At 40.1% G+C, this 126,441-nt stretch overlaps 4 protein-coding genes and 1 long non-coding RNA gene across 10 annotated transcripts; 3 read left to right on the top strand and 2 right to left on the bottom strand.

The window, feature by feature from the left end:
- The first annotated feature begins 312 nt into the window (after positions 1-312).
- Positions 313-4,067, top strand: LOC121887315 (scavenger receptor cysteine-rich type 1 protein M160-like). The gene is made up of 3 exons (XM_042398046.1): positions 313-325; positions 766-1,074; positions 3,384-4,067. The coding sequence occupies exons 1-3, from the start codon at positions 313-315 to the stop codon at positions 3,761-3,763; spliced, it is 702 nt and encodes a 233-aa protein (XP_042253980.1). The 3' UTR covers positions 3,764-4,067.
- A 1,598-nt stretch (positions 4,068-5,665) lies between these two features.
- Positions 5,666-8,466, top strand: LOC121887317 (non-specific lipid transfer protein GPI-anchored 23-like). Its single transcript, XM_042398047.1, has 3 exons — positions 5,666-5,674; positions 7,441-7,770; positions 8,408-8,466. The coding sequence occupies exons 1-3, from the start codon at positions 5,666-5,668 to the stop codon at positions 8,447-8,449; spliced, it is 381 nt and encodes a 126-aa protein (XP_042253981.1). The 3' UTR covers positions 8,450-8,466.
- Positions 8,467-25,044: 16,578 nt separating this feature from the next.
- Positions 25,045-32,038, bottom strand: LOC121887318 (microfibril-associated glycoprotein 4-like). The gene is made up of 6 exons (XM_042398048.1): positions 31,818-32,038; positions 28,944-29,130; positions 28,724-28,762; positions 27,155-27,251; positions 26,890-27,054; positions 25,045-25,390 (listed from the first exon to the last, which is right to left on the bottom strand). Exons 1-6 carry the CDS (start codon positions 32,036-32,038, stop codon positions 25,137-25,139), a joined length of 963 nt encoding a protein of 320 aa, XP_042253982.1. The 3' UTR covers positions 25,045-25,136.
- Positions 32,039-45,510: 13,472 nt separating this feature from the next.
- On the bottom strand, positions 45,511-52,347 carry LOC121886805. Its single transcript, XR_006092847.1, has 4 exons — positions 52,245-52,347; positions 51,755-51,999; positions 45,903-45,991; positions 45,511-45,617 (listed from the first exon to the last, which is right to left on the bottom strand). It is a non-coding gene; the product is annotated as an uncharacterized LOC121886805 (long non-coding RNA).
- Positions 52,348-73,064: 20,717 nt separating this feature from the next.
- On the top strand, positions 73,065-117,487 carry LOC121886783 (transcription elongation regulator 1-like protein). Of its 6 annotated transcripts, none has more exons than XR_006092845.1 (17): positions 73,065-73,477; positions 75,860-76,101; positions 81,810-81,896; positions 81,995-82,139; positions 88,067-88,204; positions 108,872-109,014; positions 109,104-109,172; positions 109,252-109,330; positions 109,832-109,917; positions 110,356-110,468; positions 110,931-111,082; positions 111,175-111,250; positions 111,431-111,533; positions 111,683-111,772; positions 111,979-112,097; positions 116,767-117,007; positions 117,261-117,487. XR_006092845.1 is itself a non-coding variant. In XM_042397087.1 (17 exons), coding segments are annotated over exons 2-17 (1,713 nt in total). In that variant the 5' UTR covers positions 73,065-73,477; positions 75,860-75,873; the 3' UTR covers positions 117,263-117,487. The 6 variants fall into 6 exon arrangements, 5 of the variants coding, with proteins under 5 accessions (XP_042253021.1, XP_042253020.1, XP_042253018.1 ...); XM_042397087.1 differs by having other exon boundaries at positions 116,767-116,849; XM_042397086.1 differs by having other exon boundaries at positions 116,767-117,487.
- Positions 117,488-126,441: the final 8,954 nt, after the last annotated feature.

Here is a 126,441-nt window from a genome sequence, read left to right on the forward strand (position 1 = left end):
GATAACAGTTTGTGCTTTTAAAGATATTTTCAGAACAGTAATTCATCTACATACAGGTGGAAGTCAGACTTTACCAGTTTGTTCTGCCTCCTGCTTTAATGTGTTCATGTGTCTCCATCACCTGACGTCTGGGCTGCTTCTATGTGTTTCTCTTTCCCACAATGCTCCCACAAGATGGAGCCTGAGTAAGACAAGTTCAAATCCTACAAATAGCTTGAAATATTTTCTGTAAATAAAGACTTGAGTCAGGTATGAATGTGCTCTCTCTCTTTATCAGTTCTTACTTTCAAATTCAGAAAAAGTTTTATTGGTATGAATGTTGCAGGTAAATATTCCCCAAACTAATGATGGTTCTCTCTCTCCAGACTCTGTCAGGCTGGTGAATGGGAATAGTCTGTGTTCAGGCAGACTGGAGGTGAAGTCTGAGCAGTCGTGGTCCTCAGTGTGTGAAGCTGACTTTGACCAGCAGGATGCAGAGGTGGTCTGTAGGGATATCGGCTGTGGGGCTCCTTCAGTCCTCCAGGGGGCGCTCTATGGAGAAGTGGAGGCTCCGATGTGGACCAAAGAGTTCCAATGTGGAGGCCATGAGTCTGCTCTCCTGGACTGTGGAAGATCAGACTCAGCTAGAAGCACCTGCTCACCTGGCAAAGCTGTTGGACTCACCTGCTCAGGTAGAAGAGGAGCTGCAGCTTTGATTTGGCTTCATTTCTGTTCTAATGAAACTCACTTTATTCTTTTACTGATGACTCTCTTGTTTCTGTTCAGAGCCTGTCAGGTTGGTGGGAGGACCCAATCGCTGTGCAGGTACACTGGAGGTGAAACGGGGAGAGTGGAGACCAGTGAAGTACTCTGACTGGACCCTGCGTGACTACAGCTGGACCCTGAAGGAAGCAGCTGTCGTTTGCAGAGATCTGTACTGTGGCTCTGCTGTTTCAACAGGAAGCACAAATGAAGCCTCAGACAGATCTGTATGGTGGATCAGATCTGACTGTGTTCATTCTGGATCACCACTGAGGGAATGTGCATTATCATCATCATCTTCCTCTTCCTCCATCGTGGAGCTCACCTGCTCAGGTAAGTCCATCAGTGACATCATCTATGACAGTAATATTTTCGCAGTAGCGGACTGTGGGGTCTTGCACTGGGCCTTCACTGGTCACACACACACACACCTCTTTTATACAGAGAAATGCATTATAGCCATAAAGACGCCTTTGCCTTTACTTTTTTACAGTGAGCCGGCATAAAGCCGCCTCCGTGTGAGCTTTTCATAGCGAGACAGAGAGAGAGAGAGAGAGAGAGAGAGAGAGCAGCTGTGGTCGAGTGAGCTAGAGAGTGAATGGAGAGAGGGAGCGCTAGTAACGTTAGTGAGGAAGCTGATGAATCAGATCATTAAAACGTTATTTTCTGATTGTTTCACAACGGTTACTTTCCAAAGCACAAACACACCTGCATCCCCACACACCTCCTCAACCCTGCAGCTGTACGCCGCACCGCCTGATGTGGTCTGAATACGGGCTAAACAACAGCGTCAGCTCCTGGTCCTGCCGTGCCGGCTGTCACACAGAACAGCGAGGCGGATTACAGGCGCAGTATTCCCGCTTTGAACGGGCTGTGTAAAAGAGGCTGAAGTGCACTCATCACCAACAACTAACATCTAAACAATATAAAAACTACGTCATTAAGAATAAGTCCATTACAAAATCACCTTCTGACACCTGTTAACAAATGTACCCAAAGCAGCGGCTCAACAAGCTGAAACTATGCTAACCTCGTTATTTCTCCCACACATGCATTAGCTAAACTGCCAACCCGGTCTTCCGATGGTAAACGTTCACTCATGTTGCTCAACATAAAGACAATAAAGGAAAGATTTTCTGAAAGATAGAAATTAGGCCATATTTCTCACAGCAGCAAAGTCGAGCATTACCAACAACAATCTTAATCACCTCTATAGATAATTAATACAGCAGGACTCACCAGTCACTGGAAAACAAAATCCATCCTCCGTTCCTTTCTGCAATGCCTGCCTGCGTGAGTCCTGCGTGAGTCCTGCATGAGTCCTGCGTGAGTCCTGCATGAGTCCTGCATGAGTCCTGCGTGAGTCCTGCGTGTGTCCTGCGTGAGTCCTGCGTGCCCCAAACGAAGAAATACCTGCGCTTATTGGTTGATATGATGACATCACCTGGGGCCTGCTAGCAGGCCCTGGGAGTGTCCCAGTCACCACAGTGCTTCTATGTGTTTCTCTTTCCTCCTTCAACTGTTTCTTTAAATGTTGAATCAGTTTCACCTTCTTCCTTCTTCTATCAGTTCTTTACTTTCTCCTTGTTTTTCTTTCAACACCATTAACGTTACATCCTGTGATTCTTCCTCACTTCTGTCTCGTCTCTCCTGATTCCTTCACTCAGTCTGGAAATGTAAAAAGCTTCCTCTTAAGAGTCTGACAGAGCATGAAGCAGAACTTTAACTTGTACGGTGTTAATTACAGTAATTGTGGACCAACGACACACAGTGTGAATACATCAGCAGTCAAGCTATCAAACTATCAGCTACATTAACATTACTGTAATGTAAAGCAGCAGCAGATAAACTGGACGCTTAAACAACACTAATGTCAATTTATAAAACTTCTGCTTCACTAAAGAGTTTTTCTAGCTACTTACTTTGTTGTCTTTTGTCTGACAGATTATTATTTGATGCTGCACATGTCAGTTAATGTCATATATGATCCTCTGAACTCTGTTTCATTCGTTTCTCTCATGAAAGCGGCTCCAGTCTGCCTGCTAGCTTCAGCACAGAGGGTTTGTTTGTTTTAACACCAGCGCAGCAGGAGTGGGTGGTGGTTTGTTGGTCCGTGTTAACAGTAACAGACGTCTCCGTGTCTCATAAAAGGACACAATGTTCCAACAGAAAACAAAACAAGCGCTCCTAGAAGCTCCAACAGAAACTGTGGTAGGAAGCCAGTCTGAGCTAACAGCTGTAAAGTGATGGAAAGTTTGCTTAAACACTGTTTCAGAATTTGAGAGGTGGGTAAACGGCGTTTACATGCGTTTAGCCTCCACTACAGCCCTGCTTGTAAGACAAAGAGCTCTCGGATTAAAAACTCCTTTTTGATCTATACACACATTTTATTTTAGCCATTAGCCATTTGTGTTTTGGATCGACACAAAGGGAAGTTTGGTTGCCAAAAGTGTTAATTTATATTAGAGGAGAGAAAAAATATGTTGGTGCAACGGGGCCCTCTAGTGGTCACAGGGGTCGTACACACATGAGTAGTCTGTGTGTAGCAAGAAAAGGCCGTCATTTGAACAAACAAATGAGGAGAAAATAACATTCAGCTTCTCACAGAAGAAGAAGGATTCATCATCTCTCTGTGTTTACAGACTTGCTGGTTCAGCCAATCATCTCTGTGTCTTCTACCATGGACGGGGTCTCCGAGGCCCAGCAGCAGGGGTTTCTGGTGCGTCAGGGCTCCAACTTCACCATCAGCTGCTCCGTCCAGCCTCAGTACCCAGGAGGCTCCTTCCAGCTCACCTTCACCTCCTCCAACACGGCACACAACTACACCCAGCCAGCTGTCAATCACTCCGCTGACTTCCTGTTTCCTGCTGCAGACCCCGCCCACCAAGGAAGCTACAGCTGTGTTTATGGCGTCTATGTTTTTGCTCATAACTTCTCCTCTGAGAGCCGTCTGCTGTCTCTCACTGTCACAGGTAAGCTGAAGCAGAGTGTGAAGCTCAGTGGAACTGAGACGTCACACTGACTTTGTTTCCATGTTTGTAAAACATGATAAAAAGTCATCAGGCAGCAGGACCGACCCAGCGACCTACAGAGAGCTGAGGCAGAATCTGATGAAGGAACTGTAAACTGTTTCCTTCCCGGCTTCTTTAATGTTATTGAACCATAACAACTGTGTTGTAGTGAAAAGTAAAAGACAGCAAACGAGTCAGTGAAGCCAGATAAGCACTATAATGATAATAAACAGGACTTTACATGATGAGCTGAATGTCATCAGGAGAACTCAGAGCTTCACCAGGATCACATTTGATTTAACTGCATGTAAAGATGTTGATTGTTGCCTAAACAAATAAGCAACTGTTTGCTAACAAGTTCAATATATCAAGTTAAAAGCTGATGATATGTCAGTGTTGTGTTCACTACTTGTTTCTGATGGAAACTATTGTGCGTGCAGTGTTGTATGAATGTCTTATTAACATGTTGATCAGCTGTTTTCTGTCTGATCTGAAGGCAGCTGAGGATGTTAATCTGTTTCCTCCTCTGCTCTCTGACTCCTCTGTATTACACATGAATGTAGGAGTTCTCTGTGTTGTGTGATCACCTCTCACTGATCAACGTTCATTTATTTGAACCAAAGCCGTTTCTACTCAAACCAAATCTGCATCATATTCCATCTGCATATATATGACAACAAATTCTACTTTTTACTCATAAAAAACTTCATTTAAGGAATTTAGCTGCATTAACATCAAGATCAAAACAAACATCCAAACTATAAATAAAATAAAATATTTTGAACAAAATGTTTTGAATAAATTATAAATTGATGAACAAGAACAAACATAAAATTGAGTGTAATAAAGTGACACCAGCAAGATCAAGTCTGATCCCAAATCAGACAACTACAGTATTAATTTTAGGGCCTAATGAAACTAAAGGTGCAAATGAACTACAAAGAAATAACAAATTACACACAATTATCACTATGAAGATTAAAACAGAAGACTTTCAGTTATCATCATCGTCATCACTGAAGGATAAGTCCTTTTGCAAACCATAGTGACAGTGCATCAAATATGTGTGTAAACGTTGTCCTTGATCTAGTGATGTCACTTTCAGACTGTCAGACTTGACCGACTCAGCCATCAACGTCAGTACGTCAACATGTGAGAATCTGATGATGACTGTGAAACTGGTTTGTTGTGAGCAGGGCTGTAGTGGTAAAAAAAGCTTGAGTAAACCCTACCTTACCTCAGCCACACCGTCTATATGCTCCTTAATATAGATCCATGTTTGTAATATAACTAAACAACTCAACTGACTTAAGAGGAACTCATTTCCTCAAACTTAAAGCCAAATCAAGACAACAGTTTGACTTCTAGATGAATCAGCATTTAGTGTTTATAACAGAAACTATCTGTCAGTTTTAGTGCTGTGTTTCCAACAGTTACTGAGGTCACCCACCTTTTAACAGCTGTAGAAATCATCATGTTAATAGAGTTGTTGTGTAGTGTTAGTGCTTGTATTCAAAGATCTGTTAGTCCTTTTATAGCAGGTTTTAATCTTGTGCTTTGACTTTTGTTTGTTAGGATGTCTTTTAGTTTACATTTGGATAACAGTTTGTGCTTTTAAAGATATTTTCAGAACAGTAATTCATCTACATACAGGTGGAAGTCAGACTTTACCAGTTTGTTCTGCCTCCTGCTTTAATGTGTTCATGTGTCTCCATCACCTGACGTCTGGGCTGCTTCTATGTGTTTCTATTTCCCACAATGCTCCCACAAGATGGAGCCTGAGTAAGACAAGTTCAAATCCTACAAATAGCTTGAAATATTTTCTATAAATAAAGACTTGAGTCAGGTATGAATGTGCTCTCTCTCTTTATCAGTTCTTACTTTCATATTCAGAAAAAGCTTTATTGGTATGAATGTTGCAGGTAAATATTCCCCAAACTAATGATGGTTCTCTCTCTCCAGATGCTGTCAGGCTGGTGAATGGGAATAGTCTGTGTTCAGGCAGACTGGAGGTGAAGTCTGAGCAGTCGTGGTCCTCAGTGTGTGAAGCTGACTTTGACCAGCAGGATGCAGAGGTGGTCTGTAGGGAGCTCGGCTGTGGGGCTCCTTCAGTCCTCCAAGGGGCGCTCTATGGAGAAGTGGAGGCTCCGATGTGGACCAAAGAGTTCCAGTGTGGAGGCCATGAGTCTGCTCTCCTGGACTGTGGAAGATCAGACTCAGCTAGAAGCACCTGCTCACCTGGCAAAGCTGTTGGACTCACCTGCTCAGGTAGAAGAGGAGCTGCAGCTTTGATTTGGCTTCATTTCTGTTCTAATGAAACTCACTTTATTCTTTTACTGATGACTCTCTTGTTTCTGTTCAGAGCCACAGAGCATCAGGTTGGTGGGAGGAGCCAGTCGCTGTGCAGGTACACTGGAGGTGAAACGGGGAGAGTGGAGACCAGTGGAGGACTTTCACTGGACCCTGAAGGAAGCAGATGCAGTCTGCAGAGTTCTGGACTGTGGCTCTGCTGTTTCAACAGGAAGCAGAAATGAAGTCTCAGACAGATCTGTATGGTGGATCAGATCTGACTGTGTTCATTCTGGATCTGCACTGAGGGAATGTGCATCATCATCTTCCTCTTCCTCCATCATGGAGCTCACCTGCTCAGGTAAGTCCATCAGTGACATCATCTATGACAGTAATATTTTCCTTCCTCTGTCACAGTGATAGTCAGTGGCAGTAGCGGACTGTGGGGTCTTGCACACACACACACACACACCTCTTCTATACAGAGAAACACATTATAGCCATAAAGACGCCTTTGCCTTTACTTTTTTACAGTGAGCCGGCATAAAGCCGCCTCCGTGTGAGCTTTTCATAGCGTAGCGGCGTTCTGGATTCAGAGGCGTGACGGAGATCAGAATGATCAGAGCTGTAAACTCTGCCATAAGCAAGTAAAGACACGTTACTAGGACGAGGGGAGGACATTTCTCTTTGTTTGACAACGTTAAAAGTTAAGTTAGACTTTTCTGTCGGCTTCCCAGCTCATTTTAAAAAAGACGAGAGAGAGAGAGAGAGAGAGAGAGAGAGAGAGCAGCTGTGGTCGAGTGAGCTAGAGAGTGAATGGAGAGAGAGGGAGCGCTAGTAACGTTAGTGAGGAAGCTGATGAATCAGATCATTAAAACGTTATTTTCTGATTGTTTCACAGACGAAGAAATACCTGCGCTCATTGGTTGATATGATGACATCACCTGGGGCCTGCTAGCAGGCCCTGGGAGTGACCCAGTCACCACAGTGCTTCTATGTGTTTCTCTTTCCTCCTTCAACTGTTTCTTTAAATGTTGAATCAGTTTCACCTTCTTCCGTCTTCAAGCACTACAGCCCTGCTTGTAAGACAAACAGCTCTCAGATTAAAAACTCCTTTTTATTTAAACCACATTTTATTTTAGCCATTGTGAGCTTTAATTATGTTTGTGTTTTAGATTGACACAAAAGGACCTTTGGTTACCAAAAGTGTTAATTTATATTTGAGGAGAGAAGAAACACGTTGGTGCAACGGGGCCCTCTAGTGGTCACAGGGGTCGTACACACATGAGTAGTCCGTGTGTAGCAAGAAAAGGCCTTAATTTGAACAAAGAAATGAGGAGAAAATAACATTCAGCTTCTCACAGAGGAAGAAGGATTCATCATCTCTCTGTGTTTACAGACCTGCTGCTTCAGACAATCATCTCTGTGTCTTCTACCATGGACGGGGTCTCCGAGGCCCAGCAGCAGGGGTTTCAGGTGCGTCGGGGCACCAACTTCACCATCAGCTGCTCCGTCCAGCCTCAATACCCAGGAGGCTCCTTCCAGCTCACCTTCACCTCCTCCAACACGGCACACAACTACACCCAGCCAGCTGTCAATCACTCCGCTGACTTCCTGTTTCCTGCTGCAGACCCCGCCCACCAAGGAAACTACAGCTGTGTTTATGGCGTCTATGTTTTTGCTCATAACTTCTCCTCTGAGAGCCGTCTGCTGTCTCTCACTGTCACAGGTAAGCTGAAGCAGAGTGTGAAGCTCAGTGGAACTGAGACGTCACACTGACTTTGTTTCCAAGTTTGTAAAACATGATAAAAAGTCATCAGGCAGCAGGACCGACCCAGCGACCTACAGAGAGCTGAGGCAGAATCTGATGAAGGAACTGTAAACTGTTTCCTTCCCGGCTTCTTTAATGTTATTGAACCATAACAACTGTGTTGTAGTGAAAAGTAAAAGACAGCAAACGAGTCAGTGAAGCCAGATAAGCACTATAATGATAATAAACAGGACTTTACATGATGAGCTGAATGTCATCAGGAGAACTCAGAGCTTCACCAGGATCACATTTGATTTAACTGCATGTAAAGATGTTGATTGTTAACAATCAGTTGAATCATTTCAACCAGACAGGAGCTTTAAGGAGACAATCAGCAGACTTTCATTCATTCTTTCAAACCAGCTGTAAACACATGAGTTGTTTTTGTCCAACATCATCAGCATACAGAGGAGATCAGATGAACTTATAATCAACAAGCTGCTTCACACTTCAGTGATTTTAGGAGATTTAACGTCACTAAAGTTTCTGTTTGATGGGAGCTGTTGTTCTCATGATGTCATGTGATCTAATGTGATGACTGAATGTGTCTCGTCAGATCCAACAGTTCATATCATCAGACCGGTCGTCCTGCTGGTGACTCTGCTGTTGGTCGTCGCTGTCGTCGTTGTCATCCTGAAGGTACTGAGCACATGTTTGTTGTTTAGAGGACTGGTTGAAATGAAGCACTCAGCCTGTTTATATTGAACTGAAGAGAGGAGTGATGCAGTAACTTAGATCTGTGTTGTCATGTCTCTCCAGGCCAGCAGGGGGCAGAAGTCAGGCCCACAGTACACTGAGCTGGATTCTTATAACCTCGGTGTTTCCAGAGCTGAAGTAGAGTCGGCTGAAGAGGAAGGAGCTCAGGGAGCAGAGTAGGACCTCCAAGGAGCCACAAACCACTGAAGAAGAAAATCATCTTTGGTTTCATCTCTCCTCTCAGTCTCAGCCAGGTTTTTGCAGCCCAGTACAGCGAGGAACCACCACCAACGCTCAGTGCCACAACAGGAAGTAGTGAGACCTTTATTAAGACTAGAAGAAGAAGAGCAGAGAGGAGATCTGATTGGACCATTTCTAACATAATTATCTGCATACAGTTATATTTTATCATCATTAACTTCTCTCATGTGAACAGCTGTAACTTTTTTTACTTTTAGATTTTTATGAATCCAGAGTTTTATGGTCTCATCTGGATAAATGTTGAGTCAACAAATCATTTAAAAATCCATCCAGTTGTTTGATGAGTTTATATCTTTTTTCTTCACTGTCTTTTATATTCGATATACTACTTATTCAGCTGAAATGTGTTATTGCTTCTTTTAAGAATATTTGCTTTTTGAGTTAAAGAAATTGAATAAAAGAAAAAGTTATTGAGTGAAATCAAATGTTTTATCTTTGTTTTGCTGTTTTTAAGAAAAAAATCTGATGTTTGACAGAATTTAAAGCACATGTGTTTCTGCTGAATGTTCACTCATTTATTGTATGTGACAGTGTCATGCTAATAAATCTGTTTCTAGTGTATCAATAACACTTTTACACTTGTTTCATTTTGAATGTCAGACCCCCAAATATAATTAGCATTTTCATGATATTCTGGTCAGTTTAGTGCACCTCTCCCTCTCTACACTGAAAATCAAATAATACAATTATTGTTTGATTTGTGACAATAAAAGAAAAAGACAGAAACAAAGTGTTAAAACTGCACTTATAAGGACACAATCAGATGTGTTGATGTTGGTGCTGCAGTTTGACTTCCAGCTCAGCTGATACAACACATGACACCTGTGTGATGTCACTGACTTCAGTTAGTTTGACTTTAAAGTGTGTTTAATTGCAGCAGCAGACTGAAGGAAACATCTTAACCAGCAGAGTGTGAAGAGAAAACCAACCAAAACCTTCTCACAAAGTGACGTTCTCTCCTTCTGCAGCCAACAACATCCAAAGCAACTTGAGACAGTTTGACTTTCTGTGTCCTCTTTGTTCATTTGTATTATTTTGTTAGAAGTGTCGGCCAGGTCTCTCTCCTCACATTTAACATTTGTCACTCAGCTTTTGTTTCATTTGTAGTTTATTTAAATGTGTAGGTCAAGCCTCACAAAAGGATGCACATAAAGCAGAATGTACACAGTTCATTTACCTTCGTCTCAATCGATTCCCTAAAAAAAATTGGATGTCGAAGCATTTTCTGATGTGAAATAGAATTTATAGAAAAAGGACCGAAATTCCATTTTTTATTAGCAAGTTTCATTTTTCTTGATAAGGAGCTCCCTATAGGATTAATATAAACCTGAACCCTTCAACATTATTAATAACAGCTACAACATTGACAGTTCAGTTATATGCTGGCTGTGTCCAGTCTATAAATAAGCACAGAAGAAGTAATCTCCAAGTAATCTCCAGCATATATTATAAAACCGAACAGCCTCCCACGTCCGTTAATATATCACATCCATTAATCTGTCAACAGCAGCCTCATCCAGTGGCCAAATAAATCTCAGCTAAGCACTGAGGCCTACAACAGCACATACAGAGGACTCTATCTACCTCTTACAAAAGCTGATGGTGGCATGTTGTTAGCTTGGAATTGCAGGAGAGTTTTCCTCTACTGTTACACTAATAGAAGTGTGGAATAGGTCTGGCGATGCACAGTCCATTATTGATTATTTGGATGAAAATATCTTATCTATCTTACGCCTAGCTTAAAGCAACGCCAAGCGTAACACAAGTGTCTTTGTTAGCTTAAGACCAATACAGTTGTCATTTTCCCGATCAGCGCCCACATTGCTTAAATAGCAAATGCACTTGCGCCCATCAGAGCGTCCATGAGTGTGTCGGTTTGAAAATGAGGTGTGGTCAGATGCACTGTTGGCGCATTGCTGTCTTGAGGCAGCAGAGAGCGATTAAGCAACATAAACCTGGTCTGAAGTCAGTGGCGCAGTGTTTCACTGTTATTTTAAGGCGCATTATCAAGACAGTAATATGCACCTACACAGATGGCTGCACAACACACACACACACAGACATGCAAAAGATTACAAATAAAAGGATCACAATGTGAAAAATTATTATTGTGTACATCAACATATTTTAAAAAATACATGTCATAATAGTTAGTCATAATATTTATCAGAATGAGCTAATCGCAGTAATGATGGATGAAATTGTCTGATTATTTGACCAAATCGTGTCAAAACACCTGGTATTTAAACAGACCCGTCAGGTTGAGGGTGTCTGTCAACACCCAGCAAACAGATTTCAACAGCTGATCAGACACAGATCAACTTTCCTGCTTAATCAATACATGAGGACATGAGGAATACATGAGGAAATAAATGAGGTGAAAACAATGATTAAACTAAAGAAGGAAATAAATCTGTACAGCTTCTAGCTGCTGCCAGCAGCAGGATCAGCACCTTTTCAAAAAACAAATGAAAAGAAATTTGCAACAAATGAATGAACAGGATGTTAAACTGGTGGTCTGGGACCACAGGAGGGTCCAGGAGCAGCAGTGTGCTCATTATGGATCATGCGCTTTCACTTCGTGCATGAGCAGATCTATTTCCTCTGCAAAGAAGCTTGCTTCTTACTATTTGGCAAATGCACCATTATAATAGCAATCCAACAAGGTGCAAGCGCACCTGGCTTTTAAAGGGAATGGGAGACGACACTCTGATTGGTTTATTTCATGTTATGCCCAAAACACACTCATGATTAATTAAGAGACTAAGGACAACCCCTTTGAACCATGCGCCTGGCGCTGCGACCATAAAAGCACTTGCGTCATGCGCTTCAGACCGTGTGCTTTGGATCATTAAAATAGGGCCCCTGGTCACAAGAAATAAAAACCTTGAAGCCTACCTGGGCTGAAACAGAGTCCAAAGTACAAGAACTGTTCACCACCAAATGTAAGCTCGATGCCTCTGAAGAAACTGAGAGAGCTCACAGGAATGAAAGGTCAGAGGTGACAGTGATCACCTCTGACCTTGATCAGTGCTGATCAAGCTGTTGCATTTAAGGACAAACAGCTAATCCTGGCCAGGGCAAGATCTAACCTGAAGAACACCTCAGTTTACACCACTGAGGACTTTTCTGAACGAGTGAGGAAGAGAAGAGCTGAGCTGTTAGCAGCAATGAAAGAGGCAAGAGCAAGAGGAGATGATGCTATCATCAGTTTCAAGCATCTAATTGTGAGACCAAAGAGCAGCGACTGAGCAGAGAGAAGGCCCCCAATCAATGATATAAACTGTGAGGATCATTGGTTGATATGAGCTGGGAAAAGCATCTTACTGAACCTACTGAAAAAATGGTTAAGAACATTTCATATTAATGTCAGGAGTTTAAGAAATGGAGTTTATGTAATATCTATCTTAATTAATAGTTAAAATATCAATGTACTGGCTGCTTCAGTAACACATTTAGACCAGTCAGTAACAGACATGGGGGCAGCCACACCATGATATAACATTTTTAGAAATGACAGGGATATTTTTGATGGAGGCGTAGCAACACATATCCAGAACCATATTCCCACCAAGGTCAGACTGGACCTAATGGTTCCCAGTATTGAGGCTCTTTGGTTGGAGGTCCATCTTGTTCACTGTAAACAGATTTTTGTCGGCTGTGTCTATTGGCCCCCAAGAGCAAGTGTGCAATATGTAGAAGAATTATGTTCTGTGCTGATGAAGGTAACAGATATCGGTAAATAAATATTTGTCCTTGGTGACTTTAATATAGATTGGCTGATTCATGCCCACTGAGAAAAAATTTGAATAGCACTGCACTCATCTTTAATTTAACTCGGATGTGAACAAGTCGACTAGAGCATATTGCAATTATGACGGGCAAACATCTGCAACCTGTACTGACCACATATTTACTAATAACAGTGAATTATGCTCTAAAACAGTATCTGTCCCTGTGGGATTTAGTCATCATAATATTGTTGCTATAAGATAAACCATAACTGCCAAATCTGGGCCTAAAGTACTGTATAAGAGGTCATATAGAATGTTTTGAGAAAATTATTTTGTTAGAAAAAGCATCATGTATTGATGGTGAACATAGGGAGTGGTTGCATTATGGTGATGGTTATCATTATCATAGTAATGTTATACTCAAACTTCTTGAATACTTGCAAATATCCTGAATATCATATCATTGTACTGTTTTAGTTCTACAATGTGTTATCCACCACTCATATTCAGCACATATAGTCTAAATCACTACAGTGATTTCAGGAGGGGATATGTAGGAAATGTGCAGGAAATTCAGGGCCAGGTCATCATGAACTGTACTGATGCCAAAAATGTCAGGCCACCAAACAAACAGGAGACATGTGGAATATTGAGAAAGAGGCAAAGTACACCACACACACACAGTGTGCAGAGACAAAATTAAGAAATGTCCCCATAGTGCAGAGACACCTACTCACATTTGGTCGAGGTCCAAGATAAGTGAAATTAAGAAAAGTTCCCCCTTGGGCTAGTTAGAGTCTGGTAAACAAGATGAAACCTGTCCACACATACACACACACAGCCTGTCTTCAGTATAAAAAGGCATGTCACATTCTGTAACGTTGGAAGATATCTCTGATTATGTTGTTAGTAGGGCTGCTGTGAATAAAGAGATCCCCACCTGACACCTGTGTCTCGACCATCTGATTCCTCTATGATTCATCTTTTCCTGCCACAACAGGAAAAGAGCTGAACATTTTGATATTTGAATGGTTTCTGTTCAACATCTCTGCAAAGGCAACATCATTCTACTGATGTATAATCTCAGTCAGACGGATCATCTGAAAGTGTTCCTGCCACAAGTCAATCTGCAACGGGTCATGCACACAGAGAGGTTTAGCCTGTCGCACTGGTGGTAACTGATAGAAGTCTCCCACAGCTATTACTGACATTCCTCCAAAGGGTCTCTGACTGCCTTTGATCTGTTTGAGTCTTGCATCAACATAGGCAAAAAGGGGCTTTGACACCATGGACACTTCATCAATGATAATGATCTCAGCATTGAAAAGCTCACATCTGACTTCATCCAATTTGTTGCCAAGTCCTTGAAATGGGGGTTTAAGGCTTCTCGGTAGCTTGAGGAGAGAGTACAGCATTGTGCCTGAGATGTTAAAGGCTGCTGCTCCAGTGAAAGCAGTCAACAGGACAGTGGGTTTTGAAATGTCAGCATCCTCAGCATGTCTTGGCAGTTTGCACAGTATCTTAGATGCCTCTGAGTAGATGCATTTGATAAGATGTGACTTCCCTGTTCCAGCACCGCCATTTATGTAAAAGAAAAACTGATCTGGATGTAGGCCACATGCTCGCTTTCTGCACCAGTCTCGAACTGCATAGAATACACAGGCTTGCTTCTGGTTCAGATTCTGAAACATTTGCTGTAACAGTACAGGATGTATTGCAGGGATCTCTCTCATAGCTCTACATTCTGTAACAGCATTACCCTGAAGGCTGTAGTCCGGCACATTTTCTTGTTCATTAACACAGTTTGGTTCTCTTGCCTCAACTTCTTTAATACACTACAACCTGACTTGTTCAGATTCAGGTGCAAGGTTTGACCATTCATCAATCACACCTCTGTTCTGTTCATACTCCTCGACAGCATCCTCAATCTCCTTGCTGTTTTTCTCATATTTCTCCCTGTTTTGTTTGACAATGTCTTGGACAGACACAGGATGGTTATAACCTGGTAGTTGAGCTGTGCCACCATTGTAGAAGGACTCGTATGTGGGAAAAGACTGTCTTTCCAGTTCCTGATCTGATTGGTAAGGGAGGTAAAGTTTCAGCAATGTGCCATGGTATTGCTCTGGATACCTTTTCTTTGAGGGTCAGTAAAATCTGTTTATGGCAGGCTTATCATTACTTCTCCTTTGAACAAATCCCATGTCATTTAACAGCGGGACAACATTTCTGCCCTTTGTCTATTCGCCATAGACAATCCTGCAAGTAGCTGCAAAATCTGCCAAGCACATCTCCTCAAACTCTTTTGTTTCAGGCCTGGATTTGTATTTGTCAGTGTAAGATGTCATCCACACATTTTCACTCTCTGGCGCAGTGCTTTCCAGGTATGAAAGAGGACAACTCATTCTGACTGCATTGTCATCTGTTGGTATGAATATGACACCACGTGAACACTTTTTCATGTTTATACCACATGCGCGAGTCACACACTCCTGTGCGCTGACCTCTCTTTTTGAGCATGCTTGCATGATTTCCCTCATTTCATCACATTCATTGACACTGTCCATGTTGGAGTTCTGAATGACTGTTTTGAGGTACTCAGAAAGGCCTGCCTCCTTCTTTGTTATGTAACTTGTGATGTAAACGATTGCTCCATATGCGTTCAGCATATAATTTACATCAAGATTAGCATTCCAGGCTTTAAGCAGATGGGGATTATATCCATTTACCCAGCAGTCCTTTGGATCATGCTTCAGTATCACTGCATCAGATTTGTTTATCATACACAAGTATCGCTCATATATTTTTTTTTATTTTAACTCACCCACCTAGAGTCCGTTAAAGGGGAGTTTTTCCTGCTGCTGTTGATTGATTGATTGATTGACTGACTGACTGATTAATTGGTTGATTGATTGATTGAGTGATTGACCGACTGAATGACTGTTTGATGGATTGATCGAATGATGGATTGGTTGATTGATTGATTGACTGGCTGATTGACTGATTGATGGATTGGTTGATTGATGGATTGATTTACTGATTTATTGACTGACTGACTGACTGACTGACTGACTGACTGACTGGTTGGTTGATTGATTGATTGATTGATTGATTGATTGATTGATTGATTGATTTACTGATTTATTGATTGATTGACTGGTTGATGGATGGGTTGATGATGTCTCTGGTGTGATGCCGTGACTTCAGGCCCAATAGTAGAGAACCTACTGTCTGAAAGCTGCTGCTCTGCTCTCCAGGTGTACTAACCCCTAAATTTGAAAATTCAAATGTTATACAAACAATGTAACCTGATTTTCCATTTATGCAAGCGATATTTAAGACACAATTAAAATTAAAATGCAATTTTCTAACAATTTGAAAATAAAAAACAGCATTTCACATTTTATTTTCCAAGACTTCACCTGCTGTACAGTGAAACAGTCTATTGCATTGACGTGTCAACAGGCTCTTCTGGTGTCACAATGAAAATGAAAATAGGCTGTGGCTGTGTTGCTGGGGGGGCTGGCTGTCATGGGAGAAGGTGATGGTGTCCTCTCCTCCTTGGGCTCTGTGTGTTTGGCTCCACACCCCATAGCCATATTAATTTAAATTAATAAATATAAACTCAAATTGATATAAATTAATATAAATTAATATAGATATCTAATTATTTAACCCATTTCATTGTTATTGTGGCTGCCTCTGCCACCGCCACAGTAATACTATCAAACACTACATATTGTTGTACTGTTGTTATTATCATTATCATCATGATAATTAATAATGATATGATTGGTCTGAAATTTACAAGGTTTCCTTGATTCATCTCAATATTTCTTAGTGAAAGAACTCTTCAATGTTCTTTATCGATGTGTTTTTAAGCAGAAGATTTCAGATAGTTACACTAAAATGAGGTTTTAAATATGGAAATTAAATGAATGTAGGGTGTCAAATTCACTCTGTAAAAGTTGATCAAATAAAATATGTGCGGATAAAACCATTTGATTCCTATCAAACTTTGATTCAAAGTGTTATTGTTACTGAGCATTAAGGGCTTCATGCATTATTCTGCACAAGTGATTGTTGCTGCCGAGTAATGCATCCCTTATTATTTCAGCTTAGGTCATTATTAAATGTATGAATTCACACTAATATAAATGTATGTATATATGTATATATGTGTAGAGGGAAGCAGTTCTGCAGGTAATAAAATACACCTTTGCCCAATAATGCATCCACCTCTTAAGTCTCTTTTCAGACACTTTAGGATCAAATACATTCACAACAACAGATGGTGTTAAAAATCTGTAAAACGAGCGCTCCACTCCTGCCACCATCTCTCACAACCTGCCAACACTGACGGGGCCTGAAAGATGAAGAGACAGTGATCGTCTCAAACAAAGTAGCTCAAAAGTAGGCAAACAACGGAGTAACAGTAACGTAATGAGTGTTGTCATCAACTCAACTGCTTCACTGTCTCTCCTCTGCTCCACTGAGCTCCGTGAGTGTGTGGAGCAGCAGCTCCGCCCGCAGTGACACAGAGGAGAGAAACTCAGCACGACCATAACTGACAGCAAAACACCGTAGAGCCTCATACTGCGCTGAAATCAAACAAGCGCACATAAATTAGTGTTTAAATTAACACATTATTATAAATAAATAATATATTATTATTACTGATCAGACTGTGAGCTACAGTCATGTCTCTATGTCTTTGATCTATATATGTTTTAAACCTTTAACTATATTTTTCATCTTCAGTTGCTGCTTCCTGTGTTTTGTTGGTCAGATTAAAACTGAATAAATATATTTAAAATGTAATGTAGCTGCAGCCTGATACACAGTCAGATTCCACTTTATCATCATTAAGGAAATGTAAGTCTGATAAATGATGAATTAATGGACGACACTGAATAAAACTTTACTGACACTTTTCCCGCTCTGACTCAGACTCTTTTATTAAAGATAAATGTACATCGTCCACATACACATGCATTAATATCTCTACGTCCACTGGGTTCAAATGCAGACTCGGCCTTTTATTTACCTGTTGCCATGGCGACTCATAGTATCAGAGCTCCATTGATGATGGCTTTTGTCATTCACCACACATGAGCTTAACTCAGAGTAAACATAATCAGAGTTGATTGAACGAACTGTGATCAGCTGTTCTGGAAGAGAAAACTCTGAGTTTCATCTCAGGTTCATCAGCTCAGAGTTCAGGTTCGACTCAGAGTTTGTTAAACCTGCTTTCTGGAAGAGACCCCTGATGGATTGGTATCCACAAAAATAATCCTGAAATACTTTAAAAGATGAAAATATAAAGCATGTATTCTGTGTTTGTATCTGTGTGTGGGGCTGTGGCTCAGCAGGTAGAGCCAGTTGTCCACAGGGTTGCAGGTTTAATTCCCAGCTCCTCCTGTCCAGAACACAAGCTGCTGCCATCAGTGTGTCTGTGAATGAGACAAATAAAAGCTCTATATACAGTAAATACAGCCCATTTACCAATTCAAGCTCACATCGTGCACTTTTATCTTTGTGCCAGCAGAGGACACCAAAGCATTATCCATCATGACTAAAACCCTTTACAGACATGCTATCACATGTCACATTGCAGCTTCTTCCATCTGTTCAAGTGAGGCTTTTTGTCTTTAATCCTCTGCAGTCCAGGTTCAGTTTGGTTTATTGTTGCTGATTTTCTCTGCATTCATTTCTGTCTTTGTTTAGCACCTTTTAAACTGGCCTTGCCCCACATGCATGCTATCAAACAGCTATATTGATTGATTTGTTTATATATTACATATACATATGGGCTTACAAGACACATAATAGATAAAAGGCAGGACGGTCACATGACAAATCATAACAGTGCCGCCGCTCTGCATACTCTGCGTATGCAGAGCGCGTGGGACCTCAAGTACCAGGCGGGGGCCCCCAAAATTAAGGTTGACAGAAATGTCATGATAATTATCACATTATTACATTTTAACACAAATTGAAAAAAAATATATAAATTAGTTATGGACAGACCCACCGTTGTTTTTTTCATTGTATGTACCCTATCACTCAATTCAGGCAAATTAGATGTTTTTACCTAATATATAAAAAGAGCCCCCCCCCCCCAACTTCGGTGAAAACTTTATCCAAAATATGAGATATTCGCGTCTTTTTATGTTCATGGTGAATGAAACTTGCCAGACAAAGTTTCAGCCTTCTGAGGCTCATTAAGAGCTGTTTGCATTCGTGTGTGGATGAGGCCAAACTATCTAAGCTCACTTTGCTGCGTGTTGAGCGGGACATAAACACTAATAAGGACTAAGTGGTTGGCAGGTTTGCCACCATGAAGGAGAGGAGGATGAAGTTTTAAAAAGGGACCATGAAATGTACAAAGTCTGTTAAACTGTTCAGATTATTTTGTTCCATGGAGGATGGAGAAATACACAAATGGACTAACGATACACTAAACTACAGCAGTCTAAGCAGGGACAACAACTGGTGAGTGAAACATCCATAATTAGTCTTTATTAACTTAAAAGTTATGAAGCAATCAGTCATAATGTTAGATTAATATGTTTAACTCCATGTTTACTGCATCTCAGCACCTGTCTGTGTCACTGCCTGTGGTGTTGTAGACTGTCCTCTTTGTATTTGAATAGACCTTGTAGTGTTGTAGACCACTGTGTCTATTTTATGTTTGTTATTCCCGTGTTAGAAAGACATGGTGTGGAGACAGAGCACCTGGCTTGTCGCTATCTATTGGTGGTGGTGCTGAACTGTTGGTCAGTCGGTGTATGTAGAGCACCACATGCTGTCCTCAGTGCTGAAACATTTGAACACGGCTGGCAACCTGTTTTCTTTTTTGTTCTTCAGAGCAAGTTTGTCTCAAAGTGGCTTCACTGTACTGTTCCTGAGACATATGCTTGCATGGCTTAATAACAATTTGTGATTATGAATAAGATATATCAGCTATTTTACAGTTGTGAATTTTAAAATGAGTGTTTTAGAAAGGCTCTTTGAGAATGCTTCACCCCCTCTGTGCTGAGAGTCTAGCTCCGCCCATGAATGAGGCATAATGGCAAATAAGAGACAACATGAATCTCTGAAAAAAAGCTGAAAAACAGAAGAGGAGAAAACTGAGCCCCCATGACCAATTATGTTTAGGGCCTCCAAATGGTTAGCAGCAGCCCTGGCTGAGCATGAGGAACACAGTGGCTGCATCCCAAGTCTCTTAAATTTCATCCACGTTTCCCTCACTTGCGTCTTTTCCTTGCGTCTTAGTCCCTCCCACCGTGGATGCAGGAGAGACGCAAGGAAACCAAGCGAGGAGAGAGGAAACAAGGAAATTTGTTTTAAGAGACATGAGACGTCCTCTCCTCTGAAGCGTCATGTGAAGCGACGTCCGTTTCTGATGACGGCGACAGCTGATCACAGCTGGATCAGCTGTCAGTCGGCTTTAACAGCTGTAGAAACTTCTGATGGAGTTTGTGCACACATGTGCACTGTGCTAATGCTAATAAAGGTTCACAGTTATCACCGCTAGAGCAGCTGTTTCCTCTCTGCAGCCTGTTACCTGTTTAACAAACATAAATAAAAACCTGCATTCTGTATTTATACTGTGTCCTGCTCAGACGCACAGGAACCATTTCTACTCAGAATGCGTTTATACTATTTATTGATTATTTGTATCTGCATTTTTTGATAATCCTGATAGTGAATTCATCATTCAATAACCCAGAATATGATCATTTCTTCTGAACACTGGGAAATATGTATTTGGCTAAATGTTTCAGGGCAAATAGAAATGTTGTAACTCATATCAAACCCCACGCTCAGGAATTTTCAGCCTCACATGTGACTGAATGAAATGACAATAAATGATGTAAAATATAAATGTGTTTAACTGTTTATGGATCAAATTAAAGTCAGGAAGAGTCTGTTTTATGTCTGTTTCCTCTTGTGTGTTTTATCTGTTGTTTATCTTTGTTTTATTTATTTGACTGTGAAGCACTTTGTGACTGTTGTCTGAAAGGTGCTATCTAAATAAACTTTACTTACTTACTTATGTATGTGTAATATATAAACAAATCAATCAATATAGCTGTTTGATAGCATGCATGTGGGGCAAGGCCAGTTTAAAAGGTGCTAAACAAAGACAAAAACGAATGCAGAGAAAGTCAGCAACAATAAACCAAACTGAACCTGGACTGCAGAGGGTTAAAGACAAAAAGCCTCACTTGAACAGATGGAAGAAGCTGCAATATTACAGATTGCATGTCTGTAAAGGGCTTTAGTCATGATGGATAATACTTTGGCGCCCTCGGCTGGCACAAAGATAAAAGTGCATGATCTACGATGCACATGTATCTTTAAAAAAAAAGAGTGGGAAAAGTGTCAATAAAGTTTTATTCAGTGTCGTCCATTAATTCATTTATCAGACTTACATTTTGTTTGTTTGTTGTATTTGTTCAACTTTAATCTGACAGACAAAACACAGGAAGTAGCAACTGAAGATGAAAAATATAGTTAAAGATTTAAAACATGTATAGATCAAAGACACAGAGACATGACTGTAGCTCACAGTCTGATCAGTAATAATGTGTTTGCTGAATTGCACTTGAAAAGGCATAAAGTTTAAAATACTATAAATTTTAAATGTTTAGATGTCTATTTGTATCTCGACTCAACATCATTCAGTGATTTTATTTCAGCTGCTTCAACAAATGTGTAAATTTAAACATTGTCACTGAAATGCTGTTGAAACACGTTCAGACTTTGCTCCCTATTTAAAAAACTCACTTTCAAACTACATTCTGCAGCTGCACCACGATCCTGCTCACTCAGAGATAATAACATATAATCTCAAATATTATAAGAATGATGTTCCATCAGTGGACCAATCACATCATGACTGATAGAGATAATTATTCATTGATCCTCTGTGTCTAAAGCTTCATACTGATTGTTTAAATTTAAACTGAGATTACACATTATGTGCAATAAAGATTTCAGGTCAGGAGCTGCTCTAACAAACTGACAGAGTCTCAGAGTTATAACAGAAGGACACAGAGGTTTGATTCTGAGCTGAGGATGAATTCACACTGTGTAATATTTGACTGTGAGAGAAAAAACTGCTGTTCAAAGAAATGACTGATGTGTATAAAGGTGGTAACTTTAGAAAGTCCTGAGTAACAAACTAATATCCAACCAGGATTTAGATCCTGACAGACAGTAAACCTTCACTAATGAATGAGCTTTGATACGAACTGACTGAATGAAGACATGAATCTCTGTAAAAGGAGACAGAGAGAACAGCTGTGTTCAAAATCACATACTAACATACTGCCGACTACACACTCAATCAGCACGTACTGCATACTGCATATTAAATGAACGACTAAGTTTATTACCAGCCGTCTACTAATAATATTAAATATAACATATAACAGCTGACTGTTCAAACTGAAGTACATTCAAGCAACGGTCTGAGCTACTGCTGAATGAAAATTGTTTATCACAAATGTAAAACATTATCTCTTCCACTCAACGTCACATTTTCCAGTATTATCTTAAGGCAAATTAAAATTATTTAATATTTTACTGTTAAATATTTTTTCTACAGTAGAAATTCTTGCTAATCTAGTTTGCATCTTACTCTTTCCTGTCACTTCATTTGATTCACATTAACCCTTTCACTGCCGGCTGTTCAAGTGAGGCTGCTTCACCCACCGATTGGTCCATCTCACTGTCAATCAACAAATCAATTTGATCCTTACAAACTAAATGAACTGTCATGATTGGTTGTATGTTGTCATGGCGATCCAAACCAAATGTGAACATCAAGTTCTGGTTGGTTGGTCCAACCTTTCTAAATGGATGCCCCCCCATCCCCAGTGCAAATAACTGGCTGGAGTGTGTATGAATGAGAGGTGCGTTGGATAAACGCCCTTCATTTACTTTAGCTGTCAGTCACATGATGAAGCCGCTCAGAGCCGTTTCTGCCAGCAGCTTCCTGTCAGAAACCACATGAAGCTGATGAGGAGATAAAGGATTCAAAGGAAACACCACATCTGATTAATATAACAAGACACGATGAGTCCAACATGTGTTCATCATCTAATAATGAAAATTCAAAGCATATAAATGTAAAATCCTGCTGACGTCTTCAGGCTGTTCGTGGGTCACGTGACCGTCACCTTACGGGGACTGTGGGTATATTAAGAAGAACAGGGAGGGACTTTGAAGGCAGGTTTGATTGACAGGCCGGTGCAGGACATGAGCAACACATGAGGAAGATCCTTGTTAAATAATGAAATTGTGACATCTGGTGGTGAAAGCTGAACATAGACCTGAAAATAAAAAAGATGCAGCTGAATTTCATTTGTGAGGAGGTTCTTTTTGGACTTTTCTCATTTAATAAGTGACTTTTTATTATTCTACCTCTGTGTTCATTATTAGATGGGTGACTGTGGATTGTTGGACCTGTTTATTTAGGATGTTTGGATTTTACATTTGTAGGAATAACACTACACTTGGAAATTAATATTAAGCACTGATAGAATGATAAGGGGCACCATGTCCATTGATTAATTAATGAATAATTAGTTAATTAGGAGGAAAACTAATTAAATAAAATTAATAAGTCTTATATCTGAAAGTCATGAACTCTGAGTATAGTTATCGCCATCCCTGATATAAAGGAACGGACAAATACAATGACTTGGATATAAATCGGCTCTGGACTGGGAGGAAGGGTCGACTCCGGACCTGACAGGACAACAGAAACATGGTACTTGTCAGTTTTAAAGTACTATACTGCTGCTCGTTCATGTTGTAGCTCGTTACAAATCATCAATCATCTTGTTATCTAAATCACCACTTTCTAAATCATCGTTCAGTATTCATATTGTTATTCTTCCTGTCAGGCAGCCATTATTTTCAGTTACTTTCTATGAAAAATCAACCTGCAGAGATTTGAAACTATTAAAGCTTAACTTTCTGTGGATTTTACGTTCTAGATTTTTCTCCTTGTTAACAAACCACATTAGCAGAGCCAACAATACGTCAACATGCACATGGGATTTGTCCACAAGACGAAAAATATGGACCAGACTTATCCTTAAATGATGAAGAAATATTCAAGTTTCTATGTTTTCAGTTCTATGTGTAAATGCGTAGATGTGTTCGCACCTGTGTCTTCTTTCCAGGTAACCATCAGTGTGATCAGTGACACACTCACAGCCATCATGAGGATGAAGAGGATGGCCGACGTCGCCGCCAGAGCAGAAAAACCACAACACAGACTTGCGGTGGAAGTATAGGAACAAAAAGAGGGACTTTGGCACTAAAAAGACTGTAACGTTGAAAGATATCTACTTGATTTGATTCATTTGGACACTGAAGCTTCATATTAGCTTCAGATAAACTTTGAAATACATTTTTGCACAGAAGGAGGACTGTGGATTTCGTCCCCCATCACTTCCATTGTAAGTGCATTATGAAGGGATCTTCTAATGGTCAGTATGAACAGGAGGAATGATTACAGCAAGAAAAATATGTTTCAATGTTCATTTGGGCTCCTGACTGTTGTTTTAACACACACTTGATAGGTTGTGAACCTGTCCTTTAAGCAGCTGTAAAGCCATTATTTGCTGCTCATAAATGTCCTTAAAATCAAAGTTGAAATAGTTATGGATCCCTGGTCAATTAGAGATTTTAAACCTGTTGCCATACGTGCATGACATCAGACAGGTCACATGTGTTTTCACCTGACATTGAGTATGTTTACATGCACATTAGTATTCTGGTTTTGATCATATTCAGGCTGTTTACAAAGAACATGAGAAACCTGGTTATTCATCTCCCTCAGCTTCTTATTTCTGCACCGATTGACTCAACAGGTGAGGTAATTGTGAGCGTACAGCAGATAATGATTCACATCAGAGAGTCAAACCTCCACCAAACACTCTGTTGAAACCAGTTAGTTTGACTTTAAAGTGTGTGTTTAGCAGACTGAAGGTAACATCTTAACCAGCAGAGTGTGAAGAGAAAACCAACCAAAACCTTCTCAAACAGTGACGTTCTCTCCTTCTGCAGCCAAGAACATCCAAAGCAAACACTCAACAAACAGTAGCATCATGTGACAGTGTGAGGGTTCATGTGTAGTTTGTGTCCTGCTGAAAGCTCAGATATACAGTCAGTCTGTGGATACAACTAGATGGAACTAATACAGACAACAGAGACATCTAGTGGTGGATCGTGTTCATTTCAGCAGAGTTCAAGCTGCTTTTAGTCAATTCCATCTGTCATTTGGTTCTTCATCACTTCAGTGATGTCATGTGATGTTTCTGATGTAAGCTGCTCTGTATTTGTTCCTCTGGATCCTCCACTAAGTTCCCCACCTGTCCAATCATTTCTCTACACCAACAGCTGTTTGACACAAGACTTTACACCCAGCAGCTGCTCAAAAACACACTCTACACCTGACTTTTATTGATGCTGGAAATATTTATTTGAAGTATATGTGAAGTTACAGACTAGATCAGAGAGAAAGAAAGAAAGAGATCAACAGATATTCTGCTGTTTGTTCGTTCTGGAGAATTACTGCACAGGACGAATCTTCATGCTGATGGCCTTCAGGGAGTAGTTAAAGTCCTTCCAGTTCTTCCACACCACTCCAATGGCATAGATAGTCTCATCTTCCCCCCAGCGATAAACCCCGTTGGGGTTTGCTGCGTGACAGTTTTTGTACCAGAACGCCCCCAGGTAGAGTTTGGCACAGTTGTTGCTGCTGGAGTCCTGGTCGTTGTCAAAGGTGGAGAACTTCTGTCCGTTGTGAACACGCAGGCCGTCTCCTACAGAAACACAAGAAAACAACAAGTGTGTGATCACAACACTACTGCTAATGACACCACATTATATTATGTTATATAACTATTAACACTACAAATGTCACTACTTTATACAAATACTTCTAGTAATAATAATAATAATAATAATAATAAGTTGAATAGTAGTCCTACAAAATGAGAGGGGTTATTTTGGGCAGCTCGGGTTGAGCTGCTTTTTTTTTTTTTTTACAACAAAGAGTTATATTAATAATGGTCATACATTTTCCTAAATGAACTGTTTCATGGTGGCCTGTTTAAGCATTTCCAACAGTTAATGGGCATGAAACTCTCCCAGTTGATCATTTCATCACTGCAAACAAATAACAGCTGCGTTGAAATAAAAAGTCTGGGGGACTGTGTAGGCTACATGGTAAAGCTTCAGTCAACTAAGAGTCCCAAACTGCATTGCCTCAAGAAATCAGTCAAAGCTTCAGATTCTGTTTCCTGTACAGTTTATGGCCAATCGATTTTATTATACATACACACATTATTTTCTTTACATTTAAATATACAGTATAGTATTTTGTTCCTGATTATAACCACCAATCTGCAGTAATATATAATGTTATATTGAATATAGGTTACGTCACGGCTGGCGTCTTCACAAGAGTAATGGTTGCTGAGGATCATGGGTAGGCTAATGTAGCCGCTATCATACAAAACTGACAAGAAACTTGATTTCTCAGAATCAAAGGTGAAATAATTAAAACAGATGGCCATAACCCATCATATTGTTGAGATATCAATGACACTTTTGTGTTTTTGTGTTGAGAAATGTTACACATATCAAAACTGACATTGAGTAAAACATTCATATGCAGCGTGTCCTCTCCAGTCCACCCACCAGACTGGTAACATTAAAATAAAGAAACAAAAACAAGGATAAAATCTTGTGATTAAATGTTGAGCAATGTAGCCGTTATAGTTGAAAAAAAGTGAATAACAAATGACAAAAAACAATACAGTTTCTGTGCTCCTGAGTCCCAAATAATAGAAAAATATATAATATGGTGCAGGTATGAAACCTACCGCCAATTGAAATACATTAGTTTGAACGTCTTGCTGACTGTCACAAAGAAAAATGGAAAAATTGTTTCCATGTTCATGAATCGATAGATTCAATTTCATGACTATTTCACAAACTGCTGTGAGACCTTGTTGGCTACTGTAACATGAAGACAAGAACTGCAAAAAGTTGAATGGATATTAACACCTGAAACCTGCTGCGCCTCATTTACATAGTTTACCTTTAAATGTGTTTAGAAAAACCAAAGCTTCCATGTAATTAATAAAACATGAGCAGACCACAGATTTATTGTTACTGATTTGAAAATCTTTGTGAATCTGTCTTTAGCTGAAGGAATCACACAAATAATCCAATATAAGGACAGAAATCTTCAGTGTCTCCATGTGGAAACTAAACATCAGAAAAACAAAACTACTACCTGCTAACAGTAACTGACCTGCTCCTCCATCAGTGAATCCAGACACATGCAGTTTGTATCCGTTGGACTCTGATTCAATGGAGAACGAGGAGTAACGAGCAAACACTTTGTTTCCACTGAAGTCCTCCATGTCGACCAGCAGCTCGGACTTGTTCTGAGTCAGATAGAAGAGATTCTCAAGGCCTGAAAACACACAAACATGAAGTCACATCAGAGTTTGATGTTTGTTTTTATGAACAGTTTCATGAAGTCACATGACTGTTAGTTTGGTTTAATTTCTCACCGAGCCAGTACTCTCCAGCAGCGATACCAAAGCCCTTCTTGTAGTGATCCCAGGGCCTGTAGAAGTTCAGCGAGCCGTCCATCCTCCTCTGGAACACCTGGGAAGGGGGAGGGTTAAACATACAAGGGGCCTGTTTCAGAAAGCAGGTTTAACAAACTCTGAGTCGAACCTGAACTCTGAGCTGATGAACCTGAGATGAAACTCAGAGTTTTCTCTTCCAGAGCAGCTGATCACAGTTTGTTCAATCAACTCTGACTATGTTCACTCTGAGTTAAGCTCATGTGTGGTGAATAAAAACATCCATCATCAATGGAGCTCCGATACTACGAGTCACCATGGCAACAGGTAAATAAAAGGCAGAGCCTCCATTTGAACCCAGTGGACGTAGAAATATTAATGCATGTGTATGTGGACGATGTACATTTATCTTTAATAAAAGAGCCTGAGTCAGAGCAGGAAAAGTGTCAATAAAGTTTTATTCAGTGTCGTCCATTAATTCATCATTTATTAGACTTACATTTCCTTAATGATGATAAAGTGGAATCTGACTGTGTATCAGGCTGCAGCTACATTACATTTTAAATATATTTATTCAGTTTTAATCTGACCGACAAAACACAGGAAGCAGCAACTGAAGATGAAAAATATAGTTAAAGGTTTAAAACATATATAGATCAAAGACATAGAGACATGACTGTAGCTCACAGTCTGATCAGTAATAATAATATATTATTTATTTATAATAATGTGTTAATTTAAACATTGTCACTGAAATGCCGTTAAAACATGTTCAGACTTTGCTCCTTATTTAAAAATCTCACTTTCAAACTACATTCTGCAGCTGCACCACGATCCTGCTCACTCAGAAATATTAACATATAATCTCAAATATTACGGGAATGATGTTCCATCAGTGGACCAATCACATCATGACTGATAGAGATAATTATTCATTGATCCTACGTGTCTAAAGCTTCATACCCATTGCTTAAATTTAAACTGAGATTACACATTATGTGCAGTAAAGATTTCAGGTCAGGAGCTGCTCTAACAAACTGACAGAGTCTCAGAGTTATAACAGAAGGACACAGAGGTTTGATTCTGAGCTGAGGATGAATTCATGCTGTGTAACATTTGACTGTGAGAGAAAAAACCAGGATTTAGATTCTAATAGATAGTAAACCTCCACTAATGAATGAGCTTTGATACGACTGAGTAAAGACATGAATCAGCGTGTCTGGCTCTGTAAGAGGGAGGAGACCGAGAGAAACTAAGGGTTTGTTGAAGAAAACCTGCCAGCGAGCAGGTTAGCTTCACAGAGTCAGTTGCTGTAGTAATTGACCCCAAGTTTAAGTTAACTCTCTTTCTGGAACTGAAAACCCAGAGTTTTCCTCATCTCAGGATGAACAACTTCAGAGTTTTCACTAAACCCGCTTGCTGAAACAGGCCCCAGATCTATGACGGCTCATGTTTACAGACAACAAGGTGAATTTTATAAAGGTCCAACAGGAAGTGTTCATACTGAAAATCACTCAGTTGTGACTTGATGACTTCAGTTCAAAAACTCACCGTCCACCGTCCTCCGTCTGAGTCCATGTCACAGTACACCTACACACAAACACACTCATTAGTAAATATATTCCTTTAGCTAAAACTACATCCAACCAGTAACATGACTACCTCCACTTATATCTGCTGGTTTAGTAGAATCAACCTGAACTGTCTTCACATGGTGAATCATCTTTGAACCAACATCTTCTAACTGAGCCCCAGAGAGGATGAAGTGTACCTGGACAGCAGACGTGACTCCGATAGGATAGATGGTGTACATACCACTGGATTGGCTGTTGTTATGGTGATAGATGTCACTGCAGTCCAGCGGGAGAAAGAAGCAGGAGGTCAACACTGGAGCCAGCAGGAGGAGAACCACTGAAACCAGCTGCAACAGAAATACAGCAGCAGACACAGAACAGAGGCTGTTAAAGGACGATTTCACAATTTATCAAGTGTCTTTAAACAATGGTCAGGTGTCCATATGAACAGTGAAAGAGGTTTTCCTCACTGTAATCATTCCTCCTGTTCATACTGGCTTTTAAAAGATCCCCAGTGTGTCCACATAGTTATTTAGTGCAAAAATGCATTTAAAAGTTGATGTGAAGCTTATATGAGGCTTCAGCAGTCTGAGTTAGTCATATCAAGTGGATATCTGACACATTTACAGTCTTTTTAGCATCACAGTCCCTCTTTGTGTTTCCTCGGACAGTGTTTCCCTGTTGAGCTGCAGGTGGAAGTATAGTAACAAAAAGAGGGACTTTGGCACTAAAAAGACTAACGTTGAAAGATATCTACTTGATTTGACTCATTCAGACGCTGAAGCTTCATATTAGCTTCAGATAAACTTTTAAATACATTTTTGCACAGAAGGAGGACTGTGGATTTTGTCCCCCATCACTTCCATTGTAAGTGCATTATGAAGGGATCTTCTAATGGTCAGTATGAACAGGAGGAATGATTACAGCAAGAAAAACATGTTTCAATGTTCATTTGGGCTCCTGACTGTTGTTTTAACACAGACCTGAAAAGTTGTGAACCCATCCTTCAACATACTGAAACTACTGATCAATATTTGTTCAGTATAAAGTCACAAACTTACCTTCATCTTCAGAGTTCAGCTGAGGTGATCTGATGAAAATCTTAACGTCAATCAGTCTGGATGCTCTGATGTTTCTGAGCTGTATTTATATCCTAGAGATTCTTTCAGTGGGTCTGCCTAAACCTAACCAGCCTCACCATGTAGTAGGCGTGTCTGTAGTACTGTAGGAGTGTCATGTAGTAGGTCTATTGTACGTCTTACTTAGACTACTTGATTTTTCTGGTTATGTGGGTGGAGACAAAAGCAATAGATCTCAGGCTGGCAGACTAAGACTACTTTGCAGATCACTGATAATACTAATATAACTTAACTTTTAACTATAAAGAATGAAATAAGTAATGAAATGAATTAAAGACTTTGTTGCATTTGAACCCTTTTTAACATGATGAGTTTTTATTGTTTTTAAACAGTTTTCAAACACCTTATGAATTGTTTCTCATGACCGTATGATCTTTTTAACCTTATCACAGCAGTTTTATCTTATTACAGACCCATGAATTTAATGTCTTTATAAACTTGTAACAGACCATTAGTGTATCATACTTTTAACTTGTCACAGGAGCAGTTGTTGGTTTGGGACATTTATTATAAATTACTTTTGGTCCTATTAAGTTTAACTTTGCATGGATTTTAATGTATAAATCTAGATTTTTTCCTTGTAAACAAACCACATTAGCAGAGCCAATAGAACATCAACATGCACATGAGATTTGTTAAGAAGAAGAAAAATATAGACCAGACTTATCCTTCAATGATAAAGGAATATACAAGTGTTTTATTTATATTCATGTTCTATGTGTAAATGCATAGACAGTGCTGGAAGAAGTATTCAGTATACAGCAATGTAAAAATACTCCATTACAAGTAAAAGTCCTGCATGAAAAATCCTACAACAGTAAAAGTACATAAGTATTATGAGGTTGATGTAGTTAAAGTATTGCAGTAAAAGTACATAAATATTATGAGCTTGATGTAGTTAAAGTATTGCAGTAAAAGTACATAAGTATTATGAGCTTGATGTAGTTAAAGTATTGCAGTAAAAGTACATAAGTATTATGAGCTTGATGTAGTTAAAGTATTGCAGTAAAAGTAGTGGTTTGGTCTCTCTGACTGTTATATTATTATATATGACATCATTAGATTATTAATAGTGAAGCATCAGTGTTAGAGCAGCATGTTACTGTTGTAGCTGCTGGAGGTGGAGCTAGTTTACACTACTTTATATACAGTTAGCTAGTTTAGTCAGTGCAGAGTCAGTTCATGCTCCAACAGAAGAACAAGAGCTGAACATTAACCTCAGAAGAACTGAACCTCACAGGTTATTAAAGGCCCAACATGTGTACATTGTGATCCACAATAGACATCCACAGTTTCTTTTTTATAAATTAAAAGACAAAACAAAACAAAAACAAACTGCAACAACCACAGAAATCAACAAATACTAAAAAACACATTCAGGAAACAAACAGCGAAAACAAAATCAAACCTTTAAAGACACAAATACACAAACATTTCATTTATCAGCAGGCAACAACATATTTAGAAATAAACCTAAATTCTAATTCTCATATTCAAAGTAATGGTATTATTATGTGAAGCAAATGTATTAATAATGAAGTCTCTGATCTTTCAAGATGTTTTTTAGTAACACTACTTCTGTCTGAAAACATCCTTCCAACATAAAGTAACATTTGAGGAACAATCTGAAGTGATTTATGTTCAAGGAATCCACCCAAGCAGCCTCAACAATAAACATTTTTCATATTTCCTTAAATATTAAAGTTAATAATATAAGTGTTTATTTCTGTGACATCACCTGTACAACAGATAAAATTCAGAAAAATTCAGTCAGAATCATTTGAAAACACATCTTGTACTTCAAAGGGTGTAGATCTGGTTTCAACTTTGTCATACTGTCAAAATCAACAGGTGTGTATGTGTTCACTCAAGTTAAAAAGTTCAAATGTAAAGTCCATTACTCCTGTGCCAAAGTCCTCAAAGATTACCTGCCTCAATGACTTCAGACCAGTTGCCCTAACATCTGTAGCCATGAAAGTACTGAGATCCATGCTGATGGTCTTCAAGGAGTAGTTAAAGCCCTTCCAGTGGGACCACACCACTCCTACACCATGTATAGTGTCATCAGCCCCCCAGTGATAAACCTTGCTGGGGTTTGCATAGTGACAGTCCTTGTACCAGAACGCCACCAGGTAGAGTCTGGCACAGTTCATGTTTGTGGAGGAGTTCCGGTCTTTGTCAAAGGAGGAGAACTTCTGGAGAACTCAGGGAGTCTCCTACAGAAACACAAGAAAACAACATCATCTGTGGCCATGAAAGCATTTGAGTGCATCATTCTGTCATATTTGAAATCCTGCACCTCCCCACTGATGGACCCATCAGTTTGCTTTGCAAGCCAACCGGTCTGTTGAAGATGCAGTAAGCATAGCACTCCACCCCGCCCTGCAACGCCTGGAGTCACCAAACACCTACACACACATCCTGTTCATAGACTTCAGTTCCGCCTTCAATTCCATCAACCTACTCAAACTCTTTACCAAACTTTTGGACATGAACATTGATGCCATATGCCACTGGATTCAAAGCCTCCTGTGTAACAGGCCACAGAGGGTAAAGGTTAATAACCTAACCTCACATCCTCTCAACCTCAGCACTGGAGCTCCTCAGGGCTGTGTTTTCTCCCTCTGGTTATTCTCACTGTAAACCCAACCAAGTCTCACAGCAATTCGTGAAATAGTCACGAAACTTAATCTCTCTATTTGTGTACGTGGACACGGTTTTTCCTTTTTTTCATAACAGTCAGCATGATTTTCAAACTAATGTATTTCAACTGAAAGTAGGTTTTGTGCCTGCAGTATGTTTTTTTCTGTCAGTCAGGACTCAGGAGATCAGACGCACTTTTAACCACACGCCATAAGACAAAAATGTCTTTACTAGATGTCTATCTTATAGTGCTGTAGCTAAATTTAAGGAAGCAATTCCATCAGTATTGAATTCAATGCCATGTCTCAATACTACAGAGGACTCTTACACTAATTTTAGTCCCTCCCAAACTGAATCTCTCTTAATCTGGCAAGATAGTCTTAAAACATATAGGAAGGCCCTCTGAAATACCAGAGCTTATACTCATCATTAATAGAAGAGAATAAAAACAGCCCTAGGTTCCATTTCAGCACTTTGGCTGACAAAGAGTCATAACTCTATTGATCCATGTATTCCTATAGCTCTCAGTAGTAACGACTTTATAAGCTTCTTTAATGATAAAATTCTAACTATTAGAGACAAAATTCACCACCTCCTGCCCTCAACAGGCACCGTTCTCTCCCCAAACACAGGCACCTTAGAAACAGCTGTAAACCCTGGCATATATTTGGACTGTTTCTTCTCCAGTCAACTTTTCTGAACTTACTTCAATGATTTTTTCATCTAAACCATCAACCTGTCTCTTAGACCCCATCCCAACTAGGCTGCTTAAGGAAGTCTTACCCTTAGTGAGCACTTCTTCACTACATATGATCAATCTGTCTTTAGTAACAGGCTATGTACCTCAGTCCTTTAAAGTAGCTGTAATTAAACCTCTTCTTAAGAAGTCTACTCTCAATTCAGGCATTTTAGCCAATTATAGACCTATATCTAACCTTCCCTTTCTCTCTAAGATTCTTGAGAAAGCAGTCTCTAATCAGTTATGTGACTTTCTACATAACAATGGTTTATTTTATGATTGTCAGTCAGGATTTAGAGGCATCATAACACAGACACAGCTGTGGTGAAAGTCACAATGATCTCCAAAATGCATCGGACAAAGGATTTGTCTCTATACTTGTCTTGTTAGATGTTAGTGCCGCATTCGACACAATTGACCATCAAATCCTTTTGCAGAGACTGGAACATTTAATTGGTATTAAGCTGGTTTAAATTCTATTTATTAGATTGATTTCAGAATGTACATGTTAATGATGAATCCTCCATGCACGCAAAAGTTAGACACGGAGTTCCACAAGGTTCTATGTTTGTACCAATACTATTCACCTTGTGTATGTTTCCTTTACGTAATATTATTAGGTAACACTCCATCAATTTTCATTGCTATGCAGATGACATGCAATTATATTTCTCAATGAATCCAGATGAAACCAGTCAGTTAACTAAACTCCAAGCATGCCTTGAGGACATAAAGACCTGGATGACCTGCAATTTTCTGCTACAAAATTCAGATAAAACTGAAGTTATTGTGCTTGGCCCTAAACACCTTAGAAACACATTATCTAATGATATAGCTACTCTGGATGGCATTACCCTGGCCTCCAGCTCCACCGTAAGGAATCTGGGAGTTATCTTTGATCAGGATATGTCCTTTAACTCCCACATAAATCAAATTTCAAGGACTGCCTTTTTTCACTTACGTAATATTGCAAAAATCAGGCACATCCTGTTTCAAAAAGATTGGGGGAAAAATAGTCCATGCATTTGTTACTTCTGGGCTGGATTATTGTAATTCCTTATTATCAGGCTGCTCTAACAAGTCTCTAAAGACTCTCCAGCTGGTCCAGAATGCAGCTGCACCTGTACTGACAAAAACTAGAAAAAGAGATCATATTTTTATTTATTTAGCTTCACTGTATTGGCTTCCTGTAAAATCTAGTGTAGAATTTAAAATCCCTCTCCTCACCTACAAAGCTCTTAATGGTCAGGCATCGTCATATCTTAAAGAGCTCATAGTACCCTATTATCCCACTAGAACACTGCGCTCCCAGAATGCAGCTTACTGGTGGTTCATAGAGTCTCCAAAAGTAGAATGGGAGGCAGAGCCTTCAGCTATCAGGTTCCTCTCCTGTGGAACCATCTTCCAGATTCGGTCTAGGGTGCACACACCCTCTCTATGTTTAAGAGTAGGCTTAAAAGGCCTTATATAGGCCTAGACTGCCGGGGGACTTCCCATGATGCACTGAGCTCCTTTCTCCTCCTCCTCCTCTCCATTTGAATGCATTCATGTACCAAGAATGCATATTATTAACTTGACCTTCCCCAGAGTTTTTGTGCTTTCTCATCTCACAGGATAGGGGACATGGACCCCTGCATTGGCTTCCTGTAAAATCCAGAAACCAGGTTCTTGAAGTGGAAAACTAACACTGAGCACATCATTGCAAAATTTCAACAACGACTTTACTTCCTTTAACAGCTTAAAAAATACCAGATGAATCATAAACTTCTCTTTCTCTTCTACTCAGCCATCATGGAGTCCATCATAACATCCTGTATTACAGTACAGTAAGTGTTTTAACTAATTATGTCCTTAAAGTTAATAATGTAAGTGTTTGTGTCTGTGACATCACCTGTACAACAGATAAAATTCTGTCAGTCATTTGAAAACACATCTTGTAAACCAAAGGGTGTAGGTCTGGTTTCAACTTTGGCAGGGACATTTTTTGTTGTACTGTCAAAATCAACAGGTGTGTATGTGTACACACAGATTAAAAAGTACAAATGTACAGTCCCTTACTCCTGTGCCAAAGTCCTCAAAGATTACCTGCCTCAATGACTTCAGATCGGTTGCCCTAACATCTGTGGCCATGAAAGCATTTGAGTGCATCATTCTGTCATACTTGAAATCCTGCACCTCCCCACTGAAGGACCCATCAGTTTGCTTTGCAAGCCAACCGGTCTGTTGAAGATGCAGTAAGCATAGCACTCCACCCCGCCCTGCAACGCCTGGAATCACCAAACACCTACACACACATCCTGTTCATAGACTTCAGTTCCGCCTTAAATTCCATCAACCCAGTCAGTCTTTACCAAACTTTTGGACATGAACATTGACCTGGCCATATGCCACTGGACTGGGAGCTTCCTGTGGAACAGGCCACAAAAAGTGAAGGTTAATATCCTAACCTGACACCCTCTTACTCTCTGCACTGGAGCTCCTCAGGGCTGTGTTCTCTCTCCCTGGTTATTCTCACTGTACACCACCCACTTTACGTCCAAGGACAGTTCTGTGAAAACAAATATGCAGACATCGCTGTAGGCCTCATCTCAGATGATGAATCGCAGTACCGCATTAAGGGGGCCGAAGCTGTCACTTGGTGCACAAACAATAACCTCCTGCTTAATACAGCCAAAACCCAGGAAATCATTATTGAGTTCTGATGCATGCCAAATCCAAAATGACCCTTAAAAATAAATGGAGACCCCATGACCACCACTGACTCTGTTAAATTCCTTGGAATTTACATTAGCAATAACCTGAAATAGAAAACCAAGACTGAGCACATCATTGCAAAAGCTCACCAATGACTTTACTTCCTTAAACAGCTTAAAAAATATCAAGCACCAATTTCGCGTTCTGTTCTACTCAGCCATCATTGAGTCCACCATTACATCCTCTATTACACTACGGTACAGCAGCACAGACAGTCAGACACGGAAAACACTACAGTGGATTGTCAACAAGGCATCCAAAATCATAGTCAACACAAGTATTCAGATCCTTTACCTCAGTAAAAGTATTGTACCAATACAGCAATGTAAAAATGCTCCATTACAAGTAAAAGTCCTGTGTGAAAAATCCCACCACAGTAAAAGTACAGTATTATCAGCTTGATGTAGTTAAAGTATTGCAGTAAAAGTATGTTAGAAGTTTAGAGGGAAAAATCACTATTTGGTGGAGCCATTAACAACTCATAAACATCTGAGATGTGACCCCGACCACAAAAAGCCAAAAAGGTTGGAAACCACTGGTTTCATCTTTAACAATGTGTTGTATTTTAAAAGCTTGTTATATTATCCATTGTGTCAAATCTTCATCTGAAAAGTAACTAAAGCTGTCAAATAAATGTAGTGGAGTAGAAAGTACAATATTTCCCTCTGAAATGTAGTGGAGTGGAAGTAGAAAGTAGCATCACATGGAAATACTCAAGTACAAGTACTTCAAAATTGTACTTAAGTACAGTACTTTCGTAAATATAGTTACTTTTTACTGGGTGACAGTGTGAGGGTTCATGTGTAGTTTGTGTCCTGCTGAAAGCTCAGATATACAGTCAGTCTGTGGATACAACTAGATGGAACTAATACAGACAACAGAGACATCTAGTGGTGGAACGTGTTCATTTCAGCAGAGTTCAAGCTGCTTTTAGCTCCAATACAAGTCAACTCCATCTGTCATTTGGTTCTTCATCACTTCAGTGATGTCATGTGATGTTTCTGATGGAAGCTGCTCTGTATTTGTTCCTCTGGATCCTCCACTAAGTTCCCCACCTGTCCAATCATTTCTCTACACCAACAGCTGTTTGATACAAGACTTTACACCCAGCAGCTGCTCACAAACAGACTCTACACCTGACTTTTATTGATGCTGGAAATATTTATTTGGAGTATATGTGAGGTTACAGACTAGATCAGAGAGAAATAAAGAAAGAGATCAACAGATATTCTGCTGTTTGTTCGTTCTGGAGAATTACTGCACAGGACGAATCTTTATGCTGATGGTCTTCACAGAGTAGTCAGCGCCCTTACAAGTCTATTACTCCACTACTACACATGAGAGAGTGCCATCAGCCCCCCAGTGATAAACCCTGTTTGGTTTTGTTTGGTGTGAGTGAGGGAGGGTTAACTCAATAAACACACAAGATCTCTGACAGCTCATGATTTATTGTGAAGGTCAAACAGGAAGTGCTCATATTGAAAACCACTCGGTTCCTCCGTCCTCAGACTAGGTCCATGTCACAGTACACCTACACACAAACACACTCATTAGTCAATACGATCCTTTAGCTCAACTATATTCAATCAATCAGCAGCCGTGACGTCTTGAGGCTGAACAACCTTGAAGTGCTGCCGACAGCTGCAAGATGCTCCAACTGACTCCCATTCAAAAGGCCTCAACTTCTCTCTAGAAATACTAAGTCAATCATTGTTTTCAGCAAGTCATTATGGTCTCCAAGGCTGTCTCTTGTTATATATGGACTATACATGTGCATCAGAGCCCGCGACTGCTAGGGGGCCCCATTGCGCCAATGTATTTTTTTTCTCCACAAATATAAATTGACATTTTTGGTAACTGTTACTCTGTATTGAAATAGTCCCATAAATTATCTTATTATTTAGTAGCCAGAATGGCAGAAGTAATACAACATATTAGAAGTAATACAACATATCCACACACATTAATACTGCATAAAATACAAAATTATGAACCCTAGATCCCCAAAAAACAACAACACCAAAAAACAAGGTATGAATTGAACCATAAATAGTTGTATGTATGAATCCTAACCATAGCCATCCCTAGTTGTAGAGACTAACTAACATGTGCAGTTCTCTCATGACATGGCTTGCCATTGTAACCTTTTCTCTCGTGTTTTAAGTGCTTCTTTCATGGTGACTGACTTGTGACTTAACTGACTTTTCTTGCTTGACATTTAGCATTGACTTGACTTGGCTTACTTGAGTCTAAGTCACAGTGAGAGTCACAGTGATTTAAGACTTGCTTGAGCCTTTAAGGTTAAGACTTGAGACTTGCTTGTGACTTGCACATGTGTAACTTACTCCCACTTCTGATATTTGTGAACATGAACTACTTTCTCCCAAAGACACAAACCAGAGACGTAAGACTCAAATTTGTGATGCCATCCGGAATAAAGTCTGGAGTTGCTGCATATACAATGAATGTGAAACTAATTTTGTAGTATTTTTTAATACCCAAATAAGCTTTATTCTATAATAAACTTTCATATCTGAAACATAAAATGTACCTGTATACTAGGCTTGGGCAATGTCTACAGAATTACTTTGTAAAGCAAGCAGTAAAGGGTAATTTTATGATATATTCTGGTTATTAAATATCTTGAAATCTATTACAACACATTGTAATAAGTAGTCAATAAATATATATATATGAATAAGTGTGAGGGGAGAACAGTTAGCCAAGTGGCCTCAATTGCACATGCCCATTACTAACAGTATGATAAGCAGTAAAGTGCTCAATAAGTGCAGCAGTTGTCAGTAAAGTGCAGCACTTAAGTTATGAGATACAGCGGTCAAAACTAGTACCAGTGTCGTAGTACTCGAGTTCAGGACTTGGACTCGAGTCTGACTCAAGTCCTGATTTTCAGGACTCGTGACTTGTCTTGGACTTGCGCACTGATGACTTGGACTCAGCGATGATGACTTGGACTCGGACTTGGACTCTTGCATTGACTGCATTCAGACTCAGAAGTTGAAATTGATAAAGAAGTAATATATATCCTATTTTTTGCTGGTCAAATTTTCACATAGCCACACTATGGTTCACGTCACGCACACAGTAGCTGCAGCTCAGACATTGTAGCCACACACACAACATGCACGTCGCGCACACAGCGCACAGAAAGCCACAGCCACACACATACACACACACACACACACACACACACACCATGCAGTCGCGCACACAGTGCAAAGACACTACAGCCACACACACACATCATCGTTGGTATGGAAGTTCTTTAGCGTGAGTGAAGAAGACACAAAGCTCGCAATTTGTAATACCTTTAAGTCCAAAAAAAAGACACTTATTTAATTCTTATAAAGAAAATCAGAATCACCAAAAATCCAAGAAAATTGTAATTGGTGCATCATTAATATTAACATGAAATCACAACTGTGTCATTTTTGTTTAATGTGTCATTTTTTATTTGTATGTCAGCTCTTTGACCGTTCCAGAGTGGAGCACTGGAGCCCATCTTGGAACTCAACTCAGGCTGAACTTTAATGACTCAGACTCGGACTCAGGTAATGAGGACTCAACTCAGACTCAACTCAGACTCAACTCAGACTCAACTAAGACTCTTCTTTGGTGACTCGGACACTAGGGACTCGAGACTCGACTCGGACTCGAGACTTAGTGACTCAACTACAACACTGACTAGTACTAGTATGGTACAGCATTTCAGTGTGGTGCAGAGGTTGTCAGTCTCACAGCTGCTGGGAAGAAGCTGTTCTTTAGTCTGGTGGTTCTGGCCTTGATGCTGTGCAACCTCCTGCCTGAGGGGAGGGGGCAAACAGTGCATTTGCAGGGTGGGTGGAGTCCTTCATGATACAAGTCTTATTCCTGCACTTGCTGATGTAAATGTCACTGATAGTGGGTAGGCTGCTGTCCATGATCTTCTGTGCAGACTTCACTACCCGCTGTAGTGCCTTTCTGTCTGCAGCAGAGCAGTTGCCGGACAACATGGTGATGCATTTCCTGCATCACCTCAACAGCTGCTCCTCTGATGTAGAGGGAAGGGGCAGTGTTGCCACTCTTCCTGAAGTCCACAATCATCTCCTTAGTTTTCTTCACATTGATGCAGAGGTTGTTTGCTCTGCACCAAGCCTCCAGTTGTTCCACCTCCTGCCTGTACTCTGACTAATCATTGTGAGTGATGAGTTCCACCACTGCTGTGTCATCTGCAAACTTCACAATATGATGACTTGGATACTTGGCTGAGCAGTCATAGGTCAGTAGGGTGTACAGCAGGGGGCTCAGGATGCATCCCTGGGGGGAACTGACTGGGGCCTGTTTTTTAAAAAGTCCAGTACCCAATTGCATAAGGATGAGCTCAGTCCAAGTAATGACAGTTTGATTACCAGAGTTTGTGGGATAATGGTATTGGAGGCAGAGCTAAAATCCAAGAAGAGGAGCCTGATGTAAGAGTCCTTGCTCTCCAAGTGAGTGAGGGACAGGTGAACAACAGATGAGATGGCGTCAGCAGTGGAGTGGTACCGATGGGGATCCACTATGACGTTGATGGTGTCTTTTATGTGGGCCATGACCAGCCGTTTGAAGCACTTCATGATGATCGGAGTAAGTGCTACGGGGTGATAATCATTCAGGCATGACACTGTTGAGCTCTTTGGGACAGGGATAATGGTGGCAGTCTCGAGGCATGTTGGTGCAGTTGCCTGGGAGACAGAGGTGTTGAAGATGTCCATCGTCACCTCTGAAAGCTGGTGTGTGCAGTCCCTAAGGATCCAGTCTGGGATGTTGTCTGGGCCTGCAGCCTTGCGGGGGTTAACTTTCTGCAGGGTCCTCCTCACATCTGTTGTGGGGTGGGGTGAGCCTCGTGCTAGGAGAGGTATTGGAATCCTGGAAACGAGCGTAAAAGGTGTTAAGGGCATCGGCAAAAGATGGGTCCCTGGGGCATTCTGCATCCCTTTTGTTGTAGTCAGTGATGCTCTGCATGTCCCCCGTCTGTTTGTGTACATGTAATCAAGTGTGTTGTTTCCTCAGGTTGCAATGGTGACGTGCTGGTGAAATTTTGGTAGAATATCTGTCAAGTTGACGTGGTTGAAATCACCCGCAATCACAAAAAATGCCTCCGGTGCATGTTTTGGAGTGAGCAGATGTCGTGAAACTCTCTGAGCGCATCACTAGCATCAGCACTCAGGAGGATGTAAACAGCAAAGATAAACACAAACTCACCTTCATCATCAGAGTTCTGCTGAGATGATCTGATGAAAATGTTTATGTCAGTCAGTCTGGATGCTGTGATGTGTCTGAGCTGTATTTACATCCCAAAGATTAATAAATAACTATACAGCTGCTGCTTCACACTGATAAAACTATTTGCTGAACAAATGGAAACATAATGTTCTTGAGTGTGTGTGTCTCTGTTTACATGACTTTGTTGGGACCAAAACCTGACATCCGCCAACATTTCAGGGACTCTTTAAGTGTTTACTTTGGAGTTTAATATTTCTTTTTAGGGTTAAGCTTAGCATCAGGCAAGAGGTCAGATCGGGCTGAAAGTAGTCCACTAGTTCAGCTACCTGGGTGGTGTCATCTCCTCTGACGAGATGGACAGCAGACTAGCTGAGACAAACAGCATGTACAGCAGGCTTTACAGACACATCTGGGACAAAAGCCACCTAAAGAAGCAGACAAAAGTCAGTGTGTACCACACAGTCGTGCTGACCATCTTCCTGTAATGCACCAAGTCAGAAGTCCTGTATTGCCATCTCCTGAACCTGCTTGAACGTCTCTATCAGTGCTGCGTCCACTCCATCCTGTACGATGAACAGGGCGGCTGTGGTTTAAGAGGAAGAGCGGGTCACCCACTAACTGGAAGATCGGTGGTTTGATTCCCGGCTCCTCCAGTTCACATGTCCAAATAACCTTGGGCAAGATACTGAGCCCCAGATTGCTCTGGAAAGCTGTGCAATATGTGTGTGAATGATTAGAAAAATTCCTCCTGATGAGCAGGCACCATGCTACGTAAACAAATTATAGTGGCAGGATTTCACTTCTTTTTCTCCTTCTTTACTACAAATGTCAACTTCTCAAATCAATCCGTACATGTTGGAGCTGAATCTGACCTGATATATGAGAGTGGACAATGAGAACAACACATGGAAACACCTTAGCAACAACCTTAGCAACTAAAGCTACATAACAGACTCCGGTTTATCAGCATATGGGATGAGCTGACGTCAGCTCGTCAGCAAGCTAGAAGAAACATTGCAAACGAAACATTCAGAGCAGTTGAAGCCCTGACTTTTGACTTGCAGGCAGCATAACATACGTTCACCCCAAGTTTCTGAACTTTGACCATGTTTAACATCTGACATCAGAGCAGGGTATAAATAACAGAAAACCACAAAAAGCAGAATATGTCCCCTTCAATGTAGCTTCATGCTGCCCCACCGCCGTGTCCACTGTCCTTTTCATTTATTGTTGGTCATTTTCTGGTGAACTGTAGTGACTAGGTGGTGCATTTCATACATGCTATGATGTTTTTCCATATATGATGAGATGCTAATGCACTTTGTTTTATTGTAATAAGATGTTCTTTAATTTAATTATATCATAGAACAGCACCACCATCATATCACATTTTGTCTTTACCCATTCCCCCTTTTTGAAAAATGTTATACAGTAATGTTTACTCTAAATTTTAACTGACACACCTTGTACTTTTATTTAACTATATTTTCACACAAGTTTATAGTACTTTTACTTGAGTAAAATATTCTAGCACTCTTTCCACCCCTGATAATGATGTACATGAATCATGTGACTTAAACATCACTGAAGAGCTGAAAACATCAGATCTGTGTGGAGTGATGAGGAGACTGTAACCTTCCTCACATCAATACATGAAACAAACAGAAATGTCATATTTCCATCATGTTTTCCACATGGTTTTCCATCGTTTGAGCTTTGACTGTTGCTCTTTTAATGACGTCATCTCCTTGTGTTGTCTTCTTCTGCAACAGTTTAATGGCATCGACTGGAGAATTAGTGCCACCTGCTGTTTATCTTGTTACATTTGGATAAACGTAAAGTCAAGAGGAAGTCTTTAATCCAAGTATGCAAACATGATTCACTGGATCAAAGAACACAAAATGTCAGCGATGCAGCTGCTGCTTCACACTGATAAGACCAATTCTACATGTCTAAATATCTGTTTGTGTGTGTGTGTTTGTGTGTATGTTTGTGTGTGTGCGTATTGAACTCTGCAGGATCAAAGTGTTTTAATTTCAGCTTTCTTCAGTTATTAAGTTTCTCTTCATTTTACATGCTTCTATTTTGTTGAATCATATACTTTGATAATCAGAGAACACTTTTTAAAGTTTTTAATGTTTATGGGATGTTTTAGCAGTGACACCAGCGTTTCCACGGCTACAGCAGTGACACAGGTCACTTCAGGTTGTCCTGTTAACAGTTTTTGGCTGTTTGTTTTCACAGCTGGAAGGTTCCCGTTAAAGTCAGTTATCCTTTAAAAAAGGTCAGTTCATTCAGGCCTTAATCAGAATCACCCATACCCCTACATTTAATGTTATAATTCATTATGATTATAAATCAGAAGCTGTGTTTGGTTCTGTTCATGCTCGGTAGTTTTTCACTAACAGTCATTCAATGTATTTACATCCTGTAATTATCTCTAATAGTTTTTATTGTTCTGCTGTTTTTTGAAATCTTTCACACACATTCAGGGATTGACAGTAAACATGTGATCCAGAGTTACTGTTTGTAATTTGATCTGATTGATATCGGCACCATTGTTTACTGTTCACTCTCCTACAGCTGCATCACAGCTGGATTAGCTTCCTGCAAATGCTAACATTTCCTGCTGCAGCTTAATATTAAAAACAGGAAACATATTGTGTTAATCACAGAGGTTAAATCTTCATAAATCATAAATGTGTCATTTAGCTGATGTTGTGTCAGTGGATGAGTTGTAGTGGAGCGCCGGGATGAAAATATAATTAGTATCACAAATGCATTAGTTCACGCATTTGTTACTTCTAGGCTGGATTATTGCAATTCCTTATTATCAGGCTGCCCTAACAAGTCTCTAAAGACTCTCCAACTGGTCCAGAATGCAGCTGCACGTGTTCTGACTAAAACTAGAAAAAGAGATCACATTTCTCCCATTTTAGCTTCACTACATTGGCTTCCTATAAAATTTAGAATAGAATTTAAAATCCTTCTCCTCCTTACAAAGCCCTTAATGGTCAGGCACCACCATATCTTGAAGAGCTCATAATACCGTATTATCCCACTAGAACACTGCGCTCCCAGTATGCAGGCTTACTGGTGGTCCCTACAGTCTCTAAAAGTAGAATGGGAGGCAGAGCCTTCAGCTATCAGGCTCCTCTTCTATGGAACCATCTACCGGATTCAGTCCGGGGTGCTTTCTCATCTCACAGGAAAAGCTGAGTCCCGGGCCGAACCTTCGCGGTCCTTCACAGTCCTGATGGCATCCTTCCCTGGCTGTTGCTGCTTGTGCTTGTTGTTGTTGTTGTTGTGATTTTTTTCTTCTGTCCCCCCCCCCCCCCTCCCCCTTTCCCTCTTTCTTTCTCTCTCTCAACCCAACCGGTCAAAGCAGATGCCCGCCCACCAAGAGCCGGGGTCTGCTTGAGGTTTCTACCCGTTAAAGGGGAGTTTTTCCTTACCGCTGTCGCCAAGTGCTGCTCATGGGGGAATTGTTGGGTCTCTGTATATTAAAGAGTACGGTCTTGACCTGCTCTATGTGAAAAGTGCCTTGAGATGACTTCTGTTGTGATATGGCGCTATATAAATAAAAATTGATTGACTGATTGATTGATCTTTCTCTCTGCACAGAGATGCATTTATTCGGAGTCACTATATTTGAATACCAACCTTTTTTAAAATTTTGGTTAAATGAGTTGGATGCAATCAGGCTGGAAATTAGTGTTATGCATTGTTACTTTTGCCCCTTTCTGCTGGGACGAAAGAAACACAGATGCAGGACAAAAGTAACGGTTGGATAAATTGACCACAAAACAAATAAGCACTTATTATTTCTGGCATATAACGCTCATTCATGCTTCAGTTAGTCCTCCAAGCAAATTACCATATTTCTCTCAAATCAATTCATGTTAAATGTTGCAATTGTATGAAACTGGTCCAATGCGTCAAACTCATCTTAGTGCATAATCACCATTTTCTCTTATGAATGACATTGGGTTGGAATTTAAGATGTTTAAACTGTTACAAATCCTTACCCATCATGTGCACTCCATCTCCAAATCATACGTGTTCCTGTCTTTTTCAGGACAGTCGAATAATCAATTCTAGGCTTCACTCAAGCCAAGTTATTCCAGAGAACCGTTTTTTTCCCCCCAGTACACACAAGGTAATCAATTCAGTCACTTGTTTAGAACATCAGCCTACATTAAAAAGAATACAATGTCGCCTTGAACAATGGATGATGAACAAACATTTATTCACTGTTTTTTGTGTGTTTGTTGTTTTGTTTTCAGGTCACATCTGGACTCGTTGGTCTTCCTCACACTAACCCTGGGCATTTCCTGCAAACATAAAGAACAAAGAAATAAATCTTTAATAATAGTAGGACAAAAGTAACACCATGTTACTTTTGTCCCTTCCCCGTGTCCGTCAACTTCACCCTGACTATCACCAAAGGTAGGCTCATATGATAAATTAAACCTTCACTGATACTTATGGATAGTTCTAACAGATGATATACATTTAACAAATAAACAGAAAACACTTCCAATATGTATTTTTTACTTGAAAAATAAGTTTTTCTACTGTAACTGATTTTTCAATGCAGACTCAACAGTGGGGTGTACCTCACATGGACTTCACAACGACATGTCCCTGACTTCTGTGTTACAACAGAAAAGGTCCGTGTCCGTGATACTTTCGTCCCGGCTCTCGCCTAAATATGTCAGAGAGTGATGAATGAAGAAGCCACAGTGAGTTGTTAGATGCATGTCTCCACCTCCTCAGCAACACTACTGACATCACATCCATGTTGCCACTATGACTAACTGACTTCTTTATTAAAACATCTGTAAACACAAACACCAGCTGCTCAAACAGTGTTTAATGTTGTGTTAAACACACTTGCTGTTACCACAGTAACCATAGGTGTTGCCAAATCAACCTGGATTGAAATCTGAAGGATTACAATTTTATAATAATTCCTGAACATTTTTACAATCTTTGATTAACTTTGTAATGTACATAAAACAAAAATAATTGGCATTTAAGACTACAAAACCTTGAATGTTCTGGCTAACTAAAGTCTTAAGTTGTTAATTGTGATGTATCTGCATATATTTTTTTACTTAATTATAAATCTCAATATCCATTATGATATTAAAGATGTTAATATTACTCACTTACAGGAACTTCAGTGATGGTGATTCAGTATTAAGCCTGCGTTGAATAATATTTCTGACATTAAAAAAGCAGCACTTCCCAAAGATCACCAAAACCCAAGAACTGTTTAAAGGATCGTTGGAGCCAAAATTATGAATTTGCTAATAACTTGTATTTTGATGAATTATGCATAAATATAATGAAATATGAGGAGTGGGAATAGACTCATTATAAAGTGTTGGAGTTGTGTTAATGAATTGTTGTTGGAACGTGGAGTGTAGACACTCTCCTTTAACAATCAGTTGATTGAGGCAGCAATTGTAGTAACTGTATCAGCCTGTAAATAAGAGTTGAGCTGTCATTAAGTCAAGGTTCTGTAGAGAGGAAATGGTGTCGGAGCAAGAGTTGTACAGTGAAATTGAAAATGAAAATGAAGACATGAGGGATTGAAAATAAAATAAAAAAGAAGAAGAATAGAATAAGTTACTCAAGCAATTCCAATCAGTAATCGAGCAAAGAGGAGACGGATCTCGTCGGGGTGACAGCCATGACACAAGCAGACGGGATTTTCAAGGACTTGCATGCGGTCTGAAAGTGTATAAGGGAAAAACTTGGAGTAGTGTGATCAGTCAGGATAACTAGAAGTGGGATGGTTATCACAGATAGTGTCTGAAAGCGTCAGAGAGATAGAACCCTTAAGATTCATGCATTTGAAGATTATAGCAAGATTATAAATGTGACTAGCTTCCGACTTGGATCAGAAGCAAAGATAAAGGGAGTGGTAAGTGGCCACTGTCAGTAGAGGCTGAGTGTTTCAGGATGTTGCAGGTGTGTAAGAGGCAAGAAGAATGACTAGAATCAGAGAAGGGGTGAAGGAGGACAGTAATTCTTTGTGTTTGAGTTTTGAAGGGGAATTGCCGGAAAGAGTGTACCTTCATTATGTGATATGATTATAGTGAGTTACAGGGTGAGGCAATATGAGGCAGCTCCTGTAAGATGTTTCTGCTTTTAAGAATATGGATATGTTGCTGCAGTATGTAGAGGAGTCAGAAGATGTGGGAGGTGTAGGAAGGACAGCTGCAATGTGGAGGTGTGTAAAGATGAGAAAGAGTGAGCAGACTTCCTGCACTGCAAGGTAAAATCACTATACAGGGTCAGCACAGTGTCCAAAAAGAATGAAGGAAGAGAAAGTCAATAAGATGAGAACAGGAAAGTGATTGTTGTACACCGAAGCTGCTAACATAATGGAGAGAAATGACAAGATGGTGGCAGTGCAAAAAGGACCAGAGCAAGAAAGGAGCGGAGCTGATCAGATTATCTGCATGCAAACAATTTTTGGCCTTCATTGCTAAACTAGACTAAACTAGCACTACCATGGACTTGTGCATCACATGATACAATTCTCTCTGGTTGAAGAGCGAGGGCTGAACAACTGTTATCACTTTCCTGGTAGTGCAGAGGAGAGGCTGAACAGTTCTGGAATGTTCTAGTCCCCCCTTAGGAAGGATGAGCACAGATGAATATGTCATGTATCAGTGGCTTAGAAAAAACACTGGGCATCTCCTAGAGGATACACTACATGTCTCCTCAGTGTCTGTTTCAGAGAGATGGGAAGTCAGGTAGCTGTTAGCTCTGTCTCTCAGTGGAGGTTGAGAAACTGACTTTATTCCCAAGAACTTAGGGTCAGTTTGGAATTGTTCCCATCTTCTAAATGGAGAGGGAGTTGATCTTTCATTAAAGGAGAAGTGTGAATCGGAGTAACCAAAATCACATTGGCTGACTGACTGTGGTGGGGCAGGACATTCTGACCTCCTTCCTCCTTGTGTGAGCAGAAATCTAACTCTGCTGAGTGCAGGTTTTCTAAATAGCACATGGCTTTCTTATTGGCCGTCTGAACCTCATGGAGGAGGCAAGCATTTGCACTCTAAGGAAATCTATCTCTTTTCTAGGGCTGCTTTGCTCTGACAGGTGAGGCTGGTTTGCCTGTGAAAGTTCAGAAGCAAGCATAACAATGGGTCTTTGGATGCGGTCTGTGCAGCATACCTGTCCTTGAGTAGTGAGTCCATCTCTTTCCTGCACTCACTGAAATTCAACCTGCTGATATATTCTGTGTAGCCAGGTTCTAGGTTCTGTGCCATGGAGGAAATAAACTGCTCTACACAGGGGTTCTCCATTGTTGTCTCTGGAACGGAGGGTTAGATTAAACAGTTGACTAGTACAACAAAACAATGTGGTTGGCTATGGTGTTGTGTGGCTGATACTTTGTAGTGTAGTTTGGGCAGTACACTAGCCTAACCAAACAATAGGGTGGCCTACACTATGGGGAGTAGATTCCTGTGGAGGAGGGGTAGCTAAAGCATTGTCTAGTGGCTCTAGTGGGCACAACAGATTTTAACATGCACTAACTGAGATGCAGGGCAGTAACAGTCAGAGGATTGTTTCTTAAAGTTGATTCAGGCTAGAATGCATGGCAGTAACAGCTAGAGCATAACTTCTAAGTTTCACAGGGCTGTGGCTCTATCTCACAGGCTCTATTTCTTACTCGGGTTGGAATGGCAGTAACAGCCAGGTACAAGCTCTCAATGTGTCACAGGGCTGGTGGTACACTGTGTTTTAATTAAAAAGGGGAGCAGTTGAATTAACAGCCAATTCTGATAGCTTGACTAGATTGCATTGAATATGTGGTATTCAAATGCTTAACTGAGATTCTTACACTTCCTACAGAGTAGGCACAACTTCAGTGGCTAGCAGCACCAGTAAGCTCTTAGTGTAACACTATGAGGAACACTGTAAACACCTACAATGTTAGTTATCAATAACTCAATATTTGGGTTACCAATTGCTTTAGCTAAATTTGATTTTAAAAAATCAAATCTCACCACACCGCACTGTTTGTAAGTACAGCTAGATATCTACTCTTGTGGAAGACTAGTTGTGTTGAATATAAAGGCTTTTGGATTGTCTAAAAGTTTGAAATTCCAAAACGTCCAAAATTATGCTGAAATTAAAATTGAACAATTATGAATAATTGCCAACAATACTCTGCCTCACACAGGGCACCATTTTGTTGGACTTTGGCTACAACTTTGGCTATCAGCAATAATTAATGATTATCAAAGATAATTATTAATTATTAAAATCAATAAAAATTATTAAAATCAATAAAAAGATTTAATAATAATGGGGCACCACCCTGGAGTCAGGGAAATAGATAGCCAATTCAGTCTCAAAGTGTACTAATTTATCAGTTTGGAACTTTGATTAATAATTAACTAATAACTATAAACTAAATCACCATATCAATAGCTAGTTAAGGTTGAAGGCTTTTGGAGTTCTTTGCAGAGCAGAGGTTGGCAAAACCCATTCTTGTGCAACATTAAACAGACAGCATGTATAGCCATGGTGACAGAGCACATGGCATGCAATAGACAATAGGGCTGACAAAGAGAACTACACAGACAAAAGGCCAGACCACGTGGTTTCATGAGACCACATATGCTGCCACAAGCAAAGTGTACAGAGCTAGGTTAACCTCTTGACTGTGTGGTTCTGTCTTTAAGGCCAATTGGTGTAGGCTAAAGTTGCAAGGTCAGGAAGAGGTTAGTTGCATGCAAGGCCTAGTTACTGGATGTAACAGGTTAAATATGCTAACATTAACTTAGCAGAGTGGCTATGTAATGACCTGACCATCAACAACAAGGACATCACAACAATAGTTCAATGAATAACCTTAGCCAAACCAATACATGTACAGTACATTGATTAAGTTAAACATTCTTGCTTAGCCGTACTATGCTTCACTATATGTTGCTAGGCTATGACCAGTTGTTACCAAGTCCATGGAGAAAGAGATGCTTTGTGGTGTTCTGCTTCTTAGCTGTTGAATCCGTGGATGAGACAGGCTGAGAAGAGTTTGGCTCCAAAGCTGAAGGATGCAGGCTTTGCTGGATAGATGGTGCTCCAGTCATGCAGGTCAGAGGGCCCAGGTCACTCCTTTGTGCAGTCCTTACAGAGTTAGCGGCAAGCTAACTCTGTCTTGTGGCTCCTGTGCTTGGTAACACAGCCAGCAGACTTGTGTGGTAGCTGCTGGCACTAGAAAACTTAGTTTCTGAGTCTTAGGCAGGCTCTTGCGTCTTCTGCCATAAAGAAAAGAGTTATTTGTGTGTCTGCTGTGAGCAGGCCACACCAGAGAGCAGACAGCTGAGCAGCAGAGCTGCTCCAGCAGCAGCCCTGAGGGGAAAGAGTGAGAAGAGGGGGATATCTAGTTTTGTAAATCTGGATCCACGGGTGGAGTTTCACACTTAGGTGCAAACATCCACAGACTCTGGAGAGATTGAGTTTCCTGAGGACTCTTGAAACATGCGGTTGGTCAGTGAGACCCAACACTGCCATGGTCATAAAATGCACTGCTGAAATACAGGGGAAGTCAGAAAGGATTAAGATGGTGCTGGACACCACCAGGAGACACTTGAACATTGTAGACATGTCTGGAGATCTTGATGTTACACTGCAGGGAGGATTTGCATCAACTCAGGCAATTGAGTCTGGGTTATAGAATGGAAAATGTCATAAATGGGATCACTTTAGGTGGACACTGTAAATAGTTTGTATTGTGAAGCTGTTACATTCCAGTAGATGGTGGTAATGCAACATTTATGGATGCCAACCGGCCACCACAATGCAAAACAGAAGAAGACAGTTGGTTTGTAGCCACACGGTTTTTTGACCACTGAGTGACAGTAACTTTAAGTTGTTTTATGTCTTTTATTTTTTTACTTTAATATCAACCCTTCTGTAGGTCATCTGTTAAGAACAATTCATTTCTTTGTGGAAAAGAAGAAAAACGTAGATCAAGGGGGGCTGAATGACAAAGGAAAGTAAATATGACAAAAGAAAGAAATCTGTGGACTCTAAGTGATGTTTTAGCATGTTAACCCAGACGAGAAGGGAGCAAATATACGTTGTTTGAAAGTTGCTCTTTTGGGATTTTTATTGCAGCTTAAAAATGTATTCCAAAATAGAAAACTTAAATTTAGAATACAAAAATAACGAGAATAAATACAGTACATTACCAATAAATAAAAAATGCTTAAAAACAAACTAAAATGGTTAAATGTCTCAGTAGCTGAGTCCATTAAAAAAAGGACATTCACAGAAACTGGTTCCTTCGAATATGTCAGTGTCGCTGGCTTGTAGCCGCCTCCTCATCCCCTCACCAACATGGACCCACTGGCCACAGAAGACACCGCGGGGAAAAGAACCATAACAACACGGTCAGTAATATGTTGCAGTAGATGCAGCTTTAGCCTCCACTCACCTGTACAGCAGACAAACACAGAGTCACACAGAGGCTGGGTTCTCTGGGTCCTTCTCTTTTGAATGGCTGTGTCTTCTCCTCAGCCTCCCTCTGCTCCCTCGTTCACTGACAGGTACTGTATATCTTCCGCTGACTGGTCACTGGATCCTCTCTCACAGCCACGGCATTGGCCCATCAAGTCACAGTGATTAATTCATCAAGTGCCTGATGTCCAATTACAGCCGCATGCAAATAATTTATGTAAACTGCAATTAAAGCAAGCAATAAAAACCTAGTCACTGCAAAAAAGGAAAGCAATTAAAAACACAAACATTAAAATATTCAAACCAAAAGCAGCAAAATATAACACTTATAAACCAAAAATATGACAGTCCATGTACTCAAGTATTCAATTTAAGTACAATTTTGAGGTATTTGTAATTTACTTGAACATTTCCACTACTACTTTATACTTTCTACTCCACTACATTTATTTGACAGCTTTAGTTACTTTTCAGATGAACATTTGTGTTACAATCTATCCTTTCTGATTGCAGTGGTTCAACTGGCCTCTTCCTGCAGGAGTTTGCAGTCAGGGAGGGTCGTTAAGGTTAAGTGGTGACACCTGTAGGCCTCCACCAAGGCTATAACTACCAGCCTAGTTTCATTGTCTCTCTCTCTCTCTCTGATGCAATTAACCTTCACACCCCATGCTTTTTTGTCAGTACTTATGTTGGTTTATTTCTAATGAAATATTCAATTGGCACTTTAACCTGACTTGTCTTCCCGTCTTTGTCATATGCATTGAGCTGGTTTATGACAAGTGAGGGCTTGTCTGGGATCGGTGTTACGAGTAAATTAGCTTGAGCATATTTCAGCCCTTTCTGGTAAATTGGCCTGGATTAAGTTGGTGTGTTGCTACCTCCTGTGGCGGGCAGCGGCTACTGCTTTGGTTTGACTTAAAGGAGTGTAGACAGGTTCATTGTTTTTGGACATAGCTGTCAGTAAGGCTGTTTTGGGAAAGGAAATGTCAGGTTGTTTTAGAGCCAGTTACTTCCCTTAAGGGTAGGTTGTAGGAGAGTTTGATACTTGGTCCCCTTTTGTTTTGCTAGTTGTGTACTTGACTTTGGCTTTTTGGTGGGCCCTACCTGGGATATTTTGGTGTCCATTTGTGCAAGAGTGCCTTTTCCCCTGTTAGGCTTGGCTGCAGGTTTCCCTTTGGGACTTATGGTGTCTAATTTAGGCGGCAGTGAGGGGGGGTAGAGCTCTTAGCTCGTGAGCATCTCTGTGGCTGTGAGAGGGTTGCCAGCTTCCTGGTTGTTATTTTTACACCACTGGTTGAGTAATTACCCCCAACACTAACTGCACGAAGAATAGGGATTAGTTATTTAGCTTCAACAGTTGTGGTTGGCAGTGGTATAGGGGTGAGTCTCCTGCTCAGCTGTTACACCAGCTTTGGTTTTCCCATGTGTCCCATTCAAGGTTTGTAGAGAATTGTTTGGCTGGTTGGTTGTGAGGACGGCTTCCCTTGCAGAAAGTTTCATTCAGGATCCTTCATAGTTTATGCTAAAACGGTGCACGAAAGACCAGCTTCTGAGGATTGTGAAGTACTATGATGTTGAAATTCCAGACAGAAGTTAAGAGTGTGAGAACAAAAACTGAAAACAGATTTGTGTATCAGAACTTTGTTTTTTCTTCTTTCCTCTCCCATTAATCATCTCACGACCCCTCAGATTTATCTGCTGACCCTTTGGAGGGGCCTGACCCCTAGGTTGGGAACCACTGGACTAAACTAGCTAACTGTATATAAAGTAGTGTAAACTAGCTCCACCTCCAGCAGCTACAACAGTAACATGCTGCTCTAACACTGATGCTTCACTATTAATAATCTAATGATGTCATATATAATAATATATCAGTCAGAGGGACCAAACCACTACTTTTACTGCAATACTTTAACTACATCAAGCTCATAATACTTATGTACTTTTACTGCAATACTTTAACTACATCAAGCTCATAATACTTATGTACTTTTACTGCAATACTTTAACTACATCAAGCTCATAATACTTATGTACTTTTACTGCAGTAAAGGATCTGAATACTTCTTCCACCACTGCAGAGTCCTAAAGTTAGGACTTACACAAACATTGCTTTTAGGAGTTTCTCCTAATTGGAGCACTGCAGAGCTACTTTTAGTCAAGATATGTTTTCTGAGTGTGAAACCAGAAAGATATCTGGCATGTGGGGAGAAATTTGTGACTTTTGAGTTGCAGAAATAAAATTAGTTTGACTTTGTTTTTTAGCAGGCGTGTTTTTCCTAAGTGACTAACAGACAGACAGACAGACAGATGTTTGTTTGTTTGCTTTGTTTATTTGTTTACAAACAGAGCTGCCAGCGTCTCTGTTTTCTGCTGATAAGGTTGCGCTGATGTCACTTCCTCCCTCTGAGAAAAGAACAGCACTGATTGGCCGCACAAACTCAAATGAGAAACACACACAAACACACACACACACTGAGCTCTCACTTGGCTTTTTGTTTCTGGAGAGCTGGATGTGGTATAACCATGGCAACAAGAAGTTACCATGGGGATGCTGATTCATTCTCTCTCTCTCTCTCTCTCCCTCACCACATCCTGTATCTGAGGAGTGAATGGAGGTTGGACCACCTGGCTGCCGTCCACGCAGGATGTCCGAGCTTGAAGAACAAAGAAATAAACATCAGTTTGTCGTTGGAGACAGAAACCTCACTGAAACCAGAAGGAAGCGCAGTGTATATGTTTTCTGATAGGTTGTGTTGGATGTTTCATTACTTTTATACTCCCTTCCTGTATCATCCCCCCCGCCCCCCTTCTACCTGCCTCTATCTGCACTGACATCCTGTGGAGGCTACAGACACACCAGGGCCTCGTTTCCCAAAAACCTCTTCAGACTAAGATAATGTAAAATCCATCTCATGAACCCTCTTAAGCTTAAGAAGTGTTTCCCAAAAGAATCGTAACTGGAGACTCTTAGATTAACAAGCAACTCCTGAACACTTACAAAAGTTTCAAAACATGTTTTATCCAAGTTTTCATTGTTTTAAGTCTTTACTGTTTTCATAAATACTGGTGTTCCTTGTTCACTGGCGTTTGATGTAAAATGAGTTGATGCTGATGTTTAATTTAGAAAGTAAAACTTAACCAACACGCAAAAATTAATTAAACAATTAACCCGACACTTTGTGTTGTCATCCTACTCTTCCTCGTCTTCATCATATTTCCATCTCTTGTGGCTGAAACTTTTCACGTGGGTTTATTTTCCATTTCTGTATTTTCTCTTTTCTTTCTATTGACGGTGTTTATGTTTGTCTCGTGTTTACACGCAGCAGATCTAACACTGACACATATTCATGAAGCTTAAAGGAAGCTCCGCTGCTTCATTTAGCTTGAATATGGCTAAATGTTCTAAGGACTGGACTCTAGTAAACGCTTCTTACTGCTCCTCTTGTTGCTGGTTGGATACTATTGTGCTGTGTAAGCGTTGGACTCTTCTAAGTGCTTTTTATAACCTTTAAACAACTGTAGACTGTTTAATGCACATGAGACTTTATGTTCATACTGAAAACTGAATTTACACTGAATATTTTCATTATATAGCAGCTTAAAAACAGTTAAATATGTAAAGTTACTTTTACATCTGTTCAGCATCATATTCATCACCACAGACAGCTGACGTTAAGATGCTCTTAACAGCGCAGACATGAACCCACAAAACACATCTAGAAATTTAAGAGCGTTTATAGAAACACTTCTCAGATTGATCGTTATCAGGAGACAAAGGTTTTGATCTATCTCTATATCACATGACGTCTCAGCTTCACATCTAGAAGGTTCACCTCTGCTGGCTGTGATCCCTCACCGTCTTCCCACCCTGAACACACACAATACTGCCGCCAGGAATCGAACTGAGCGAGTCTACTGATCGCCTCGTTTTCTAATTTAAATAATTCAGCATTTTATCTCATCATCACTAAGATGTCTGGAAACAGGCTGTTGTGTGTGTGTGTGTGGGGGGGGGGGTTGCCTGAGACCACACTATAATGACAGTGTGGCCTGTTTGTGATCGGTGTATGTCGCCTCAGTTCATTATATTACAGAGATGTTTGTGTGTGTCGCCTGAAAACATGTTATAATTGTGAGACAGCAGAGAGAGCGTGTTTCTTGTTATAACAGAGCCCTCGGTTACTTCCTGTCCATCTGTCTGTCACACATGTACTGCACACTGTACTCATACGTGTAGTACTTGTAATACTGTTTGTATTCTCCCTCAGCTTTTTGTCGCTACAGAAGCCTGAAGGTATGATCATTGTTACACATTCGTCCTTCCAGTATCACTTCTGTTGAATCCTGTCTGATGGACAGTTTCAAGTGTGTGTTTCTGTGGGATTGAAATGGTCTCTACTACAGAGGAGAGGTGATTTACATTTATGCCTTAAAAGGTGAGACACATTCTGGATTCATCAATCCATAACACATTAAAGGGAAACTTCAGTATTTTTCAACCTGGACCTCTAAGTGACTAATGGAGACATTTATTGAAACTTGTCCAGTACTGAGTGACAGCACTGCAGCTGCGTAATGGGAAATTGCTGATCACTCAATAAACACACAAAGAGAGCATTGTCAGGTTATGAAATAGTGTAATCAAATAATACAATCAGAAGTATAATGCATCATAGTTCTGGAGACAAAGATACCACCTAGCTATCTTCTCTTTGTCTGAAAGGTTGGCACTTAACCAGTCCCTTAAATACTACTCGTACAGAATTTAAGACATCTGTTTACTAACCTTACAGGTCAGCAACCCTCAGATAGAAACATAAGTCAAAAGTTCAGCTAACCTAGGAACAGTCTTTCTTCACGACCATATATGACAGTACATAAGTATGCACCAAGTAACATCACAAAATAACATTACTACTATATTAAATTAAGGACAAACCACACTATCCTCTAAAGCTTATCAGTTTTACACATAAACATCTACATAACTACAGTTTATCTTATCACTGGCTCAGGTAAAGGTATAACAGAATAAACTTAACTGTTAGACACACAACTGCCTCATCTTACACAGCAAAGAACTAAGTTTAGAATAGACACGACACACACAAACTAACACTAAACTGAACTTAAACACTGTCTGAAACATGTATGATATATTGAAGAAATACATCAAATGATAACCTGTTATTCAGTTTTCTTTTACAAGCTGCGTAATGAGCTGCAATGTAACCCTTTGGGGCAAAAGCACCCAGTCAATGTACATCCACTAAAAAAGTGCTTGTTTTTGCCACTGACGGTAATAATAATATTGATTATATGATTACAGCGAGGAAAACCTCTTTCATTCCTCATATGGACACCTGACTGTTGTAAACTTCCTCTGTATCGAGAAAGTTGAGATCACGGGAGAAAATATACCATTAAAAGATGTGTTTGTTCTAAATATAAAACCTCTGTGTGGTCTGTTTTATACAAGACAAACTGTTCTGAGTAATCATTTCACCTCACTGGCTGATTACTTTCTGGTTTGATGGAGAATCGTTCTTGAGGGCTGAATAACTTGTTAATATGGGTTTTTTTTTTTTTTAGAGAGCAGAAAATTTTAGCAAAGACTCTAATTTCGGCTGCTCCGCTCCACGGCTGATTGGTTAACGAGGGCCGAAAAGCTTAACGAAGCATCAAGCTCATTAACGGATGAAACTGTGGCCCAAAGAACTCTGTTTTACTTCCACACAGAGGCTGAGCTCTTCATCTGCATTTATCTCATCTGAATTCATCATTATGAGTATTTTTAGATTAAAATGTTTAAATGATTAGAGACAGAGACGAGTCCAAAGGAAAAAGAGTCAAATCACATCAACAAAAAACTGAAAAACACTTTAAAAAGGTTGATAAGAAGTAAAAAAAAATCATGATTAGAAGCTAAAACAACAACAAACTCCGAATATATAAGTTAACATTTTAGTTTATAGATCATAAAATATAAAAATGAAAGTCAAGCATTTTCTGTTCATCGCTTAAAAAAATCACATTTGTTTTCCTATGGTGTACTTCCTGGTTGCTATGGTAACAGTAAAGCTTTTAGGGCGCAGATTCAGAGCGATGCTGCGAGTAAACGTTCATTTACATGATTAAACAGTTTTATTACAGTTATGATGAGAGACGTGGATCCGCTGCGACTAAATACGTGTTTGTTCTGTGATGAGCAAACAAACAAACAAACAAACAAACAAACAAACACTCAGTGTCACAGCAGCAGGAAAAAAAACACACGAGCTGAGTTCTTTCAGTCCTGAAACCCTTTTTTACATGTTGAGATAGAAAAAATACATATAAACACATTTGCATTAATCACTATGGTAACGATTGTTGACACTGTAGAATGCTGCTGATGTGTTTCCATGGTGATGATACAACTGCATAGAGAGAAGGAAAGGAAGAGGAGGAGGAGGACAGGAAGATGAGGAGAGGAAGAGAGGAGGAAGAGGGGGAGATGAAGAGGAGGAGATGAAGATGAGGAGAGGATGAGGAGGAGAGGAAGATGAGAAGAGGATGAGAGGAGGAAGAGGAGGAGATGAAGAGGAAGACAGGAAGATGAGGAGAGGATGAGAGAGGAGGAGAAGAGGAAGATGAGAAGGGGAGGAGGAGAAGGAGGAGGAGGAAGAGGAGGAGATGAAGAGGAGGATGACAGAGGAGGAGAAGAGGCAGGGAGAGGAAGATGAGAAGAGGAAGAGAAGAGGAGAAGAACAGGAAGGGGAGGACAAGAAGATGAGGAGCGGACGAGAGGATGAGGAGGAGAGGAAGATGAGAAGAGGATGAGAGGAGGAAGAGGAGGAGATGAAGAGGAAGACAGGAGGATGAGGAGAGGATGAGGAGGAGAGGAAGATGAGAAGAGGGGAGGAGAGGAAGATGAGAAGAGGAGGACGACAGGAAGAGGAGGACAGGAAGATGAGGAGAGGAAGGGAGAGGAGGAGAAGAAGAGGAAGATGAGAAGGCGAGAAGAAGGGTGAGGAGAGAAAGATGAGAAGAGGAGGAGGGGAGGAAGATGAGGAGAGGAAGAAGAAGAGAGAAGAGGAGGATAATTGTGTTTTAGGAAACAGTTTAACCAATCACAGCAGGCTGACAGGCGTGCGGGGGGGGGGGGGGGGGTTAATGGGCGTGCCTTGTGTTGTCATGCCGACTGCAGCCCATTAAACAGCTTTCATCATCACAACATGACAACAGGGGGAGGGAGGGGGGGGGGGGGGGCAGCTCTGCCTCTCCTCTGTTCTCTTCAGTCTGCAGACTGAAACAACTCAATTTCACCCCTCACTAGCACTGAGTGTGTGTGTGTGTGTGTGTGTGTGTGTGTGTGTGTGTGTGTGAGTGTGTGTGTCCAGCAGTCATTTAAAACGATGACAAACTGCCACACAGAGACGAAAGATGAGAATATAAAAGATTCATAACGATTTCAGACTTTCTTTATGAAACATTCTGTTTGAACTGTTTCTGACAGTCAGACAGGAACACAAACTGTTCAATAATCACTAAACAACCGATCAGAGAAAAAGTCCAAACTACCTACTTAACACAGTCGTTTATTTGTTAAATATCTGCGATACTTAATGTGGAAAACAGGCTCATATGGCAGATACGTCATCAGGCTCATTTGAGATGAACTGCGCCTGGAAAGTGAACGAGATCAGGATGCAGCAGCAGGAAGTGACAAAAAGCTGCAGTCAAGTCAGAATATACAGGAAGTCACAGAAAAGTTTACATCCTGGGTATTCAGGGTAGAATTTAACTACAACTCCCACGTTTCATTTCAGTAAGAAATAGCCAATCAAGAAGCTTAAAATTCTCTTACATCCAGCAGCAGGCAGAAGCTAAAGATTATGAGAAAAATTCGGCAGCAAAACTGAAAGAAGGGACCTCAGAAAACTGAGAGTATGGTACGGAAGCCCTGAAAGGCTAAAAATGGAGATCCGATTTCCAAGTCTGATCTTAATTCTTTTCTCAAGAGTTAAGGACAAGTGAAAAAAAAGGTTTTGCCCGGATCATGTTTTTTTTTCACCTGTGAAAATAGGTGGAATTTTTTTTTTTGCCAGGATCATTTTTCTAAGTTTTTTTTTGTTTGTTTTTCATGTGTGAAAGTAGCAGGTCTGTTGTTCTCTGTTGTAATACTCATTTAGGCCACAAGATGGCAAAGTTGTTGTTTTTTTCTTCATCGTCTGTGAAAGTAGCAGGTGAAAAAGGGTTTTTTTTGTCAGGATTTTTCTAAGTGTTTGTTGTAATACTTGTTAGCCCGCTAGCTAGCATGCTAACAGCTGTTAGCCGTTAACAGCTAACGGCAGTATAGCTAACTTGCTAATACACAATATATGTAGCTTGTGTTTAGAGGGTATGGAGCTATTGAAACTCACCTGGAAGAAAACATGAATGCTTTCAGTCCTATTTAGAAAATGGGGTAGTGGTGCACTTGTGGCCCCTTGTGGCTGAAATGAGTATTACAACAACAAACACAAAAAAATATATAAATTTTTTCACCTGCTACTTTCACAGATGATGAAGAAAAAAAACAAAAAACTTTGCCGTCTTGTGGCCGGAATGAGTATTACAACAGAGAACAACAGAAAAAAAATGTTTTCACCTTCTACTTTCACACATGGAAAAACAAAAAATTAGAAAAATGATCCTGGCAAAACCTTTTTTTTTCACTTGTCCTTAACTCTTGAACACAAGAGAGAAAAGAATTAAGATCAGACTCAGAAATTGGATCTCAAGACATTTTTTTGTTCTTCGTTGCCTTTCAGGGCTTCTGTAATACGGTTATCAAATGTTTCACACTTTTAGTTTCGTTGAAGTTTTGCCTTTGAGGTTTTTTTGTTGTTGTTGTTTCAATTTATTTTTATTCACTTTCAATTAAATTCTTTTTGTTTGATTCTTGGGAGATTTTGTTTAATTATTATGACACAAATTTAATCCCATAGATGCCCGGCTCCTGTCACCTGACTCACACTCACCTGCACACCTGCCCTTTCAGACTTTGTCCACACTCAGCCAGCCAAATTCGTTCTCTCCATTTTGGCGTCCGTCCTGACTATAATGGAGTTTTTCCCCAAATCTGAGTAAATTGTGTTGTGTTGTGTAAATGTGTAAATTTTGTTTGTGCAGAGTTTTGTAGAAACTGTCATATCTATCATCTACCACCTTTCTCTGCTCAAACTGTTGGAATCTGCTGCAATAAAGTAAATATCAGGAAGCTGCTACAGAAACAATATACCGTTTCTTCTTTGCTGGTTTTCTGTGACTGACTTACTCATCTGTCCTCCGCAAAAGCGCCCTTTAGGAGGAGTATTACCCATTTTGGCATTTTAATGTGGATGGAGGTATTTGCAGGAATAAGCTGAAACTCCTGCTTTGGACACATGTCACTTTTGCATAAAAACTGTGATTCATGTAGCCTCAGTGTGCCAACCGTCTTGTTTCATGACTTCTGAATCTGAACGCTGACACAAAGACTTCTCCTAAAAACTCAAGACAAAATCAACAGAATTACAATTAATACAAGTAATGAATCCATATAATCTGCGTGTGAGTCCTGTTTTTGAGGCCACTCATCTGGATTCTGAGTCATCAATGGCCAACATGAACTTTTACAGACGTCTCTCACTGCACCTTTACTAGCCCTCCTCAGTCAGAGCAGGAAGACATTTCACCACTCCTCCATACCGATTCTCTCAGACTCCAAACGTCAGTTCATGGCTGAGATTGACGCTGGTATGTGGGTGGAAGCAGTCCTGTCTCAATGCAGAATCCATCCATTTGTATTCTTCTCTCACAAGCCCCTATGAAGAGGATAGAGGGTGATGTATGTTGTTGTAAAGCCCCTTGAAGCATGCCTCTTATTTGTGATATTGATCTATGTAAATAAAACTGACTTGACTTTTTCGTGCCAAAGTTCCTCTTTTTGTTACTATACTTCCACCTGCAGCTCAACAGGGAAACACTGTCCGAGGAAACACAAAGAGGGAATTTGATGCTAAAAAGACTGTAAATGTGTCAGATATCCACTTGATATGACTAACTCAGACTGCTGAAGCTGAATATAAGCGCCACATCAATTTTACATGCATTTTTGCACAAAATGACTGTGTGGACACATTGCGGATTTTGGCCAGGAAGAATGATTACAGCAAGGAAAACCTCTTTCACTGTTCATATGGACACCCAACTGCTGTTTTAAGACACAAAACTGTGAACCTGTGCTTTAATAATGCACTGTAAGAAAACGTTGCTTTCTTACAGTGCAGACGCTTTGCCGTTTGCTCTCGCCTCTGCTTGCATTTATGATATTCTTGTTTTTCTTCTGTGAGGAACTTCGAGCAGCAGCTCCAGGATACTTATAAATCACTGGGACTGTAATTCTTTGTGGATATAATAGGCTATTGCCATATTTGAACATTTTTACAACCTCCTCAGCACAAGCCTGTACTGCAGTGACTGGAAATGTGGTACTTAGCTAAAGCTAATTGGCAGCAAGATGCCTCCCTCCTACTGACTACCACAAACTTCCACAGAAGGTTGCAGTGCTGGAAACCAAAATTGTATTGTATCTATTTATCGGGACAGTATACAGTTTTTAACATAAATGATGCACTGCACCAGAATTAGCTCAAAGCTAATTTATATCTGTAGTTCCCCACAATCAAAACATACAACAGCACAACAACAAACGGTGCAAAGCAAAAACCACAGAACACATTATACAAAATACAAAATACAAAGCTACCCACAATAGCACATCACATACACCCACAATGTCAACCAGAAATCAACAATGCAAGTATGTCAAACCAAAAGCAAAATTATTTGAGAAGACCATGATATCAAATCCAGACTCAGTGGACATCAGTTAGAAGTGAACGTGGAAGTGAATGGGCTTTGTGGGAATGATACCACTTTACCATGGACAAGAGCATGTTAACACACGGCTAATTAGCACCAACAAGACTACCAAGAAACAGGAGGGCTGTGTACTGGGTAATAAATCTAAAAGTGGTAGTCCTCCCTGGAACTCTCTTGGTGCAAAGCCTAAGAGTAAATCTTTTCCTAGGAAAATTACAGGACGAATAACGGGCAGAGCCCAGCGCCCTGAGATTTGTGATGCAACTGGCTGGCCTGCATTATCATCCAGGCGGAGCGCGTCTTCAACTCCTGTTCTTAGTAGGACACAGCTGTGGACAGCTGTGAAAGGGAGAACTAGCAAAAAACCTCCCCAACAACCTAGTGTGTTCTTATCGAGTCCCTCAGGACAGTGGCACTAAAGAACTGCGTTGTGTTCTTGGTAACTATGGACTGGTCCAGCATGTGACAGAGCTCACACACAACAAGGGGCACACTCTGGACTTAATCATCTCTAAGGGTCTGAACATTTCTAAGGTTGTGGTGACTGATGTTGCTGTGTTTTCTTTGAGAGTGCTATGTGCACACAAACGTTCAAACAGAGGTCATCACAAAACAGTATATCATTGAAAACACCAGTGAAATATTTATTCAGGCTCTCTCTTCCACACCTGCCCTCTCTTGGGTCTCAGTCAATGAGCTTGTAGATAATTTCAGTTCTAAAATTACAAATGTTATTGATGCCATTGCACCCACTAAGGTGAAGGTTGTCTCTAGTAAGAGGAGATCTCCATGGAGAAATGCCACGTTGGTCAGAATGGAAAAAAAGAGAGAGTTGAAAAGCTGAACACAGGTGCTGAAAAACAAATCTCCAGGTTCATTATGACATCTATAAAGAAAGACTTTGCATTTATAATTTGGAACTGAGAAATGCAAGGCAGTCCTTCTGCTCTGACATCATTGCCAAAAACAATAATAATGCACGTGCCTTATTTGCTGCTGTCGACAGGCTAACAAACCCTCCTGTGTCAGTAGCCCCTGAACTTCTATCCACCAAAGCCTGCAATGAATTTGCCTCCTTATTCACTGACAAAATTCAGAAAATTAGACAAGCAGTCAGTGCCTCCATATCAGGTGCAGGATATGCGTCCCTGTGTCCACTTAAAATCAATCCAAGTAGTATGACACAATTCCATCCAATCAACCATAAAAACCTGGAGGACATGATACAACATCTGAAATCCTCCTCCGGCTGCCTTGATATTCTGCCTACAGGCTTATTCAAAACTGTTTCAAACTGCATGGCCTCAGATCTTCTACAGATTGTCACCACATCTCTTCTCTCAGGTGTCTTCCCACAGGCCCTGAAAACTGCCGTCATCAAGCCACTTAAAAAAAGAACAATCTAGACACATCACTAATGAGCAACTATGGGCCAATATCAAACCTCACATTTTCAAGTAAAATCATTGAAAAAGCTGTTTTTCAACAGCTGACCAACTTTGTGGCACTAAACAACCATTTTGATGTCTTCCAGTCAGGATTTCGACCACACCACAGCACTGAGACTGCTCGTTAAGGTCTCCAGTGACATACACTTAAACACTGACAGTGGCAGAATTACAGTATTAGTATTACTGGATCTCAGTGCCGCATTTAACACAACATATTACTAGACAGACTGGAAAACTGGTTGGGACTTTCTGACACTCAGTACTAAACTGGTTTGAATCATACTGCTGCAACTCTCAGTTCTTTTAAATCACAGCTGAAGACTTTTCTGTTTGCATTTTGTTAAATCAAATAATTATTCATTTCTTACACTACACTGTAACTAATTCTCATAATTTATATCTGCCTTATTTTATTTTAGCTTCTTTTTGTTTTCTATTCTCTTAGCTATTTAATGACTTTTTAAACTGTATTTAAATGTCCTTTTATGGTGAGTTTATTTTGTACTTTGTCTCGATGCGTTTAATGTTTTATGTAAAGTACTTTGAATTGCCTTGTTGCTGAAATGTGCTATATAAATAATCTTGCCTTGCCTTGCCTATAACGTATATGTAACACATATCAAAGAGAATACTATGATAAAGCATATAGTATAACAATAACAACATCTAAGCACAGTTTTATTATATTATATAGTGATATAATGCAATGTAAAAATAAATAAAGTAGTTCTAAAATGACGTTTGGCTTCATATTTTAATACACTCAGGGTTTTTGGCTGTAGTGGAATCCTTTATGAATGTAAAACCCTTGCAGACTTGTCTCATTTACACCTCCACCAGGGATTAGCAGTTATACATAAAACATGTGTTAAATGTTCTCTGATATCCGCTGGTAATATGAATTAACTGAATCAGGGGTAAAGCTCCACTAGGCTGGCAGCCATGCGAAATTTATTCAGGAATCCTCTGAAGTCCTGCCAGTCATTAAGCTTCAGTAAGACAGAGTTTTAATTTGTGGAGACTTGTCTCGTGTTTTCACCTGTTTCTGAGGTTTTTATACTGATCCCACCTACCTGCTGGTTCTGGATGTTGTCACTACAAGTACTTTCCTTTTACTCCAAAGACTCAGAGTGTCAGAGTGAGAGAGCTGAAGTTCAATACAAACCGTTGTTTTGTTGAAAGGTGTTCAGGTATTAAGCTTGATTTATACTCTACACGAGGGGATTACTGAGAACCTGCTTCATGTTGTCTTCACTCTCAATGAGCTCTACCTGCATCACAAACACACAAGCAGCTTTCCACCTGTTTTCAAGTGTTTTGGACAAAAATGAGAAGAGAAACTGGGCCTTGTTTCCCCAAAAATGATCGATCTTAGAATTCAAGAGTGTTTTCGACACCGGTGGAAGAAGTACTCAGATCACATCAATGTAAAAATTCCCCATTACAAGTAAAAGTCCTGCATGAAAAATCCTACTACAGTAAAAGTACATAAGTATTATGAGCTTGATGTAGTTAAAGTATTGCAGTAAAAGTACATAAGTATTATGAGCTTGATGTAGTTAAAGTATTGCAGTAAAAGTACATAAGTATTATGAGCTTGATGTAGTTAAAGTATTGCAGTAAAAGTAGTGGTTTGGTCCCTCTGACTGATATATTATTATATATGACATCATTAGATTATTAATAGTGAAGCATCAGTGTTAGAGCAGCATGTTACTGTTGTAGCTGCTGGAGGTGGAGCTAGTTTACACTACTTTATATACAGTTAGCTAGTTTAGTCCAGTGGTTCTCAACCTAGGGGTCGGGCCCCTCCAAAGGGTCAGCAGATAAATCTGAGGGGTGGTGAGATGATTAATGGGAGAGGAAAGAAGAAAAAACAAAGTTCTGATACACAAATCTGTTTTCAGTTTTTGGACTTTTTCTCTAATCTTTGATTTTTGCTGAAATATTGGATCATTTGAACATTTATTGAAATGAAAGCATGTGAGAAGTTTAGAGGGAAAAATCACTATTTGGTGGAGCTGTTAACAACTCATAGACATGTGAAATGTGACCCCGACTACACACTGCTTTTTGTAAGACGTCAAAAGACAAAAAGGTTGGAAACCACTGGTTTCATCTTTAACAATGTGTTGTATTTTAAAAGCTTGTTATATTATCCATTGTGTCAAATCTTCATCTGAAAAGTAACTAAAGCTGTCAAATAAATGTAGTGGAGTAGAAAGTACAATATTTCCCTCTGAAATGTAGTAGAGTGAAAGTATAAAGTAGCATCAAAATTCACTTGAGTAAATGTACTCCATGTACTTTCCACCACTGCTTTTCTATGAGTGTTTCTATGAACGCTCACACATTTTTCCCAAAGCAGAACTTAAGAGCGTGTGCACATTCACGCCACTGAGAGTTTCATAACATCAGCTGTCTGTGATGATGAAGATGTTGCTGAATACATTTTAAAGTAACTTTGCATATTTAACTGTCTGTAAGACATGATATATATTGAAAATACACACATCATAAAATATAAATGTTGTAAATGACACAAAGAAATGTTTTTTTCCTTGAAATTGCTCAGTATGTGTGCAATATGCAGTTAACAGTCTACTGTCTTTATAATTCATGTTCCTGGTTAAAACTGGTTTGAGAAAGTAAATTTCGATTGATTAAGCTCCTGCTGGAGGCAGACAAAGATCGACTGAAGATCATGTTAAAATTAAAATGAAGCAGTGGCGGTTCCTATGAGTTTCATGAATATTCAGTTCAATTCAATTCAGTTCAATTCAATAAATCTATATTGTCCTGAAGGACAATCCTGGTGCAGCATAAAAAACATGGGAGAACCATTCTGTGTATACAAAAACAAAAAAACACTATCAACAACAAGTAACAAGAAATATACTTTACAAACAGCAACAACAAAACACTACAAACAACAAGTAATAAACATCAAGTTTATGAAGTACAATGAGTAAAAAGTGCAACAATGAAAGGTGAACTATAGTTCATGATTAGTGGCAGAAATTGCCTCAGGACTGAAGGAGCCTGGAGCTCTGTAGCTTCTCAGCCTACGGACTATATACCTCCACCCAGAGGGCAGCAGGTGGAACTGCTGGTACCAGGGGTGGGATGGGTCGACCAGGATGGAGGTGGCCTTTTTGTACAGAGCGCAGAGACTGAGCTGGGACACCCCTGTGATCTTAGAGCAGTTGTTCACCAGTCTCTGTAGCTTTGTCTAACTTCTCACCTTAAGATTCCCAAACCAGTAGATCAGGACAAAAGTTAAAATTGATTCAATAAAAGATGTATAAAATAGAGTCACAACCTTTTTGTCCACATCAACAGAGTTTAGTTTCCTCAGTAAAAACAGTCTTTGTTGTGGTCTGGAGCGGATGGTGTTTGTGTTATCCTCCCATCACAGTTTGTCTTCAATGATTGTGTCCAGGTATTTGTAGGTACTAACAATCTCAACTGTGTTGTTTGCTATGATAGTCTGAGATGGAGTGGGTGGGTTTTTTCTAAAATCAGTCAGCATGTCCTTCGTTTTACTTGTGTTGATCTTGAGGTGAGAAGCTTTACACCAGTCAATAAAGTCATTTAAAACCTTCCTGTGCACAGACTCATCGTTGTAAAGCAAACTGACAACAAAGGAATGATTGGTGTATTTTATCATTTGCCTATTCTCATACAGGCTCCTACAACTGTCAGTATACAGTATGTACAGTAAGGGGAATAAAATACAGCCCTGAGGAGAACCAGTGGAGGAAAGCCACTTATTGGACAGGACTCTGTTACCTCTCACTCTCTGGGGTCTGTTTGTCAAAAAGTCCAATATCCATCCCACCAAAGAGAGGTCTAAGGTGAAATGGGATATGACCTTCTCTGCCATGATATGGGGCTGTGTGGTATTAAAAGTGAAGAAGTCGACGATTAGGAGGCAAGCAAGAGTTTTCCCTTGTTCGAGATGGCTGTAAAGGAAGTTAAGTAAAGTGAGTGTAGCATCGTCCACCCTGCCATTGCTCCTATGGGTGAACTGCATTGGGTCCGCTATGGCAATTTGTTAATGATAAGAGATTTGATGATTTTCTCAAAACATTTAATCAGCTGAGACATGAGAGCAACTGGTCTTAAGTTGTTCAACTCTTTGACAAACTTTTTTATGCAACGGGAACAGTCAGCTGGCACCACTAACACAGTCAGGACCGGGGCTTTTTCTGATGTGGGTAGATTTGAGTGATTTTATGTATCACTCTGTCATTATTTCTGTATTAGATTTGCTGTATGTAATCATGAGACAATCTACATTCATATGAAGAGAGAGGGTCGGAGGGGGGGGGGGGGGGGGGCGATGATGACATAAACTGTCAGATGAATTATTTAATTAATTTGTGTGTGTTGGTTTGGTTTTGCTTTCTAATTTAAACATCAGCATCATCAATGTTCATTAAAAAAATGTAGACTTAAAAATGTTCAAAAACAATGAAAACTTAGCTGTAGCTTGTGGTTCCTCCTGCGGCTTCTGAAGATGCTCTCAGCCTCCTGCAAGTGTTCAGCAGTCACTTATTAATCTGCGATCATTTCTAGGAGAAGGGTTGTAAGATGTATTTACAATCATCTTAGCCTTAAGATGCCTTTTGCACATGAGGCTCTGGTTTTTAGTTATGGTTTACGGTCCAGGAGGCAGATGAAATATCAAGGACTGATGGCAGTAGTTTACTGATATCCAGGTGATTATGAACACTATGGGTGTTCACTTAGATACAAGGAGGCCAACAAGGCCTTCACACAGTCAACAAAACAGCAACAATTATGGATCAAACTGCATTCAGTGACTACAGCCCTCAAATGCCCTGAATACTTTTCTCACTCAAACACAAACAACCAACAAAACTCTGTGGATCTGCAGAACATTTTATACATGTTTACATCCTCACTTCATAATGTCACTCTGGTCATAGGTGACTCCATCATTAGGAATGTCAGAACAAACTCTGCAATAACTGGTTCTTAATTCTCTGTCACCCACTGCAGTGCTCCGCTAACACTCCCAATGACGTCCACTCACTCTGACCAGTTCCACCACTATTGACGTCCCTGGGGTCCTAGCACCAGTCCTATTGGGTTCCTCATGCTTCTCTTCCATTGCTCATGTGGAGCCAGGACCCTCTATCAACCCTATAAGGTCCCCTATTCCTGACACTTCTTTTTGTAATAGGTCAACAAATAGTTTTGGACTTGTGAACTCCTCCTGCAGTATAAATGCCACTAAGTCCAGCTGCAACATGGACAGCTCCAGGCTGCCATCCCCACCACCTACAGTAACTGCTGAGTGCTCCTCCTGTCGGTCATCTCCTGCCTCTACAATCCCAGTCATCTGCAAAAACAGGCTGTATCATCCCAGAGGCCTCAGCGGGGAGCTAATACTTGCAACCTATTTCACATCAGCTGTGTGTCTGCCCCTAATCAAGTTTTAGTTAATACTCCTCTTGATTTCTGAAATCACAGAGGTCTTGGATTAATCCATATGAATGTGAGAGGCTTGGTACCAAATATGGACTCCATTAGAATCTGGGTCCAATAAACCAATCAAGATATTTTAATACTAAAAGAAACTTAGTTGACTGATGAAATTAAGGACGATGTCATTGCACTTGATGGCTACAATACATAAGGGTGGACCGAACCAAAGGGGTGGAGGGCTTGTTATTATTGTGAGAAACTCTCGCTGTCTCTGTGTTGCGCTCTGTGTCTCTGCCAAAAGAATTTGAACTGCTAGCATTAAATGTCTCTCTAAATCCTAATAATAATATGGTGGTAATCAGGGCCTATTACCCCCTGTCTGCCCATCAAAGTGCTGGATAAATTGGTAAATTTTATATCTGAGGATTCTAAAGTTTTGCTCATGGGTGACCTCAACCTTGAAATCACTGTATTGAATTAGAATTTAACTCAGCTCATTTCTTTACCTTCTCCGCCAGAAAAGTTGACCCTGATAGATATAATCCTAACGAACAAACAGCATAAATTCACAGCCAGTGGTGTGTTTGCACTAGACTTAAGTGATCATTGTCCAATTTTCTGCGTTAGAGATTCCAGACAAAAAAAAAGAAAGAGGGACTTTAAGCATTTTGTTGAGCAGGCTTTTCTTCATGATTTATTTCCCAGTGATATCACAAGGTTATGTGCTATTCCTGACCCTGAATTAGCCCTAAGCCATTTCACAGATGTTTTAACTCCTTAGCAAATAAGCATGCTCTCTTTTGGAAAGGGTAAAAATAAATAGATTGAATCCTTGGTTCAGAGATGTTAAGGTTAATGGATGTAGCATGGGCAAAAGCATGAGGCTCAAAGTCCTCTAAGGATTGGAAGTTCTTCAGACAGTTGAGAAACAAATGTGTCAGGGCAATTAGAAATGCTAAGTCAAGTTATTTTGTTGATACGTTGTTTGATTGTAGTGGTAATCCAGCAAAATTTTGGAAAACAATTAAGTCACTAAATTATGGTCATGCTTATTCTCTGCCCAAGCAACTTCCTCTAGATCCTGTCCTTGTCTCAGAAAAAAAGATATTTTTAATAGTCATTTTATTTCTTCTGGTCACCTGTTTGAAAATCCAAATCTATCTACAATTGCTGCAATCAAAGATGGGCTCAATTGTAATAGGTTTCTTTTATAGAAATAAGCAGTGCCTCTCTTTTAGAAGTAAGTTGCAGATTGTACAGGCAATATTTTTATCAGTGCTTGACTATGTAATTAACACCCATGTCACTGACCTGTGATGCTGTGTATCACAGTACTCTTAGATTTATTACAGGAAACAGTTTTAGAACCCATCACTGTATGAGAAGTTAGGGTAGCCATCACTAACCACTCAATGGGAACAACACTGTCTTGTTATTATTTATAAAGTCATCCTAAATAAGCTACCATTTTATTTATCATCACTTTCAAGACTTAGAAATATGGGATGCCGTACCTGTTCACAAGAATGCATTACCTGGATATTTTATGGGAAAAACTGCATTCACCTGTTATGCTCCTCAAAGGTGGAATAAATTAGACAAATGTTTATCCCTAGAACATTTTAAGATTCTGCTGGAAGATGTTTTATATAATGAATGCTCCTATTTTTCATAATGTGTCTGTTTTATCCCTGTGTAATGTACTTATATTACTGCCATTTTGTTTTTGTTCTTTCATATTTTATAATTAATTTCTCTTGTGTATGTGTTCTATTTATGTTTGGTGTAAGATTGTTAATTGTCTGTCTATCTATCTATCCAGAACTCTTTAGTTTATGTTCAAACACTGGCATGTATTCATACTGACAGCAATCTGCTTATCAGGCTTGGATCCAGTTTGCCAAAAGTGTTTCACAAGAGACAACATTAGGTGTGATGTTGATGAGAACAGGATGGAGTCAGGTGCTTTTTTGTTTGTCGGATCTTTTTGTACATAGTCAGTTTTCACTCTATAAGATAATTTATGGTACTTTTTTTTTTACAGCAATATTCTCATTTACTGTAATAATTCTGTATCACATTATTATAAAATTCTGTATTTTCTATTTACTTTATGACAAGAAAAGATGTACTGTCAGAAATGAAGCCCATTGAAAACTTTCCTGCTGCATTTCTATGACTTGTTCCTGTAGAAACACTGAAGTACGTTCTACAGAGAGCTACACATCTGACTGTGTTTACACTATATACACATTTATACACTATCGACCGTTAAAGACTGCATATACACAATAAAACAGTGATGTAACTTCACAGACTTTTATGTTCGTCTGAAAGGTCGATGTATGAACAGTTAATCTTCCTCTGAACACACAATCCATCCTGTCAATATTAGCTGTGTGCGTGTGTGTATGTGTGTGTGTGTGTGTATGTGTGTGTGTGTATGTGTGTGTGTGTGTGAGAGAGAGAGAGTGACTGTGTGTGTGTGTGTACAGAGATTATAACAGAGCTTCACATCTCAGAAACAATTACCGATATCAGATAAAACAAACACACACATTAAAAACGTGCGCACACACACACACACACACACACAGTGCTGTAGTATTATCATAATGACAGTTTGATCGCTGTCGTGTTTCCGTCTCATGTCAAACTGTTCAATCACAAGACAGTCAGGGTCAGAGGTCATGTGACGTTCAGAGGTTCATGTGCAGATAAATTGTTATCAAATAAAAACTAGTTTAAACGTCGTGTAGTTCATCTCGTCTCGTTGTGAATGTTCACACAGGCTGGCTGAACTAACTTACAACTAACCAGCTGACTAATACAACTGAGTCTGTGTGTGTGTGTGTGTGTGTGTGTGTGTGTGTGTGTGTGTGTGTGTGTGTGTGTGTGTGTGTCTGCATGTCACTGTGTGTCTTTGTGTTGTTGTCATGACGACATAATGAATGGCACAGGTGTGATAATGTTCAATGTGTCTCCGGGAAGATTTATAATTTTGCCCCACCCACTTATACACCTGGACACACCTGACCAATCAGTGCGAAGTAGGCGTGTCTGGCAGTTACTGTTCCTGAGTTCAATCCCGTCTTATCATGTTAGACCAGAAAGTAATCTGATTACTTTTCCAACTATTATTACTACTAACTAACAACAAAATAATATTAACAACAACAACAACAATAATGATAATAATAATAATAATGAACAAATTATTGACCATTATATTAGAGCTACAGAACCAACAAATTTATCAGTCCTCCACATGTCAGCACCTCCACTGCTGGACAGCTCCTTCTACACATGTAGACCTCACACGCGCGCACACACACACACACACACACACACACACACACACACACACACACACACACACACACACACACACACAAACACACGCACACTCTCTCTCTCACACACACACACACACACACATTGAAAGGGGAGGCGGCTCTTTGATCTGAGAGCGGCTCCATTTACCGGAGCTTTAATCGGTTTGTACCAGGGAGAGAGAGAGAGAGAGGGGAAGGGAAGAGAGAGAGAGACTCCGTGACCGGAACGCGCTCTGCTGCACGCGGACTTCGGTATTTTTCTACCTACAGACGTCGCATCGTCCGCCGCTGCGTGACACGCGCGGTGTGTGTCTGTTTGAACCGGGAGTCTCTCCGCCTGTCTGTCGGTATTTTTTAAAGTCACTGTTGCTTCTCGTCAGTCCCGGTGTGCTTATACTTTCACCTGTACCGGATGTGAGGATGATCTGCAGACCTCCGTGAGGACCTGAGAGCTGCAGCCGGTGGAGGGAGCCGACATACAGGACGTGACCGGACCGGAGAGAGTCGGCGGTCCCGCCGTTTGACGCGCAGTTTACCGGGACAGAAGCCGGAGACGCTCCGCTGGTAGGTGACACATACTGGGATTCAACCCGTTAATAACCCGTTATATTTTACCGAGCTGCACACACTGCATCAGCAGCAGGACTGACACTGACAGCTGCACTACAAGTACAGGTAATACTATGAGTATTAGTTATTATACTGTAGCTACATGTGTGTATTTCATCATTTGTTATCTATTATTTATAATTGATTTCTGTGATTTATTGATTGTTTTCTTCTGTTTGGACTGTAAGAGTGCCATGGATCAATTGTGATATGTTTCATGTTGATTGATTGACATCAGAAAACAAACAGCACTCTTTATATTCTCAGCATGCCGTGTCTTCTTCTTTGTTAGTAATTACTGAGGTATTCCATCTTTACTCTGGAATCAACCCAGGGACGTTACGACATGCACGGCAGCACTTCTTCACATTAGACAGGCTGTGTGTTCAAAATGGAAATGAAACAAACAAACAAACAAATTTAAATTGGAACTGTTGTGGATTTCTGAAGCTCAATTGAGAGGCTGAGGAACATGTTAAATCTGAGGTTGACAGTAAAATGTTAAAAGACATCAAACAGGTTTGAAAAGTCTTGTGGATTCACCACATCAATAATAAAAAATGAATTTATGTTGGCATGTTTATCCGTGCATCATCAGTTTATTATTGGACATTATGTTTACTTATAAAACCATCGTGTGAAAACAGATATACACAGAAAGTAAAAGGACCTAGAGGGGAACTCTGAGGTACACCAGATGTTTCTGACGACTGAAACTGAAGCTGAGATTAAAATACAATAAGAAACCGAAGGCTTCACTCAGTATAGAAGAAAAGATCTGTGTCCATGACAACCAAAAGATAATTGGTCAACATGGTGACAGTTTTGGTCACAAAGATTATTACTGGATAGAAGTGCAGAAATGTTCGACTCTGAAATACAAATGATACATTTGGTTTAAATTCTAAAGGTTCTTGTCCAGATTTGGCTTAATAATTACAGTTAACGCTGAAACAACAATAAGTTTAATATTAGACAGAACAGACTGAAACACCTGCTGACAGCTGTTTCATTCAGAAACACAAACTGAGACAAACTGAAAACATCAGGAGAGCCTGAACAGCTGCTGATAAAGAGCAGCTTCGACCCATTTTGTTGGTGCTCTGAGCTGCTGCAGACGGACTGCGGTGCAGCGTTCAGCGTCCTGCCTGAGAACAGAACGTGTTGTTGGTTCTACAATGTTCTCATTTTAGAGCTCGAAGGTTTCAGAGAACCAGAGAACAGATTCATCACAGCAACATTTACAGACTGAGTAGATTATTCAGTCAAGATGGTTGAACTATGTCAAAAACCAGCAATAGGACCAGTGGAAACAGTAGAACCAGTAGAATCAGTGGAACCAATAGAACCAGTAGAACCAGTGGAACCAGTAGCAGCAGCGGAACCAGTACAACCAGTGGAACCAGTACAACCAGTGCAACCAGTAGAACCAGTGAGGTGCAATTCGTCAGTCGCAGGTGTGATGTGTCTTCAGTGCAGCTGGTTGGTCGGAGGTGGTGGATGTGAAACTCAAAGGCCTCATTGGCCTGAAACTTTAGCTGAATAACTTGTTCTTCTTCAACAGCAGAAGCCTGGTGAGTCTGAAGTATTGATATAGTCCTGATGAAGTATTGATACAGTATTGATGAAGTATTGATACAGTATTGATGAAGTATTGATGCAGTATTGATGAAGTATTGATGCAGTATTGATGAAGTATTGATGCAGGAGGTGTTGGTAGTGATAAAGTCACGATGCAGGATTTATAAGGTATTGATTTTGAATTAATTACTTATTGATGCAGCGTTTATGTGTTAGTGTTGTGTTTTGATACAGTATTGATGAAGCAGAAATAAAGTATTGATGAGGTACTGATGTAGTATTAATATGGGGCTGCTGTAGTTGTGATGTTTTACTTCCACAGACCAAACGGAGGAAACAGGCAGAAACATAAAAAGACAGACAGGAGATGTTGTTCTTCTGTGTTTATTGTAAAGAATGATCAGATCTGAGTCTTTCAGGGTTTAAAGAGTTGAATTTTTTACCCATAATGACAAGTCAGCTCAGCTCAGTGTGTAAAACTGTATTTTTAATAGAATTTATTTCTGTCTTCCAAATGTCTGCCGGCTTTTTATCGTATTTTTACATTTTTTCTTTCCTGACTTCTTCTTTCATCATTTCTTCATGTTTCTTTCATCTTGAATTTTCTGCTGTGCTTTATTTTTAAAGTCTCTTAAAGTTTAATGTTTCAGAGAGAAAACATGGTTCAGTGTCGTGTTTTCAGTGGGTAACAGTCTGAATAAATGCCATCAAACTGCTTCTGCTCAGTCCTGATTGGTCTGTCCGTCTGTCTGTCAGGTGGTGATGTCATCATGATGTTGCCAGTCTCGAGGTTTAAAGGTCACCAGCCTGTTGGCATGGTAACCACCACTGCAATGCCCTGGTTGTCCATCAACAGTGAACCTGCCCCCCACTGGCTGTGGTTGGCCAGCTGGTCTGGGGCAGCATACCAGGCCACACCCCCTCTGGTCTTCTACCCTCCAGCTGTGTGGATACCTGAACACACACACCTGATGCCTGAACACGCACACCTGATACAGGTAACACACACACACCTGATACAGGTAACACACACACCTGATACAGGTAACACACACACACCTGATACAGGTAACACACACACCTGATACAGGTAACACACACACCTGATACAGGTGACACACACACACCTGACACAGGTAACACACACACCTGATACAGGTGACACACACACCTGATACAGGTAACACACACACACCTGATACAGGTAACACACACACACCTGATACAGGTGACACACACACCTGATACAGGTAACACACACACCTGATACAGGTGACACACACACACCTGACACAGGTAACACACACACCTGATACAGGTAACACACACACCTGATACAGGTAACACACACACCTGATGCCTGAACACGCACACCTGATACAGGTAACACACACACCTGATACAGGTGACACACACACCTGATACAGGTAACACACACACCTGATACAGGTGACACACACACACCTGACACAGGTAACACACACCTGATACAGGTAACACACACACCTAATACAGGTAACACACACACCTATAACAGGTAACACACACACCTGATACAGGTAACGTACACGCACACACACCTATTACAGGTAACACACACACACACACACACCTATAACAGGTAACACACCCACCTAATACAGGTAACACACACACACACACACCTAATACAGGTGACACACACACACCTGACACAGGTAACACACACACACCTATAACAGGTAACACACCCACCTAATACAGGTAAGACACACACCTGATACAGGTAACGTACACGCACACACACCTATTACGGGTAACACACACACACACACACCTATAACAGGTAACACACCCACCTAATACAGGTAACACACACACACACACCTAATACAGGTAACACACACACACACACACACCTATAACAGGTAACACACCCACCTAATACAGGTAACACACACACACCTAATACAGGTAACACACACACACCTAATACAGGTAACACACACACACACACACACCTAATACAGGTAACACACCCACCTAATACAGGTAACACACACACACCTAATACAGGTAACACACACACACCTAATACAGGTAACACACACACACACACACACCTAATACAGGTAACACACCCACCTAATACAGGTAACACACACACACCTAATACAGGTAACACACACACCTAATACAGGTAACACACACACACCTAATACAGGTAACACACACACCTAATACAGGTAACACACACACACCTAATACAGGTAACACACACACCTAATACAGGTAACACACACACACACCTAATACAGCTAACACACACCTGATACAGGTAACACACACACCTAATACAGGTAACACACACCCACCTAATACAGGTAACACACACACACCTAATACAGGTAACACACACACACACCTGATACAAGTAACACACACACACCTAATACAGGTAACACACACACACACACCTATAACAGGTAACACACCCACCTAATACAGGTAACACACACACACACCTAATACAGCTAACACACACCTGATAGAGGTAACACACACACACACCTAATACAGGTAACACACACACCTAATACAGCTAACACACACCTAATACAGGTAACACACACACACCTAATACAGGTAACACACACACACACACACACCTAATACAGGTAACACACCCACCTAATACAGGTAACACACACACACCTAATACAGGTAACACACACACCTAATACAGGTAACACACACACACCTAATACAGGTAACACACACACCTAATACAGGTAACACACACACACCTAATACAGGTAACACACACACCTAATACAGCTAACACACACACACACCTAATACAGCTAACACACACCTGATACAGGTAACACACACACCTAATACAGGTAACACACACCCACCTAATACAGGTAACACACACACACCTAATACAGGTAACACACACACACACCTGATACAAGTAACACACACACACCTAATACAGGTAACACACACACACACACCTATAACAGGTAACACACCCACCTAATACAGGTAACACACACACACACCTAATACAGCTAACACACACCTGATAAGGTAACACACACACACACACCTATTACAGGTAACACACACCTAATACAGGTAACACACACACACACCTATTACAGGTAACACACACCTGATACAGGTAACACACACACACACCTAATACAGCTAACACACACCTGATAGAGGTAACACACACACCTAATACAGGTAACACACACACCTAATACAGCTAACACACACCTAATACAGGTAACACACACACACCTAATACAGGTAACAAACACACACACACCTATAACAGGTAACACACCCACCTAATACAGGTAACACACCCACCTAATACAGGTAACACACACACACACCTAATACAGCTAACACACACCTGATACAGGTAACACACACACACACACCTATTACAGGTAACACACACCTATTACAGGTAACACACACACACACACCTATTACAGGTAACACACACCTATTACAGGTAACACACACACAGCTGATACCTGAACACACACATGATCTCTGGAGATGTTTCCAACATAAAGCTTCAGTCTGACGACTGCAGAACAAAACATTTTGTTTTATTGCATTTTCAGCATTAAACTGCTGCTGTTTCCATCTTTATATATTTAAAATCAGTCAAATGAAATACAGGAACAATGTAAACAGATCAAAGACTGCATTTCCCACAATGCTTCTACAGTCAGCCTCTGAACCTGGAAGTCGTTAAAACATGAAATGATTCGGTCAGCGTTATATTTTGTTATATACTGAAATATATTATTATATATGAAATATTGTTTGACTTTTACTGCTTATTAGTTTGTAGAATCGAAAGACGTGTCAATCTTTATGTGATCACATCTGTTGGAGTTAAAACAGTCGTCACATCTCTCCTTCAGTCTGATCTAAAGAGTCTTTAAGTCCGTTCAGCCTCCTCTGCAGTCTGGAGATAAGATGAAACTTTAATGATCCCTGAGGGCAAAGTGAATAATTGTCTGTTAATTATTGGTGGCGTTAATTATCTCATGCAGCTCTTCCTTAATTCTTTCTGCATAAACAGCAGCGACAGAGTAACAATCTGTGTTTAACATCTTATCAACAGGCCTTCTGAAGTCGTTTCACGGAGCTGATGTGATTTTTCTTTTGAAAGTTTGTTTCCAACAAAGAAAAAAACGTCTAAAATTCTAAAATGTGACATTAAGTTCCACAGCCATCCTGAAACCTTGACTGCAGATTATTCTGAGCTCTGATTCATCATGTTTGGAATAAAAGGTGTGAACCTTTTGTTCAGAGATGAAGAGAGATGAAGTGTTTTCATTTTCATGGTCATAATGGATCTCCGAGCGCTGCTTCACCTTTATTGAGAAATCCTTTTAAGAATGTGAGAATGATGTGAGTGTTTTAAGAGATTCTTCACTCACACCATCCATCCAAGAGAGAGACATAAAGAACATGTGAACATTGATGTTCTGTGATTCTTCAGATTCTTCTTTTCACGTCTGCAAGGCTGCGAGTTTGAGCTAAACAGCTCCGCTTTGCATGCTGGGATGTTGATGAGTGGAGTGATGCCATGTTGATGACGATCCCCAGACATGAAGTCCGTCACTTCTGTTAGCTGTCTTTGTTTAAAAAAAGTTACATTTTGATTTGTAAACAAGAGAGTTATCTTTATGTTTTTGTCACATAGAAAAAAAACATAAATATTCCTTCTTATTCTGTGTCAGGTGTGAAAGGAATACTCTAAACTACCTAAAAATACAACCTGGTTGATGTTACATAAAGGTCAGGTGATGTTAGCATGTTGGAGTAGCTAACATTTATGTTAATGCTATAAAACCATCTGAAACAGATTGTTAATATAATATAATCATATGAACATAAAACTCTTGTGTTGTTAGAATGAGTGATTTATGTGACTTATGTTTCTCAACTCAAACTGCCTTCAAAACCTAAATACAATATAAAACATTATGTTCCAGTATTTTTAAAGGATGAGTTCACAATTTTTCAAGTGTGTTTTAGTGTCAGGAGTCCAGATGAACATTAAAGCTGTGTTTCTTGCTGTAATCATTCCTCCTGTTCATACTGACCATTAGAAGATCCCTTCATAATGACCTTACAATGGAAGTGATGGAGGACAAAATCCACAGTCCTCCTTCTGTACAAAAATGTATTTCAAAGTTTATCTGAAGCTAATATGAAGCTTCAGCGTCCAAATGAGTCAAATCAAGTAGATATCTTTCAACGTTACAGTCTTTTTAGTGCCAAAGTCCCTCTTCGTGTTACTATACTTCCACAGCAGCTCAACAGGGAAACACTGTCCGAGGAAACACAAAGAGGGAATTTGATGCTAAAAAGACTGTAAATGTGTCAGATATCCACTTGATATGACTAACTCAGACTGATGAAGCTGAATAGAAGCTTCACACAGACTTTTAAATGACTGTGTGGACACACTGTGGATTTTGGCCTCCATCATTTCCATTGAAAGCACATTTGAAGGATCTTTTAATATCCAGTATGAACAGGAGGAATGATTACAGACACCTGACTGCTGGTTTAAGACACACTTGATAAATTGTCAACACGTCCAATAACAGCTTCCTGCTCAGTGCCGTTAATTCACTGACAAAACAAAATCACCAAACACAACAAGCTAATCTTTAACAGCACATTAACTGACTGTTTAACATTAGCACAAAGTTGGACCCTCCACTGTCTCCTGCACCTTGCTAACACTAATGCTAGCTACAAACGTCTTTATAAAAGACTAAAAACACATCTCTATCTGCTCAGTAACACCTGAACATTGAACTCTTTGTGTGGTTTTCTTGGATTTTTATTTCACACAGAACATTCTGTTCACTTCTCATTCTGAGTGAAAAGGAGTTAGATTAACTGTTTTTGTTTGTTTGTTTGTTTATTTTTTAACCTTTATTATTCAGAGGAATTTTCAATGAGAGCAATGCTCTCTTTTTCAGGAAAGCCCTGATCACATTCATACCTGGAAGCTGCCCAGTACAACCACAGTCTCATCTGCCGGCCACTGAGCAACTCCACTGGGGCAGTTGGGGTAAAGGACCTTGCTCAGTGGTGGTAATGTGGGAGGGGCGAGCGCTGCTTCTTCACTTTCCCCTCCCAGATTTATCCTGCCGGTCCAGCGGGATTGAACCGGCAACCCTCCAGTCATAACATCGCCTTTGCAAACTGTAAAGGAAGGTCCGACCTGGACTGACAACCACGCATGTTGTCTTCTTGATATTTGGGCAGATGGGAGCTTCTTCTTCTTCCTGTGTTTACATTCTCGCTCCCACCCCAAACACATCTGACCAATAAGAGGAGAGAACATCACCTGGGTGTTAGTGATGCTTTTTGGTTCATTTGAAACTGAATACGTTTGTAACAGTTGACTCTTTTAAAAATAGATTGGATAAATTCTGGTCAACGAAGGATATTTTTTGTGATTATTTGTGAAATTACTGTTATTTTAAAGAAGTATGTTGTGGTATTGTTTGTTGTATGGTTTGTTTGTTTTGAGTTGTAGAGTCTGGTTTGGAGGATTTAGATCCTGTACCAGAAAATTCTCTGTAAATTTCAATAAAATCAAAACAACTCATCACTGATTCAGAGCAGATAAACTGTTTTTTCTTTTTTATTGTTTCAGTGGGAACGTCCAGCTGTTGAAGTCGTTCCTGTCCTCCCTCCATTCTATCGCTCTTCACCTCTTCATCCTCTTCATCCTCTCCCCAAGGTAAGCACACACACACACACACACACACACACACACACACACACACCCACAAACATTAGCCATGTTGCTAACATGCTAGCATGCTGGCTTGTTTCCAGTTGACCGAAGGCTGGATCTCACCTGAGGAAGTGGGCGTGTTCCAGAGGCGAGACAAACACCTCCGACTGACCAATCAGATCATCCAGAGGCCAGGTGGACACGCCCTCAGGACCCATCTGCTGCTGTCTCCTTCTCGACTCTCAGGTAAGAGGTCGCCTGATGAAGGTGGGTGGAGCCAGAGGCAGACGTTTGTTTGAAATTGTCCAACTCGTTTGTTTCCTACCCAATCAGAATCAAGTCTCGTTATTGACAGAAGGACTCACAGTTAGATTTGTTTTTACCTTTTAGTGGTGGAAGAATTGTTGGCCACCTTTGTCGTCATGGCTACAGTAATAACCACGGGGTTAAGGTTAGGAGACAATTGTAGTTCCGCTTTTTAAAAAAACTGTCCCGACTCGCATTGGAGGCAGAAAACAAACAACGGTCTCCTGTGGGAAAGCCCACTGTTGGGTGAATGCCTCCATCCACCCTCCTCCTCTGAATGAGGAAATCTGTCCACATATATATACATCATACATACAGTTACTACGGCAGCTAGCTGGCAGCTGTCACTCAAACTAACTATAGCTCGACTAACATTGCAACCTGTTGTATTGTTTTTCTTGGGAGGACAGTCTTAGATAATCATAAAAAGTAGAAGCCAGTGTGAACGTTTTCAACTTTAAAACGATTCCAACCAACATTTTCACCTCATGAGGACTGTAATGAGATATCTGTTCTGCTGGACTGGACTGTTTTTTTCAGTCTTAGAGCCTAGATTGTTTGCGTTCATTCAAACAGACTCTTTGATTTCTCTGTTGGTCTGAACACAGATTATTTGAGCTGCATGTTTTCCCTCCACAGCCGCTCAAGTTAGTTTTTGTTTGAGGGGACGTTCAGATGCAGTCACAGGCTTGTGGAAGCCAACAAATGCAGATTAAATGTTCTTTTATTTTTGTGTGTGTGGGTGTGTGTTCATGTTGGAGATTTTCTGGCAGAGGCCCCGTTTCTCTTCAGTTTAGTTTGTCAGGATCGTTTTGTCAGATTTTCGCTAAATCGGTCTGCATGGTGAATTCAATTCTTCTTAACTTGGACTTAAAATCACAAACAGTACGACAAATAAAAGCGACACTTGTTCCCAACAAAAAGCCTGAGCAATAAAAGCAGATGTTCTGTTTGAACTGATTACATAACCAGTGAAAGGACTTCTGTGTTTTTATCTACATTCAGCAAAATCAGTGTAGGAAAAACACTGCAAAATGTGTTAATGTTTGATCAATGATCTTCACAGAACCTACATTTATATGATGTTTAATTCTGTGCGGCCTGCTTCACTGAGTTTGGTCAGACTGGCTGTCGGAGTGTTTTATTGTCCACTTCCTGTCCATACTAACCCACTCTGGCTTTGTCCACGACACAGAGCTGATATACAGATGTACGGACAAGACTAAAGCTCAGAGTCTAGAAATGAGACTGAGCCAAGAACACAGAGAGAAGCAGCTCGACGAAACACAGTCCAGCATCTAAACACAGAAATTATTATTAGTAGTAGCATTAATAATAATGGAAAAACTCAAACTCATTAAACACCAAACCTGTACTGTATACTGTACTATTTATACTATATACTATCCTACGTATACTACATACTGAATGATATATACTATATACTGCCCAATATATACTATACTGTATGCTGTACAATGTCAGCAAAACTGATTCATGCCTTCATTTCAAGCCAACTTGATTACTGTAATGCACTTTTTACTGGCCTCCCGAAAAAGGCAACTGAGAGACTTCAGCTCATTAAAAACTATTTTATTATCAAGTGGACTTTATTCTATTTTCACTTTATTTTTATTATTATTATTATTATTACCAAGTGGATTATTATCAAGTCATTTTCGAACTTATGTTACATACGTGCTGAGGTCAGTGGTTGGTAGGTTTGAGCAAAAAGACTATGGTGTGTGTTTTAACCCCCACAGCACCACTAAGGGTGCAGCTTCAGGTTGTGCCCAACACAGATAAGAGTGAGGTTAAACCAATGAGAGGACGTTCTGTGGGAAGCTGAAAGAAACTTATTTCGGTTAATCAAAACTGGTGGTGAGTCCGTGTCCATTAGAAAAAGGAAAAGGTTTTGTTAAATTATGGCTTCAGAGACCTAGGCGCTGATTTACAGATTGTGTACACGTGGCGAAATACTTTCTGAGTTTTCACTTATTAAGTCTCAAATTACCACCACTGAAGTACACATTCTATGTATTGTATTTTCATTTTTTTTATCTTATTTTATTAATGTATTCAAGTGGGTTTCAATTCCAACTTATGTTACATTAATATTTTTTTACATGCTCACAACTCATGCTGCCTTGACTCTCTATCTTCAGATTCCTTTAAGAAGGTTTTTAGTCGCCTGGCAGCAGATGTTTTACAGATAGTCATCAGTTCACTACTATGAGGTGTCTTTCCCAAAGCCTTGAAAACTGCAGTCATCAAGCCACTCTTATAAAAAGCCAATCTAGATTCATCAGTACTGAATAATTACAGACCCATATAAACCTGCCATTTATTAGCAAAATGATTGAAAAAGTTGTCTTCAGACAACTCAACAACTTTCTGGTAGAAAACAACTATCTTGACACCTTCCAGTCTGGATTCAGGCCCCATCACAGTACTGTTGCTGGACTTATCAAGGTGCTAAATTACATTAATCTCAGCACTGACTCTGGTTAAGTCTCTGTCCTTGTGCTATTAGACCTTACTACTTCATTTGACACTACTGATCACCATGTACTAGCAGACAGACTTGAGCACTTTGCTGGTCTCTCTGACATAGTCTTGAGTTGGTTCAAGTCCTAATCTCAAGACAGACACTATTTTTTATTGATTGGTAGCTGTACCTCAGAGTGCCTCCCAGCAACGTGTGGAATCCCACAAGGGTCGATTCTGGGACCTCTGTTTATTAACCTTTACATGTTCCCTTTAGCCAATGTGACAAAAGTTATGGTTTCATACCATATGTATGCAGATGATACACAGATATACAAAGCTGAGTCGCCGAACCACTATAGTTCAGTAGACTCCCTGGGACAGTGTATCAAACAAATGGATGCTCAAAAATTTCCTTCAGTTAAATGAGGATAAAACAGAAGTCACTGTTTTTGGTGCAAAGGAAGAACCTTAATAGTCTGTCACTGAAAAGTAAAAAACTCTAGAAACCTTAGTGTTATCCTCGATTCAGACCTGAATTTCAGTGCTCACATTAAGTCAATAACAAAATCAGCCTTCTACCATCTTAAAAATATCACAAAGATCAGAGACTTGATGTCACAGAGATCTAGAGAAACTTGTACATGCTTTTATCTCTAGCAGACTGGACTACTGTCTGTTTACAGGTCTGTCTGTAAAGAAATCAATCGGACAGCTTCAGTTGATCCAGAATGCAGCTGGTAGGGTTGTAACAAGAACCAAAAAAGCTCAGCACCTCCAAATCTGAGGCCATGGTGCTCTGCTGGAAAAAGGTGGACTGCTCCCTCTGGGTTGGGAGTGAGTTACTGCCCCAAGTGAAGGAGTTCAAGTATCTCCGGGTCTTGTTCACAGTGAGGGTAAGATGAAGTGTGAGGTTGACACGCTTTTTGGCATTGTACTGTGGTGAAGAAAGAGCTGAACCAGAAAGCTGTCAATTTACCAGTCGGTCTACATCCCAACCCTCACTTGTGGTCACGAGATTTGGGTAATGACTGAAAGAATGAGATCACGGATAACAGGGACCGAAATGAGTTCCCTCCAGGGGTGTCTGGGCTCAGCCTTAGAGATAGGGTGAAGAGCCTGGAGATCCAGGGGAGCTCGGAGTAAAGCTGCTGCTCCTTGGCATCAAAAGGAGACAGCTGAGATGGTTTGGGCACCTGGTTAGGATCCTCCTGGATATCTCCCTCTGGATGTGTTCCAACTGGTAGGAGAGCCCGGGGCAGACCCAGGACATGCTGGAGGGACTACATCACTCTCCTGGCCTGGGAACACCTTGGGATCCCCTAGGAGGAGCTGGAGGGCATTGGCGAAGGATGTCTGGGTTTCCTTATTCAGTCTGATGCCACCACAACCTACATATATATATATATATATATATATATATATATATATATATATATATATATATATATATATATACACACATCTATACATATACATACTGTATAACGAATAAAATATTTGTTTGACTGTTTTCTCAACTCAGATTTAAGAAGAAACACAGTGACATCATGATGTTGTATAAGAACATTTAACTCTGAGCTTCACGCTGATTTAATTTATCTCTGGAACACATTTATAAAGAAAACCCAGGAACCTGAATCACAAAGATCCTCTCAGACATGCTGATCATCAGTAACACTGTTCACTGTTTGTGGAGAATCTAGCAGTCGAGCTTCCTGTCATGATGTCTGCAGATGTGACTAATCAATCACAAGTGACAGTCTCTCTCTCACACATTTACACGGTTACTTTAAATCAAATGAGTCTGTCTATCGCTAACAAACTTTTACATCTATCTTCATCTAGTTTGAGTTTTATTTTAAACCCCAAACATGCCATTTTAATGATGAATGCAACAAGTTATGTTTCAGTTGATCACACTCACACTACAAGACACATTCAGTATTGTAAAATACTGTAAATGTACTGCTCAGGTGGTAATATGTGTAAATATGAACTACAGATTATTAAAGATCAGAGATTTTCTATTTGATGAGTATTTGTCAACATGAGCAGAGCATCCTGCCGCATTAACAAGCTAACTGTTTACACAGATGTTTTATTGTCGCTGTGATGCTGCTGGCTGTCAACAGATTTAGGTCAGTGTTTCCTGAAAGGAGCACAAACGTGTGGAGGCGGACTGATCTGCCACACACACACACACACACACACAAACACACACACACACACACAAACACACACACACACACACACACACACACACACACACACACACACACATAGATCTGCATTAAAACTAAAATTAAATTATAAATTTAAAATGAACAGAATAGTGTCGACCTCTGACCTTTCATCACAAACAAACTGTTCTTCTTCACTATAAATAACAACCTCTGTGGCAACGTTAGCTGTCAACATCTTCAGCTCATAACCTCATTTTTTGGGTCCCAAACTTTTCTGATTCTTTCTGGAAGGTGTCCTCAGATGTTATGGAAGAAATTTCAGGAACAACAGAAAAGTTTGTTTCAGCCGCAGCGTGAAAGCGTCGAACTGAATAAATAATATACAGATGACTTTTCTTTTTTTTTTCTGAGAGTCTAAACATGTAACGTCTGTCCTGAAGGTGGCACTAGAGGAAAGGGTTCTTCCTCTGAGGAGCAGGAATGAGATCCGGATGTTCCATCACAATGGGCCTCATTCACAAACAGCGCATACGCACAAATCTGTGCTTAAACCGTGCGAACAAATGTTTTAAGCACAATTCCAGGATTCATCAATATGTTCTTACCTGAATTTGTTCTTACTCTTTGAACAAATTTAGAACTGCCTCAGACGACACGTACCCACAAATCAGAAACGTCCCACGGTTTTAAAAAATGATATTGTCAATATTTATTCAGACAGTATATTAAAACCACATTCTTTGGGCCTAAATATACAATATTTAAAAGGTGTGTAATTGCTAATAATACATAATTTATTTACTAATCATAGAATGAATAGCCAATATGTTGTAATCCATAAATCATCATCATAAATGTAATGAAATTATTAATGTATTAAAATTGTCCCACTCTTAGATGACAATAGCTTATATATGGGAATTTCCATATTGGAATGTGACAGTGATTAATTTCTCAGATTTGGCTGTGGGGGGGGTGGGGGGGGGGGGGGATCTACACATTCACCATCTTTTTATTTTGCTACAGACGTACTGAGTGGTACTGGGGGACTTATTTTGTGTCCAAAGTAAAGCAGCAGTTGTTGAGATGTTTCTGTGAAGATATGAAGGTTATTCTGGGTCAGGGAGGTGTTGGCACTGATGAGGGTCCTCTGAGAAAGACAGAAGACAGGTCAATATGTCTCTTTGTTTCCAGGTCGTGTGAGAAGAGACACTACAAAGACCAGAGAGACTGAGCCAGAAGACTCCTCTTCTTCCTCTTCATCCTCCTCACTGCACCTCCTCTCTGTGTCTCCTCTACATCAGCCTCTCCACTCTGCTCCTCCTCCTACAGGTGAGTCTGCTTTCCTGTGTCTAGTAGGGATGTGCAGAGAGCCCAGTATTTGTATCTGTATTTGTTGAGGGAGCAAAATTACTTGTATTTGTATTCGAATAAAAGTGTTTTTGTTCTTAGTATGCTTTTAATTTTAGAAAATTAAAAGCGTTACAATAAGTGTCCATAAATAAACTACCTTACAAAGGAGGTCCCCACACCAGGTCTTGAACAGGAGTCTCCCAGATCATAGACGACTGCGCTGATTACTGAGCTAAAACTTGACTCATTGCCTCATTGCAGACAGACACCTACCAAATAAATATTTGTATGAAACAAATATTCATGAAAAAAACCCACTATTTATGCTTTGCCAATAATGTATTTGTATTTGGGCACACCCCGAGTGTCTAGTCAATGTTAACTCTAGCCAGGTTTGAATAAGCTTATATTGTGCACGTGCATGGAGTACATAAGCAGCCCAGAACAGTCGATTGTCGAAAAGATGATACTACGTCACAAAAAAAGGGAAAACTAGAGTGATGTTCTTCTCAGCAGCGGAACAAACCTGCTGATGAAACTATATGAAGAATATAAAGGTGTCTTCACCAAAAAGGGCAAAACTGCCGCAATTAACAAGGCGAGGGAGATGGTTTGGCTAAACATTGCTGACAGATTAAATGTGTAAATTACACAAGCCTTCATTCACATGAAGCAGCGTCAAGACAGCAGTTGTATTTTGGTTGAAATTGGGTTCTAGATGTTGCGATGAAAATAGACCATCATTCTTCTACAATTTAAAAAAAAAAAAAAAAAAAGACTCATATTGCAGTGTCCATGTATGTAAGTCCATGTAAAGACCTACTCCAATAGAACACAATTCAAAATCAAGTTGTTAGTCCAGTAATGACATTTAATTTCTCAACAGTAACAGCAGGTTGGCCTTTTGGATTATATTGACTTATACACAATTTTACACTTTCTATTTTGTTATTTTGAACCAAACCAGTTGCTTAGACACACAAGTCTGGTCACATTTCCAGGTGACAAGGCAGCTCTCTTCCTCTGCACAATATGCCCAGAGGGGGAAAACAACCTCTCATAAGGCACTGATGTGACAGGTGTTGCCAAGTACTTGTGAGCAAGGCAGGCTAGCTTGTTGTGTGCCCCAGCATGTTTGGACCACCACTGTAGGAGACAATCCTCCGTGCTGATGACAGGTTCTGCTTTGAAGCACTCCAGACATTTCTCATTACAGTCCTTCTACTCCTCCTCCTCCTCATCAGATACAGAATCTGACGCAACTAAGAGAGCTGCTTTCTTCTGTGGAGTCATTACTGTTTGCACTGGTTGCTGTGCAAGCATCTCTTCCTTAAGAATGCCAGTGATCAATGCCCACACCTCAGATCTCTCAGCTCTCTGCAGGCACTTGAGGTCCTTTAAACCAAGGGTCATGTGCTGAGGAGGCAGTCATACTTAACTTTAAGTGGCCTTTATCTCAGCTAAAAGCAGTGGCACAAGTTAATCTATATTGGCATACATAAGTACTGTGTAGCCTATCAGTGTTGAGGCCTCTGAAAGTAATGTGCTTCACCTGTGTTAGCAGCCAGCGAGAGAGAGAGGGAGAGCGAGAGGGTTACCTGCAGGGCTCCAGCAACGTTGCCAGCTTCTGCAGTTTCTCCAGCTTAGCCTTTGTTGGCATGGCGACGTTGGTTTTCTGTAAGGCTAGTGCATCTCTTAGTGGTTGTTGGTTTCTTTGAACACGCTTCACCATCTTTAGAGCGGAGTTCCATCTAGTCGGCACATCTTGTATGAGTGACTCAGTCCTCAGCCCATGTGCGACTCGCAGTGCCCCATCACCTTTTGGCATTTGGAAAGTGCACCATCAAAATGCTCTATTCTGCAGAAACACTGACAGAATGTTGAATGTTGTGCACAGTGCATGGCAAGTGTTTATAATTTACAATTATGTTTCGTGCCCTATCTGTGCTGAATGTTTGGTGCACGCCTCAGCATGATGTCTCTCCTCTGTTTTCATGACAGTCAAAGCATGTGAATGCAGTATTTACTGTTCATTGATATGATGGGCTGTAACCTCGAGGTAGCTATGATTCCCCAGTGATGTCCAGTAGTCACCAGTAAGCATGACAGTCACTGTGAGCTCCAACTCCTTAGCTAGTTTTGCTCTCTGTTTCATACAGCTCGTGTATCCTAGTGACGACTGTGGCTCTTGAGGGCAACTCATAAGTTGAGTCGTTGGATGCTGGAGCAATCCATTTAGCAATTGTTTTCCACCAAACGTCGAGCATGGTCTGTTGTTTCTTACCAGGGCTAACTCTGATGGTGTTAGATGTGTGCTTGACTTGCATGTGATATCACAGGCTGGATGGAGTCCGGTGATAACTGAATTCAGTCTGACAGTAACTACATACAGCCTTAGTTTTGTTAAGCGAGCCGTTTGGCAAAGTTTTGAAATGGAAATTCCCGTCCAAGGGGCCTTTCTCCATCATTCAGCGATTCAAAGTGTATAGAGCGACTTCTAATACAATCTGATTCACTCGAAGGCTAGAGTGAATCAGATTATATTTTCTTTTGGGGTTTTTTTTCACACCTGCATTCTGCAAAGACCTGAACCTACTCTGCCTCTGATTGGCTCTGACCCTGATATTTTTACCCAAACCCAACCATCTCACTCCTCATGCCTAAACCTCACCAACGAAGGCAACGAGTACTAGCCAGTCAGAAGTTGAGTAGGGCGGGTCTTAGCGGCGTGCAGATAGGAAAAAAATAAGACTGGCACACATTCAGTTTGCAGCTTGAACTAAGAGTGATTCATAGGGTCAAACAGAACCTGCGTTAACAGCACTTGTTTTTCTTAAAAGTGGGATTGCGTTAATGTGTTATCATGTTAAAGCATTAACTTCGACAGCCCTAATATGCATATATATTTCTTTTTTATTTCCATCTTTATTATAGTAACTAACTGATGAAAAAACTCCATCTGTCTTTGGCTGCAGATTTGTGGTGATGTGTGTTCATGTCTCTAAACTGTTCAGACATTTCCTGGAAAGAAGGTTTCAGTTTGTTGAGCTGTCTTTATCATGCTTCACTGTGATTGGCTAAGCTGTTTCAGAGCTTTGAGAGCAGTGAGGTGATTGGCTGAGAGAGTATTTAATAATCTATAATCACCTTCATCCAGCCCTTTTTCATTTTGTGCTGCTTCACAGACGTGAACCAAATAGCAGGTGTGAAGTGTAGGTCTGTGAGATCCCTCAAAATGCTAAACAACGTTAGTTTATGAATATGTGGACTAGCAAAATCAATCAATAAACTAATTAAAATACTTCAATATAGATTGCTATCGCGGGTCATTACTGTAAGATCATTTCCTGCTTACATGACAGCCAATGAAGCTTTTACCAAAGTTTTGTTGAAGCTGAATGATTGGTCGTGTAGTTTTATTGAAGCTGAATGATTGGTCGTGTAGTTTTATTGAAGCTGAATGATGGGTCGTGTAGTTTTATTGAAGCTGAATGATGGGTTGTGTAGTTTTATTGAAGCTGAATGATGGGTCATGTAGTTTTGTTGAAGCTGAATGATTGGTCGTGTAGTTTTATTGAAGCTGAATGATTGGACGTGTAATTTTATTGAAGCTGAATGATTGGTCGTGTAGTTTTATTGAAGCTGAATGATTGGTCGTGTAGTTTTATTGAAGCTGAATGATTGGTCATGTAGTTTTGTTGAAGCTGAATGATTGTTCGTGTAGTTTTATTGAAGCTGAATGATGGTTCATGTAGTTTTATTGAAGCTGAATGATTGGTCGTGTAGTTTTGTTGAAGCTGAATGATTGGTCATGTAGTTTTGTTGAAGCTGAATGATGGGTCGTGTAGTTTTGTTGAAGCTGAATGATTGGTCGTGTAGTTTTATTGACGCTGAATGATTGGTCGTGTAGTTTTATTGAAGCTGAATGATTGGTCGTGTAGTTTTGTTGAAGCTGAATGATTGGTCGTGTAGTTTTATTGACGCTGAATGATTGGTCGTGTAGTTTTGTTGAAGCTGAATGATTGGTCGTGTAGTTTTATTGAAGCTGAATGATTGGTCGTGTAGTTTTATTGAAGCTGAATGATGGGTCGTGTAGTTTTGTTGAAGCTGAATGATTGGTCGTGTAGTTTTATTGAAGCTGAGTGATTGGTCGTGTAGTTTTATTGACGATGAATGATTGGTCGTGTAGTTTTATTGAAGCTGAATGATTGGTCGTGTAGTTTTATTGACGCTGAATGATTGGTCGTGTAGTTTTGTTGAAGCTGAATGATTGGTCGTGTAGTTTTATTGAAGCTGAATGATTGGTCGTGTAGTTTTATTGACGCTGAATGATTGGTCGTTAAGTTTTATTGAAGCTGAATGATTGGTCGTGTAGTTTTGTTGAAGCTGAATGATTGGTCATGTAGTTTTATTGAAGCTGAATGATTGGTCGTGTAGTTTTATTGAAGCTGAATGATTGGTCGTGTAGTTTTATTGAAGCTGAATGATGGGTCGTGTAGTTTTATTGAAGCTGAATGATTGGTCGTGTAGTTTTGTTGAAGCTGAATGATTGTTCGTGTAGTTTTGTTGAAGCTGAATGATTGTTCGTGTAGTTTTGTTGAAGCTGAATGATTGGTCATGTGGTCTCAGTGTTGTTCCAGCAGCTTGTCGTGTGGCTGACAGATTTTACTTCATCTCCACCTCAGGCCTCGTCCCTCTATTGTTTAGCTGCTCTTCAGTGCTGTTGTTTATTTTTAATCTTTGCCAATTAAAAGCCAGCTCCACTTGATTTCATGCTCTTATGGATCTGCAGCAGCAGCAGCAGCATCTGCTTTGGTTTCCTGCAGCAGCGAGACGAATCTGCAGCTCAGCGTGACATTATTGAAAGCAAACTGACTAACAGCAACATGATGAAAAACAACAGCAGGGAGCTGAAGGTCCAGAGAAGAAGAAACTGACAATAACTGATGTCTACAAGTGTCCATACTTGTAGACTCACTGACTAATGGATTGATAAGTGATTAGTTTGGGATGATTTTTGTCTGTTTGCAGATTTCTGAAGTCATTTTGATCTTATTTTGCCTGTTGGAGCTCGTCAATAAAAAACAGTTCGCTCTGATTAGAACAAAATCCAAAAATAACATCCTGTTCTACAGTTTACCCCGCCATGCTCTTTAGTAACTGTGTGTGTGTGTATATTTGTGTGTGTGTGTGCGCGCGCTCTGATGCTGTGTGAATAATAAATGATTCATCAGCTTTTATAAAATGTAAAATAGCTCATTACAGCTCTGTGTGTTTCTGCTGTTTGATTGTCCTGAAACTGTATGTTTGTGTGTGTGTGTGTGTGTGTGTGTGTGTGTGTGTGTATGTGTATGTGTATGTGTGTGTGTGTGTGTGTGTGTGTGTGTGTGTGTGTGTGTGTGTGTGTGTGTGTATGGTCATTTCTCAGAGGTATTGTTTAATCTCCTTCCCACAACCCCCCTGTTCCTCTGATCCAGACGTGTCTATGTGAGTGTGTGTGTTTGTGTGAGTGTGAGTGTGTGTGTGTGTGTTTCATCGTTTCATCGGTGTTTGATGAGGTAATGAGTTCTGAATGGAGCTGATAAGGTCAAACACACACACCCACACACATACAGTCTCTGTCCATTATCTGTGTTATTGATCAGTGATCAGGTTAATGATGTGTATGATCAGCAGTGTAGTTGATCCACAGCCGTGTTGATGCTGTTTCTGCAACATCAGTGATGAAGGACTTCTTGTCTTCACCTCCGACACTCTCCCACCAGCTGTCTGTCTCTCTGAGGCCTCCCTCAGGTCTTCAGAGAAGACAGTCGTCCACCTGTCTTCCTGTTTCAGACACCGGGACCATGTGTGGCCTGACTGTGCTCTCTGTCATGGTGTCTGGGAACTTGAGCTGCCTCCCTACATCAGCCTTCAGCTGTCAGTGTCGAGCCGTCCAGTGGACGATCTGCAGTACTGCTGCAGCTTCGTTAACAATGCCAGCTGACTTCTTCGTTGGGTTACAGATGTTGTGATGCTGTGTTTGCCAGCACCAGGAGCCAAAGGCGTAAAATTCTGTGTAGATTCATGACTAAAACTGTGTGTAAACACAAAGCCAGAAATATGCAGATGCATTCTTTTTGTCAGATATATAACGCTGTGTGTACACATGGTTCTGTTTTAAAAAACTCATTGTGGAACTGGGCACATGAGCCTCATTTCCACTTCCACAATTATCCATAAATGGATGAAGATGCCCCCAACCATCCATTATCATATCAATATGCTCCACCAGCCTTTACACCTGTTAATGAAACAAATGTGAAGAAGTGCAGTTTCACAGACTGTGTTGCACCAACTGCTGGTGGTTCTCCAACAGCCTGAACAGTCATTACACTTGACCATGCGGCTCTTTATAGCGTCTGTATAAAACTCCCTGCTGGAGAATAATCGACATCACAGCACGCCGCTCCCATTCTGCCTCAGAGACTTTGTGTGCATGCACACAACTCATTCAGTTATAGACTTTACTGTGTGGACAGTTCATTTTCCTCGGTCGGCTGATCTGTTCTTCAATCTTTGTTATCAATATCCTTTGTTACAACGGTGTGTGTCAGTGACAATGTAAGTTATCATAAACAATACCTGACATTATGTCTTCATTGTGTTGTAATACTAATTGTCAATACTGCAGTTTTTAGAAGCTTATGTGATAATTAGCAGGCTATTAGATTAACCCACTAGGTGCTCAACTTAGTCAATAAGCAGGTGTGTAACCCAGTGTAAATGCTACAATTTAACTTTATATTACTGCTTGTTCATTTGATTCACTGTGTCTTACTGTCTTTACCGTCTTTACTGTCTTTACTGACGGTAAAAACAGTGAAGACGCTAGAGAGCAGTGGGGAGTTGGAGGTGCAGCCGGCAGAAGAGAACTGATCAGGGTTGAACCCTGTCGTCTCTCATCACTGGCCTCTCAGTGATGACATCATCTAGATACAAAAACGTGTCAGTTTCTGTCCCCCTCCTCTAGACCATGGACCTGGACTTTGCAGATTTAAGTCTCTCGAGACCCTAGAGGATCCATCTGCATCCAGGCACTGATGTCGTTGCTACAGTCAAGTCACTCATGAAGGCTGAATGAAGGCTTAGTGCAGAAACCCTTTAACCACCAGGATCTCACTGGTGCTCAGTGGTGTTTGTATTTAGACAGTCACAAAAAATATACACACGTAGGTAACACTCAGGTTCACAACTAGGCTCACAGCTTTACCACCAGACTCACACTCAGGTTTACAGTCAGGTTCACCACCACGTTCAGGAAGAAAGTAAAAACAAAAACTGCAACTGTGACAACAGCAACTTAAAGCTACAATATTTGTAACTATTCCGCATTAAAATGTCTAAAGACTACTAGACCTATGATATATTTTTTCTTCAGTTGTGTATTTACATTATTCCAAATGTTTCCAACAATTTAAATTTTTTAAGCCACATTTTTACAATAAACTTTTTTAGATGTTGGTTTTTTTTTAAGTATATCTTTTAACCGGATGAAGGATTTTAGTCATCGGACGTCTGGATTTGAAGTTATCAGAGAAACAAGCTAAGCAAACGTTAGCAGCAGCTCGGCTCACAGCCCCTCCCGGACATCCTGTGTCCTCCGAACAGCCTCACAGAAACACTAATTTTTAACGTGGAACTGCTTTATTCAGTGTTTTTACCGGCTTTCATCCCCGGGTACGTTTCTCTTGGAGAGGAGACCTCTGCAGATAATTCGGCTCCTGGTAAAAACCTCCTGAACAATGAACACTGAGGGAATCCAAACCAGGAGAAACTGGTTGTTTAACAATGAAGACAACAACTCCCATGATCCCACACTACTTCACAACATCATCAAACTCCGTCTTTTGTTATTGATGTTTTGATTGAGAGACCACTAGCGGCAGAAATTACATATTGGGCGTTTAAACATAGGACACACATATGCGCACACACACACACACACACACACACACAAACATACGCGCACGCACACACACACAGTTCTCCAGGGTGTAATTGGGTATTTTCAGGAGGACAGCTCATAGCTCATCTTCACAGGGCTCTGCTTTATACTGCACACACACACACACACACACACTCACTCATTGAGACATACAGCCAGTGTGTAATGGGCTGAGCTCAGTAGGTATTGATAACCGGGTGATTGATTGAAAAGGCTGAAATTGAGGTAATTTGCCACAGGAGGTATTAACACACTCACGTGTGTGTGTGTGTGTGTGTGGTCTGTCTTAGGCTGCTTGTGGGGACAAATTTCAGACTTAGAACCAGTGAATTGGGGATCAAAGCTGTGTCCCCAGTTGGGAAAAAGCTGATCTTTGGGTCAGTGGTTGAGGTTAAGGTTACCTTAAGTCTCCAGGAAATTAATGTAAGTCTATGTAATGTCCCCAAAAGTGACTATGGTCTGATGTGTGTGTGTGTGTGTGTGTGTTTTGTGCGGTGTAAAGTGTTATGCTAAAGTGTAACCGTTCATATCCTGATATTAAACTCTCTTCATGTGCTGCAGTTATCTGTCTGTGGACCACAGACTGAGAAGCTTCGTCATTACATTTCACATTATCTGTTCAGCTACAAACATGTATGTGTACAAATAAAAATAAAAACAGGGAGAAAAAAAAGCATTTTCATGACTGCTGACACGATAATCATCTTTTCCTCCTCATGTTCATCTTTCCTGCTGATTAATAAATCAAAGAAAAACATGAATAAATCATCAGAGAAAAGGTAAAACTGCTGTAGTTTTAAATGTTTAAATCATGAAAGAAAATCATGAAGTTCATGTTTACATCTGAGAGAAGCAAATAAATATTAAAGCTTCATGATGAGTTTCATCATGAAGACTCTTCTTCCAGTCTCAGGTATTGATCAATGATTATGAACAGTGGTGGAAAGTAACTAAATACATTTACTCAAGTACAGTTTAGAGGTACTTGTACTTTACTTGAGTATTTCCATGTGATGCTACTTTCTACATTTCAGAGGGAAATATTGTACTTTCTACTCCACTACATTTATTTGACAGCTTTAGTTACTTTTCAGATGAAGATTTGACACAATGGATAATATAACAAGCTTTTAAAATACAACACATTGTTAAAGATGAAACCAGTGGTTTCCAACCTTTTTGTCTTTTGACGTCTTACAAAAAGCAGTGTGTAGTCGGGGTCACATTTCACATGTCTATGAGTTGTTAACAGCTCCACCAAATAGTGATTTTTCCCTCTAAACTTCTCACATGCTTTCATTTCAATAAATATTCAAATGATCCAATATTTCAGCAAAAATCAAAGATTAGAGAAAAAGTCCAAAAACTGAAAACAGATTTGTGTATCAGAACTTTGTTTTTTCTTCTTTCCTCTCCCATTAATCATCTCACCACCCCTCAGATTTATCTGCTGACCCTTTGGAGGGGCCCGACCCCTAGGTTGGGAACCACTGGACTAAACTAGCTAACTGTATATAAAGTAGTGTAAACTAGCTCCACCTCCAGCAGCTACAACAGTAACATGCTGCTCTAACACTGATGCTTCACTATTAATAATCTAATGATGTCATATATAATAATATATCAGTCAGAGGGACCAAACCACTACTTTTACTGCAATACTTTAACTACATCAAGCTCATAATACTTATGTACTTTTACTGCAGTAGTACTCAGTGGTTAGCACTGTTGCCTCACAGCAAGAAGCTTCGAGCCCCGGCCGTCCCAGGTCCTTTCTGTGTGGAATTTGCATGTTCTCAACGTGTTTGCATGGGTTTCCGCCAGGTGCTCCAGTTTCCTTCCACCATCACAGACATGTACTGTATGTTGGGGTTAATACTGCTGTCAGTGCCCCTGAACACTGGAACTGGCAAAAAGAACTGGAGTTGGTCCCCGAGCGCTGCACTGCGGCTGCCCACTGCTCCCAGTGTGTGTGTGTGTGTGTGTATAGGCTAGGTCAAATGCAGAGGATTAGTTCTGTTTCAATGTATGTGAGTACTGAGAAATGACAATATAGAAATCTTAATCTCCTCTTCCTCTTCTTCCTCCTCTCCCTCATCCTCCTCTTCCCCCTCCTCCCCTCTCTCCTTGTCTTGCTTCCTCGCCGTTCTCCTCCATTGTCTCCTCCTCCTCCTCTTCTTATTTTCCTCTCATTGCTTTATCAGCAGTTTCTCTCAGGTGTCTGTTGGACTGCTAGTGTGTGTGTGTGTGTGTGTGTGTGTGTGTGTGTGTGTGTGTGTGTGTGTGTGTGTGTAAATGAAGTTCTGTGTGCTGTTGAGCGACTCTCTGCCTTCTTCTTCTTCTGACACCCTGCCTTATTGCATCTAAGCCATGTCTGCTGGAACAACTGATCTGGCAGAGATTGTGTCTACTTGAGATCCTGTTTCAGCTCCAGCTAGTACCCTGTCTGTATGTCCTGCACCTGATCTGCCATACTCCCTGCCTGGATCCCCTATGTCCCCTGCTGCCTGTCCAGCAATCACATGTGCTTGGCCTACTAACCACCAGTCTGCTACCTAGTCTGCTAGCTTTCAGACTGCTAACCATCCTGCCCCTGAAGACCTCCGGCAGTCTCCTTTCTATGGGTCTCTATAGTTGCAGAAGCCATCAGCTTTTTCTACTGCCTGGTGCCCTTGCCGACACCCAGCCAGATCCCCAACCGATGGCCAACACCCAACCGGACCTCCAACTGTCAGCCAACATCCAGTCAGACCTCCAGACACCGGCCGCCACTGTCGACACCCAGCCAGACCCCCAACCAATGGCCAACACCCAATTAGACCTCCAGCCGTTGGCCAACACCTAACCAGATCTCCAGCCATCAGTCAACACCTAGTCAGACTTCCAGCCAATGGCCAACACCCAACTAGACCTCCAGCCGTTGGCCAACACCTAACCAGATCTCCAGCCATCAGTCAACACCTAGTTAGACTTCCAGTCATTGGCCGACACCCAGCCAGACCTCCAGCCTCTTGGCTACCCTTCTAAATGGCTTCACAGATGCCTCAGCCTCAGTGTCTAGGCCCTGAGCATCTCTAACAACCTCCAGAGCAGTCCCACCTACGCTGTTGACCTCCAGAGCGACCCCACCCATATGCCCTGTCTTCCAGTGATGATTTCCAGCCCTCGTTCTGTCTGCCCGTGGGTCCTTCCTCTGCCCCATTCTGTCCTCAGGTCGTCTGCCTGAGCTCTCACGCCCTGCTCTTTTCCACTGTTCAAGCCATCCATCGTCTTGGTTTTGCTCCCTGAATGCCGCCTCCGGACCCGGCTCAGTTTGACCCCTCCTTTTTCTTTTCCCCCCTCCTACCCAGCCTGGAGAGACATCTGGGAGCTGTCCCGCGAAAGGGGGTACAGTCACGATTCCTGTTTGCGTCTTAGTTGCCCTTTCTGCCTCTGTCTTCAGCCCAGTACTCTTTTCTCTAGTCTTTGCAGTTCTCCACCTGTCCACCAGATGCCCCCAGACTTTCCTTCCTGTTTTCCACACCAACCTGCTCACCTGTTGCCACCCTGTGCATATACTTGTCTCAGTCATTCATTCCTCGTCAGTCATCTTAGTTGCTTCATAGTATACTTGCATCCTTGCCGTTTTGTATCCTGTCTGTTACCTGTTCCTGCCGTTCCTGTCGTTGATAACTTTTTGTTCCTTTTGGATCTGTTCGTCGGATTTGGACTTCCTCCCTGTTGACTACCTGTAAGCCTGTTTTTTGATTTTGAGCATAAAAGCCCTTCTCACTTAATCTGTCAGTCTCCGATGTCTGCACTTGGAACCTCCATCCGTCTGACTCATACACACACCTGTGACAACTAGTTATTTAGCAAGTATTTATATTAAGTATTTAGGAACAGTTTTCAGCGTCACATCACCGTGGTGACTATAGTTGGTGCTGATGGTAACGGCTCTGTGTTTCCATGGCAACCGCAGACCTAATTTTCTTGCCTGTGATTGGTCAGTCAGGTTCCATGTTTGGTTTGACTTTGACTTTAATGGAGACCAGGACTTGGAGAGGATGGAGGGAAGGTTGAGGATGGAGGGAGGGGTGAGGATGGAGGGAGGGGTGAGGATGGATGGAGGGGTGAGGATGTGAGGATGGATGGAGGGGTGAGGATGGAGGGAGGGGTGAGGATGGAGGGAGGGGTGAGGATGGATGGAGGGTTGAGGATGGAGGGAGGGGTGAGGATGTGAGGATGGAGGGAGGGGTGAGGATGGATGGAGGGGTGAGGATGGATGGAGGGGTGAGGATGGATGGAGGGGTGAGGATGGAGGGAGGGGTGAGGATGGAGGGTGGGGTGAGGATGGAGGAAGGGGTGAGGATGGATGGAGGGGTGAGGATGCATGGAGGGGTGAGGATGGAGGGTGGGGTGAGGATGGAGGGTGGGGTAAGGATGGATGGAGGGGTGAGGATGGAGGGAGGGGTGAGGATGGATGGAGGGGTGAGGATGGATGGAGAGGTGAGGATGGAGGGAGGGGCGAGGATGGAGGGAGGGGTGAGGATGGATGGAGGGGTGAGGATTGAAAGGTAATGAAGAAAAGGTGAAAAAATAAAGAAATAAATGGGATTAGAGGAGGAGGAGGGACGAAGAGACCAAGTCAGAAAATTAGATAGAGACACTTCAAACGAAGGGAAGCTACCTACTGCTGAGTATGTGTGTGTGTGTGTGTGTGTGTGTGTGTGTGTGTGTGTGTGTGTGTGTGTGTGTGTGTGAAGCAGCTTTGTCTAAAATCACATTGATGTTCACACACACACACACACACACACACACACACACACACACACTCAGAGTTAATCTCCCATTCAGATGAAGATGAACCATCCTTTTATATCCCGACTGAAAAAGAGAGAGAGAAGATGAAAGGTACTTTCTTCTTCTTTTCCCATGATACCATTTAGTCGACTCCGGCTAGATCCTTTCTGGTTGTCACAGTAACGACGTACCTGTCAGTCATCGCCTGTCAGGTGGTCTGTGTGAGTGTGTGTGTGTGTGTGTGTGTGTGGACATATCCTGACTGTTAGTACAAAAACACTGAGTCCTACATTTCCCATAATGCACCTGGATAGTCATGTCTTTTATTAGAGCCATGTCTTTGATCCTGACTGTACTAAACTTTAATTTATATTGATTGAAAATTGACCAATTTATGTTACTTTATTGTTTTTTAAACTTTATTTATTGTATTATTTATGTTGTATAATTTACAATTTACATAATTTAATGTATTTTCTTGTTGTTTAATAGTTTTATTGTATGGTTTGATTTTGTTTATTTTCTTTTATCTGCTTGCGCCTTTATGTTGACTTTGTATGTAATTGCGCCACATGAAAAATTTGCTTCACATTTGGTCTGAACACACAGTAATGATTATTTCATTATCCTTTAATCTGTCAAAAAATGTCTTTTTTTGTCCAAAACCCAAAAATATTCAGTTTACTTTCATAGAGACTAAAGAAACCAGAAAATATTAACATTTGAGAAGCTGGAATCAGAGAATTTGGACAAAATGTTGACAATTAGCTTATGACTGAAAAGTTCAGAGACAACATCTGATGTTGCTGTAAAATCTCTGCTGGTAGAAACTACAGCGATACGAAAGTGTTTGTGGTTGTGTTCAGACTCTGGCAGCACTTGGTTAAAGTCAGATAAAGATCCTGGTCTCTGTTTAATACAGAACAAGGTCTACAGTGACTTGAAGCTCAACATTTTAGTCACACCAGCATCTTTAACTAACTTGAACACACACAGGACTCTTGATGTAGTGGTGGAAAATAACTAAGTACATTTACACAAGTACTGTTCTGGAGTACAGTTTTGAGGTACTTGTACTTTACTTGAGTATTTCCATGTGATGCTACTTTCTACATTTCAGAGGGAAATATTGTACTTTCTACTCCACTACATTTATTTGACAGCTTTAGTTACTTTTCAGATGAAGATTTGGATAATATAACAAGTTTTTAAAATACAACACATTGTTAAAGATGAAACCAGTGGTTTCCAACCTTTTTGGCTTTGTAGTAGGATTTTTTATATAGGACTTTTACTTGTAATAGAGTATGTTTTTAGTATTTTTGCTGTAGTGGTACTTTTTTAACTTAACCCTCCTGTTGTCCTTGGGTCAATTCTGACCCAGGAGGACAACAGGTGCCATTATGTGCTGTCATCAAAAAAATTGAAATGGTCTAAAAACAGTATCCTGACTAAGAAATGATGAATTATTTTAACTATAGTTGAGGTCAGAGGAAAATATGTTGATGGATTATGGCAGACTGCTATATGTAAAAGTTTAGTCAGGATACTGTTTTAACAGCACATAATGACACCTGTTGTCCTCCCGGGTCAAAAAGGACCCGAGGACAACAGGAGGGTTAAGTAAAGGATCTGAATACTTCTTCCACAACTTCCAAGCTGTGAACTCAGGTCTCTGATGTCAGGGTCCTGCATCTTGTACACCCGACTTCAGAGAGATATATAAATATAATAAAACATTACCTGTGATCATCCAGCCAGAGGTTACATTTAATAGTGCAACATAATTGGGAAAACAATTTAGTTGTATATGAACGTACTTTCTAGGAGACAGTTTTCTGACGTGAAAAATATGTGGAATGGGTTTAAATATTGGATGAAGAAAACAAACAACAGCAGTCATCTGTTGCTTCGGTTCTTACTAACAACATGTTTCCAGTCGGTTTCCTCAGAACCAGTGACACCTCCCCTTTACTTCTACTTACTGTAGATGTGTTGACTGGTGGCTGTGGGAGGTGAAGGGCAGCATTAAACGGATGACTCCTCCACTTTCATTGTATGCAAATAACCTCCTTTATATTTCTAGTTTAATTAAGATATGGTTAATATTTTGGCTTAACTGGCTTCATCATTGAAAAAGCTACAGTGATGGTTTTGGCTCATAGAACTTCTGATGTGGTGCACATTTAAACACAATCCAACCATTTAGAAAAGAAGAAAATATTACAGATCTGAATAGTATCAAATAATAATAATAATAATAATAATAATAAATTAGGTAAACTAGGTTATAGGGGTGTGCCCGAATACAAATACATTATTCGGCAAAGCACAAATAGTGGGTTTTATACGAATATTTGTTTCATACAAATATTTTGAAAATTATTTGTTTTGGGGAAGGAAAAAAAACCCATGTCGAATACCAGTTCGCAGGTCGGTTACATCGTTACCTCAGTCTATCTCCTCTGCTCCACTGTTACATCTATCAGGGGTAAGTCCCAAGAGACTCTCCATAACCTGTTGTTCCTCTTCTCCTTTCCACAAAGTTAGATTGTAAAAATAGGCAATAAATGAAACATGCAAAGCAAGAATCACCTTTGAAGTTCTTCTACATGTTACACGCTGTGCTGTCTCTGTGTTATGGGTGTATAAATAGGTAGAGGTCTGTCTGCAATGAGTCAATGAGTAAAGTTTTAGCTCAGTAGTCAGCGTAGTCGTCTATGATCTGGGAGACTCCAGTTCGAGACCTGGTGTGGGGACCTCTTTCGTAAGGTAGTTTATTCATGACCACTTATCGTAACACGTTAATTTTCTAAAATTAAAAGTGTAATAAATACATAAACAGGATTCAAATACAAATACTGGGCTCTCTGCACATCCCTACTGGGTTATCATTTTAACTTACATCATTAACCTCGTTAACATCAGCATCCGCTCGTTGTCCCTCTCTCTCTGTCTTGTGGTTTTGCTGAGGAAGACCTTGTGTTCACAGAAATATGGAGTCTCAAAAAATCTGTGTTTTTTTATTCTTGAATGAGATTGAAGAAATTAACAAAACATATGGGCATGTGTTTCTGTTTCCATGTTGCTCTTTAATGGCCCTCCAATGAAAATGCCTCAGAGTGTCTGAACGCATACTTCTGCAATGTAATTATGACTCTTCATCCAAAATACTTGTGTTCATGTGCACAGTACATGGATGAATCTGCTGGAGATCCAGTAGTACCAATTAATATTTTAATCTGCATCAACCGCACTCTTAAATCTTTTCAACCATTAGCAAAAGTTTCCTCCCAGTCCTTGTCATCAAAACAAACAAATAAATCTCTTAACCAAACCCATTTGAGAGAAGCCACAATTTTCTTTATTGGACAGTTTGTGAAATTTGGCTTTCAGGATGTTAAAAATGGACAAAACAAAGCTTAATCTACATCAGTAAAACAGAATGAAAAAGAGCAATGGGTTAGAAAAAGCAAAAACACAATCAGTGCCTCTGGGATTTCAGTTTTTTGTGATTATTGTGGTCAAAAATGTTCGGTTTTTCAGCGTCTTTTCTCAAAAATTGTGATACATTTTGCAATGTTTTATATGCATTTATTGCAGTAAAATTGCAAGAATTGTAAAAAAAAAAAAAAAAAAAAGGAAAATAATGTGATTTTATTGACAATGAAGAGTCAATCACTTCCCACATGACATAAGGTACCACTGCACCATGTCTGTTGAATTGGACATTTCATGTGGAAAAGTTGCAGCAATTTAGCAAAATTGCAGGTCTCACAAATATTGCAGAGATTTCTTGAGTTTGGATGAATTATTGCGATCGCAAAATCGCAATTTCCTGGAGGGACTGACTGTGTGCTATCTTCTTCAAATGTGAAGCAGGTATTCACTGGTGTTGAGTTTACAGCCACATGTTGCCCTCCACCTTCACAGACAAAACCACAGGCAATTATTTAGACTGAAAACACATTTCTATTTCAGGAGGACTGATTTCAAAGACCTTCTGCTCTGTTTCTGTATCACCCTGAGTGTTTCTGACGCTTTCACAAGAAGCTTTTGGAGGTTTCTTTTCTGGCAACCTTATTTATGCAGATAGTTGCAGTGGTTCAGGAGCTACAGACATTCTAATTTGGATCCTTTTTCATTTTTGCTCCAAAACAAGGATGGAGTGGAAAAGGTTAATGAAGCCACAATCTGGCATTTCTCTATTTTCTCCTTAATTAACAAAGGATTGAATCAGGAATCCAGAATAATAAATACAAAACAATCTGTTAAACATTCAAACAATACATGCCATATCAACCACATAAAACAGTCTAAAGGTGAAAAGTCCATATTAAACCATCATCGGTTCTTTGTTCTGCATGGAATGAATTGGAGGGAAAAGAGGGAAGTCACAGGGTCCTGTGGGAGGGTCTTGTCAAGGGTGGCAGTCTATGCAATGATGCAGGGGGGATGGAGACTTGTGATTTAACAATTATGTTCTCCTTCCACTGTTATACTGTATGTTCACCGTCATAAACACGCTGCTTCCTCTCTGTCACCACACGAGTCAAATCACCTGCAAACAACAAACAAGACCTTACAGAGGTTTTTATTCTGTAGCAGAGGAGGAAAGTGAAGGGTTAAATTACCTAAGTGAATCTGCAGATACTGCAGACCTACACACACACACACACACACACACACACACACACACACACACGCGGCCTGTGGTGTGTTTTGCATTTCAACACGACACTGATTAAATTCGTCAGCAGAGAAGAACCGAGAGGAGATGAAGACGATCTGTCGTTCATTCAGAACACACAAACACTGTTTTCTGTTTCTCCTCTCAGTGTCTGAGTACTCCGACTGCAGCAGTGGTAGTATTAAGAGCAGTAGTTAGACGTATTCGTAGCAGTAGTTAGAAGTAGCAGTATCAAGAGCAGTAGTTAGTAGTAGGAGTAATAATAGCAGTAGTTAGAAGTATTAATAGCAGTAGTTAGTAGTAATAATAATAGAAGTAGTTAGTAGTAATAATAATAAAAGTAGGTAGTAGCAATAATAATAAAAGTAATTAGTAATAATAATAATGAAATTAGTTAGTAGTAATAATAATAGAAGTAGTTAGTAGTAGTAATAATAGCAGTAATTAGTAGTAGTAATAATAGAAGTGTTCGTAGTGGTAGTAGTAGTATTAATAGCAGTAGTCAGTAGTAATAATAATAGAAGTAGTTAGTAGTAGTAATAATATAAGTATTTAGTAGTAGTAATAATAGCAGTAATTAGTAGTAGTAATACTATAAGTAGTTAGTGGTGGTAGTAGTAGTATTAATAGCAGTAGTCAGTAGTAATAATAATAGAAGTAGTTAGTAGTAATAATAATAAAATTAGGTAGTAGCAATAATAATAAAAGTAATTAGTAATAATAATAATGAAATTAGTTAGTAGTAATAATAATAGAAGTAGTTAGTAGTAGTAATAATATCAGTAGTTAGTAGTATTAGAAGTAATAATAGCAGTAGTTAGTAGTAATGATAGCAGTAGTTCTTAGTAGAAATAATAGCAGTAGTTAGTAGTAGTAGAAGTAATAATAGCAGTAGTTAGTAGTAGTAGTAATAATAGCAGTAGTTAGTAGTATTAGAAGTAATAATAGCAGTAGTTAGTAGTAGTAATAATAGCAGTAGTTAGTAGTAGTAGAAGTATTAATAGCAGTAGTTAGTAGTAGTAGTATTAATAGCAGTGTTAGTAGTAGTAGAAGTATTAATAGCAGTAGTTAGTAGTAGTAGTATTAATAGCAGTGTTAGTAGTAGTAGAAGTATTAATAGCAGTAGTTAGTAGTAGTAGTAATAATAGCAGTAGTTAGTAGTAGTAATAATAGCAGTAGTTAGTAGTAATAATAATAGAAGTAGTTAGTTGTAGTAATAATATCAATAGTTAGTAGTAGTAGTAATAATAGCAGTAGTTAGTAGTAGTAATAATAGCAGTAGTTAGCAGTAGTAATAATAGCAGTAGTTAGTAGAAGTAGTATTAATAGCAGTAGTTAGTAGTAGTAATAATATCAATAGTTAGTAGTAGTAATAATAGCAGTAGTTAGTAGTAGTAATAATAGCAGTAGTTAGTAGTAGTAGAAGTATTAATAGCAGTAGTTAGTAGTAGTAGTATTAATAGCAGTGTTAGTAGTAGTGGAAGTATTAATAGCAGTAGTTAGTAGTAGTAGTAATAATAGCAGTAGTTAGTAGTATTAGAAGTGTTAATAGCAGTAGTTAGTAGTAGTAGTATTAATAGCAGTGTTAGTAGTAGTGGAAGTATTAATAGCAGTAGTTAGTAGTAGTAGTATTAATAGCAGTGTTAGTAGTAGTGGAAGTATTAATAGCAGTAGTTAGTAGTAGTAGTAATAATAGCAGTAGTTAGTAGTAGTAATAATAGCAGTAGTTAGTAGTAATAATAATAGAAGTAGTTAGTTGTAGTAATAATATCAATAGTTAGTAGTAGTAGTAATAATAGCAGTAGTTAGTAGTAGTAATAATAGCAGTAGTTAGCAGTAGTAATAATAGCAGTAGTTAGTAGACGTAGTATTAATAGCAGTAGTTAGTAGTAGTAATAATATCAATAGTTAGTAGTAGTAATAATAGCAGTAGTTAGTAGTAGTAATAATAGCAGTAGTTAGCAGTAGTAGTATTAATAGCAGTAGTTAGTAGTAGTAATAATAGCAGTAGTTAGTAGTAGTATTAATAGCAGTAGTTAGTAGTAGTAATAATAGCAGTAGTTAGTAGTAGTATTAATAGCAGTAGTTAGTAGTAGTAATAATAGTGGTAGTTAGTAGTAGTATTAATAGCAGTAGTTAGTAGTATTAGAAGTAATAATAGCAGTAGTTAGTAGTAGTAATAATAGTAGCAGTAGTTAGTTAGTAGTAGAAGTAATAATAGCAGTAGTTAGTAGTAGTAATAATAGTAGCAGTAGTTAGTTAGTAGTAGAAGTAATAATAGCAGTAGTTAGTAGTAGTAATAATAATAGCAGTAGTTAGTAGTAGTAATAATAGCAGTAGTTAGTAGTAGAAGTAATAATAGCAGTAGTTAGTAGTAGTAATAATAGTAGTAGTAGTTAGTAGTAGTAATAATAGCAGTAGTTAGTAGTAGTAATAATAATAGCAGTAGTTAGTAGTAGTAATAATAGCAGTAGTTAGTAGTAGAAGTAATAATAGCAGTAGTTAGTAGTAGTAATAATAGTGGTAGTTAGTAGTAGTATTAATAGCAGTAGTTAGTAGTATTAGAAGTAATAATAGCAGTAGTTAGTAGTAGTAATAATAGTAGCAGTAGTTAGTTAGTAGTAGAAGTAATAATAGCAGTAGTTAGTAGTAGTAATAATAGTAGCAGTAGTTAGTTAGTAGTAGAAGTAATAATAGCAGTAGTTAGTAGTAGTAATAATAATAGCAGTAGTTAGTAGTAGTAATAATAGCAGTAGTTAGTAGTAGAAGTAATAATAGCAGTAGTTAGTAGTAGTAATAATAATAGCAGTAGTTAGTAGTAGTAATAATAGCAGTAGTTAGTAGTAGAAGTAATAATAGCAGTAGTTAGTAGTAGTAATAATAGCAGTAGTTAGTAGTAGAAGTAATAATAGCAGTAGTTAGTAGTAGTAATAATAGTAGCAGTAGTTAGTTAGTAGTAGAAGTAATAATAGCAGTAGTTAGTAGTAGTAATAATAGCAGTAGTTAGTAGTAGTAGTAATAATAGCAGTAGTTAGTAGTAGTAATAATAGCAGTAGTTAGTAGTAGTAGTAATAATAGCAGTAGTTAGTAGTAGTAGTACTAATTACTCAGACTGCCAGACAATTTAAAGTTTTTTTAACATCTTTACAGGTGCTCGCATCACTAAATCGATTATGTCATTTTGTAGGTGGAGCTTACCAGAAGTGGGCGGGGCTTCACACACAGCGAGACAAGGAGGCGTGGCCTCTCATTCTAATCAATCAACGGTGCAGAGGGGCATGGCTACGGCCAATCGTCAGCCTGGAGAGAAGACTGTGTTCACCAATACAGGTAGAGAGACAGACAGACACATGTAGTGAGACAGATGAACATAGAGACTTACGTATGTAAAAACCTGTCTCACTCTCTCTCTCTTATAGCAGTGTATGTTTGGACCTGTCTCACCCTCTCAGCTCTGCATTGATAAGTGGCCTGTCGTACCTTTCCAGGTAAGTCTGTCTGTCTGTCTCTCTCTCACCTGTCTGTCTGTCCATTTTATTTGTCTTTAATCTGTTTTCTTTATTTCAGGTCATGAAGGACGTTCCTCCTTCTTTCTTCTCCTCACGGTTTTCTTCTAGATTCACTCTGCTGACCAACTACAGACGCCGTAAGACCTGCCTGCCTGCCTGCCTGCCTGCCTGTCTGCCTGCCTGTCTGTCTGTCTGTCTGCCTGCCTGTCTGTCTGTCTGTCTGCCTGCCTGCCTGTCTGTCTGCCTGCCTGCCTGTCTGCCTGTCTGCCTGTCTGCCTGCCTGCCTGCCTGCCTGCCTGCCTGTCTGCCTGTCTGTCTGCCTGTCTGCCTGCCTGCCTGCCTGTCTGTCTGTTTGTGTTGTTCGGGGGTTTATTGGGTTATTTCAGGATGCAGATCTGATTCTGTGGTTGTGTTACTGATGGTTTGTGACATCACGGTCACATGACCGTGTGTGAGCTGTCACAATGTTTCTTCTTCTTCATGTCGGATCCACGTTCACTGGAGGAACTTTGTTCATCATTTACTGAAACAGTTCAATCACAAAGTTCATAAAGTCATAGAAGAGGTTTATGAATCTGTGTCAGACTGTTTGAATAAATACTTTGTTTTTTGTGTTTTTGTTTGTTTGTTTGTGTCAGAGAAGCGAGGGATAGGTGGAGGTAAAGTCTCCTATGGAGGAGCATTGCTGCTGAGGACAAACAGAGCGACGGAAGAGAACAAACAGGTGAGGTTCAGTCATCAGGAGGTTATTGATCAACCGATCAGTTCGCTAATGTCTCTTCTGAACAGTCAGTGATTGATTTGCTGTTCCCAGATCAGATTCAAGTCAGCCTGTTTGTGTGAATTAAGCTTCACCTGTTTGTTTGTTTGTGTCGATGGATAATTCATGCTGTGTGTGTGTGTGAGTGTGTGTGTGTGTGTGCGTGGTCCAGGTATTCCACACGTTGTGGGGACTCGCCTCCCTTATGGGGACAAAAAGTTCCCTTAATGTAAATCATTAATTTTAGGGTGAAGACTTGGTTTAAAGTTAAGGTTAGTTTAGGGTTATATTAAGGTTAGGATAAGTCTTCAGGAAATGAATGTAAATCAATGTGATGTCCTCTGAAGTAATGGAAACACAACTGTGTGTGTGTGTGTGTTTATGTGTGTGTGTGTGCTGCAGTGTGTTAGTGTGTCTTTAGACAGAGGAGAGGAGGAAGATGAGGAGGAGGGAGGTGAACGAGGGAGAAAAGACAAACGTCCTGTCGCATCCACTCCTGTCCCGGGATCGCCATGGTAACTGCCTCTCTCTCTCTCTCTCTCTCTCTCTCTCTCTCTCTCTCTCTCACACACACACAGACACACACACACACACACACACACACACACACACTGACACACACACACACACACACTTTTTATTACACAGTTTATTGTTACTGATGATTATTGATTTTTCAGGCATTTTGTGTGCAACAGCTGCTCTGAACGTTTCTTGTTTCTGATGGTTTCTAATGTAACTCCTTCAGCGGTGTTACCATGACAACCGTGAGCCGCTACGGCTCAGCACAATGCTGAGTGTTTAAACAGGTTGTTTGACATCAATCAGCTGTTTTCACTGCCGACACAAACAAAGTGAATGTTTGCAGTCTGTGACTCTGTGGATCTCTCCGCTCTCATTGGTTGATTACAGCACTGGGCGGGGTCTGTGTGTGTGTGTGTGTGTGTGTGCGTGTGTGTGTGTGTGTGTGTGTGCAGGTGTGTGGTGTGGACTGGAGATGACCGGGTCTTCTTCTTCAATCCCACAATGCACCTGTCTGTCTGGGAGAGACCAGGGGAGCTGATTGGCAGAGACATCAGCCAGATCATCGAGGACCCGCCCCATAAGAGGAAGAAAACGACACCTGATGGTCTGTCACAGAAATAATGGTAACAGTAGTAATAACAACAACAACAACAATAATAATAATAATTCTGTGTTCAACTCGTCTCCTTCTGACAGATAACAGCTCCAGCTGTCATTCATCTGGTCTCCATGGAGATGATGAAGAAGATGAACACAACTCCAAGAGGAACAGGTGAGTCTGACATCATCCACAGTGCTGGGCTACATGGTTGGTCGTATTAGTTTTTCTGAGCTGTTCTCCCTAAAGAAACATACTTATATACTTACGAATAAATGAATAAACAATAAAGTTTATTTACTAAAGAAACACAGCTGACAGGTAGATAAACAGCTGCTGTCTGTCTCTCTCTAGAACGGAGGAGTCGATGTCTCTCGTCCCTCGTCCAGGAGACGTCAAGCTCCTCCCACTGGAGCTCCGCATCACTCATTTTAGGGAAATGATGCTGGAGAGAGGGGTAACACACATCCACACTCACAGACACACACACAAACACACACACTTCCTGGAGACTGACTCTAACCCTCTCAGGAGATGTTTACATCAGCAGAGAGTGATCAATAAACAGCGATCAAGTTGATATCTGTGATACCTGTGTCTCCGCAGGTGTCGGCGTTCTCCACCTGGGAGAAGGAGCTCCATAAGATGGTGTTTGACCCTCGATACCTTCTGCTGACCTCAGACCAGCGAAAACAGGTTCAACAGATACCTGACAGCTTGTTTTAGAACAGCTCTGATGTAAAAACACCTGTGTCAAATGTGGTCTCTTAGCAACAGGCATCAGGTGTTATCACTAACACATCTGTCACCAATATATCTATCATCAACACGTCTATATTAGCAAGTCAGCTGATTTGTTGAACACATTTACTGTGTGTGTGTGTGTGTGTGTGTGTGTGCAGGTGTTTGATCAATTTGTAAAGAGCAGGGTGAAGGACGAGTACAAAGAGAAGAAGAGTAAACTCCATAAAGCTCGAGAGGAGTTCAAACAGCTGCTGGATGAGGCGAAGATCACCAGCAGGTATCCGTCATTCATTATTCACCACAGCACAGTTAATTATTCAGCCATGTTCCTATAAAATCTGACCTGAATGCACATCCTCACCTGGACCAGCAGGTGTTTATCTGCCTGCCAGATCAGTGAGTTGACTCAAAGTCAGGCTGACAGGTGACACTGTGGTTGGTTAGTCTGCTCCCAAAATGTTAGTGAAGCCACTCATCAGTTGAGGAGTTTTTGAGTTTTGGTGTGTGTGTGGAGAACTAGTGTTCAGGCAGTGGTGGAAAAAGTAACAAGTAAGTACATTTACAGTTTTGAGGTACTTGTACTTTACTTGAGTATTTCCATGTGATGCTACTTTCTACATGTCAGAGGGAAATATTGTACTTTCTACTCCACTACATTTATTTGACAGCTTTAGTTACTTTTCAGATGAAGATTTGACACAATGGATAATATAACAAGCTTTTAAAATACAACACATTGTTAAAGATGAAACCAGTGGTTTCCAACCTTTTTGGCTTTTGACGTCTTACAAAAAGCAGTGTGTAGTCGGGGTCACATTTCACATGTCTATGAGTTGTTAACAGCTCCACCAAATAGTGATTTTTCCCTCTAAACTTCTCACATGCTTTCATTTCAATAAATGTTCAAATGATCCAATATTTCAGCAAAAATCAAAGATTAGAGAAAAAGTCCAAAAACTGAAAACAGATTTGTGTATCAGAACTTTGTTTTTTCTTCTTTCCTCTCCCATTAATCATCTCACCACCCCTCAGATTTATCTGCTGACCCTTTGGAGGGGCCCGACCCCTAGGTTGGGAACCACTGGACTAAACTAGCTAACTGTATATAAAGTAGTGTAAACTAGCTCCACCTCCAGCAGCTACAACAGTAACATGCTGCTCTAACACTGATGCTTCACTATTAATAATCTAATGATGTCATATATAATAATATATCAGTCAGAGGGACCAAACCACTACTTTTACTGCAATACTTTAACTACATCAAGCTCATAATACTTATGTACTTTTACTGCAATACTTTAACTACATCAAGCTCATAATACTTATGTACTTTTACTGCAATACTTTAACTACATCAAGCTCATAATACTTATGTACTTTTACTGCAATAAAGTAGTAAAAGTCCTTAAATGAGAACCAACACACACAGAAAGGAAAGAAAACCAACATCACTCACATTGTGGAAACTCTGAGGTCCTGTTTCTTTCTCTGCAGATCGACCTTTAAGGAATTCTGTGTTCGTTACCGTGGCGACCGGCGGTTCAGTGCTCTCACCCGGAAGAAGGAACAGGAAGTCCTCTTCAACCATTGCATCGCGTCCTTAAAGAGACGGGACAAAGAGAACCGAGCGAGACTGAGAAAGATGAGATGAGAACCTTACAAAACCATTCAGAACCTTTTTATAACAAATCCAGAACCTTACAAAAAACCTTCCAGAGACCCTTCTGTTCTGTCCCACCACACCCAGCATGTCGAGGACTGGATCTCACTGACCGATCCTGGTCTGGTTTCAGACTCTGCTGGCTCTGTTGGAGAAACTGGACCAGAACCAGATGTTAGTCGTGACTTTAGGATTATCGGCTTCTCTCTGAAGTCTGAGTGGTTTTGAGTTATTGAGGTTCAAATTTTGAAATCCTCATCATTAAAACTGACATACAGTACAGTTTTCTTTTATTAGTCAAAATAACAGACATCCTTAAATTCTCTTCAGGTCAAATTTGATCCATTTTTACATTTGAAAGCAGTAAAAACACTCTAAACACTTTTCTTTTAGCCTCAAATTTCATGGATTCTTCTAATATACATACACAGATATACAGAATACACAAAAATGGAAATATTTAAATGTTTCAAAAGCATTTTTGTGCAGCTAATACACATTTTCGTAGAGTCACTCCCTCTGGGATTTCCCTGAGCTTTTTTGTGATTAATGCGGCCAAAAATGTTTGATTTTGCTGCGGCTTTTCTCAAAAATTGCTAATGTTTTATGTGCTCTTTTTATGGTAAAGATTTTTTAAAAATAATGTGATTTTTAAAAACTCCTACCAATGAAGAGTCATATGTAATGACTTCCTTGGATAAAAAGCATCCTGCATATCACAGAAACAACTATATTTCAGGTCTAATGTTTAATATATTGTCTGAACATGAGAACCATGAGGACTCAAAGTTCTATAAAAAAGAAAATACTGTACTTGAGTTCCATTTATAACTTTTATTAAATAAACTTTCAGCTCAACATCAGCAGCAAATAAAATCAGTCAATAATGTCATTAAAATAAATCCATCAACATAAAAACATAGTTTCATTTCCAAAGTGCCCATGTTTATGTTTGAGGTAGATTATGTCCATCTTTGCTGTCTGAACAACTGTTAGATATTAAAACTGACATACAGAACAATTTTTTGGCATTTTGCCTTAATTTGAGAGTCAGTGTAGCAGGACAGGAAACAAGCGAAGAGAGATGAGTTTGACATGGAACAAAGGTCCCCTGGCTGGGAACTGAACCATAGATGTTGCAGTTATATGTTATGCACCTTAACAACCATTAGGCCACCAGGGACCCCGGTACCAACGAGTCCTCCAAATTAAACAAACACATAGGTCGTTTGACCATGTGACTCCAGAACAACCCATTGATGCGTTTTCTAATCAGGCACCTTTATCAGCAGTGATCAGCAGGACGACATCATTTATCAAATCACCGTTAAAAAAATAACAATGTTTTATGATGTGACAACACTGTGGTTCAGGTCTGGTTAGGTTTAGAGAAAGATCATGGTTTGGGTTAAAATGATCACTTAAAATGTGGTGTGGGTTAAAGTCGCCTTTGTCTTCATGGTAGCAGTAAACACCACAACAATCAAAGTTACGTTTTTTAAAAAAACTTTCTGGACTCGTGGTTGGAAACAGAAAGCAAACAGCACTCTCCTGCAGCAAAGTCCACTTTTTACAAGCTATGATTTCACCAGCCACCCAACTGGCCTCCTCTGAATGTGGGAATTTGTCACCTTATATAAGTCATCTGAACTGCGTCACTTCTCCAGGTCATAACTACTACGGCCACTAGATGGCGTCTGTCACTCAAATGTAACTATAGGTTGTTTTTGGCAACTGACATTACGACCTGTTCTTTGTCAGAATAACAGACAGCCTCAATGTACTCTAAATATACAGTGTTTCCCCTATAATAGTACAAGCCTGGCGGGCCAAATATCCATTCTTTCAGAAATCAGTAGTGTTTGGGAGCCTCTGAGCAGCGCTGTTTTGAAACATGAGTCAACGTCTGTGTGGTTGCCTTGGAAACTGCAGGTGGCGTAACTCCTTTCAAGGAATAGGGCAGTACGTAAGTGAGTGAGTGGTTAAGCGAGAGAGCGAGCGTCAGAAAAGTGACGGTGAATGTGAGCAGAGCAGAGGAAAAGGTTAGTAGTAAGGCTCTACTCTCTCTCTCTCTCTCTCTCTCACTCTCGCTGGTGCTCTCTCTCTCTTTCTCGTCTTTTTTAAATTGAGTCGGGAAGCAGAGCGCAAAGCCTAACTTTATTTTTAACGTTAGTAGTCGTTAGTAAGTTGTCAATCTGACAGTAAATGTTCAGTACAGACTACAGTGTGTCAGTTAATAAATGCTGCAGCTTGTCAAGACCAAGAAAAGTGACGTCTGTTGTTTCTCCAACTGCCCCCCCTCCCGATTATACATATCTGCTATCTGAGGCTTCACAGGAAGTGATGATTTTGTTTGTTTGTAAAAAGTAGATGAATCAGTCTGACTTTGTTTAAATACACAAAATTAATCTATGAACTACTGAAGGAAGTTATTATTTATATTTGGGCACAGATATGTTTTAAATGTAGACATAAATACATTAGGTTTTCACTGACTGATCTGAACTGATAATACATTTGATTAAGTTTTACCAACAACAAACTTCCATTATAGTTTAGTGAAAACATTCAAAAATACTTCTCCATTAATCAGCTGATATTTTCTCTCCTTGCTCTGCTTTGTTTGTTTGTTTATTTGCTGTCGTCTTTGTCTGTTACTCTTCATTTCAGAACATTTCTTGCCTTTTTCTGAATCCAGATTTTTTTAACTTCTTTTTTGATAACCTCTGGTCCCTGTCGGTGTCTGAGCTCTGAATGTTTCTGCTGCAGGTTATAACGTTAAACACACACCCAAACCCAGTTAGCAGCAGGTAGCGTTAGCATCAGCTGCTAGCAACCTCAATGTATCTCATATTCTCTCATATTAACATTTTGGCTTTCATTGCTCATTTGTTAAGTAGTCAGAGTGACTCAAGTCACTAATAATAACAGTAAGTATTGCACTATGTAAGAACTATGCTAACTGCATAATTAGGCTTAAGCTAACTGACTAGCATGGTAGCTAAGGGTAAAAATCTGACTTTAACTCAGTTGGTGTTTCAGTGTTATACATAATGAGTTTGATCAAATAATTAATTTGGAGGCCTCAAAACTTAAGATTGAGCAACATTTTATGATGTTTAAGCTGCTTTAACCACAGCCACAGAGCTGTGAGGTCACATGGTGAAGAAGCAGGCTCCTGATTGGTCTACATTTCTGAGCACTGATTGGTGCTTTCTAGATGGAACCTTATAGTACCGAGTTTGAGATTGATTGTTTTCTTTCTTTTTCTTTTCTTGTTTAGGGCCAATAATGCAGAAATCAAAGAACAGTTTGATGTGAAGAACTCATGTCAGATGGAACCTGATAGTTCTACAGTCACGAAATGTTGGACATTAAATAAATTATTTTCTTTTCCAGCATTAAAATGCTGAATGCTTTCAAAGCTTCTCCACCCTGCAGGGATTCATTTAATTTTTGACCAAAACGTTGTCAAATTTAAACAAAACAAGTCACTGCAGATTATAACAATAATGAAGTTCCAGGTTTGTGAAATACACAGATTTCTTGAAACAATATGGAGGACACGGTCAGTTTCCTTTATTCCGAAATCATCTTAAATACGATGAGATCAGTCATGTGACAGTCATTTGTGTCACATGTTCATTGATAGTCCCCAGAGGATGATCTCATTGGTTCAGCCTGGATAGAGGCGGAGCTATCTGTTGTCTGTAAACCAGATTCACTCTGGATTCTCCTTCATGTCTGATGTGTTTTTATTGACGTGTTTGTTTTCAGGACGCTGCTGTAAATAAACAAGCAACAACATTTTCTAAAGACCACCGTGACTCTGAGTGATGTACAGTAAACCCCGCCCCCCCCGTCACCTGTCAGCACTACGCTGAGCTGTGATTGGACAGATCCTCATGTTGACAGTTCTTATGAAAGTGTCCTGATGTTTTGATTGGATGTTTTCTTTTAGCGTCCTGACTTCTCATTGGACAGTGTCTGTGTGTTGAAATGATCTTTGTGCTCTGACGTTTCATTGGCTGTCGTTCATGACGTGTTTTCAATTAAACTATTTGTTTGTAAAACACACTGTTGTTGTTGGTGTAATTGTTTACAGGTGAATTTCGCTACGACCTGCAGGGTGAGGGTCATGTGACCGAAAGAAGCAGTCAAGTACATTTACTCAAGTACTGTACTTGAGTACAGGTTTGAGGTACTTTACTTGAGTATTTCCATTTTATACTTCCACTCCACTACATTTCTACTCCACTACATTTATTTGACAGCTTTAGTTACTTTTCAGATGAAGATTTGACACAATGGATAATATAACAAGCTTAAGTCAGAGATACTAAACCACTATTTTTCCTGCAATACTTAAACTACATCAAGCTCAAAGTACTTATGTACTTTTACTATAGTAGGATTTTTCATTCAGGACTTTAACTTGTCAGGTTTTCAACACACATTAAATATGTGTATATGAGTAGATAGATGAGCAGGTCCATGTTTGACAGATATAAGAATCATGTTGATGGAACATTTAGTCATATATATATGTGTGTGTATATATATATATATATATATATATATATATATATATATATATATATATATATATATATCATATTAATAGAGTTGATTTCTCCTGTTGTTATACGTTATGATGCAGCATGTTTATGAGGTTAAGATGTCATATTGTCATTTTGACTTTTGAATTCTGTTGATCAGGTTCTGCTTTGTCCAAACTAATCAGACATTGATCAACATGTTTTTATATTTTTTTTATTGCTCAATATTCTGTTCTTCTTCTTGACTTTAGTTTGAAGGATGAAAGCATAATTTATTATTATAATTATTACTATTATTACTATTATTATTATTGTTATAATAGTTATTATTGTTGTTGTTGTTGTTTTTGTTGTTATTACTATTATTATTATCATTGTTATTGTCATTATTGTTGTTATTGTCGTCAGTCTGAGGTGAATCACCTGTCTGAATCTCTGCAATCACAGTAATTCTGCCACCTGCTGCTCTTCGTCTGTTGCCATGGCAACTTGAGATCATGACAGACGAAAACAATTATTGGATGTTAGACTGCATGCACACACACACACACACACACTGATGGCTGCGGTGTTAAAGGGTTAATCTGCAGTCTGGTCTTCACAGCAGAGAAACTTATAACAACCAAACGCTGCAACGATTAATCGATCAACAGCAAATCAATTGATCGTTTGACTCATTTTTTAAGCAAAAAATCCAAATATTTGCTACTTCCAGCTTCTTAAACATGTCAGATTTTCTCTCCTTATGAACAGAATATTGATGAGACGGACCCAACAACTGATCAATTAATTGATAATGAAAACAATCGTTAGTTGCAGCTCTAATAACAGCTTGTGTTCAGACTTCAGTCTCATGTATTGATCAGGTTGATCTGTGATGATTGATCAGTTTATTTAAACACAACATGCTCTGCATCATCGATTAGATCCTCATCATTCTGATCAATATTTATTTTACTCTATATACCCTTCCCTCTCTTCTTCCTCCTCCTCGTCTCCTCTCCTCCTCCGCATCCTCTCTTCTCTCCTCCTCCTCCTCTTCCTTCTTATCCTGTTCCTCTTCCTCCTCCTCTTCTCCCTCCTTATCCTCTACTCCTCTTTCCCCTCCTCCTCTCTTCCTCCCCCTCCTCTCCACCTCCTCCTCCTCTTCCTCCTGTCTTCATTTTAAAACTGTCAAATCATTTTGACATGAAAATGTTGCAGAAGCGTCGCTGAGTGTTTCACCAGAAAATTACCTGTCAGAGTGTTTCTGTTTGTGTGTGTGTGTGTGTGTGTGTGTGTGTGTGTGTGTGTGTTTGTGCATGCATGTGTGTGTTTGTAGTAGTTGTTGGTTAAATTCCTCCATGTCTGATTGGTTGGATTGAGACATTTCTTGTTGTGGATACAAATTCAGCTTTTAGCTTCCTCATTTGTATTCAGACACACACTCACACGCACACACACACACAGAGGAAAATGCCGAAAAGCTGTTGTGTCGCAGGTTGTAAAACTAATAAACACACAAAACCAGATCTCCAGTTCCTTCCTGGAAAAGGAAGGCATCCAAAAAGGAGAGTTTTATGGCTTCAAGCTATCTGGAGACAAGATAAGGAGGAGAAGCTAATGGACCCAGTGTCTTCCCATCTATACATGTGTGGGAAACACTTCATAACTGGTAATATCACTCTTTTATTACTTACAAAGGACCATAACTAGTCTTCACTAGTTAAGACTAGTACTAAACTTTAATAGTTATGTTAGTGACGACTGCTGTGTCGGGTCATTGATCTGCTTGGACGGATGGAGGCTGAAGGAACACGACAGCTGACCGATCAACCGTAATTTAATCAGGTATCGCAAATGCTCAGGTTCAGGCAGGATAACAATATAATTATTAGACATGTCTATAAAACAAAGGTTTGTTTAACATGAAATGAATGCGTACAAACTTGTCAAAATTCTCAGCTGAACACAAAATGCATTAACATTTATCAGACCTGAGGTTTTCTATCCCCAAAAAGGGGCCCGGCCATGATGCTTTTTGAAGTAGCTGTATTTGCTGGTCTGGTCTATAAGTCACAAGGGATCACTGAATGGTTTGGTGAGTATGAAAATGATGTGAATCATATGCTGTGGCCTTCACAGTCACCAGATCTCAACCCAATTTCAACCCAATTTGGACCGACGTGTTAGACAGCGCTCTCCACCACCAAATGAGGGAATATCTTTTGGAAGTGTTGTTCCAGAGTCCATTCATCAAAAAGATATTCCCTAATTTGGTGTATTGATGATGGTGGTGGAGAGCGCTGTCCAACACATCAGTCAAAAATCTCCCACAGGCGTTCAGTGGTTGTTCAGGTTGCCTTTGAGGACACAGTTCTGCTATCTGCAGAAACCCCTGCTGAGTGGACGTGAAGACAAGCCTCTCTCTTCAAAGCAGCGGTGGCTAAAGAGAAACCTTGACTTTCTGAATTAATTTGTGGTTCCCGCCAAGTGAGAGCAGCCTTGTTGTAAGCACCTCTCCATCCTGATGCCCAAAAGGGACATTGAAATTGTGTTTTGATATTTGGATGTACACTATTCCAAAGATCCACAAACTGATATGGCTCACCTATGTAGCCCCTTGTCTCATTGTTCATGGTGTCCATATGGTTGCTCTAAACTTTCTGTTGGGCTCCTGCTACATCCTACATACAGACACGTATGGAAGTCAGTGTTTGTCTCAGTAAAAGCTCTACTCGGATGAGACAGACAGAGATAGATGGCAAAGTGCGTATTAGACTTGGTAGATAAGTGTTTACTCTGACATCCTCTGTATATGCCTGTATGTAGGATGGAATGTGACCAGCTACTTGGACTGGCAACTATCAGCCTTGCATTGTACCATAAATGTTTGTACGAAACCATTAATCACCTTTGTAACACCGCCAACAAGAGACAAAGTAGTAGGAGCCCGACAGCAAATTTAGAGTGACCACGAAGCAACCAGTGACACCAGTAGCTACATATTGCAAAGTCCCTTTTGGGGCTATTCCAGGACCATTATTTAATGATGGCACATCAGGGATGGAGTTAATTAATCATTAATCTGATAGATCAACTGTCAATTATATTTTGAAATTGGCAATCAGTTGAACAATCTTGTTATAAATCTAAAAATAAAAAACAAAATATAAAAAATAAAGAAATGTGTGTATTTATTTAGACTGTGTCTGTATATCATTGTTAAACTTTGTTGATGCAATTAAATGCTTATAGACTAATCAAATAGCAGGTATATGAAATCTCAATACTTTTTGATTTCTCCAACAGTTTGAAGATGACGAGGACGATGCAGAAACACAGGTCCAGGAATCCAGTGATGAGGAAGTGTTGCACGCTGGATCCTCTTTAACACTGGAATGTACAGATACTCAGCCTGGATCAAGACCAAGTACAACACTCCTTGAATCATCAAGAGCTCCAAGTCCATCTCCTACCATCAATGCATGTGAGTCCAGTGTCAGTCAGCAGCCTTTCAAAAAGGCTCAGAAAAGCATCAAATCTGCTGAGACTGAAACAAAGCTCCAGAAGCTCATGATGCTTAGAGAGATGTCCAAAACCATACAGTCAGACTCCAAGAATCCTGAAGATACAGAGTCTACATTTGGACAACAGGTGGCAGCAGAGCTGAGACAAATTAATGGTTTGGCATTGAGAACAAGAGTGAAGAAAAATGTAATGACTGTTTTGTATGACATACAAGAGCAAGATCAGAATATGACCCACTATGCACACAAAGAAGCAGGAACACCATACACACCCCAAGGTGTGTTTCATACCCTCAAGTGCACCACCACCACCCTACCACCACACATACACTCCACCTCAACTCCACCAAATTTAAAGCATTTAATGCTTAAAGACAGCGAGGCAGAGCTAGATGTTTCATTGTAAAATAGAAAAACATAATGTGCCTTTTACATTCCAAAAAATGACATGTTCATACAAGTTGACTTTGAAGATGTTCTAACGTGACATTTGTTTTGTAAATTACATGTGTATCTGGATGGCACAGGTACAGCTAATTTTTACAGTTCAGTGGGTGTAGACCATCCAAAATTACTGGTGGATTTCCTGTTTGACGAGTGAATCTTGGAAGGCTGTCCACCATGCTGGCGGTAAATGTTTGTACCAAAATAGTCACGTATAAAATATCTGGCATGATGGCTTGGAGGAAAATACTCATGTTTGTTCCTATACAGTGTAGTCATGCACCTAACTGTAGGAGCGCTCCAGACAGTCTGAGTCGAAGAGCGCCAGCCACAGACCATCTTGAGGGCTCCTAGTTTCGCAGTTCTGTTTACCATACAGGACATCAGCTACTCAACATCGCACCTCTCTTGCCACCAGTCTGCTGCTAGCTACTGTTAATTAAATAGCTATTACGTGGCAACATTTACAAGGAGTAAGCCAACATTTACAACGACAACCTACCAATGAAAAGATAAAGCACATTAAAAAAGAAAGTTTTGTGAGAAATGGAGGTTTGGAGAGAAAGGAGTTCAAGAGTCTGATGCTGAATTGTTCTGGGTGTGTGTTTTAAAAAGATCTGAAAAGAATGACATATTTTGCAATGAATGTGCCTTCAATATGTTGATGTTCCCAATGTAAAAGGTTAGAGCTGCAACTAACAATTATTTTCATTATTGATTAATCTGTTGATTATTTTCTCATTAATTGATTAGTTGTTTGGTCTATAAAATGTCAGAAAATAGTGAAAAATGTCAATCAGTGTTTCCCAAAGCCCAAGATGACGTCCTCAAATGTCTTGTTTTGTCCCAACCAACAGTCCACAAACCAAAGATGCTCAGTTTACTGTGAAAGAGGACTAAAGAAAGCAGAAAATATTTATAGAATCTGGATTTTTTTTTAAAGAATGACTCCAAACAACTAATCGATTATCATAATAGTTGTCGATTGATTTAATAGTTGACAACTAATCGATTAATCAACTAATCATTACGCAATTGGTGGAGGTGGAGTGGGGGACAGAGGATGGGTGCCTGCTGTTCTCCGCAGGGTGGGATCTTTTACATTGGACTTAATGTATTTCATTTTTTCATGCTAATCTGTGATTGGCCATGACACGTAAAATGATGCTCCAAGGGAGGCTGTCCTCCCTAACCAATCAACAACCAGAATGCAATATTGACATCGAGTTGGTCCAATGATAGTTTCCAGAATTCATCTTCAATTCTCTCCACAGTAAGGCAGAGTAGCTGCAGTAGATAGCTCCTTGCGTTAGCCAACGCAACAGTTAGCTTGTTGTAGCAGCCTGAAGGACTCTTTATACATCTATGGAAGGACTGTTAAGGACTGTTGTTAAGCTAATGGGAGAAATTATCTGGACTGTGCAGCGCAGCAGCAGCAGGACACTACCGGGGAGAGTTAGCTTGTTTGTCATTGTTGCTAATGATATCAGACTGGTTAAGCAGCAGCCAAAAAGTTCTGTTAACTAACAAACAAGATGATCAACAGCTACAAATGGACGTTATGACATGAATACTTCATCTCCATGAAAGAAAGGAGAAGATGTCAGATAACGTGAGTCAGATACAGCTTCTCTCTCTCTGTCTCTTTGGTCGCTAATTTCATCTCTGATGGTTAAATGTCTCTGTGTGGCTGTTGTGTGAATTTATCTCCTTAACAAGAATGCAGCAGAGATCATATAATGTGTTGTGGGTAACGTTAGTTTGCTTGTTGAAGTTACAGTGAGTTAGCTGGACTCACTCATTCATTCGTTTTTAATTGAGTGGTTGTTCAGTCACCTGTTGATGTTGATGTGATTAGTGAATGAGTGCAGGAGGTCTGGCTGCTTGCTTCTGACAGTTTCTTTAGTTCGTTTTTAAGCTGAGTTGTATATTGAGTAATAAGCTTAAAGTAACTAGAATAACAAGTGTTAACTAGTGGAGTAACTGATTGTAGTTGATCCATGATCCGTACGGATTGCCCCCCACGGTTTGGCAGGCATATGAACTGCGGATTAATTGCAAAATTTAATATCTCATTTAAGACAAAGTAAACAAACTACTGTAAGTACAAGTCATGGGCAGACAGTATGTTGCTAACGCTAACAGGGATTTTGAAGAGAAACGATCAAACCAGCATCTAACGCGTCCGACCTGACATTTGAGTTGTTTACCTGCTGTTTAATGTGCTGTAGCTGAGCAGCTAATTAGCATCTAGCTGCTAACTGACGTTAGCGGTGAATGTTTGTTATCATTAAGTTTTGATGATGTGGACAGAGGCTGTTTCATTCACTGTTTAAAAGAGGAAGGTTTCATGCCTCATATTGCAATAACTGAGTATCTGTGACTCAAATCTATGATATGATCCGAACCCCTAGTGTTAACATGTCAGCTTTGTAGACTATATTTTGTATGTCGTGCACATAGATAAGAGTGTGTAAGTCATGTATTTGATACGTGCACTAATACTTTCTGATGTGAACCTACACTTTTAGATCAGTGAATGTTTTTAGTGTTCAGTCTTTCTAGTATTCAGCACTGATCTGAACCTGTATCACATTATAAGCTTTGTACTACTTTATATATTTCTGTATACTAAGTAAATACATAGGAAACACATGTCAATCATGTGATATGTTGTCTGTTTTTGATGAGATCATAAATCTGTTGTCACAATAGAACAATACTATAAATTTGAATTTCACTTTGTTGGTAAAATGACACATTTGATCCACTCCATGGCTAAAATGAGCACTTCTTCATTTAGAGACATTATGTACATGCTAAATGTCTTTAAAGAAGCAGCCTTTTCATCACTCAAGCAAATTGTTTTATTGGCATATAAAATTGCCCCCCACCCCTCCGATTTCATCAGGTGGGACAATGATATAGTTTGATGCGGTTTGTTGTAAGATTTCATGTTGATTTTCCGCCTGTCCTCCCCAATTTTATTGAGTCACCAGCCGCCAGTGATCCAGGCAGACAGTGGTTCTGAAGACCCAGAGCCTGTTCACTAAAATGCCAAAAGCATTTTTGTCTACCCACCGAGTTCTTGAGAGGCAATAGTTATAGACCCGCTGGTCATGATCCAGATCTCTGTGTGAGTACGGCTTCTGCAGGTCAAGCCGTAGGGAGGAGGCATCATCTTCGACAAACATGCGAGCCATCACAGCGTTGCTGCCCTGGATCCCCACATTCACATAAACAAATCCATAATTTGCAACAGCCATTAACACCACAGAAAAGTGGCCTTTGTAACTTCAGAAGGTGCTGCCTGAATGACCGGGGGCTGTATGTATATATGCTTTCTATCCAGGGCATCAAGGAGGTTTGGTTACAGCCACTTCTCATAGAAATCCTTGGCTATAGCTCTGCAGCCAGACTCAGATGTTGGTGTCTAAAGAAAAATGGTAAGATACAATTGTACAGTATAATTCAGTAGTAATATTTTCAGTTCCATGCTGATTAGTAGTCTGATGTAAGATTACCAATGTTCTGGTAGAATTAACTTTTCTTTCAGTGTTTTTTCTAGTGTTTTAACTTCAGGTAGTCCTCTTTCATCACTTCATAGAGAGCTTCACATGTTGAGAGGACAATTTGGGAGACTGTTGTGCTGCTGATGCAGTACTGGAACCCAGGGATTGAAAAGTTTCACCTTCAAAAGTAAAAACATAGAAATGTGATGAGATTCACCATTTCACTGTGAGCTGAGTGTGTGTGTGTGTTCAGAGACCAACATCTGAGGCTTGCTGGAGATCTATGTGAATGTGGGGAGTCAGGGTAGAAACTTGATCTCCACTACGGTCTTACAGACCATTCAGAACCACTGGGTCAACTTTACCATGTGAACTGTGGGTGAGTGAGGGAGGGAGTGAAAGTCAAGGAAGGAGGGAGGTGTTGACCTGCATATAATAGGAGTGTTTATTTCTCCCATGGGATAAACACCTGTGGCCAAAAATCATAGTGTCACAGACAACTGTTCCCTCACACTGATGGCCTTCTGAAACCTGGTGTCTTCCTCAGTAATGATTGGTGCCACCCGTTCCAGTAGAAAGTCAAATTCCTCCACTGTCATGCAGTTCCTTAAAGCCGGCCCTGTCATTGCCCTGTTCAAATGCCAAGAGTAAGCAATTAAAAACACCAAAAGTCTTTACATTTTCTGCTAACCCATAGTATTACAAGAAACTGAATATTACGTCAGCTTTATGGTATCGGCATAATAATTGTGCATTCACAGGAAGGTTGGGTGGCAGTAAAACATCACTAGTTAAATCTCTGACACTGTAGTAAAGTGTTCCAGCTGTGTGCTGGTGTGTTCAATACCCTCCATGTTAACAAACATCTTGCAATACTTCAGTATAAAGTGAGGTGATGGCGACTACCAGCAGTTAACTTCGGGTAGCTTGTTAT

Source organism: Thunnus maccoyii, chromosome 20, assembly GCF_910596095.1.
Source record: "Thunnus maccoyii chromosome 20, fThuMac1.1, whole genome shotgun sequence".
Lineage (NCBI taxonomy): Eukaryota > Metazoa > Chordata > Actinopteri > Scombriformes > Scombridae > Thunnus > Thunnus maccoyii.

Excerpts from the sequence above, each read along its gene's own strand:
- LOC121887315 (XM_042398046.1), top strand. Across the intron at positions 1,075-3,383 it reads CGTGGAGCTCACCTGCTCAG|ACTTGCTGGTTCAGCCAATC; the intron begins GTAAGTCCATCA and ends CTGTGTTTACAG.
- LOC121887317 (XM_042398047.1), top strand. Across the intron at positions 7,771-8,407 it reads GCTGTCTCTCACTGTCACAG|ATCCAACAGTTCATATCATC; the intron begins GTAAGCTGAAGC and ends GTGTCTCGTCAG.
- LOC121887318 (XM_042398048.1), bottom strand. The coding sequence starts at position 32,038 with ATGAACTGTGCCAGACTCTACCTGGTGGCGTTCTGGTACAAGGACTGT. Across the intron at positions 29,131-31,817 it reads ACTGGTCTGAAGTCATTGAG|CCTCTGTTCTGTGTCTGCTG; the intron begins GCAGGTAATCTT and ends GTCCTTTAACAG. Across the intron at positions 28,763-28,943 it reads GAGTCACGTCTGCTGTCCAG|GTGTACTGTGACATGGACTC; the intron begins GTACACTTCATC and ends GTTTGTGTGTAG.
- LOC121886783 (XM_042397084.1), top strand. The coding sequence starts at position 75,874 with ATGATGTTGCCAGTCTCGAGGTTTAAAGGTCACCAGCCTGTTGGCATG. Across the intron at positions 81,897-81,994 it reads CTCTTCATCCTCTCCCCAAG|TTGACCGAAGGCTGGATCTC; the intron begins GTAAGCACACAC and ends GCTTGTTTCCAG. Across the intron at positions 109,173-109,251 it reads GGCCTGTCGTACCTTTCCAG|GTCATGAAGGACGTTCCTCC; the intron begins GTAAGTCTGTCT and ends TCTTTATTTCAG.